At 41.5% G+C, this 113,539-nt stretch overlaps 1 protein-coding gene across 1 annotated transcript; it reads right to left on the bottom strand.

Annotated features, from left to right (window-relative positions):
* Positions 1-7,966: 7,966 nt before the first annotated feature.
* On the bottom strand, positions 7,967-112,345 carry RNF128 (ring finger protein 128). The gene is made up of 7 exons (XM_075835867.1): positions 111,777-112,345; positions 44,205-44,452; positions 28,214-28,285; positions 18,040-18,122; positions 13,511-13,607; positions 11,521-11,677; positions 7,967-10,547 (listed from the first exon to the last, which is right to left on the bottom strand). The coding sequence occupies exons 1-7, from the start codon at positions 112,186-112,188 to the stop codon at positions 10,426-10,428; spliced, it is 1,191 nt and encodes a 396-aa protein (XP_075691982.1). The 5' UTR covers positions 112,189-112,345; the 3' UTR covers positions 7,967-10,425.
* Between the last annotated feature and the right edge of the window lie 1,194 nt (positions 112,346-113,539).

Raw genomic sequence — 113,539 nt, 5'->3', positions numbered from 1 at the left:
CTGCAATGTCTACATGTGGCTATGGGTATGCAGGAATAAGGGCACAGCGGCAAAGGGGGAAGACTTTTTAATAGCTGTATATTAGTAAGTAGCCTAATAAACAAAAACAGTCTTTGATCCCAGAATACCCTTTTAAATGATAGTGGATAATTACATATACAATTGAAAACTACAAATTAAAATAAACTTAATGACAAGAGCAATGGGCAGCAGATACAATGGATGCATGTGTTTACTTTGTGTTATTTGCCATCCTCTGGTCTTTATTTCCATATACATGTAACTTCTTTTCTAATACTGCCATCTACTGTACATTTATCAGAGTGCAGGAAGTATTCTTAGGCTGGGTTCACACGACCTATTTTCAGGCGTAAACAAGGCGTATTATGCCTCGATTTACACCTGAAAATAGGGCTACAATACGTCGGCAAACATCTGCCCATTCATTTGAATGGGTTTGCCGACGTACTGTGCCGACAACCTGTAATTTACGCGTAGTCGTTTGACAGCTGTCAAACGACGACGCGTAAATTGACTGCCTCGGCAAAGAAATGCAGGGCACTTCTTTGCTACGTAATTTGAGCCGTTCTTCATTGAACTCAATGAAGAGCAGCTCAAGATTTACGAGCGTCACAGACGCCTCGTATATTACGAGGAGGAGCATTTACGGCTGAAACGAGGCAGCTGTTTTCTTCTGAAAACAGTCTGTCATTTCAGCCGTAAATGCCTGCTATCGTGTGAACATACCCTAACACTGGTCACAGCAGATGATCTGACAAAGAGTTAATTCATGTCTTAGAAGAAATCACAATGTAACAAAATGCAGGTTTTATTTCCTGTCTTGGAAGGTTAATGTGTCATACGTATAGTACACTGCTGGCCAAAAGTTTTGAGAGTGAAACGGATTTTGGTTTTCACAAAGTTTGTTGCCTCAGTTTCTATAGTGGCAATTTGCATTAACTCTGGATTGTTATGAAGAGTGATCAGATGAATTAGAAAGTCCTTCCTTGCCATAAAAATTAACTTAATCACAAAAACACGCATTTCCACTGCATTCTAGCTTGCCCAGAAATTACCTGCTAGCATCATTTCAGTGATCTTCTTGTTCGCTCAGGAGAAAGCGTTAACGAAGACAAGACAGCTGATATCATTCTGTTATGCTAAATGAATTATAAGAGCAGACTGGTTGCTTTAAAAGGGGGATGGTGCTTGAAATCATTGTCTTCTTCTGTTAACCATGGTTACTTTACTTCCAAGGAAACACATGCAGTCATCATTGCTTTGCATCTCTGAAGGATGGTCCATTTGCTTATATTCTCTGTATTACATTACATTATGAATTATCAAACATGTCCCCTAATTACGAAGATATGTATTCTCCATTATTTTAATGACCTTTCCTCTACATAGTTCTGCTCGAGTCTCAAAGAAATGTGTTATCTCTATGTGTTCATCGTGTGGTCTTCATGCTTCCATGGCTAGTGAGTTGGCTGAACGCCCAGACAAAGTGCAACTATTTGTTGTTATTGCAACAAACTCCCTCATGGGAAAGAACATTTAACACCACTCTATTGTATGCTTGTTTCCAGGTATTACCTGATGTCAGCATTTTAATGAAGAATTATAGTAATGCATTTGAAATATTTTCATTGTATGCTATTGGCTGAATAAGAGTTATTGTCACATTGCCTCTGATTGGTTAACCTCAAGCCTACACCCCTTTTGAATGATATTATTGTAATTGAGTTTGGCAATAATCCCTCAGAGGAGTATTTTGAGCATACCAGTAGCGTCTGTGTGTTATTTCTCCTCTCTCAATATATATCGGTATGAAATCTCCTGATTAGGATGCTGGACAAAGGTCCTGTCGTGAGTATCTGTTGGAACACTCGTCTAAGTTTCAGTCTAATATATTTTGAGCCATTGACTTCCACAACACATCAAAAGGGCATTACAGGCAAGAACATTGCTGCTTGTAAGATTTCCCCTAAATCATCCATTTATCAGATCATCAAGAACTTCAAGCAGAGAGGTTCAATTGATGAGAAGAAGGCTTCAGGGCACCCAAGAAAGTCTCGCCACCCCGGGCGCTCGATGGTTTGTCCCGGTTTCAACTGTCTATAGATACAGTTGAATGCAATGCTGAAGCAGGGAACCATCAGCTCCCTGCTTAAGCGTTCAACTATGGAGTCCCAGGCCAGAGCAGCGCAAGCTGGAGAAGCCCCTGGCGTCACTATCCATATATGGAGTGTCGTCAAGGGCTTTTTCAAGACAGGAGTCCCCAGCCAGAGAGCCAGGCATCGTTGATCGGCGCTCGTTTTCTCCTGTGACACAGAGCTATTGATGGGGAAGATCGCTCGTTACTCTGATCGTTCCTATACGTTATCATCATGTCGACAGCGCGTCTCCCTGTTTACACAGGGATATGTGCTGCCGACAACTATAATATTTTACTTTTTTTAAAAAGATCCGATCATCAGATTAATAAGCATTTGCTTTTTCGTCTGGTGATCACTGCCCTGTTTACACAGTGCAATTATCGCCAACGAGCGTTCTATGAAGCGTAGTAGTGAACGTTGTAGTAAGCGTTCTCTTACTACAGCAGAGCCCTTATCAGGGCTTTTACACATATGCTTGCTCTGAGATCTCTCTTATCTCTATATGTAAATATAGAGATATCAGGATGGACTTTGGAGCAAACAAAAAGAGTGACGAATGGGAAAAATGCACATAAGGAGGGCCATGTGGCCCCCAGGAAGAAAGGGGTTGTAGTTGTAAGGGTATGTTCACACAGCCTGTTTCCGGCCGTTTTTCAGGCCATAAATGGCCGAAAAATCGGAAGCAGAACGCCTCTAAACATCTACCCATTGATTTCAATGGGAAAAACTGCGTTCTGTTCCGACGGGCGATTTTGAAAACGCGGCTCTATTCAAAACCGCTCCAAAAATGGTCGTAAAAAACGCAGCGAAAATCGCGAGTGGCTTAAAAAACATCTGAAAATCAGGAGATGTTTTCCCTTGAAAACAGCTCCGTATTTTCAGACGTTTTTGAGTTTGCTTGTGAACATACCCTAAAAGGTATAAAAAAATATAATTTCTGAATTGATATTGCTGACAGAAGCGACTGGAGGTAAAAAACCTAGCATAGTTCTCAAAATGACAGTCTGAGAGAATTTTAAAATATGGCTCATAGGAGATCGCTTGAAGTTCACGAATTCTTCTTGCAGAAGATATAGCACTCAGAAATCGTGTTTTGCAGGCAAGAAATTTTATGTCCACATTTTCAATAGGTTCAAACGGAGGAGCTGAGAGGTAATTCAGAACCAATGATAAAGAGTGACGAACGGGCAAGATACAGGGTTCCTTCAGACAGTAATCTTATACAGCACATGTGGTAGGCTTTTATACAGGGCCCATCAGACAGGGTCACATATGGGCCATGTATCTAAGCCTACTATGTGCTTACATAAGATGCTTAGATACAGGGCCCAGCAGACTGGATCACACATGGGCCATGTATCTAAGCCTACCATGTGCTTACATAAGATGCTTAGATACAGGGCCCATCAAACAGGATCACACATGGGCCTTGTATCTAAGCCTACCATGTGATTGGCTTAGATACAGGGCCCAGCAGACAGCATCACACAATCTGTGATCCTGTCTCATGGGCCCTCTAAGCCTGCAACATCGTAGCCTTAAAAGGGATTGTCCAGTACCTAAACATTGATGGCCTATACTCAGGATAGGCCATCAATAGCTGATGGCTTGGGGTCCGTCTCCCAGGACCCCCGCCACTCACCTGTTTTGAAGGGGCCGCAGCGCTGTTAAGACAGCTGCTTCCCCTTCATTTCACTTACTCGCTCACACTGTGAATCACCGACATGGATTCACAATGTGAGCAAGTGACCGGAATGAAGGGGAAGCACCAGCTCTCGTACGAGCGCTGCATCCCCTTCAAAACAGGTGATTGGCGGGGGTCCTGGGAATCGGACCCCGCCAACCAGCTTTAAGCAGACAGGGATATGAAACTTACCCTGCTCTTCAGCCGCGGCGGAAGTCCCGTCTCTGAACTACAGGATGGTGGTGACGTCATGCGCTGCGAACCGGAAATAGGAAGGTAAGTACTATAGTTACCGCGGCTCCCGTTACTATAGTACATTTTTACTGTGTAGTGCGGCCCCTGTAGCTACGCCACTGGTTGGGTGAGAGGTCTTGCTTCACTCCGGTTGTCTGAACCGGCTGTAATTTTAACAGCCGGTAAGGGAGAACCGGGGCGAACTGGGCCCCCTTCCAGCTTCGGGCCCCGGGCACTTGCCCATATTGCCCTCATTATAATCCGCCCCTGCATGTAATACAATGCATAGCAGCTGTGGGAGCGTGCATGCGGATGCAAGTGGTACTGTGATATTTTCAGAGCACCATATGCTGGTTATGTGAATAGAAAGGGCTTTGTACCACCCACCCAAGCAGAAATTAGAGAGAACGAGGTGCGGGACCATGCAGTCCTGTAGTGGGAACATGGGTGCAAGATCAAACAATAGATGGGTGTAATAGATTTTTTTTATATATATATATATATATATATATATATAAAAAAATGTAACTAAAAAAAAATAGAGGGGAAAGATTTGAATACCCTTTTAAGTCCTAAATAGTATTTTGACATTGTGCCAGGTGTCTTCTTTCAGAAACTAAAGGTATGGGGGTTTAGTATGATTTGTCCATTTTGTAATTTAGGTTTTATTTGTACATGTCAGAAGTGTGAAAATTGTCCTGACTACCAGGTGCAAAATGTCCCAAAAACCATGTCAGCAAAAGGGGTGAAGTGAGGGCATTACCACACCTCTCATTGTTCTGTATATTACAAGTAACAGGGGCATAGCTAAAGGCTCATGGGCCCCGATGCAAAGGTTCTTCTTGCCCCCCCCCCCCCAACATCTCATGACCTAAGTGACCCAATGATGCAGCACCAGCAGCCAGGGGCGTCACTAAGGTCTTGAACCATCAGGGGAAATAGCCCCAATACATATACCCCCCACAAAAATGTGTATATGAAGTGAAAACAGCCAAACACATATGGTAGGCTTAGATACAGGGCCCATGTGCATGTGTGATACGGTTTGTTGGACCCTGTATCAAAGCCTACCACATGGCAGGCTTAAAAGGGGTTGTCCAGTCCTTAAACATTGATGGCCTATCCTCACGATAGGCCATCAATAGCTAATGGGTCGGGTCTGACTCCCAGAACTCCTGCCAATCAGCTGTTTTGAAGGGGGTGCAGTGCTCATACGAGCGCTGCTTCCTCTTCATTTCCCTTACTCGCTCACTGTGAATCGCTGACATGTCCATGTCAGCAATTCACAGTGTGAGAAAGTGACCGGAATGAAGGGGAAGTAGCGCTCGTACGAGCACTGCACCCCCTTCAAAACAGCTGACTGGCAGGGGTCCTGGGAGTCAGACCCCGACCTATCAGCTCCAGCAGACAGTGGTATTAAACTTAGGACCTCCGCTGCAGCCAAAAAGGAGCAGGACTCCATCCAGGGTCGGGATGTTGTGTGCAGCACGTAGCGTTGTGACGTCATGCGCTGTGACGCCAGGACTGCCGCTGCGCTCCGGAAGGAGGAATGTTAGTACTTTCCGTTACTATTGTAACGGGGGCCCCTGTAGTTTATCACGTAGGCCCCCGTTACTATAGTAACTTTTCATTGATGTGGTGACGGGGGGCCTTGGGCCCCCCTGGCTTCGGGGCCCGGTTGCATTTGCAACCCTTCTAGTTACGCCACTGACCAGTAATACACTAGGAGCGCTTCGTCTTTTTTAAACGTGCGGGTTATGACTGGTAAACTTGGATAGTGGAGACTGGTTTGAGCGACACCTATATGCAAATTATTGCTAACTTTTACATTGCTGGTCTACAGTGTCTGTTACACACAACCTAAGAAGGCCCCCCCCCCCCCCGCTACTTTTTTATTTTTCTCTTATGAAGTGTTTAATTAACAGCTTAATATTGATAGGGTTAAGATCAGTTATCACATCATGCAAAAAAAAAATGCAGCTTTAAAGGTAGAAAGGAGAACTTGAAAAAAGTTTGCCAATATTGATATACTGAATGATGGGCTTTGAGGAGACAATTTTTAGCAAACTGAAATACTCTTAAGGGCCTGTTCACACCTGTACTCGCCATTGCGAACAAGGGTATAACCGGAACCACCGGTTCCGTTGCACCACAGACACCACCGGCGACACACGGAACCCATTGACTTTAATGGGTTCCATCAGCTTTCAGTCAGGGTGTCTGTAGTTTTACCAGAAACGGTAGCACAGCATGCTGCAATATTGTTTTCAGTACTCTGCGATGGAGGCCCCTAATGCAGGTGTGAACCAGCCCTAGCACAGACACTTGAATGTGAAATAAAACAACTGAACGGAACTATTTGAATAGGATTTATTTACATAATTTACTAATACAAATCATGAAATATTTACAGAATTTTAAAAATTTCCTAGATACGGGTTTTTATAAAAGGAACAAAAAAAATTTATTCAAATTTAATTGTTTTTCCATTCAAACTTTCCTGTTCACATTAAATTATACATGAGGTTACAGCAATAAAAAGAAACCTGAAAATAAAGTGCGTTTTCCTTTAAATTACTATTGAGGGAGAACATTGAGCACAGCGTTCACACCATGAAAAGGTTATTAGTAAAAATAAAATATATAAAACGTGTTAAGATTTTTTCTAACAATCCTGTATTCTAATTTCTCCAATCATGAATAACCATAAGTCATTAAATCCATTAATAAGTCATATATTCTCGGTCAATACCTACCTAGATCAAGCACCTAGTATCAATAGGGGAGCTATGCTCAACAATGGCTAAGCCAGTCCATCAAGGTATTTTTGCTGCTACCAAGTAATACAGAGCACCTCTAGTGGACATACATAAATGAATAAAGAGACAATTATGCAAAATCAAAGTACTTTATTTTAAGGGGATGTGTTACATATTGTAGATTTCCTCCTCTTGACTAAAGTAGGGGGTAGAATTTAGGGTGCAGTAACTTGATCATATTTGTGGTCCATGTTTCGGCCAAAACCTGGAACCATTCAATTTAGAAGAAAGCGGAAAAGGGTTATCGGATTTTTCTACATTCCTCTAATTGGATCTAATTTGGCAATAAATATTCAGAAAAAAAAACAGACTAAAAATACAAATGTGTAAACACACCCTAAGGCCTTCCGCACGCGGGATGAAAAACGCTGCAAAATGTCCGAAGCGTTTACGCAAGATAAATTGACACGCTGCAGATTGAGTATCCGTACTGCAGGTCAATTACCACACGTTTGTGGATTTTTTTTCTGCATCATGTGGATTAGACTTGTTCGAATCTCATCCACTTTTCTGCTACCATAATGCGCTGCAGAATTTCTGAAGTGAAATTTTGCAGTATTTCCGTCCAGTGTGCAGAAGGCCCTATACAGTAATTTTTCCCTTATAAATCTTCAACCCAAGACTATGAATTCAGATCTTTGGAGTACATTAATCCTGGAAAGCTTAAAAGGTGGAAGGCCCATCATATTTTGAGGTAAAAATTCTGCTAAACCTATTTATGGTCTTCGACCAAAGGTCTCACAGACACGCTTATCCATGGGATGTGACTAGTTTTGCAGCTCATCCTCATTCAAGGTAATAGGTCAGTGCTGCAACACCAGACACAGCCCATGGACAAGAGCGGCAGGGCTTCTAAAATAAAAAAAAGCACACCCTTTGTCTCATACTGGAGTACCCCTTTAAAGCATGCAAAGTACCATTCATTTTGAGAAAGGACCATATGAACAGTGAGTTGTAAGTAGGGTGCTCATGCACACATTAGAATAGTGTCCAGTAAGAGAAGAAGTTGTCCACAATGTGGTTCCTCACTACTCCATTACGGAGCACAAAAGGAAGATGATGTTTCAGTGAAAGATTTTTTTTTTTTCTGTATCAAGCTAAATAGCCAACAATATGGAAATATTCTGAAAGGATCTCTAATGTAGTGGTCTCCTACCTTTGGCATGCCAGTTGGAAGACTAAAACCCCCAGCATGCCCGTTCAGCCTACAGCTGTCAGGGTATGCTGAGAGTTGTAGATTCACAAACAGCTGGAGAGACAGGTTGGAGATCACTGTTCTAGTGGATTAAAGAGAGTTGCAGCAAACTAGAAAATAATTCATTTCATATGTGAGGGACAGGCAGGGGAAGTTTCATCCTAGACCAGGATTCGCACTTGTAGGTTGTACAACAAATAAAAATATTAGAATTAATGGAGCTTTGGTGCATCAATTTATTTTTTACCGCCTCACCCGTAATTGTCTAAATAGATTAAAACAAACTTGAATCTTTTTAGTCTATAGTTAAAAATATTCCACTTTAGAACTTCCCTTTTGCTATAAACAAATAATTGTGAAAGTGAGAGATTTCATACAGGTCTAAATTGGTCTTAAGATAATGAAGACGACGTTTGGGTAAAATAAAGCATGTATATTGCTGATCTCACTGCCTAAGGCCCCATGCACACGACAATAGAACTTGTCTGTAATAACAGTCTGCAATTACGGACCAATTTACTTCTATTGACCGCGGACCCCACTATTTTTGCGGGAAGGTGTCTGGGCCGTAGAAAGCCTTTGCAAAAGATAGGACACATTCTATCTTTTGCTTTTTACGGGTGGCTATCAGCTGCCATTGGCGGCCGGCCGTGCCTGCAATTACAGGCAGTGATTACGGGCACGGCCGTGCGCATGAGGCCTAACACCTCTTGTACACGACAGTGTCGGCTGGATTTCCCGGCCCTACCACGGTACTGCTGTTCTGTACTGTATAATTTTGTTCAGTTCGGCGGGGAGGCAAAGGATCCTAGCATCATAAAATGTCTAGGATCCCAGGAGTCCTGTTTCCCTGTACCGTGGTTGGGCTGGGAAATCCAGCCGACACTCGGACAATTTTTCACGGCCCGAACCTCGGTCGTGTGTAAGAGGTGTAATCATGAAAGTTAGCAGCAGTGTTTGTCTTCAGGCTGACTAAACTAAGATAAGGGAAAGGAGTGGGAATACAGGAATATCATCACACCTAAGTATTTTTATCTGTGCAGTCCACTATGGTTTATAGGTGGAGCACTTGTATGCTTCTGTGCCCACTTAGATGGCTGCAAACCTATCACATATAGGCTCTAGAGCAAGTGCAGTGCGCCCCTTAAATGTCATAGCAGCATAAAGGAAGCCCTAAAACAATAACATTGTACTTTATAGAGTTAATATACACTTCTAAAAAGATGCCTGATGCATCATTACTATGCATGAATAAAAATCAGGACACCTTTTGTATTGCGGAGTATACAAAACCGTAATATATGGATGTTGTATTACGATTATTAAAGTAAATGAAGTAGTTGATTATTACCTACTCTAGTAACGACTACTTCAAATGTTTACACAAGGAACAGTTTGTTGGATAGATGGATTCTCAGTGCAGAATCTGCAATGAAAAGGCCCAAAGTACAGTACAAAATGTGTTACTTGTGTTTTCCAATCCGCCTTCATAGATAGATTTTTCCACGGCAGATTTGAGGGCATGCTACCGATTTGTCACATCCCCAACATGCCTATTACGTTGTGGATTTGCAGTAGATTTCATCCAATGCAAAACCCATGGCAAAATCCACATGTAACATGGAATCTCAACCCTTAATCCTTCACTTTCTGCACTATTAATAAAGAATACCTCTTAATCTTATAAAAAGCAATTTAATTTTAGTGACTAAGTGGCAAAATCAGTTTCCTTCGTGCTTTTTTTTTTTTTCTAAATCTTAGTAGAGCTTTGAAATTTTTGAAAAAATAATCTAATACTGTATGATAGAAATAGGCAGCATTTTGGTTTCTTGCAGAAAATGCACTTTATCTCTTAACATGCTTTACCAATAATTACTTAACAGAGCACGATGGGACCACCACAATTGCTGGACCACCAAAGCCTGCCATATAACATTCACAGTGTGGGAAAATTAAGTGACATCAGAAGTGATAAGTAAACCTAAAACGACAGATTTAGTGAGGTATCTAGTGCATGACAAATTAAAACTGGTAAGTTAATATAGATACAAGTTGTCATAAAATTATATTGTTTTATTATAATAAAATATGCAATAGGTCAAGCTTTTATTTAGATCCTACTTAAACAAACCTGAAGTAATTAAAATAGTATACATAAGGCTGTAAGATCCAGATAGCAATTAAGGTAGACCATTTCTTTAAACTGTAGGGGTGATGCCTTCAAGGGTCTTTGTTTAAAATGGGGAAAAAAAATAAAAATGGTGATTAAAACAAAAAAAATCAGGAAAACAGACTTGAAGAGCCCATATCTGTATTGTCCTTTCATTGTGTTGCTCAGGACTTCACATGCTGAACGTGAGAGACATCTTCGCTTTCAAATGTTGGATTATCCATGTGAGGAAGAACTTCAATTGCTGTGGTCGAGGGGTCATTGTTGACAAGTTCTATGTTCTCATCTAGAAAGTAAAGTAGATTAGCTTTTATTAAAAAAAAGTCATATATATATATATATATATATACATATATACACACACACACACATGGCGCAGGCTCCCGAACTGAGCCCGCTCCATAGAACGAGCGTTTCGGCTGTACCCTACAGCCGACACTTCATTCTAACGATCGGGATCCAGTTTGTTTAACCCATTAAATGCCATGGTCAATATCGGCCACGGCTGTTAAATGGCTAGTAATAGGGGGGCGGCCCGTTGTAACGTTGCAATGCCACCCCCCCGCAGGGTGATCGCAGGGTGCCGTTGTTTGGCATGGCAGCAAGGTGAAAGAGCTGCATCCGGTGTCACAATATACTGCGATACATTAGTATTGTAGTAGATCATGCAAGCGAATCAACGATTGCTGGTTGAAGTCCCCTAGGGTGACAAGTAAAAAAAAAAAAAAAAAAAAATAAATAAAATAAAAAACACACACCTTTTCCCATTTCCCCTCGAGCACAATGCAAAAAAAATCATCACGTTTCCGCTTACAATGTTGGAGCCTCTCTCAAGCTTGAGAAAGGCACCAACATTGCAAACGGAAACGTTGCACTCTAAAGTTATTACTCTTAAAAAAGCTAAATGGTATCGAAGTACTTAAGAAAGTAGAGCGGAGAAAGAAAAGTGGGGTGGGTACCATGGCTGACCATTAAAATACCATTAAATTAATATATGGCAAGAAGCATTTGAAGTCAAAGAGTAAGAATCCCTGGGGAGTCATCCAGACCACAATGAGGCACGCAACTGATGAAATTGCTATGTGGTTTTAACAAATAGGTTAAATTTTTGCGTTTTACCCCCTTCCAAAAAGTCAGTTGAACAGAAAAAATAAGCCAGAAAAATGGCGCAATTTAAAAATAAAACAATTTCATTACTCCCCATTTACATGCACATTTGTGTTTTATTAATGGATTAACATTAAGACGAGGATACTCACAAGCGTTTTCTGGTTCTTCAAGGCCTCGGACAGAGGCATATCCAGAAGAGGCATTGTCACTATGGGTCTCCTCATCAATCTGCATGGTGGTCTGCTGAATCTCACTGGATACAGAGGATATTGCCACGCTGGTGTCTGGCTCTTCTTCATCATCAGCCTTTCAATAAGGAATTGAGAAATGAGTGATTACAAAGTAGCCATTGTTGTTTTACATAACCTATGACTTAAAGAGGCTCTGTCACCAGATTTTGCAACCCCTATCTGCTATTGCAGCAGATAGGCGCTGCAATGTAGATTACAGTAACGTTTTTATTTTTAAAAAACGAGCATTTTTGGCCAAGTTATGACCATTTTTGTAGTTATGCAAATGAGGCTTGCAAAAGTCCAAGTGGGTGTGTTTAAAAGTAAAAGTCCACGTGGGCGTGTATTATGTGGGTACATTGGGGCATTTTTACTACTTTTACTAGCTGGGCGTTTGCAGGTAAGTAGCTACATCGACTTACCTGCAAATGCCGATGCAGAATCAACTGTAGCCTCTGGTGCCGATGTGTCCTCGCTCGTCTGACACGATGCAGGACCTGTGAGTGACGACACAGCGTGATCTCTCGAGAACACGGCTGTGTCTGCACTGTCAGAAGCTGGGCGTTCTGAAGAGAAGTGGATGATACTTCTCGTCAGAACGCCCAGCTAGTAAAAGTATTAAAAACGCCCCGATGTACGCACATAATACACACCCACTTGGACTTTTACTTTTAAACACACCCACTTGGACTTTTGCAAGCCTCATTTGCATAACTACAAAAATGGTCATAACTTGGCCAAAAATGCTCGTTTTTTAAAAATAAAAACGTTACTGTAATCTACATGGCAGCGCCTATCTGCTGCAATAGCAGATAGGGGTTGCAAAATCTGGTGACAGAGCCTCTTAGTAATTTTTACATCTTTTTTTATGGCAGGTGTTTCTATACAATATTTAAAGCTAAAAATAGTTATTTGTATTGTGTTTTTGTATTCCCCATAAAGTGAGAATAAACATTTAGGGCGGCATTAGGATGCATGTTCTAATTTTATACATTATAGTTTCTCCCCTGTACCTAGAGATGTTAAAGCAGCCCAAGTAATAACACACACTCTAGAAGGCCCTGTTCACACAGTTTTTTTGCAGGTGGAAAAACCTGCCTTAAAATTCCTGAAGGACTGGAGACAGATTTTGACCTACCGGCAGAACATTTGCCGCATTTTTCGTGGCGTTTGTCGGCCTCGGCCATTGAGCGCCGCAGGCAAAAAACGCAATGTCGGACACAGAAACGCCCGAAGAAAGGGCATGTCGCTTCTTTCTTCTGGCAAGTGATTTTTACCGTTCGCAAGAACAAACACCTTGCATTAAAATCAATGGTAGGAGATTTCGGGCGTTTTTTGGCGCAGTTTCCGACACTGTTTCCACATCAAAAACAGCGCCAAAATACTTGGTGGATAGAAGGGCTAGTTCACACAAACAGGAAACAGTCTGTTCCAAATGGAAAGTTTATGTATTGCCTGTGTGATAAAAAGTTTGCTACCCCTGCCCACAGATATAGGGTAAATACGGGACTCTAAGGCCCTGTTCACACAGAGTTTGACTTTTTTGACGCGGAAACTGCGCCGCAAAACTCCTCAAAAAGCGCCCGAAAATGCCTCCCATTGATTTCAATGGGAGTTGGACGAGTTTTTTTTACCGCTAGTAAAAAAAAAACGCGTCGCGGTAAAAAGCAGCGTCATGACCCATCTTGAGGCGGTTTCCGCCTCCAAAACCCCATTTTAATCAGTCAGAAAGAGGGAAAAAACGCCTCGAGTGTTTTGACGAGTTTTTGTCAAACCACTGTGCAAAAACCGTCTGGAGCAGTTTTTGCAGGAGGAATTTTCGTCCTGCAAAAAACTCTGTGTGAACACAGCCTAAAAGTAATGAATTGTACTCTTGTAGGTCGGTGATGATAGTTCATTGTTTACTTACTTCAATTCCTAATGATTTCAGAATGTCACACTTGCACATTGGACATGTTCGGTGTTCCAACAGCCAGGGATCAATGCAATTCTTGTGAAAGAAATGACTAAGAAAAAATATATATATATATATTAACAGTTATCCATCTTACTGGAAAGTTAAAAACAAAATGAACGCTAAATATTCAATCATTGTCATTCACTTCAGCTTCACAGCAAATGGGATTGTACATTCAACCAGGTTTTCTATTTATCAATTACAAAGAGAACATTTCACCTCCCCATACATGTACAGCTGAGTGCAGCATGTAATGGGGAGGGCTGCACAAACCCTGGGGCACTTTAAATAATGGAGGAAGATCGGAATTTTTTTTTTTAGATATTGGGGCCGTTATATTTGGTGCCCGGTAGTTAAATAACCCCCTGAACTGTCAATGGAGCGTGTAATGGCAAGGGGGTGTGTAACATGGCTGCGACACTGTCCAATCAGCTACGGATATTACCACAGCAAGAGCTGGGGAGAGGAGAGCTGTGCGCGCGCGCTCTCCTCACTCTTCAGCTCTCGGCAGACAAGGACACGGCTGTGTGATCTTTCGTGAGAGATCACACAGTCTGGTCTTTGTCTGCCGAGAGCTGAAGATTGACGAGAGCGTGCGTCTGAATAAAGCCTTAGAACATTTTCTCCATTGAAGTTAATGGGAAAAATACACCATGAAGAAAAAAACAAAACACTGTTAGGTAATGCTTCCATTTGAAAAAACAAACATTCAATTCAGGAAAACTGTGCATAAATTAGAATTCAAATATAGATTTTAAAAAAAGCACTTGCATATTTTATTTCCATCCCCCCTGTTTGAAGATGTGATTAAATGCAATGTACGGCCTAGCTGCCGTTAAGTCATGTGATTTCCATTCTGACTATCCAAATCCTACAACAACTGCTGTCAGCCCTCAAGGCCAGTATCGCAATGCAAGTCTATGAGATTCGCATCAAGGCGCTCAGTCTAGCATTAAGACACGGTAGGATTTAGAAAGAATGGAGATCATGCGACCCAACGGCGACCAGGTACGGATCGCCTACCGGTAAGCCAATACACATCATTACATACTGAGTAATTACATACTTTAGCTTCCCAAGTCTGGATACATATGTTTTAAGTTATCAGACCAGTGGTGGACAAGCACACATGGTGGTGACCACAAATGCGCCCCTTGATTGTATCAACGGGCTGCAACACACACGTGACTTATTTTACACAACTGTATTTGTGGCCATTGTTTTACGGAATTTTTCAGCTTTGAGTTCGTTCACATCTGCATCAGGGTTCCATTCAGGCAGTCTGTCGGAGCTTTCCGTCAGGGGAACCCATGAACGGAACCCTGACTGAAACCATAGGTTTCCGCTTGCATCACAATATATTTCAATGGTGACGGATCCGATGCAAATGGTTTCTGTTTGTCACCGTTGAGTAAGGGTTCCGTAGTTTTGATGGAATCAATACCATAGTCTACTACACTATTCATTCCATCAAAACGACGGAACCCTTGCACAACTGAGACAAACTGAAAACATTGGCATCGGATCAGTCACTATTGAAGTCAATGGTGATGCAAACGGAAACCTATGGTTCTGTCTGGAAGCTCCGACGGAACGTCAGAACGGGACACTGACGCAGATGTGAGCGAAGCCTAAATCATGTACTAAATTATAGCAAACAAGGATAGACCCAAAATGGTTACATAGAAGCTTTTAACTGTAAGCATTTTGATGGTGCTACATAAAAGGTTATTATACAAAATCATATGCAAATATCTTACTATTGCCTGCAGATGGCACTGTTTCTACGGATTCATATGGAAATGTACGGCTGTAGCCAGATTTCTTTTAACATTTTTTTGTGTGTACCAAAATGATCTATACATTTTCCTTAGAATCTTTATATCAATCTTTTGAAAAATATTTAAAATTGAATGGCCAGTTTTAAACCCAAAAATTTTATTGCATCCGATAATAAAGTTCTGAAACCAATGTTAAAACTCTGTTGTGTTTGTTTAATCTGCATTAGCAACGATACAGGTTTAGGGTATGTTCACACGCAAACTCAATAACGTCTGAAAATACGGAGCTGTTTTCAAGGGAAAACCGCTCCTGATTTTCAGACTTTTATGCCACTCCCGATTGTCGCTGCGTTTTTTACGGCCATTTTTGGAGCTGTCTTCAATAGAGTCTATGAAAAACGGCCCATGAAGTGACAGGCACTTTTTCGCAGCCGTTTTTTTCCGCGGCCTTTTTTCAAAATGGCTGCGTAAAAAAAAACAAAAAAAAAACAAAAAAAAACAGTCCATCGGAACAGAACGCAGTTTTTCCCATTGCAATCAATGGGCAGATGTTTGGAGGCGTTCTGCTTCCGATTTTTCGGGGCCCGGAAAACGGCCGAAAATAGGCCGTGTGAACATACCCTTAGAATGCAGCAGGCAGAAAATAGGACTTCATCCATATGACATCGAGCTTGCAATCTTGTGATATAATCAAGCGACCACCCTGTTCCTAGACTGAAGCATGCACAAAACACTGAGCATAGCACATTTATTTTAACCGGTTAACCCTTTCAAAGTCAAATAAATCATAAAAATCAGGATTGTATTTGCTTTAAAAACTTTATTGCCTATAGCATCAACCAAGCAGGTCAGCAAATGTTAAGATTTTCCGGTTTCTTTAGGACAGGAGTTGATCCCATCCTTACCACTAAATATATGGCGCAGGCGTAGTGTGGTAATGCCCTTGTGTGCATGAGCACCTAATCTGTATTAATGCAGAGGAGTAACATTACACAAAACCTAAACAATTACCACATTCACATTAATCACTGACAGTTACATTCAAAGCTGTCCAAGGTGAATGTCCACATTTGTTCGTTCAGCATGATCTTATATTTCCAAAACGAAGTGGTTTAACAACATGAGAGGTCATAAAGCCATCTACGTGAAATGCACGTCGGGGCGCTTCCTAGGCATACCTACCACACCAATGGGTAAGATACTCTGACTTCTTTATTTGGGACTCATTTTTCTTAACTTGGGGCAAATGCCCCCTATGACCCTGTATTGAATCCGAAGGACAATGGACGTTTCTTCCTAGTCTTCTAAACTGATATGGTGACTTTACCAATACATTCAAAAGGGTGGAGATGTATCCACAGAGGAAGAAGGTATAAGGTGATGTGCACAACTACGCTTATCTGTTTAGTAGACATATTGTTCGAGCATTCTATACCCAGTGCACCGGCATCACATTTGTAATTGTATACATGTTTAGACAGCGTGTGGTGTTTTAAATGTAGCCTTCATACAGATAATCTTATCTGAATCTTCCGTACATTTTATATGCCCTAATTATTTGCTATATAATAAAATTGAGATTTTCTATCCCTAATAGTACATGATACATTGAGATACATACACACACATACATATATATACACACATACATACATACATACAGCAAAGGATTGGAGCAGCACTGAACAAAAGCCTGACTTGTGTTGGATATCCCCCCCAAAAAAAAAAAAAGAGACCATGAAGCAGCACTCGAATAAAGTGAATTTATTCATCAAACATGGAATCACTAAGTTTCACCTCCTCTATGAAGGCATTTTCAAGTGGTTACATGTTGGATGAATAAATTCACTTTGAGTGCTGCTTCACGGTCTCTTTTTTGGAATGTACGCACACAGACACACACACACCCCCACACACACTGATCAAACTTGAAGATGAAAGAATATAGCGATACATTTTCGGGTTTCTGTGCACTATTTATCAGAATTGTACAGTTTTAAGGCCGGTTCCCACGGGTCAGATACACGGTGTGAAAACCGCAGCACCTTCTGTCAAAAAAATTGCACCACATTGTGGTGCGGTTTTTCAGACGGACTTTCCGCTGAGTAAAAAACGCTCATACCTACCCCCTCCCTCCTTTGACGTCCACTCCGGCCTCCTACTAGGACGTTGCAGACCATGTGACACTGCAGCCTGTGATTGGCTGCAGCAGTCTCATGAGATGAACCATCATGCCAGGAGGCCAGACTGCAGGAAGGAGGGTGTTCGGGGGTAAAAAAAAAAATATATATATACTTACCCAGGAGCTGTGATTTTTTGGGTTGATTTTCCATTGCGGGTTTTCCCCATTTAATTCAAATGAGGATGCAAAAGCCGCAACAGAAAGCCAAGTGTTGCGACTTCTGCGGCGCAAATCGATTACGCCACAAAACTTGGCTTTCTGTTGAACTGCAATGGAAAATCAACTAGAACAGCATAAATTGACACGCTGCAGAATTTCGCACCGCAGGTCAGTTTAACAACGTTTACGCTGGTTTTTTTTCCCGCAGTGTGGGCATGACATTTACTAAATCTCAACCACTTTGAATGCAGCGGACTTTCCACACACAATTCAGTTATGGAAATTCCGCAGCGTTTAGGCAACGTGGGACCCAGCCTTAGACTTCTGTGAATGCTCTTAGTGCTGGTAGGAATACTTACTTGCATGTTAAGATGCGGACTACGTCATTTGCTTTGTATGATTCAATACAAACAGCACAGCTGTCACCATCCGGCCCAAGAACCTGGGAAAGAAAATAAAACAAAGATTTGATGAGATTAAACCATGACTCTGCGCACTCTAATGTATTTTAGAATTTGTATAGCTAAATTTAATACCCACCGAAGACCTACCATACAAAACAATTAAAAAAAGCGCTTTATTGCTGCCCATCGAAAAATTGTAAAACCAATTTTTGTTTAGTTTTTCTTAAAGTCTGTGCAGATACTCGATTATTTGAAGCTACGGACCAAAGCCTGAAGCTTGGAGACTGATGACACCCCCTTATTTCTGTTAGGTGCAGTTTTATCATGAAGACCTAGTGTGGATTCAAATCACCATCTACATCAATATCATGAATTGGCTTAAATGGTGACAAATGTGCGTATGTGTGGGCACTTATGTGGTTTAGGACTTGAATTTGTAAAAAGGAAATTCTGAGTGTCTCCCCTGGCGATAACCGGTCACTGGGAGGTCCAGCAGCAGGACTCCCATCTAGAAGACACAGGGGCACCTACAGTTGGGGTCTAATTTGTCTAATTTTGTAATATTGATACAAGAGTCTTTTAGTGAATATAATTATTCCCCATGAAATAAGGCTGGAGAATCTTTTTTTATAGAACTCTGCATTTTGTAGTTACTCTGTTATTCCTCCTGGAAACATATGGATTAGTTGGCAACTGGATGTTGCCATTCCCTGTTTCAACGTGCCATTTCACTGCTAGCCAATCAGTGCTGCGCATTTGGAAGATTCAATATTTACAGCGTTTTTTTTATACATCCATTCGCAGTAGATACACACACAATGAAGAATGTATTCACTTCGTTATACTTGTGTCAGAATGTTCCTGATTGTCAACTCTCATGGGTAAGGTATTCTACATCACATGTATCAGTGTACAATTACTTGTCCTTATTTATTCTCCAGGGCTCAACCGCTTACAAAACATGCAAAACTGTCATGCTCTGAATCTTAGACGTACGAGACCTCATTTTATCATTTGGCACGACGTGTCGCAACACCGTGTCTTATTTGTGTTTTTCCATAGGGCTGCAGTTCGAGTGCAAAAAAAAATAAAAAAATTTAATTTATTCTTCTCTTATGTCCTATTCTGCTCTATAGAGAGTTTCCCAATAGCATGCCATCAATACAAGTCACTTATTTCCTTTTATTAGCGTCTATTGAATACTGAGGTAATTATACATCAAATAAAAATAGAAGCTTTAACTATAATCTGATGAAATTGCATTGTCTGAACGGGTGAAGTTTTGCAGGAAGCATGAAACTAGTTGAGCAAGTCTTGAACAACAAGCGGCCCCTATGTGAATAGAGGAGATGTAAATCACTAGAGGGATCGTTTGCTGAGGTCATAGCGAAGGAAAGCTGATCAGTGTAGAGACCGTTTTCCTGCGGTGACTCACGACTCTTTTCCCTCTAGAAAAGCCTTGCTGTTGTTTACAAGTTAGACACCGAACATTCACTTACTCCTGTTCAGTTACAAATTCGCACTAATGAGAAGGGTTTTATTTTTTGCAGTAGACGGGCATACGTTATGTCCATTACCTGCCATGGTTTGTAAGAAATTTGCCAAAATAGGGCAGATATGACGCAAACAGTCAGAATTTGGTAGTAAGGCACTTTGCACATCAAGTTCCTGAGATCCGTTCTCCGATATTTCTTTTTAGAACTAAAAGGAGGATCGAATCTTGACAAGGAAGAGAATCACTCCTTCAGGAACTATCTTATAATGCTATTCAATCCTCATTTGAAGTACAGGAGGGCAGATCTGAACGCAATATGGAATAGGCATCAGGAAAGTTGAGAGAATAGTAAAGTTGGCCAAACATACAACTATATTTTTCTCTTGATAATCATTATGCCAATGGTACCAAAAAGTATCAGAAAAATATATAGAGTATACTAAAGTATGCAGCTCCTATTAAAGGCAACAGCAGTTCTACACATAATACTCTATGTGAATTGGACTCCTAGTTGCAATGTACCATCAGGAGACAGGAGCATCAGCGCTCAGTATCGGAGAAATGGAGCACCAATCCGAAATTGAAGGACAGTGTTTTAAGAACATGAGTGGCTCAGTAGGAAACATGCTCTAAAATAACAATATATATCACTAGTGGTATAACTTTGTTCGAATTAAAATGTTGTGTTGCTTTTAAATTGTCCCCATCTTAAGACATGCTAGCTTCTTAGTCTGCAAATATGTAATTACTAGATGTACTAAAGCCAAAATCCTCAGAGCCACTGGAGTACGTACTTCATCTCAATTACAGGCTAATCCTGAGATAAATCAACAAGTCAGAGTTTAAAGAAACACTCTAGTCATAATACAATGTGATGAAAAACCAGCGGAAGGCACAGTCCCCCTCATGCCGTGGGCCCTGTAACAGCCGCTATGGCTGCTACAGCAGTAGTTACGCCACTGGCAGTTTTCACTGCATCCTGACTATGTCCAATCAGCACGGGCAAGCTTATGACAAATGTGGTTGTTGAAAAAAAATATCAAATAATTTCTTCTCCCAGTGTGGACTCTTGAGATCATGCTGGGCAAGGTTTGTCATAAACTGCCTCCCACTGACTGCACAGCGTCCCAGGCAGTGAAGATGGCTCCACTCAGAAAGAATCACTATAGTTCATGCCAAGTTGGCTAACTACAGTGAGTTACCATATCGGACGCCAAAAGAACAGGGAAGAATTACTCCGGAATGGAGGGAGCAGAGAGGAAAAAAATAAATAAACGGTGACGTCATAAGGAGGGTGCGGGCTAAAGGTATTCTATGTAAATTGTATGTTAGGACCTGGTGATCAGTCCTAATTCTCAAAAGGGATTTCGGCTCCAAGTAAATTAGTTCGCAAAGCAAAAAAAAAACAAACGTCATGGTTAGGTGAGCTGTAGTTTGGCTGCATGAGTAATCTTTGCACACTCATCGTTCTGCACGGTGATCAGTATGGAAAGTCCACGATTCATGTTAGAACAATATAGCTGGTATCTGTTTACTGCTGTGTATATCCCAGAGTTGTGCAAGGAAAATGTTCTCATTGGTTTATATATCACCCAACATTTAGAACGGAGAAAAAATATACAGCAAGATTTTATAGGTTATTAATCCCTTCACATTGGTTCGATTCTGGTGCAGCTTAAATATTGGACATACACACTTAAATTGATCAAACTACATGGTCAGCCAGTTGAGCTGATCGTATGAATATATTTTAGAGCGTTATCGAGTAGGTTTCCAACAGATTTTTAATTTGAAAAATAGAAAATAATTTAGTATGTGTGACTATTGTCGCTCTCAGCTCACATCACAGGGGTGAATTACACTACAGAGTTTATTAATTTACCACATAAATCCACACCCACCTACTAGATGACAGGATTATGCTAAATCACTCAAGTCGGTTTCCAACACCACAATATTTTATACCACAGTATGCTACCACCACCTATACTTATCTAGGCAATAGGGGACTATGTCTCTATATTTCCTTAACCTGTGTTATTGTGACTAAGTGGTGTTATCTAAATGGAGCATAAAATACAGGTAACGTTCTTCACCTGCGGAAGATTAAGTTCTGTAAGACTACAAGGAGGAGACTTATTAAAGAGGCTCTGTCACCAGATTATAAGTGCCATATCTCCTACATAGTCTGATCGGTGCTGTAATGTAGATAACCGTGGTTTTTATTTTGAAAAACGATCAAATTTTTAACAAGTTAAGAATAGTTTTAGATGATAATTAGTTTCCTAATCGACAACTGGGCGTTGTAGATAGAAGTGTATGACGCCGACCCATCAGCGTCATACACTTCTCTCCATTCATTTTTAGCAGTACTCGCAGCACAGCGCGATCTCGCGATATCACGCTGTGCTGTCACATACTCCCACATTAACTTTACCGAAGTGTCTTGAGAGTGAATAGACATTGCCTCCAGCCAGGATGCAATGTCTATTCACACTCCCAACACTTCGATAAAGTTTCTCGCGAGATCACGCTGTGCGAATAAGACTTTAGTACTGCTAAAAATGAATGGAGAGAAGTGTATGACGCTGATTGGTCAGCATCATACACTTCTCTTTACAACGCCCAGTTGGTGAAAAGGTAAAAAATGCCCAGTTGTCCATTAAGAAACTAATTAGCATAAATCTAAAATTGTTCCCAACTTGCTCAAAATTGATAGTTTTCAAAACAAAAAACAGTTATCTACATTACAGCGCCGATCAGACTATGTAGGAGATAGGGCACTTCTAATCTGGTGACAGAGCCTCTTTAATTTCAAATTTAATACACAGTAGTGCAGTGCGATACAAAAAGTTTTCAGATTAAAAAAATAAAAATGAATGTACGTATGTATATATAGTTACAATACATTCAGTTTATGAAAATAAAGGGGATAAAAGAAAACATAACAAAACCTTACGGATGTACAGCAGTGATATTCTGGCTGTGGGTACAGCTGAAAATATGGGCAGTAGCTCACAGTGACTCTTTTCCTGGCATTTTAAACCCATTTTTTCCCTCCAGTCCACTGGATTGTGAGCTCATGGAGAGGAGGCTGTTCATATAACTGGATAAGGGGAGGCGTACGCCTCATATTTCTATTGAGAAACCCAAAAATCATCATGTGTTCTTGCGGGAATCTTCTAGAAATATATTACCTGCATGGACTTGTGCATACATTTACCAACCAGGGCATATCAAACATAACTGTAATAGGTCCATGTTTTTAGCAAATAGCCAGTTCCAGCTAGTTCCTCTGGGTACGTGGCTGTGAATTTGACATATATACGAGAACTATTTTCCCTGATCATAACTACCTATATGGGTCGCTCCAAATATCCATTATGATGGGGTTTGCCTTAATGAATCATAATTCCTTTGAACTTAGGCCATTGTCACAGGTTTCCCCATGTCCGCATGGCAGACACACACAACAGGTTGCATAACTTTTGATACCTGGTCAGGATGTGCGGGTAATTACTTCAAACTCTGGGTGGGAAGGTTATCTGATGCTAGATACAAGACCTAGTGGTAAAACCCCTAATCAATACTTCTGGCACATTGGTGAGCATAGGGCAAATTAAGCATTTGCCCGAGAGTGGACATCCTTTGATGGTCAAAGCTATACATTCCTTAATGAAAACCGATGCTTTTTATGGGTCAGAAGTGGTTATGAACTGGCCAATTATAACCACATTTTTATGATTTTAACTATAACACAACAGTATGCATTTATTTTTTTCCTGTATGCAAAATGCTTACGGGATTGTCTCATGAAGACATTCCCTGTCCATATGCCCTATTAGGTCATATCGATGTCACAGAGGGGGGGGGGGGTCTCCTTCTCAGAACCCCCTCTATGAGCCACACTGGAGGTCCGCTTTTGAAGAGCTGCTTCCGCTCCAGTGGACACGAGCCGTCCATGTATTGCAGGGTAAATATCTGCCTGGCCGCGACTTCCCCTGGCAATATCAACTGTTTGCCAATGGCACCTGTCTGAAAGGGGTTGTCTCTGACCCCAAGATGGCAAATACCCAGTCAAAGAAGAAAAAAAAAAAAAACACATTATGGCCACATTATATACACAGATCAAGGCTTTTTAGTAACAGGAATCAATAACATGCTCAAACTCCTCCTCACTTGTTAGCTTGCCAACATTTTTTTTTTATATAATACTTTACTGGAAAAACCAGTCTATCACCAGTGGCAAGGTTTCACCGGTGACATGCATCAATGGAGTAGCAATTTCAAACACTATCCACTTGAACTCCAGGAGCTGAACTTGGGGAAAGTGGTCGAGTTGTGAGAGTACATTGCAAAGTTAGAACATAGTGAGTGTTTTGAAAGCTTGGCATGGTTTATTAAAAACTATAGCACTCAAAGTTTATGTACACCTTCAAAAATGATTTTTTTTCTTTAAAATAAAACAGTATTAGTGTTATTGTGAACTTCGAAGTTATCGATAACAGCTCTATCCTGTGTGTCAGAGACATGCAGGACCCACTTTTACTGAGGTCAGTCAGTCCCACGCACCTGAGGGGGAACATTAATTAAGGAATAGAACGAAACAGCTGCTCGGTCCCACTGACCTGATACAAAGCAGCTGTATCTGAAAAAGTTAGAAAATGTTACTAAAAAGTAATAAGAAAGCTGCACCAACTGTTTGAAAACTATTTTTTTTTTCTTTAAAAAAAATATATAAAAAAAGCGTACATAGCCTTTAATATTGGGCTCCAGAAGCGCTTGCTTTAACATGGACTATAGCCAAGTGCCGCTGTGGAGTAGCCAGAAACAGGCTGCAAAATCTACATGTATTACATGCGGATTTTGCCACATGTTTCACTCATTTCATAGCATAGTAAATTTGTTTTATTCATTAGAACTAAAGGTCCAGCAGCTGCCTGAACTTCCATTAACATTTACCATGAATTGACAGTAGGGCGTAGAGAATATACTAGGGTGACAGAAGAATGAATATTTTGGTAATGTGTATGTCAACATAAAATCTACGACAACCATGTTTGTTATGAGAGTCGCCCAACTTCAGTATCGTATAATATTTCTAAAACACCAACCTAAATAACATTCTTCTATGTACAAGTAAAAACATAGATTACGCCAAACCAGGACTACAGAAAGGCAAGCGAGACCAGGGCTGGCATTAGGGGGGGGGGGGGGGGGGAGAGAACTGGGCAATTGCCCAGGGCTCCCATCCTCTTGGGGCCCCCTGCACGCAGCTGCCACAGGTGCCCGCAATGCTAGCCCATAACGTTTATAGACTGAGCGGAACAGATGCCCGGTGGTGTTGCTATCACCGGAGAGGGCTCTTGTGCTAGTGACAGCTGTCCACATTAACTTTTAATCAGGACGCATATACACATGAACACACCAGGGTACAGGCCTAACGTGGCCTGCTGCCTATGAGCCACTGGGAAGACTCCATGCGCAGGCTGGCGTGATGACATCACTGCATCACGCCGGTCTGCGCAAGCATCCCGCTCATAGGCTGTGCAGTGCTCAGTCTGTCGTGGGCTGTGTGGCACTATATACACAAGTGGGTGGACTTTGGCACTATCTACAGGGGGCACTTTTATTGCGTCTGGCACTGAGGGATCATTACCATCTGGGGGACTGTGGATTACGAGTTTGTTTAGAGGATGGGGTATAGGTGTGGAGGGGGCTGTAAGAGTGAGAAACCAACGTGTCTGTGACGACTTATTCCAGCCACTACTCGTCTCTACAGAATTTGACACAGAGGTCTGGGCCGGATGGAAAAAACAAAGGGAAAGTGAACGACTAAATCAGAGAAACCATCACCTGTGAGTCACTGGATATAAATGTGCTGTACTCACTTATATTGTCTGCAGAACTCCCGTGTATAGCTGGCATCTACCACTATATGGTGGCAATATTAGCCTTCGTATAGTGGTTTTTATTCAGTAACAGTATGGGGGTATTATTCAGTCTCTATGTGGTTATGATGTGACATTATTCTGTAACCGTATCGGGGTATTATGCAGTCACTATGTGCTTATGGTGCGACGGTATTATTTGAACCATATTTTCTATTTGTAATATCGGTATTCTAGTCATAACTTCTGTTCAGTAACAGTATGCAGGTAATATTTAATCTGGTATAGTGGTAGGATTTAATAACTGTATTAACTGATAATTTTTTGTGTGAGGGAGGACATATGCATTGAGGCTTGCAACACTCCTGGAGGCGCTAGAAATCAGCAATGCAGATGCACACCGCATCCTGAATTGACTGCATTATTGATACAGTAAGGGTGCGTTCACATCAGCGTTTGGTTTCCGTTGATGGGTTCCTCTGATGGAAATGTCTGACGGAGCACATCAAATTGAAAGGCAAACGGAAACCATAGCTCCTTTTTTGCATTACTATTGATTTCAACGGTAATGCTTCCATTGCAAATGGTTTCCGTTTGTCTTCGTATCGTAAGATTTTTTTTTTTTTTGTGCGCCATTAATAGCGCAGTTGACTGCGCTATTTTTTCTGACAATAAAACCGAAGCCTTACAAAAAACGGAGACAAACTGAAATCAATGGTAATGCAAACGGAAAGTTATGGTTTCCGTTTATAGGTTCCCCTGACTGAATCCATCAACTGAACCCCGACGCAGATGTTATCAGGCCCTAATTCAGCATTTGGGGCCCCACTTTTAGCTTTGCCCAGGGTTACACGGTCTAAAACCGCCCCTGAATGGGACCATAGAAACAATTCTATATGTTATACGGTAGATCTGGTACAAATGGTCAGGGTGTAACCTTACTAACCCAGGTGTAGTTATGGAGCTGGTTATTGGAGCGGATGAAAGGTCATATCGTGTACAGTGTTGCGTTTCACTGCACTAAGGAGCTAAAATCTGTTGATTCCACTAAACTCTACGGAATTACTCCGGTTAAATCCACTGACTATTAGGCTGGGTTCACACGACCACATTAACGTCCGTAATGGACGGACGTATTTCGGCCGGAAGTCCCGGACCAAACTCCGTGCAGGGAGCCGGGCTCCTAGCATCATAGTTATGTACGATGCTAGGAGTCCCTGCCTCTCCATGGAACTACTGTCCCGTACTGTAATCATGTTTTCAGTACGGGACAGTAGTTCCATGGAGAGGCAGGGACTCCTAGCATGGTACATAACTATGATGCTAGGAGCCCGGCTCCCTGCACGGAGTTTGGTCCGGGACTTCCGGCCGAAATACGTCCGTCCATTACGGACGTTAATGTGGTCGTGTGAACCCAGCTTTACAGTGAACAGCTCAGTGCAAGAAATGTAGGATATACAGTTTCCTCCTGTGTAAAACAGGTGTTTACAAATTGGAGCATTGTGACGGATATGAGAAATTCACGTCAGCAGATGTAATGCAATGACTGCAAGTGAAATCTACAGTACAGGCTTGCCTCATGTTAAGCATTCCAATCAGAATGTGCACAATTCAATGGACTCTTTGACAAAGTTTCCAAGATCTAAAAATCTCTACCAACTGTTTAGGTTTTGATGAGTGCACCTCAGAGCCCTTTATTATTGTGATTGGAGTGGCTTAGTTCATATACCCAGTTGCGAAGCTATAGGGGGGGGGGGTCCCAATTTTGACCGGGCTTTTAAGCCTGGAGAGCCCCCATTGCCAAACAGCGCTGACCGCATTAATCCTGGTTCCAACTGTTTCTGCGTCCTCAGGGGGCCGTTGGGCAAGGCGGCTGGGCATAGGCGTGCACAGGGGGTGGTGTTGGCGAGGGGTAGGGCGGCCCTGCAGCAGAGTTCTTGCACCAGGGCACATAAGCCTTTAGCTACGCCCCTGTATATACCCCACCAATGTTATCTGCTCAGAAGGTATTGAGGAGTTGAATCCAGTCTAGAACTAAAGATAACCACTCAGGAGCAGTATTTATACAATGGTATGTAAAAAAATAAAAATAAAATAAATAAATAGAATCCCATTCAAAAAAAAAAAAAAAAAAAAAGCGAAAAGGATAATATAGGTAGCAGATACTTAGAGTTTGCAAGTATGAGCACTATAATTGCTAAAACTTGGTCAATTCGATCCCCAAAGGGACTATTCGCATCTACCAGTATAGATTCCCAACCCCATTAATGTGAGTAAGCAAGGACTTCTTGTCCATAAAGCAGCAAAAACTGATCTTAAAAAGGGATTGTCCCATGAAGAGAACCCCTGTCCATATGCCCTATTAGGGCATATAGACGTCAGAGGCGGTGCCCTGTTCGGGACCCTATGAACTTAAAAAGGGAGCGGCTTTCGTTCTGGAAGACTCGAGTCAGAACGGCTGCTATGTAATACTACATTTTCCCTGCAGTGGCCACTGCAGTGAAAACACCTGGTCAGAGAAGGCAACAGCTTTAACTCCGGTACAGAAGTACCTACAGGTATATATTACAAAGCAGGAGTAATGGATGGCAATGGTACAGCATATTACGTTGGAGCCCATGTAATCATGGATCAAAGTTTTTCAAATGTTTAACAAAACCCTTGGTATTAGTGTATGGAAAGATTATGAAATAATTTTACCATGAAGTGTTTTAAGTTTTGTAGTCTTTCCAACTAATATTACCTTATCTCCTTGTTTGATGGAGCGCAGCTGCAGTCGACCGATTGCTTTCTTAGCTTCGTCTTTTAACTTTCTCTGCAAGAAAAAAGCAAAGCAGTTTAAGAAGGAGCTGAACATTACACCCTGATGAAAGTCTATACATAAAGACTGTTTAATAACTAAGAAAGCCTGAGGTTTCCAGGGCAATACACACCACAACATTTTCCCTAGCTACATAAATACCTCAAAAGCTACCTGTTTACCTTGTAATGTAAAACTTCTTATAGTGAACAGAATAGTGACTATTATGTCAAGGTTAAAGAAAGGTTATACAGATTGCCAATCTTTTTACAATTAAGGAACCTGCTAAAGGAAAATATGCGATCATCTTTTTAGCATGATCTCATTTGATTTCCTCCCACACCCCATAAATATACGGATATGCCAATAAATAAATTGATAGAGATTGAGAGATATATATATATATATATATCTCATAGTATTGCTGTACAACTTTCTGGTCTAGCACAGAGCTCACTTAATGAGCAGTTCCCTCCAAAATGAGCATAAAAAATAAAAAAAAAAGTGAAAAACATTAGTAAGGCAAATGCTGACATTTCTTCGTTATATATGTTTCTGGCAATGCTGGATGGAATTTAGTTACCATTATAGCTTCCACTGGGATAAGCCATGATACAACCCACTAGAATTTGAGGTCACATCCATTCCTTGGAACCTGGAAGGGCGCAAAAGGTCCTTCTGACCACGTGAGGAGGCCGTTACTATATTATACGAGAGTTTGCGGCCCAAGAGCTTCAACTTGCGACTCTACAGCCCTCTTTCCAACATCCTTGCATAACCAAGTAGTTGAGGGGGCAAACCTTTTAGGACAGCCATATAATTTGTTGCCCAGATTTTGCAGACTTTAAGATAACCAAGAAGAGCTGAATAGAAAAAATAGATTACGCATCTGTTTATAGTGTGAACAGTGTTTATATACAGGTTTTCCCAGGTCCACTACTAAACAGATATAGCAAAGCCAGGATGATTTTCTTAACCAAGTTAAATAAATCTGAATTTGTGCCATTACTCTGCCTATCCAAGGAAAGTAGGGCATTGCACTGGTTTGTCTTACTCACCTCCCTTCTGTTTTCCCTCTCCCTTGTTTGCAAATGGTGGGATGCTTGAAGAAGGAAAATATAAAATGTTCACACCATAGAGGCAGCTAATGAGCGGTCTCCTTATAGGCCCTTGTCACACTCGCAGGGGACCAGAAAGCAGTTGTTCAACAGGGTCCTCACAGAACAAATTTAGTAGTCCCTGTTCCCTCCTGTGATATTGAAGGTGGTGAAGGGAATGGGGTTGTCATACCTGCTGCCAAAAGGACACTTGGCATCTGTTGGTCCAATATAAATCTATGGGCAGGTTAGGCACATGTGCCAGGAGTATTTTCCGCCACATACAGTGAACATACACTGCAAACAGTGAACAGACTGCAGTCATACCTGAAATTTTCGCTTTTACGATTTTTTTCTGGCATTTTGGACAGAATCTGCGATGGATTTGAACATAGCCATACCGGATTATTCTCCGGTCTAATGCTGGGAGAGTAACGGCCATGTTCTTAGGAGATCTAAATGTTTCTCAAAAGGAGAGATGTAGTGTAACCCCTGCTGAACACATTTTAGGTTTGTTCGTAAGGAATGACCCAAAACGTAAAAACCTGCCTAGCAAACCAGGCCATGCAGTTATTCTTCGATGAACTGCTAAAGTGGGAAACCCCATCTTAACAGTTTCCCCTCATACTTGTATATAAAAATAGTCATTATTCTATACCATTAACATATAGCATAATTACATCTCTTAATAAAAAAAATCCCTAATTTGGGGGGGGGGGGGTGGGAAGTTAATAACATTTTCTACAAATCAATTGCAAACAGGTTTATGAACAGGTGCATATTTAGTGGTGCAACGCAGGTGTAAATATGGATCTGTACAAGTGGTCAAATTCCACAAGCGCAGAGTAACGTCCAGAGATAGTCTGTGCCAGTCACTTATTTTACAAATCAATCTGCTATGCTTGTGTATTATATCAACAGGACAGCCACCTAACAAAAGCCTGACAGAGATCGGGTTTATTCATCACAGGAGGTACTTCAAGACAGAGCCGTCTCTGGCCGATACATTAAATATTGCTTTAACAGATACGGCCAAATTGCCTGTTACATTTACTAAGGATTTATCAGTATAAAACACACACAAATTACTGGTAAGACAAATAGGCAAACAAACTCACATCTACTGTTCATGTTAAAATAAAGAGAAATCTAATAGTTATGCAAGACAGTGAATTGTGACATAGAAACAACCTTACTAGAAGCATTCCAAACAGTTTGCCGATGTATGGTCCTAAATGGCCACCATTTTAACACTTCCATACAGTGGTCTAGATAAAGCAGGAGGAGGAGTGCTTTAATTTTGCAGTGCTGCCACCATGCACTGCAAAAAGAATATACTGTAAAGTGCCTTCTTAGAAGTGCCACACAATTCCTAAGTACCACCTAATACTACCATATAATACCAAGATACCATGACAAAATAATAGCTCAATACATAAAATAATCTAACAGTGCAGTACAATGTCTAAATAAAACTGCGATACAATTTTCACATCTGTGCTAGTCTTTAGCCTCGGGGGCCCAGGATATTGGTTCAGCTAATGTGCAATTACGTGGGTCAACTCACACACCATTAAGGTCAACCATAGGTTCTCTACCCTAACAAAAGGTTATATGCTTTCCTGCAATCATCTAATAATCCTGAAGATTTTAAAAATCGGTCACCTATAAAGTTCCATTAAATGCCTGGTTAATAAGCATATCCACCAAAATTTAAAAAAGTAGCCATGTATTTGTCTATCTGAAGTAAAATCCAAAGAGTTAAAATGGCTAAGCAAGTAGTCGCCCTGACAAAACAGGGGGAGCAGACACAAGACAAAAGGGTCTTAGCACTTTCATAGCGACACTGACACTTTGTGCTAGTGATCAGTAGGAATTACAGCCGTCCTATGGTAGGCGCCTTCCTACCATAATGCATTCTAGTGCCATCTCTACCCGGGCGTCCACATGATGCAATGGAAAACGTGATTCATCAGACTAGGCATCCTTCCATTGCTCCATGGTCTAGTTCTGAAGCGCACCTACCGCTGAATGGGCATACCGCAATCAGCATGGGCACTGACTGGTTCGCAGCCCTAAATGCAGCAAGATGTGTTACACTGTGTATTCTGACAATTTTCTATCATAAGCCAGCATTACATTTTTCAGCAATTTTTGCTACAGTAGCTCTTCTTTGGGATTGGAACAGACTGTCTACCCTTCGATTTCCTGTGTGCAATAATGGGACCTGGGCATGCATGACCGGGTCACCTGTTCTCCAGTTCTTCCACTTTTGGTAGGTACAGTACTAACCACTACAAACCTGGAACTCCCCACAAGTCCTGCCATTTTGGAGATGCTCTGACCCAGTCATCTAGCCATCATATTTTATCCCTTGTCAAAGTTGCTCAGATCCTTACGCATAGCCATTTTTCCTGCTACCAACACTTCAACTTCAAGAATGGACTGTTCCATTGCGGTCTAATATTTCCCACCCCTTGACAGGTGCCATTGTAATGAAATAATCAATGTTATTCACTTCACCCGTCAGTGGTTTTACCTCTAAACCTCTTCCCGTGCCACGACGTACTATTAAGTCGTGGTGGCGGAGGTAACATTCAGGGCAGGCTCATCCGCTGAGCCCGCTGCGTACGCAGTGGGTGTCAGCTGCGTTTTACAGCTGACACCCGGGAATAATAACCAGGAACAGCCATCACGCTGTTCCTGGCTGTTTAACCCCTTACATGCTGCAATCAAGCACAATCGTGTCATCGAAGTTATAAGCAGGGGGTGCCCTCCTCTGATAGATCATCACACCCCCCCACAAAGCAATTGGGGACGCCAATGGTTGTCCTGGTAGCCCAGGGGCCTAATAAAGCCCCCAGGGCTGCCATTCTTAATCTTCTGTGAAGCCATGTCACGGCTTAACAAGAGTCTGTAAAAATGACAATATACTGCAATATATTAGTATTGCAGTGTATTGTACCAGCAATCTAACGATTGCGGGTTCAAGTCCCCTAGAGGGACTAATAAAATGTGGAAAAAACAAAAAAAACACACTACAAGTCTGGTATCGCTGCGTCCGTAAAAGTACAAACTATTACACTATAGCATTTTTTTATTCGCACAGTTAACGCTGCCAAAATAAAATATAAAAAAAATGCCATAGTTGCTGTTTTTTTTTGTGTTTGTCCCTTTATATCTCGCAAAAACAAAAAAAATAAAAAATAAAAAAAAAGCCTCATGTAGCCCAAAATGGTACCAGTAGAAACTACAGCTCGCCCCACAAAAACAAAAAAAAATAATTTAAAAAACCCTCATACTGCTCAATCGCCGGAAAGATAAATAAAAAGTAATGGCGACAAAATCCAAAATTTTATTTTTAACAATTAATTTGTTTCTTCCTTGTAAAAGTAGTAAAAAAAAAAATAAAATTGAAAAAAATAAAAAAAAATAAAAATATAAAAGCTTGGTATCGCCATAATCGTATAGACCAGTAAAGTAAGGTTAACGTGCCATTTTTACCGTATGGTGAAAGCCGTAAAAACAAAACCCCTCAAAAGATTGAGGAATCACTGTTGTTTCGTATTCCACCCCACAAAGAATTTTTATTACAGTTTCCCAATACATTATATGGTACCGTTAAAAACTACAACTCACCCCGCAAAAAACAAACAAACAATCTTATATGGCTAATGACAGAAAAATAAAAAATAAATAAAAAGTTAGAGCTTTTTAAAGGTGGGGAAAAAATTAATAAAATCCTAAATATGGCTGGGTCCTGAAGGGGTTAAGAACAATCCTTAAATGACACAATTTTTTCCATCGTCGCATTCAAAGAGCCATAACTTTTTATTTTTCCATCAACATAGCTGTATTAGGGGTTCTTTTTGCGGGATGAGTTATATTTTTCCAATGCAACGGCACCATTATTGGGTACAACATTTATTGATTAACGGACATCACCTTTTATTGGGGGGGGGGGGGGGGAGGGAAGAGAGAAAGCAAAAAAAACAAAAAACATTCCACCACAGTTTTTTTTTTTGCATATTTAATTAAGTAGTTAACCATGCAATGGTACCTTAATTCTATATGCCGATACGATTATGTAGATACAAAACACGTACAGTTTTTCTCAAATGTTACTACTTTTGCACAGTAAAAAGAATAATCGCCGCATTCCAAAAGTCAAAACATTTATATTTTTCTGTCTATGTAGCCACATGAGGGTTTGTTTTTTTGCGAGAAGAGATGTAGTTTGCTATGGCACCATTTTGGGGTACATGGGATGTATATATTAACTTTTACAGGGGTTTGTTTGTGTGGGGGGGAAACAATTTTGTATATTTATACTTTATTTTTTCTGATCAGAATCCATATATGTTCAGGCCATTTGCTTAGCAACACTCGTCACCCATGGCAAGGGGTTAAATGCCCTGAACTTCATGATCCCATGTCAACCACGTTACTAAGAATAGATTTTGAGACAACTGGGGGAATAAAGCAGTTAGCTTGTCTCCCCTGCAGAGTTCTCCTTTCTGTAGACTTTTCAACCATGATTGTGTGGTGTATAGTGCAAACACTAGATTCAGAGGTGTAGCTAGGAGTTTAACATGGGGAGGGGGGGGGGGTAAAACAGTGGGCCCACACAGTATAATGACCACCTTAGTGGGCCCCCACACAGAAGAATGGCCCCATAGCGCCTCCCACACAGAAGACTGCCGCCACAAAGTATAATCCCCCAGCTGCCCCATACAGTATAATGCCCAATAGGTGCCCCCATACAGTATAATGCCCCCAAAGCTGCCCCCACACAGTATAATGCCCCCAAAGCTGCCCCAACACAGTATAATGCCCCTACGCAGTAATGCCCCCAAAGCTGCCCCCATACAGTATATTTCCCCATTGCAGCCCCCATACTTATAATGCCCCCATAGCTGCCACCACACAGTATAATGTCCAATAAAAAAAAAAAAATATTTACCTACCCATGTTCCTACGACAAGTGGGGGGAGATTCTTCTGCTCCTCTCTGTGCAGTGTGTGGCTCTGCGCAGACAGGCGAGATGACGTCACTACGTTGCTCCTGGCTGCGTTGAGCCGCTCCTAGCTGGCATTATATAGTGAATCCTGGAGCAAGGCACCGTCAGCTCCCTGCTCCAGCATTGGGTTCAACTGTATCTGCTTCCTGAGAACGCAGATATAGTTGAAACCGGGACATACCACCACGGGGGGGACTAACCCTGGGCCCCACCACTGCCACCTCCCCCTGCTAGCTATGTCTCGGACTAGATTATATTCCACTTTCTTGTATAAAATGGATTTCACAATATGGAGATTAGAATTATCTTATCTAAAGGATTAGCATTCTGCTGCACTGTACAAGGGTGAAAGTACAGAGGTTTCTGACGACACAGTAAAGGCCGTTTTACACCGGCCAACAAATAGGCCGGTGCTGCTAGTCTCGTTGATCGGCGCTCGTTTGCTCCTGTCACACGGAGCTATGGATGGGGACGAGCGGTCGTTACTCCGAACACTCGTCCCCGTCCGTGTCGGCAGTGCGTCTCCCCGTTTACACAAGGAGTTGTGCTGCCGACAACGAAAATCTTTTTGGTTTTTTTAAAAACGATACGACCAGCAGATCAAGCATTTGCGCGTTCATCTGCTGATAGCTGCCGTTTACATGGCAATTATCGGCAACGAGCGTTATATGAAGGCTCGTCTGCACAATAATCGCCCAGTGTAAAAGGGCCTTACACCTCACAATAGTACAGAGATTCTTCAGTTCTCTACAATTCATGCTGTAGCCTTTTAAGATCAGTCCTGTTGTGACAGGAGTGGTAAAAACAAAATTACTTCCATGATATTGCAATGGTAACTAAGATTAGATACAAACATCACGACCAACAGGTTTCTCAGGAATTGGTGTCCACCCAGAAATGTATACACCTATTTAGCTCACTAGGTATTCAAGATAAACCAGAAAAAGATAAACGAAAATAAAAATTCTAGTTCCAACAGTCTCAATCCGCTTTGGTTTCCACAACTCGAGAGCTCTAGATCATGGCTGATTTTCTTCGAATGTGCGCAGAGTTTATTCTTCTGTTTGTCAAGTTTTATGGAAATCTGTGCGTAGGCAAGCATCACGTGGCAGTAAAGCTTATAGAAGTTATTTTTGAATATCCACTTCACGGGCACGTTTGTCCAATGTTCAGGACTGTTAAAGCTCTTCAGTTCATGTCCAATCCCAAACGACACTTTTATAAAGGAACCATTCATCGTTTTGCTATATCCCCAGCATGGTGCCTTCACAAGGTTTTCATAGCTTTTGAAAAAAGTGAAGCTTCTCTATTATACAGTTTCTGACAGGACATTGAGATCTCAGAAGGTCATTGGTTGGATAATCCCATTAAACAGTAGTGCGTAGTTACCCCTTCATTCTACTAAGTGCACTGCCTCTAAGCCATTATCTCTGTGGTATATTTATGGGATGTCCAGTTGAAATTGATGGGACTTAAAAAAAAAAAAAAAGAAGATTGAATGATCTGTGCACATCACAAAAACATAAGTGGTTTGAAATAGATCAGCGTATGGATAATTAAAAAAGGAAAACATAACTTTTGGTAGCTAGGGCTAGAGCTGCTTATTGCAGTAAGCCAGTAGTTCTCTTCTCTGCCTCAGACTAGGCTCCCCAGTTGCCATAAAACATATATAGAATTCCTGTCGATTTTGTGAAGAATACCTTATGGTTTGCAGGTACTTTACAGAAGCTATTCAGGTTAGAAAAATAAAAGCTGGGCAGCTATGGAAAATGACCAGCCTATTTAAACCTTTATGACCAAGCCATTTTTTCAGTTTTTCCATCGTCGCATTCCAAGAGCTATAACCTTTTTATTTTTGCGTCGACATAGCTGTATAAGGTCTTGTTTTTTGCGGGACAAGTTGTATTTTTTAATAGCACCATTTTGGGGGACATATTTATTGATTAACTTTTATTAACTTTCTTTTGGGGGGGGGGGGGGGGAGGAATAGAAAAAAAACCTGAAATTTCACCACTCTTTTTCGTATCTTAAATCTACGCCGTTTACCGTGTGATAAATAACACAATAACTTTATTCAGCGGGCTGTTACAATTGCAACAATACCAAATTTGTATAGTTTTTGTATGTTTTACTACTTTTACACAGTAAAAACGCTTTTTTCTCAAAATTATTTTGTTTTTGCGTCTCCATATTTGAAGAGCCGTAACGTTTTTATTTTTTTCGCCGATGCGGTTGTATGAGAGCTTTTGTTTTGCGGGAAGACTTGTAGTTTTTATTGGTACCATTTTGGAATAGATGCGACTTTTTGATCACTTTGTATCACATTTTTTTTAAGTCAGGATTCACAGAAAACAGCAATTTTTCCATAGTTTTTTATTAAATTTTTTACAGCGTTCACCGTGCGGGTTAAATAACGTAATAGATTTATAGTCGGGGTCGTTACGGACGCGGCGATACCAAATATGTGTAACTTTACTTTATTTTGTTTTTTTAATAGTAAAGCATTTTGTAAGGGGAAAAGCTGTGTTTTTAATTTTTTTTTCAATTAACTTTATTACTTTTTTACTAGTCCCACTAGGGGACTATAATATGCGATTATCCGATCGCTATTATAATACACTGCAATACTTTTGTATTGCAGTGTATTACTGCCTGCCCGTTTAAAACGGACAGGCATCTGCTAGGTCATGCCTCCGGCATGATCTAGCAGGCATTCGCTCCAGGCAGACCTGGGGGCCTTTATTAGGCCCCTGGCTGCCATTAGAGACACAGACACTCGGCGATCGTATCGCCGGGAGAGAGGGGGAGGTCCCTCCCTCTCTCCAAAACCACTCAGATGCGGTGCACGCTATTGTGCACCGCATCGGAGGGGTTAAACGGGTGAGATCGATACTAATATCGATCTCACCCGGCAGAGCAGGGACGCCCCCAGCCCTCAGCTGCCTCTAGCAGCTGAGAGCAGGGAGATTTGACGCTCCCTGCTCTGTTTACTTTATCCTGATGCAGTGCCGTAAAAAGGCATATGCATCAGAATAAAGCCAGTTAGTGGCCGCCGTTAAAAGGCGTATTGGCGGTCACTAACGGGTTAAACAATTGTAGGCGTTTATTGGTATGCACATCCACTTTAAGATCCTCACAAGTCACCCTACATCTGACTGCCAAGAAAACACACACACGTTATTTAGTAAGCAGCATATAGAGTACGTTCTCATTTGCACTCAACTCTCCATATGGTCTGTAAAAACGTGCCAGTACACCACCAGTAGTGGGAAAATACACTCAACTATTTGGCTTGTGTAGATGAGTAACAGATACACATGAAAAAGAAGCTCAACAACAAAATATAATCGAAGGTTAATTTACATTAGGAAATAACAAACAAAAGATGATCTAAGGTCCCCACTACCCCATCAACCAAAATCATCAGGTATGCTTGATTATAAATCAATATAGTAGTAAATAAGACTTCCTTTTGTGTCGGAAATATCCCCGTTTTTGTAAGAAAACTAAAACCTTACGGGCCTTCCTGAAAGTCTTTCCAAATAACCTGGTATATAATATCAATAGGGCCAATTAAATGTGTGTGTCAAGGCAACAGAGGCTGATAAGAATTCATGGAGGAACAACATTAAGCGCGGTCACTATACTGTGCTAAGAATCGGCTGGATAAGAATTTACTAAAGGGGGTATTTTGTTTGCTTGGCATTTAATTACAATTTTATTCATAAGTAGTAACGATTTTAAGGGGTTTTCCAGAAAGAAATATATATTGTGTAATTACATATGTACGTAAACCCTTTGTTACATCACTCACTCCAGAGTTCCAAGCTGCCTCTGGAAGGGACAGCAACACAGAAATGGTGCGTCAGGAGCTTCATGAAATGGATTTCCATAGAAATGTATTTTCTGGAGTGCGGATTCATCATTCATGTTTCACTATCTGGCAGTCTGATGGAGAATTCTGGGTTTGGCAGATCACAGAGCGACGCCATCTACCAGAATGCACAGTTCCTACGGTAAAATTTGGTGGAAGAGGGATAATGGTCTGGAGCTATAGTTAAGGAATGGGCTAGACCATTATTTCCAGTGAAGGGTAATGTTTATGGTACAGCATAAAAATAAGTTTTAGGCAAAATTGTAGCTTTCTAGCTTTGTGGCCGCAGTTTAGGGAAGATCCTTTCCCTGTTCCAGCATAACTGTGCCCCAGTGCACAAAACAAGGTCCATAACATGGTGACGTGTTTGATGTGGAGTAACTCAAGTGGCTCCAGAGCGCTGACTGTAACCACGTCAAACACCTTTGGGATTAGCTGGAACGCCGATTGCAAGCCAGACCTTCACATACATCAGTTTCCGACCTCACAAATGCTCTTTGGGCCGAATAGACAAATTCCCCAGACACTCCCACTTCATCTGGGAACGCTTTCCACAAGATTTTTGAAGCTGTTGTAGCCACAGAAGGGGCCAGCTCCATATTAATGCCATAGTTTAGAATGGGATGTCCAAAAAGCTCATATAGGTGTATATTATAATAGATTTTATTTTTATTTTTTTCCTTCTACGGACATAATCTTACAATAATTTTATTTTTTTACTGATAAGCAATTGTCAAGCCCTTTTCCCTTCTTGTTCATGCTGTTCAGGTTCACAAAAACCTACAGCTGCATGTAAACCATACTGCTATGGGTTATGTGTAGTTCATATAGGACTACACGGTCTAGTAGAGATGGAAGACCGCACAGCACACCTCGAACAACAATTCAAGGGGTTTTCCAGTCCATCAAGAAATTAATGGCATATCCCTCAGGATAGAGTATCAATACCAGATCAGTGGGCATTCCAAACCTGTACCCCCCGATCAGCTGTCTTGAAGGGGTCACGGTGCTTTTATGAGCGCTGCTTCCCCTTCATTCCTTATCTGCTCATACTGTGCATCAGACACTTCTAGCGGCGGTTCACAGTACTACAGCCTTCTCACATTCAAATGAATGAGAGAAGGCTGTTCTATATGGTGTACCCCCACTACATGTGTGTTGGCAATTTACAGTATGAGCAGTAAAGGGAATGAAGTGGAGGCAACGCTAATACAAGTGCTGTGGACCCTTCAAAAACAGCTGACCAGCGGGGGTGCAGGTAGGGGGACCCCAACCTACCGGGTACGGATGGCCTCTCACTTATATCATGAGAATGGGCCAATTTCTTAGTACTGAAAAAACACTTTAAAGAATCTACTGTAAAAGCTGGAATTTCCCATTGTTTTTATAGTTGGATTATCTGGTATCAGGCACTGAATTTTATATGGAGAACAAGGGAAACTAGTGAATACACCTTTGGCCAGCAGGCACTAGATTATGAGGTCTTAATATATTATTATTTTGTAGGTTCTCAGTGAGGGCCAGATCAGACAGTATTGGGCTCCAGGGCAAACATTGTCAGTTTGTCTGTCAACAGGTCATCATTTGAGCCTCCCCTCATGGCTCTAATAATCCACCAGTAACAGAGTCCATTAAATGCAGTCTAATAAAAGTCTGCTAGCTGCTTTTAGGGTGACCCTGGGCCCCCCAGCTGCACATATGGTATATCCGCCCTTGAGGAAGGCTTTTATGTTCCGGTTTTACCAAGTTACATTATTTAGTTTTCAAAAGTGGTTTTCTCGTGCTGGAGTGCATAAAAGTGACCAAGGCAGAGGAGAGGGACTTCGGACTGAATTTTGCATCCAGATTTATAGAGCGTTGCATCATTTATAGTGTTGACAAAGAAAGAAGGCCACCAGAGGTCAGTTTTATTGAGAAAACCACACACGTCTCTTCATGTAGAGGGATTTAAAAAAATAAATAAAAAAAAAGCCCGCAAGGGATTTTCTTTCTGCTGTGAACGACAAGACAATCTCTGTATGCTTTCGGCCTAAAACAACAACTTAGATATTAGTTTATTGCAGTTTCAACCTGTTCTGTGAAACATTTGTATGCCAGGTATTCCATTTTGAATCCCAAGTTTCACGCTATTTTTTATCACAGGCTGTAAATAAATAGAAACTGCAACACTCCCTCTGAGTCATGATACAATAGTCCTGGAAGCACTACATTTCGATGTCACTCATCCAAGAGATTGCAATGCATAGCGTGTAAGAAATTGGAATATATGCAATTAGCCTTCCCAATATAGTTGCAAAAATGCTAAACAAATATTTTCAATTCATTACATCATATAAATTGCATAAATCAGAGCTGTTAAAGTGGATTTCTATCCATTGCAATAAAATGACACACTTTTTTTTTCTTGGGAAAGGGGGCAGGGGAATCTTTTTGCTGTGGGGTCCTGCGATTTTTATGTAGACCCCTGGTTGTCACCTTTGAATTAGCTTCTCAGAAACGGACAGTAAAACTATTGGACAGATCGTAAACGAATGTTGTTCTGCCTGCATGGGCAAACACTGGTTCTACCATGAGTTTCTAAGAAACGGGGGTGGCGCTGTCTGTAACTGTGGGCAATGAGCACAATTGTGAAACTCCATATGTGAACACGACACAAAACTCCAGAATCATAAAGCAAGGTGTTTTTGCGGTTGAAAGCAGAAATGTTTTTGAGAAACGTGACCCGACCTTGAACGAGACAAAATTTGTTAGGCTGGGTTCACACGACCTATTTTCAGACGTAAACAAGGTGTAATATGCCTCGTTTTACGTCTGAAAATAGGGCTACAATACGTCGGCAAACATCTGCCCATTCATTTGAATGCGTTTGCCGACGTACTGTGCAGACGACCTGTAATTTACGCGTCGTCGTTTGACAGCTGTCAAACGACGACGCGTAAATTGACTGCCTCGGCAAAGAAGTGCAGGGCACTTCTTTGCAACGTAATTTGAGCCATTCTTCATTGAACTCAATGAAGAGCAGCTCAAGATATACGAGCGTCACAGACGCCTCGTATATTACGAGGAGCAGCATTTACGGCTGAAACGACGCAGCTGTTTTCTTCTGAAAACAGGCTGTCATTTCAGCCGTAAAAGCCAGCTAGCGTGTGAACATACCCTTACACTGCAAGATGTCGATTATACAGAATGGGAGATTGAAGCACATTCATGACAATAGCCTTGTCTCAAATATCACAAACCACGTCTTTTAATCTATGTATTGTCACATTATAATTAAGTAATTAAAGGGGAAGGGTAGTAGAAATGTGCTCCTGAACTCTATGTTCCCTAATGTATTTGCCAGGAGTTCCTGGTAGAGCGTATAGCAGTCACTCCCAGTAGGATACCTGGTATAATGACTTACTGCTATGAACATTGTAGAGGTATATAAAGTGCTCACCGTTTATATCATGCCCATTATTGACACTGCAATGAGTAAGAACTGTAGTAAATTGCCGGGTCACACAAGGACAAGTTTACCATTATAGCTATAGATTGTTTATCTGAAAAACAATGAACATTATCATTGCTTGTCAAGTTATGTCTCATATGTATGGGTTGGGTTGTATCATGAAAACCACCAATTTTCCAAAAGAAGCCGGGGTGGCAATTGCCAGAGGTCCGACTTTTCATTTACTTCTCCATTCTAGCACATAGAGGGGGTCCCAAGAATATGGACACGATGCTCCCCTTTAACACACACATGTATATATATATATATATATATATATATACACACACATACATATATACCAAAAGACAAAAGAGCAAGTAACAGCACCAGGACTTCAGCGTTGGGGAGATGTTGGTTTATTCACCACCAGGTGGAAGAGTGAGCAACGTTTCGGTTCACACCTGAACCTATCTCAAGGTTGAGATAGGTTCAGGTGTGAACCGAAACGTTGCTCACTCTTCCACCTGGTGGTGAATAAACCAACATCTCCCCAACGCTGAAGTCCTGGTGCTGTTACTTGCTCTTTTGTCTTTTGGTATTCTAACCTAAGGAATTGATTCATCCTTCTACTGGTAACGTGCACATGGCCTGATGTTCAGTTTGCATTGAGTGCTGTGTTTTCCTCTACTTATATATATATATATATATATATACACACACACACACACACACACACACACACACACACACACAGATCAGACTACATCAGCACGCTAAAAACCTGTGGCCAATCAGTGGTCACAAATCTACAGCCCCCAGTCTGTGGCTGCCAGGGCATGTTGGGAGATGTAGTTTAGCAACAGCGGCAGAGTCGGAGTTGAGACCACTGTCCTACCCAACAATAATAGCCAGTTACATGTTTTCTAATACTTGAAATAAGCGACACAGTTTATGAGCAGGGGGGATTTTCATCCATCATCACTTCCAAGTTGATGGAGCCCAACTTTAAAGGCTATGTAAACTTTTAAAATGGATATTTTTTCATAAAAAGTTCAGTGTGATTGGTGCAACTTAATAATTCGATTATATTAAAAATTATTTTTACTTTTTGAGATACAGCTGCTCTGTATACCGATCAGCTGTTTCGTTCATTAAATCCCGTTTCCCTCAGGTCCGTGGGACTGACTGGCTCAGTAAAAGTGGGTCCTGCGTGTCTGACACGCTGGATCCACCCGTTAGATGTGACAGATTACAGGTGGATCCTGCGTGTCACAGACACGCAGGACCCGCTGACATTGAACCCATCAGGTCCGCGGGACTGACTGATTCAGGTCTTTGCGAACGATATAGCGGATCGGTATAGAGAATACAGAGCAGCTGTATCTCAAAAAGTAAAAAATAATATTTAATAAAAGCCAATTATAAAGTTGCACCAATTACACAGATATTTTTTTTTTAATAATAAAAAGGTCAAACAACCCCCTTTCAAAAGGTTTACATTGCCTCTAATATAGGTCATTACTGCAGAGTGACTTTTTTAAAAATCTGGCATGATAATGTTTATAAAATATATTCAATGGCTTAGGAGATGATATAGTGTTGGGTTTAAAACTTTTAATGGCAGAAAAATAAAAACTCAAAAAAACTACACATTTCCCATGAAAGTTCATATAAATGAATGTTTAGTTACATAAATCCAAGAACAAATTTCCCAGTTTCATCAGCAGGTGAGTGTAGATGCAAATAGGAAAGAATGCTGCTCAATTTAGCTATGTGGGGGTAAGATGCTTCTGCTAAAGATGGTTCCCTAGTAAAAAACCTTTGGGAGAAAGAGGGGCACACGAACAGATATTTTTCTACTTTATCCATTTCCTTCTTCTAGTCACTCTAAATCTCGCTTTCCTGGGAGTTACATAGTACAGTTGAAAAAAACATGTCCATCAAGGAGCGATTCTGTCCTGCTTCCACTAGGTGGCATTGTCACAATCTGCCCTATCAATAAATCTTTACTCTGCTAGATATTACAGGAACTAGCAGAAATATTTATTCATACAGAGGACAGGGTGGATTATGACATCACACTAGTCAGGCAAAAAAAAAAAAAAAGGTGTTCTGCCCAGAAAAAGTTAATAGAACCCTCAATATCTCCACGTTGTACTGTAGGTGTTGGTGAATACTTCTAAACTGAATTTTCAGTTATAGCAGAGTTTCTTAAAACTGTACGCATGTGATTAAAATATACTTTTCACTTATACTTTCGATTATATTTTGTTCCTAAAATCCTTACCATTTCAATATTTCTGCTTGCTGTCAAGTGAATATGAACATTCTTATTTACAGCTGGAAGCTAAAAACACATACAGATACAATTTCTCAGAGCTGATAGTTTGCTACAATCGTATTCAGTCTAGGCAATCCTACGTGAGATAAACAGTTTGGATTTGATGTACGTGAAAGTCAATGATGTTCACTCATGATGTGTTTTGCGGACATGGCCAAGGTTTTCTTACCATTTTCTGGTTCTGAGCCCTTGTGTGTCTCCACCTGCGAGCAGAGTAGAAGATGAAGTAGCCTACAGTCGCAGCTGTCACCACGAAAAAAGATATGGAGACGAAGAAAATGGAATAATGGTTCATCCAGGATCCATGTTTCTTTCCAACCTCAATAACCATGGTCACCTGAATACCTTGATTTACGAGTCTTACAATCTCCATCCCTTTTTGGAATCCGATCATGATGGCAATTGTATCTTTCGTGCCTGTAAAAAAAAGTGACAAAGTAGGCTTTTAGAACAAAAATGCGGAGGTAAAGCTCACTTCCAGCTCTTCTGGACCCTGCAAAAAAAGGTCTTATCCCATCAGCTAGGTTGGATTTTTCTTCATTTTTATTTTTAGACAATTAATGCTCCGCTGAGAGAAGTGGTGCGTTTTGTTTTTTTTGGCTTTTTAGGGGGAGGGGGCGTGAGTAACTGCTAGACAAAAAAATTTTTGCCCATATAATAGCCAATGTGCCACTTTCCCAATACCTTAATGAGTTATGGTCTGTTGAACTACACATTTCCATTTTTTTTTAATACCTATTTTTTCACCTTTAAACCTGGAAACACAATTTTTAGAAGGGGAACAATACAGAAAATTGAAGCAAAGCATTTACTCAAAATTGTATGTAGGTTTAAATTGTGGAATGTTGAAGAATGTTGGTAAAGGAAATCTCTCCTTTTAAACATTTAGCTAAAGCTTAACTATGAAACAGAATAGTTATTTTTATTGTATGCATTATAAATATAAAACCCTGCATAAAATGAAAAAAAAAAAAAAAAAGTAGAGCTCAAACTATACGTGACTGTATCCGCAATGCGCAAAGACCAGGCACAAATAACCAAGGATGTAGCTATAGAGGCGTGCAAAGATTGCAGTCGCACCCAGGCTCGAGTATCGGAGGGGGCCCAGAAAAAACCTCTGCAAAATAAGTAGACACCAGTATTAAAATTTGCACGTGGTAGCTTAAAGAGGCTCTGTCACCAGATTATAAATGCCCTATCTCCTACATAATCTGATCGCCGCTGGAATGTAGAGAACAGCAGTGGTTTTTATTTTGAAAACAATCATTTTTGAGCAAGTTATGAGCAATTTTAGATTTTGTTTCTTAATGCCCAACTGGGTGTGTTTTTACTTTTGACCAAGTGGGTGTTGTAAAGAAGTGTATGAGGCTGACCAATCAGTGACCAATCAGTGTCCTACACTTCTCATTGTTCCAGCCCAGCATGATCCACAGCACAGTGAGATTGTGCAGTGAAAGATACTGATTGGTCAGCCTCATACACTTCTTTACAACACCCACTTGGTCAAAAGTAAAAACACACCCAGTTGGGCATTAAGAAACAAAATCTAAAATTGCTCATAACTTGCTCAAAAATGATTGTTTTCAAAATAAAAACCACTATTATCTACATTCCAGCGCCGATCAGATTATGTAGGAGAGAGGGCATTTATAATCTGGTGACAGAGCCTCTTTAAGGATGCTGTAACAGATTTTGCATCAGGGCCTACGTGTTACGCCTCTGTATATAACATTTTCTATATTTTACAGGCTCCCAACATCTAACTAGCCTGGATGTCTCAAACACAATGGGGCCGATTTACTTTTGTGTCTAGGTCTAAAAAAGAGGCATGGCTTAAAAATAAACAAAGACAAAATTCTGGCACTAGGGCTTCATTCACATCTGCGTTGAGATATGCCGTTATGCTCGGTCAGAGGAGCAGAACAAGGGAATAATGGAAGCAACGGTTATGTTGCACGACAGACAACGCCACCGGACGACGGAACCCATTGACTTTAATAGGTTCCATCAGCTTTCTGTCAGGGTGTCCGTAATTTTACCAGACACAATAGTGCAGCATGCTATGGTCTCTGGTAATCCCTGCCAATCCAACCCAGATGTGAACGAAACTTTAGTAAGCCAAATCAAAAGTTGTACAAGGTAGAGGAAAAAATAAAAAAATAAATAAAAAGTGTTTAGCATGTCCTGCAAGATGCGACAAAATCATAAGCATGCGCCATTGTGATTTGGCACTTTTTGTACTGTTAAATCTTACACAGCATTACTAAAGGTGGGTTAATAAATCTGTTGACTGCATAAGTCTTCTTGTGACCAGTTTGAAGGGAAGAGTGGTCAGCTTGAATGTAAAACATTTGTCCCAGTAGTGACTAGACTGATAAAATCTAAATTCTCTTAAGGTGTTACAGCAAGTTATGTATGTAGTATTATAAAAAGTGTATGTGATTTCTGGAAAAGAGGTCCATGAAGGCAGTAACTCAAAGCTTGTGGGCCCCAAGGTCATGTCTGTACCAGGCTCCCTGCCTACCATGTGTCCTTTATAAAACCGATGCCGTGTTATGTGTCAGAGGAGCCTTTGGACCCACTGAGACACCAGGACCTGGGTGGAACTGCTAAGGAGTAATTATAATTAATCGCAAGCTATGAGAAAAGCCAAGTCACGATCCTAGACCTGCTGTATTGCATTATTTTGAAGGCACTGTCCTGTAATTCATATTATTATTACCATAACAAATGCCAAACTACACACAGTTAAGAAAAAACATTAACTCGAATTAGAACAATTATAAGGTTTAGTTTTGGCCTTTATGCAAAGATATGAGAAGCCTGCTTTAACAAGCAACGACTATGACTGTGTACACGTATTTTGGAAGAGATAGTAGAGTTTTCGGTTTTTGAGTGAAAGTTATAAAACACACACGAGAAAAATATACTGTATAATTATTTTTATGAGAAAGGCTTTCCTGCATTTCCACATGGAGCCGTATTACAGAAGTGTGAATAAGCTCTAATCTAGATCAAGTTCTGTAGACCGAATGAGTGTATCCTGCTTCATATATCAATTGCTCAATCCCCCCCTGAAAAAGAAAAATTGCTTTTGCAATTGTATGTCAACTTTAAAATGTCCATCTTTCGGGTGAAATTTTTAAAGTTTGCAAAATGGACATGCAGGTAGTTGAAAAAACAACATCTCCTTAAGGGCTTCTGTCAAAGTCCATTGTTTTCGCCAAAACAAAAAATAGCACAGCATGCTGCGCATAAGAAAGAAAACATGTTTGAGACCTGACGAAATCCATTAAAGTCAGGCACTGATGGTTCCATCATGCAACAGATCCTGAGCTTCCAGTATTTATGTTGTTCTGCTCCAATGATTGAGCAGAGCAAAGAAAAGAAAAGAAAACAAAACAAAAATCGAAAACGCAGATCGAAACCCGGGCTTAGGGATTCAATGAACACCAAATGGGAGTATCTCCGTGCTATGCACAGCCCCCTTAAAAGGGAAGGAGTCATGAAATGCGTTTTTTTTTTTTATAATATTGTAGTATGATATTAAAATAAATGTTATTTATGTTCTACTTATTTATTTATTTTCTTACTTTTACGTCTCTATGGGGCTGCCATTTTTTTTTTCATCTCTGTATATGTCGATTAACGACACATACAGAGATGGAATACAGCACATACATCCCCATAGAGAATGCGAATGGCAGCCGTTCCATTCACTGCAGGATACGCCGTGCGTGTGGGAACGGCGTATGCGCCGCTCCCACACAGACCAAAACAAAGCTAGTTAGCAGAGCGAAATCCGGCGCCATTTTCATGTGGACCGGAAGCTGCTGCCGAACAGTCAGATGACGACTTCCGGCCGCAGCTTCCGGCCATATGTTTAAGGAAGCGAAGACGCAAGGAATAGGACCGGAGGCGGCAGCAGGAGCAGGTAAGTTATGTTTGTGTATCTGATTTGTGTATTATGTTCGTGTTATACTGTCTGATTAGCACTGTATCTAATCCTCCTACACTGTGCATTCGCTCAGAAAATGGCAGCACACAGTGTAGGAGGTTTGAAGATTCAACCCACTCCTTCTTCTGACACTAGCCAGAATAAGGGAGGGGGGATTGTGTGAGGACACTAGATCGAGTGTGTCTACCCCAAATTTACAGCATAAAGCAATGAGGTTGCTTTACCACATTGACCATGCTGCAATTTTGGGAACTGCTCCCTCTAGTGACCTGCACATGGAAATGTTATAAATTAGAATCTAATTTATAATATTTGCTGCCTTGTGAAAAATTTTAAAACCAATGTGGAATCACTTAAATAATAGTTTAACTAAAAAAAAAACAACATAATTTCTAGCAACACATTCCCATTAAGTTCTGAACAAGGTTTAATAGTACATCAGTTTTGCCTGGAAAGTTCCTTCAGGCTGAGTTCACACAGGGCATATCCACTGCGTAAAAGCATGCAGCATATCTGCCCTTCGCGCCGCAATGAATTTCAGGTGATAAACCGCACTAAAAATTGTGGTGCAGTTTTTCACCTGGAATATCCGCTGCAAAAAACCACAGCATTTATCCAGCCTACTACCAGGCTAGCCTCCTGGGATGAAACGGAGATTGACTGCGGCGACGGTCACATGGGCTGAAACATCATCCCTGGAGGAAGAAACAGGCTACTTGGTAAGTACACTTTTTATTTTTTTTTAGTTGCTTTTTTTTTGCGGCAGATTCGTTGCGATTGCGCCAAAAATAAACCCAAAAAAAAACGCAACAACTTCTATTTGTTGTGGGTTTTACCTCCCCATTGAACTGAATGGGGAAAAAAACCACAAAAAAAATAAACAGAGTTTACGCCACTACAAGTGACATGTGGAATAAAATTCTACACCATGGGTCAATTTCTGAATGGTTTGTCTATATTGCGTGTGGATGAGGTTTGTTCTCGCTCATTCACTCTGCTGCGGATTTTCCACAACAAATTCAGCTGCTGAAAATCTGCAGTATTTACGCAACGTGTAAACTGACGCTAAGGGTATGTTCACACGCTTAGCAAAAAAACGGAGCTGTTTTCAGGGGAAACCGATTTTCCAGACATTTTTTAAGCAACTCGCGTTTTTCACTGCAGTTTTTGGAGCTGTTTTTATATACAGTCAATGAAAAACGGCTCCAAAAACAGCTCAAGAAGTGACATGCACTTTTTCGCGGGTGTTTTTTTTACGCGGCCGTTTTTTCAAAGCGGCCGGGTAAAATAATCAAACAGATTTTTGGGCCGCAAAACGTACGAAAATAAGCCGTGTGCACATACCCTTAAAGTGAATATGCCATGACATTTAGGTTGCCTTTTCTGAGAGCAGTGTGAAGTGTGACTGACACGCTGAAATTTACACTATCAGTTAAAGCTGTCCATCAGTGGTGGAAAAAGGAGGGGAACCCACAGCTCAAAGACTGAGGACTCCTAGCTCACAGCAGGAAGCAACAAATAGTTTTGGGTGTATTGTAAAGTCTTTCATGCCAAAACAACAAACCTGCATTGAGCAATACAAGCCAAAACCAGGTCACAGATGAAGAAAGAAAATCGATCCTTGATTTGTGGTTTTCGCATATGGCAATCTTCATAGAATAACCATAACGTCAATAAGAAAAACAGCCATCTTAAATCCCTAATGTGTGGCCAACATTATTCACTCTGCCTGATAAGGGTATGTTCACACGCACTAATTATGGACGTAATTCGGGCGTTTTTGCCCCGAATTACGTCCGAAAATAGCGCTGACAAACATCTGCCCATTGAAAGCAATGGGCAAACGTTTGTCTGTTCACACGAGGCGTAATTTACGCGCCGCTGTCAAATGACGGCGCGTAAATAGACGCCCGCGTCAAAGAAGTGACCTGTCACTTCTTTGGGCGTAATTGGAGCAGTTATTCATTGACTCCAATGAATAGCAGCGCCATTTACATCCGTAATGGACGCGGCGTTCAAGCGCCTGCACATGCCGTTACGGCTGAAATTACGGGGATGTTTTCAGGCTGAAACATCCCCGTAATTTCAGCCGTTACGGACGCCCTCGTGTGAACATACCCTAAGAGTCCTAAACAGTGGGCTACCCACTATTAACTCAAAACAAGTTAAAGTTCAATTAAGAGGATTTTCTAAGCCAGACACCCTCTTTAATTATTAAACTTACCATAAAAGGTGTACGTTTTAAATATTTACATGTGAGCAGCATTTACAGTGAGTCTGGCATCAGGGGTAAGAAGAAACAAGCAAACAAACAAAAAAAGAAAAAACAAAAAAACGGAAGATTGGGGGGGGGGGGGGGGGTGAAAATTGACCACAAGTAGTAATATGTGGGAAAGAAAGGCAGAAGGCAATAGGGATCTATGCAAAGTTATCCAGGAATAGGGCATATCCTGGTTGGAGTGCCAACAGTACAGATCCATAGACAAACAGAAGACACTGCAACATGGTCTTGGGCATTTGGATTTTTGGCAGGTTCACATAGCAGTCTCACGTGTGTGGTGGACTCTTAGACACCACGTTCATAGGTTTTTGAAAGTAAAAGAAAAGCTCCAATTCCATTGTCACAGACTGCCCCCCCCCCCATCCCACCACATACACGCCGAAATATTGATCACAAGAGCAGCGACCGTAGGTATGACTTTGTACTAAAAAAACAAATGTTAAGCATAGTGTATAAAGGGCTGATGGGAGTTTTGCTTCTAGGAGGATCAATTCGATCCATGTTGCGTTTTCTTTGTTTACCATCTCAGGTTTGCACTTTGACTACACTGGTAATGGAAAGTGTTCAGTTCATATCTTACTTCTGAGACTGGATTGTTTACCACAATAAAACACTGTGGTCAAGTTTGATAATCCTAATCTTCATCCAACGGGGATATGTATCATGGAAAGTCATGCCAAAAGAAACCAGTCGTCTAATACCAAAGTCTATTGCTTTAATTATTAACTCATTTATGATTATTGCCTGTAGATTAGTGGAAAATACTATATGAAAGACCTAATAAATTATTTTGTTGAAGGGAAAAAAAAAAAAAAGAAATCCCCAAAACACTTGACACATTTGGGGGTTGGGAATGGAATAATGAATCCAGACTATGGTCATCATCTCTCCAGAAGTGCTGTTAGCATATTACTAGCACTTCAATACGAGGAGAGGGACATTGGGTTTGCACAAAACTGAATATCTGGTGCTGATACTCTGTGCGTGGCTAGGAAATTATTCAAATAGATTAGAGTAATAAAAAGTCTTTGCGCGGAAACCATTTTTTTGCAGCGGTTCTCAGCCCTGGCCAATAGATGGGGGTTCCTTTATGACATCCCCATGCCATAATGGGGCATATGGACAGGGGTTGTCCCATTAGGAAAGATCAGCTTCGACTGCTACTATGGGCCTAGAGAGTCCTAATCACGAAGGTAGTAATGCGAGATTTGGGGTTGTGGGGGGGGGGGGGTGTAGAGTTCAAACGTAGCCTTTCACTTTTTAAAAGCTGGACCAATCAAAAGGAACTTCAGGCTATTTAGGTTTAAAGAGGCAAACATGATTCACCACATTTTCCTTGGGCAACTTCAGAACAGTGGCAAAGCAGGTCAGTTCTATTGTTACTGCTCCCAGGGAGATAGCTTTTAGCAAACTGTAGACTACAAAAAGACAGAAAGTTTATTTTTGACTCCACTGCTGTAGTATAGTGCGCTAGAGTTTCAGCTCGTCCTCAGGCACTTAACACTATTTACTCTCACCACTCCTTCGCAAAGCAAATATGTACTAACCACCATCACCTGTTCTTTTCTAGGGTTAAACTACCTTAGAATTTTTTTGGGGCACAAAATTACATGTCACACACAAAATGACTCATTTACAAAACGCGCAGAATAAAACAACCATTTTGAGCGTTACCTCTCAGAGCATAGTAAACAATTTTGGGTGTAGTATGAAGAAGAGAAAAATTTAACCAAGTATTACTCATTTCCTCTGTTCACATAAGCAAGAGACCCTAAGCACGGATCTTCACTATTTTGGCTTTATATAGCTTCCCATTAGTTTGATGGTCGTGCATCCTAGACAACCTATTCATTTTGAGTTTTGCAGGGGAGGCTTCCAGTATTGTACGATTACAGGATACAGGACTGCACACTTTGCCTGATACATCACCCAGCAACATACTTAGACTTCATAAATGGAGGTGCCCTTTATGTATTTTATGGTGTATGTTAGGTTTGATTTTTGTTTTTTTGGGGGGGGGGGGGGGGGGGTATATATATATATATAATAATCTATGTTGAGAACAAGCATGGACTGTTATGCTGTGGGCAGAAGACATTAGAAAACGATCTTTGAAAAGTCGTTAAAATTTGTAAACAAATTTGACTTGAGTTGTTTCTGCAGCGCTTGCCACTTTTCTAAGTGGACAGAGCAAAGCAGAAGGGGACGGCCACAAGTGGCCTGATGCATCTACTATAATTTACATCAGAAGCTGGCGTAAATTTTAGTGGAAATTTACACCAGGCTGGCAAAGGTTTCACTCCGTGGCGCATGGACAGCCGGCATGCCCCTCTTAACGAAAGTCGGTTCTTACTTCAGCTTGTTTTCTATTAAGACTGGCATATGATACGCCAGTCTTAATAAATTCCCCCTTAGACGATTACTGGTGCTACAGTCTCGGTCATACTTTGTGAATCACGCTGCTAGTCACACATTTCAAAAGACGGTAAACAGAGCAGGTCGAAACAAAACCTTTGGCATCATTTTAGCACACATTAGGCCCAAGTAGAAAACTCAGAAGATCTACTGCTCTATAAACAAGACCAGTTTCACAGCAGGATGTGTTCATACTAACATGGAATAGTAGAACCTTAGGGTATGGTCACACGTACACGTCCGATACCCCTGAAATTACGGAGCGGTTTTGAGGAGAAAACAGCTCCTGAATTTCAGGACGTAATGGCAAGTGCAGGCGTTTTTCGCTGCGTCCACTACGGCCGTAATTGGAGCTGTTTTTCTATGGAGTCAATGGAAAACGACTCCAATTACGTCCCAAGAAGTGGCATGCACTTATTTGACGCGGGCGTCTTTTGACAGCGGCGCGTAAAAAAAATGACCGTCGGCACAGTACATCGTAAAACCCATTCCAATGAATGGGCAGATGTTTGCCGGAGCTTTGGAGCCGTATTTTCGGACGTAATTCGAGGTTAAAATGCCCGAATTACGTCCATAAATAGGGTGTGTGAACCCAGCCTCAGGTTGGAGAGAGACAGATTCTAGTCATCTTCCATGAACTTACAGACCAAGTCAGAACAACATATGCTGTTGTGATCATTGCTTTGTGTTACATATAAATCAAGATCGGAGAACCCATAGATACATTTATGAAGGATACTAGAAGCATTTTCTAATCAGTGTTTATAAGAATAAGGTTAAAAGGGGTAATGTGGGGACCGAAAAGTATTAGAAGTGTACTCACTGCGGTATGCGAGTACTTTCTAATATACATCCCGGTCCCCGTCACACCGATTGAGATTTTAATAGTTTTATAGCACTGTCGGGGGACCGGATGTCCAGTGGCAGTGTCTTCCTTGATGAGGACACAACTCTTCATCATATAACTGGCCACATGGAATCTATTAAAATCTCATAATCAGCATGACGGGGTACCGGAATGTATATTAGCGAGTGCACTCATATACTGCTAATACTTTTTGGTCCCCACATAACCCATTTAATACTCCTTTAAAAATGCTAGGCATCATCTCATCTTTTAATTCAGTAGAAAATTTTAAAAAAGTTTTCTATAATTCAGATGTGCATTTAAAAGCATAGGATCACCTTTAGTGACCCCAAGGACAATCTACTCAAATAGGTTTTTCGGTTTTAAACGCTTAAAAATCACTCTAAAGTGAAAAAAGGTTACTCAACTTTCTAAATTTACGTTGCGTTTCAAGTTCAACATTTTCAACCTCTCTGCATTCTTGTTCATATTCAAGATGAAAACTTGTCCTAATCCTGTACAACGCCAAACCGTGTGAGCTGGACAACAGCAGGCAAGGTTTTCAGCCAGCCTCTGAATAAGGAAGATTTCTACTAACTACCAGCAATCAGAGATCTTGAAAATGGTAAGCAATTAAAAACACAAAATAGAAGGCACTGAGTAGTGCGGAGAGCCTCTCCATTATGGTAAAGGGCTTACATATAATAGAGTCAGTTGATGCAGCTGCTATTGGTGTCCATGTAACTCATGCAGGCCGTCGTTTACTTACCATTGTATGGTAAAAACCGAAGGCTGGCCATACATAGCGTCAGGGCAAAGTCGGGACACAGACATTAGATAGTTGGCCAGTATCGCCGAAACCTTCCGACATACATCTAATGCGTATAGTCAGCTTAAAAGGAAAGCCCTTGATATGGATATGTGGTGGAAAAGAGCCTAATTTTGATACCTGCTATGGAGCCCTCCCCACTCATTGAATGGCTACGGACATGGTAACAGAGAAACAGGGTGACAGAAAATATTAGTCTGTTTAGAATTGTGATTCACTTTAACTTTATTCCATCTGGAGGTTTATGAAGGTCAATTCCCATAACGAAGCAGCAATTAGTAAAGATGAACTTTGAAACCATTTTCACTGACGCAGCGCCAGATGACAGCCAATGATCCGGGAAAGCTTTCAATTTAATAAGTCTCTTCCTTGTCCTAACAGCTCAGCTCCAGTCAATGTTTACATTTTATACCAGGGTGTTCTGTAAATGGAGAATCAAGACACGTCATAAAAAAAAAAAAAAAATAGAACCTAGGCTTAACCTGGGGCCGATGTAACAACATTATAAAACATAGGAATCTTAAAAGGGGGTTCTACTTAGTTAACGTTTTATAGTCAGCAATTATTATTTAAAAAAAAAAAAAAAAAGGAGTTCTAGCTCTTGGAACGCAGCAACATAAAAAGGATTTTTTTTTCCCCCCATGAAATCTATTATTGTGAAAAAAGTAGCAAGACATAAAATAAAACTATACATATTAGATATCACCATAATTAAACCAACCTATGAACTAAATCTAACACATTATTTATGTCGCACTGTGAACGGCACGGATTTGAAACGCAAAAAAAATATCAAAAAGGCTGTACTGCAGCGCTGTACAGAGGTCCTCTTTTTACTGTCCCCATTCTCTCTCTCAATCTAAATTCCCTATCTATGTTTTTGGGGTGTGGGAGGAAACAGAGTACCCCGAGGAAATCCACACAAACACAGGGAGAACATACAAACTCCATGCAGATGTTGTCCTTGGTTGGATTTGAACCCAGGACCCCTGTGCTGGGATTGTCAGGATCTGCTACCCATTGAGAACACAGCGATTGGACAAAAACCCCATTCCAGAGCTTCCCCCTCCTATATAGTATTAATGTAAATCAATATAGGAGGTCAGTCTGCGACATAAGTCAGACATAAGTATTTTGCACTATGCTGACTTTTTGGTTTTAAACCTCTGGAAATAAACGGATTCCATTTAAGCATATGTGAAATACGAGCGCATTAGGCCATAGAAGGAAACAACTGGTGGATGAGCAGTGCACAACCAAATGGAGACGGGCGTCAAAGCCTGTATTAACAATAAAGGGAATTTGCCAAGATGGAAGCATAAGAAAGGCTCTAAGATACTGCAGATACAGACATTGACCTACGGTCTGCTATGAGCCCATTATGTGCCACTGTATGCCTCCATGGTTTCTCTCTCATGGATTGCATGTTATGTAACAAAGTAATTCGAAGCTCAAAAAAGTCATGACTTGTCTAAGGCCAGGATCACACACGCAAAGGTTTTTATGCAGTTTTTGGCTCAATGTTTTGAACCAAAGCCAGACGTGGATCCAAAAATAAGTAAAAAGGTATAAAAGAAAAAAAAAAAAAAAGACTGATGTATTTCCTCTCGTGTCCACTGCGGTGTTCGGCTCAAAAACATAGCCAAAATCTGCATAAAAATAGTGTGTGTGATCCTGGCCTTATTGTAGAGAGCTCTAAGGGGGGAGATTCATGAAAACTGTGTGTTGCCCCCTAACAACTAATCAGAAACAATAAGGGTATGTTCACACGCAGTTGTTTCAGACGTAAGGCTGGGTTCACACGACCTATTTTCAGACGTAATGGAGGCGTTTTTACACCTCGAATTACGTCTGAAAAAACGGCTCCAATACGTCAAACATCTGCCTATTACTTTCAATGGGTCTTACGATGTACTGTGCCGACGACCTGTCATTTTACGCGTCGCTGTCAAAAGACGGCGTGTAAAATTACAGCCTCGTCAAAAGAAGTGCAGGACATTACTTGGGACGTAATCGGAGCCGTTTTTCCATTGAACAGCTCTAAATTACTTCCGTAAAAGACGCCCCGCAAAACGAGAGTACATGCAATTACGTCTGAAATTCAGGAGCGGTTTTCTCCTGAAAACATCTCCGTAATTTCAGACGTAATTGCAGTTATCGTGTGCACATATCCTAATTCAGGCGTTTTACGCCTCGAATTATGCCTGAAAAACACGCCCCTAATACGCCTACAAACATCTGCCCATTACTTTCAATGGGGATTAGGATGTTCTGTTCCCACGAGCCTTTATTTTACGCTTCGCTGTCAAAAAACGGAGAGTAAAAAGACGCTCCGTAAAAAGTAGTAGCATGTCACTTATTGGTGTTTTTTGGAGCCGATTTTGCATTGAACACTATGAAAAAAAAACAAAAAATAAAAAAAAAAGGCTGAAAAGAAGCTCCAAAATGTCATTCTCAGCTTCAAAAACGCCTGAAAATCAGAGGCAGTTTTCTCTGAAATCAGCTCCATATTTTTCAGACGTTTTTTGTTAAGCGTGTGAACATACCCTAAGAAATTAAAGCTGTGCTGAGTGTAGTTGCTATGGGCAGTAAAGTTTTTCGTGGCATTTTAGCGTTGCCAGATGTTACATTAAGGTCTATAGTAAAATATCAAATGCACTACGGTCAACTGTTTTGGTCCGTGGCTTTTTTTTTCCCAGACGCAGTATGCTCTGAATATGGTGTTTTTTCAGGCATTTTTCCCATAGACTTCTCTATAGGACCAGAAAATTACATTTTAATAACGCCGAGGTTTAGAAGTGTTTTTTGATGGTTTAATTTTTTTCTGAAAGTTTGTGTGTGTGAAAGAGCCATAAGACAGTTTTTGCTAATCTTCTTAGTGCCTGAATATTTGAATACTGCAATTTCAGTACTGTGGTTTTCGGTTTCTTGGAGTAGAGTTCACTTGAGGAAAGAATGCAATAAGAGGAATGTGGAGCACAATTCCACGTGATGGTACAGGATTTAACATGCTTTTTCCAACTTCCGATGATGTAATCGTACCACAAGTTTTTTTGTTCACACGATTATATAATAAAATAAAAAAAGTCTTTACCTTAACAGTCTACTTTTTATTAGTCCCCCGAGGGGACTTGAAGCAGTAATCGTTGGATCACTTGCAGGATATACTTCAATACTAATGTATTGCAGTATATCGTGATTCTGACAGTCTCCTTTGAAGCCCTGCCCAAAAGGAGGGTCATATGTTCACCTAGACACCATTTACAGCCCCCTGTAGATGATGCCACACACATCTCCGGAGGAAGCACCACACCCTCCCTGTAGTAATTTTCCGCGACGGTCTCTAAATTCTGGACAGTCCCGGAAAATTCGCTATAGTTGACAACTATGTACAATGCCTCCTGTAGTAGCGCCACACTACCCTTGTAGTGAGCACAACAATACCCGACATTTAATAAACGTCCAGCTGAACATCCTACACTCGCACCGATGCAGCGCAGTCTTCTTCAGGTGTGGTCTCTAGTCTTCACGGGTTCTGCGAAGACGGCACGATGACGTCATCGCAGAACTCGTGAAGACTAGAGACCATACCTGAAGACAACGGCGCTGCATCGGTGAGTGTGTAGGGCATTCGGTGTCATGACGCCGCCGATGGCCAGCAAGGGAACCAATAGCTCACTTGCCTCTTTAAATCCCATTTAACAGATTTTTAATGGTTGTTACATGTATTAACGGCCGTTAAAAACGGATATATTGACTTGTATGGGGGGGGCCGTCTGGCTGTGAAAACGGCCAAAAATAAGACATGTCCTATTAAAGGACAGACAATATTCACGGGCCGTTACAAAAACGTCTGTGTGAATACACCCATAGAACATCAATGTTCAAAAAAATGTCTGTCACACGGCCGTTTTTAACGGTCATGTGAATGTAGCCTCACAAATGAAATCGTTTTGTTGCTTTTTTTAGTACCATAGAAGCGAATACCAAACTGCCATTAAAAAGGGACAGATTGACTGTTAATGGATGAAAATTTAGTGACACACTGATGCAAAATGGCCATGAATAACTAATAGTTGATCAGTTTTTAATGTAGCCTAAATTATTATTACGGCCCCATGCACACGAACGTGCTTTTGCGGACGCAATTCCCCCGAAAATCCACGGGAGAATTGCGAACCCATTCATTCCTATGTGGCCATGCACACGACCGTGGTTTCCACGGTCTGTGTATGGCCCAGGAGCCCGCACCACAGAAAGAATGGGCAAGCCTTATTAATGCCGTGTTCTGCGGTCCGGGCTCATTGAACATAATGGCTACGGCCATGTGCACAGCCCGCGATTTGCGGGCTGCTTGGGGCTGACAGTCCGCAGCCGGCCGACCCGAAAATCAAGGCCATGCACATGGCTACGGTCGTGTGCATGAGGCCTTATAGAGCGGTTCCACAATCTTTGCTTTCACTTATATTATACTAATACATTCTAAGTATTCACATGTATTCTAAGTATTCACATGTATTCTAAGTATTCACATGTATTTATCTCTCTGGGAAAAGTAAATATTTGGTAGGGATATTGCTGAAAAAGGCACACGGGGCAGATTTACTATTCAAATTGAGCCACAATTCTGGCATACATGCTGTGCGCCACATTTAACTGTTCTAGACACGCGTGGTTTAGAAGAAACGGTGTGTTACCAAAAAACTGCTGTAAACTAAGCCAACAAAGGCGTGGCATAAGGAAAAAAAAAAAAAAAAAAGTAACAGGTCTATCAAGATGCACCAAATTTATTATATACAGTAGCATGCACCACTGCGGTTAATTTGGCGCTTCTTCCGACTACCTTGTTTGAGTTACACGGTCTAAAACGTATATAGTATTCCTAAATCTGTCCCATTATACCTACAAAGTACAGGAAGGTTTGTATCGGGATTTCCCACTAAGACGACTTCTTGTACCACCCCCTTCTGCAGTGATGTTGGCTTAACTCAAACAACTGGTCTTATTGTCACGCAAATATTCGTTGTATTCAATGACTGTAAACATAAAGAACAAAAGACCAGTATTTGGGTGCAGTCTCAGTGTTTGACAAAGTAATTTAAAGACCACTTTCACACGGCAGTATTTTGCATTAGTATTTGCAGGCCAAAACTAGGAGTGGGTCCAAAACACAAATCTTTCTAGAAGGCTGGAATTGCACACGTTTTTGGTTGCGTTTTTTGTCAATTTTTTTTTTTTTTTTTAAGTGCGACCAGATATTACATTATAGTCTTAGGTAAAATATTATATGTGATATACACAAGCGTGTTTTGGTTTGAGGCAATTTTGTGGTCAGTGGCATTCTCTGGGTATGGCATTTTTACAGGCGTTTTATATCATAGGCTTCTCTATAGGACTTCAAAAAACCCCAGAAGAAAAAAAAAAGGCTTGTCCAAATTGACTCTAAATGAAAAACGCTGCCATAAAAACCTTAAAAAAAGGTTGTGTGTGCATCCTTAGGCCACTTTCACACAGCAGTATCTTATATCAGTAGTTGGAAGTCAGAACCAGGAATGGAACCTACACAGAGAGAATGTTTAAGGCCGGATTCACACGAGCGTGTGCGTTTTGCGCGCGCAAAACGTACATAACAGCTCCGTGTGTCAGCAGCGTATGATTCGTGGCTGCGTGGCAGCCGGCATCATTATAACACGGTAGGTTTGTAAACCAAAAAGCACGTGGTGCTTTTGTTTTCATTCATAGTTTTTACTGCTGTTGCGCAAATCACGCGCGTCACACTTAAGTGCTTCCGTGTGCTGCGCGTGATTTTCACGCACCCATTGACTTCAATAAGTGAGTCATGGGCGAAAAACGCACAAATATAGCACATGTCGTGAGTATTACGCAGCGGACACACGCTGTGTGAAATTCACGGACTGCCTGAACGGCCCCATTAGCTAACATAGGTCCATGCGAGGCGCGTGAAAATCACGCGCGTTGCACGGACGTATTATACGTTCGTCTGAATAAGCCCTGATGGAAACATTTCCACCTCTTGAGTGTTATGGACCCCTCCTGAATTTGGCTTACAAATACTGATGCAAAATGCTCAATAAAAAAAAAAAAAAAAAAAAAAAAAAAAAAAAGTTGTGTGAAAGTGGACAAAACGGTCTCAACTTTATTTTTTCACACTTAGGCCAGCATCACACATGCTGTTTTGGGCTCGTTTTTTTTTTAAGCCTAACACAGGAGTGGAGGTGTGCGTGCGTGTGTGCTCCTGGCCTTACTGCATCCCATACTCTGGCTTGAAATAATTAGAAGTTATTAATATGCGTTATAAGTTTTGTACTTTACATTTACTACTTATTTGGATTTAATACTGGCAGCATTTATCACAGTGGCAAACGCTGCATGATAAATGTGGCATCTTGCTAGACATGTAGACAGGTTTCTCTTCCTTATACCACCACTTACATCAAGGAAGAAAAAAAGGAAGCAAAATAGCGCTACTAGTTATACCACCTCTTGGTTGGCTTCATTTACAACAGTTCCTTTTGCACATTTTGGTGCATTTAAGCCATCCCCCCCCATTTCGCTAAGCCACACGCCTTTTAGGAGACATTTTTGAAGATAGTCTAGTGAGGCACATACATCTGTTCTTTTTGTCGCATCTGCTTCATAAATAGGTCTTAAACGCGATGCGGCATTATGCGCCAGAAATGCATTACATTTTGGCACATTTTACGACAAGGTCTGGCACAATCACATTAGTAAATTTGCCCTAATATCTTCTAAGGCCTACTACTGGTTTAATACGAGTTTTAACCATTTACTGATCATTGAACTATACATACAATATTTATCTATAGGACAGTGTAATCCTGTTATATGCAAGTTGCCAAGAAAGGGCACTAAGGCCTCATGCACACGATCGCATTGGTTTTGCGGTGCGCAAAACAGGTCCGTTGCAGTCCATCAGACCTCAAAAAACCTTTGTTGTGCATCAATGTGTCATCAGGATTCACAACAATTTCACCAGTAGCGTGAACCCGCAAATCCAGACTAAGATAACTTGTCCTGAGTTTTTGCGGTCCGGTTTCACCGACCAAGAACAGCTCCGTGAAAACCACGGCCGTGTGCATGAGGCCTTAGAAATGAACGGGTCCACAATTTATCCACAAAAATGCGAATAAACTGCGGATGCAAAAGTCCTATAAATAGAAGAGCTCCCAATAACTGCATGGAACAAACGCTAATAGAATCCATGTAATGAATTGAAAGATAAGTTTCGATTTACAATAGGAAATTAAAACACAAAGCTGGAAACATTGGTTAATGCCGACTACACCAGTAAGATAAACACTTAAGATAGTCTCCAAATGAAACGCTCCTTTTATTAGGATAACATGTTCGACAGTTAGATTTTTATCAGACAGAGAACAGTAAAGGCCATATCATTAAAATCCCTCTTAATGACTCTTCTGCCATCATTAGAGTTCATGATTTACAGGGCAAGTTCACGTAGTGTGAGAGCACCCTATGGCCACATGTATTCACGGCCCGCGATTGCGGGCACAGCCGGCCGCCGATGCCCATGGGCCACAGTTTCATGCCGTGCTCCCATACGAAGTATGGGAGCACGGCCCGCAAAATCCAAAAATTAGGACATGCTCCATATTTCTCGGCACAGTTCTACGGCACGGACACCCTTCCGTAGCGATATGGAAAGGTGTCCACAGCCAATAGAACCGGGAGGGTCCATAATTGCGGACCGTATTGCGGGCCACAATTATGACGTTTTTTTTACAATCGTGTGCATGGGGTCTAAGGCCAGGATCACACACAGAGTTTTGATGCAGTTTTTGCAGCAGTTTGAGCCAAAGCCAGAAGTGCATCAAAAAGGAAGGAAAGGTATAAAGAAGAGACTGATGCATTTCCTTTCTTTTGTGTCCATTTCTGTGTATGGCTCAAAAAACTGCGCCAAAAACGGTGTGTGATCCTGGCCTAAAAGGGATCTATGCTGATAGTTTGGTTCAGGAGAACAACAGGGGTCCAGGTGTCGCATCCAGAATATAAACACTGTTAAAGACGAATACTATATGTCCTTCTGAACGAGGCTTAAAAGGGGGTTTTCCCCATCAGAAACATTTATGACATATCCACAGTGAGCTACGCTGTTTCCGTAATTTATGCTCGGGAATGACACGCTACAGCCACAACACAGCAGTAGAATAGGGTTTAGGGGGCCTCGTTCTAGAGATGGGTGCGGGCCCCAGATCTACCAGACGACGTTTAGGACACATCCTGTGGGAATGTCAAATGTTTCTGATAGGAAAACCCCTTTAATGGCGGGTTTGCATTGTAGACGCCATCGCTTTTATTGGAAAGAGTAAAGGTCAATGTTGTTTACAAGGGATGTACATTGTCATGTACTAATGCAAAGGGTATAGTCACAGTACATGTCAAATATACAATATCAGAATTCTGGAAGCCTTAAGCGGGCCATACACAAGAGATAGTTATTTGGCCAACAGTTATCACCCACGGCTCCCACATAAACATGGCAGGGGAAAAATTTTATTTCAATAGAGACTTCTCTGGGATAAGGTAGAATGGTATGTGCTATAGATCAAACATAGTACTTTTAGTGCAGCTCTTTTGCCAAAAAACACGATTGATTTCCTATATATATCTCCCTTCTCTAATTTGGCAAAAGCAAAAATGAGTGGCAAAGGCCCCACATTGCAGGATGTGTCAACCCAGAATTATAGTAACAGTCATATGAGATCTCAAGTACACCGGGTCCCCTATAAACCATGCAACAGTTCTGTGAAAATGCCGACAGTCACATGGCTGTAATAAGGCGCATTTTACTGTACAGATTGCTGCCGCAGTACCTGGACTGCCCATGGTTCTCTTGATCCCCATAAAACCCTAGAAGTTTCATTACAAATGGTTCTCACATTTGGGATTAAGGTTAATGTTCCCACAGGCTAGATACACTGCGGACTTCCCGCAAGGATTAACATGCGGAAAATGAGCAACATTTACAGTAGCAGCAAAGTGGACGAGATTCCAACAAATCTGTTGCTGTGGATAAAATCCACACAGAATTCATGGGGAAATTCTGCAGCATGTGACTGGATAATCCGCAGCACGCTAAGGTTAGATTTGGTGTAAGACCAGGCTAAAAGAAATATAGCAGAGTCAATTGTTATAAACCAGGGACGTTTTTGACAACACACTACAAAGCAAATTCCGGACGCCAGGAACTGTAGATGAATATACTTTTTGTACATTTGTTTTTTTTTTTTTTTTTTTTACACGTCAAATCACATTCACACATCATAAATAAAAATCAGGCCAGTAGGGGCAGTAGCTGGGCCATTCACCAATTCCAAGAAAAGCAAGTCCCAGGCTGTGGTTTCAGTGAAGAGGGACAAGTTTCGCTGACTTGTTCTACAACTTACATACAGCAATACCTCTTTGAGAACACAAAGTCTGAAAGGACAAACGAATCACGCTAAGTGCTGTATGGTAGATGTAATTACAGATTCTTCATGTGACTTTAATAACCTCTATTATATATTGTAAAGATTCTTATCTGTAAGGTTATAAACTTACCGGGATGAGACATTTCAAAGACCCCATTTTCGTTTCCTTCGTTGTTGTATATAACCACCGCTCTGGCTCCAGCTTCTGACGCAGTCTTGATCTTCTCACTAAATGTACAACCTCCGCGTTGTACAAGAGCAATCCAAGGACCATTATAGTGCTCAGGGAGACTAAAGTTAAGATTTGGTGGACACATTAGACTTGGTGATAATGACATGTGGTGCTTCCTATCCTTTGGAAGGAGTACCAGTCCATTTGCCGTGTCCACCAGCGAGTCATGGCCATAGATCCCAATCTCTGCCTCTTCGGAAAATGACTTATTTCCCATCACATAGGAGTAGTTCACATTGGCTGTCCATAGCACATCAGCAAAAGAACCCTGTATAACCAAACATGAGAGCAGCAACCCACAATATGCCACACGATGCCAGGAAGCTCCGGCTCCCCATGACATGAGCCTCATCTTGCTTCTAAGAAAATAACAGGCAGGCACGACTCCTTAGGCAGTACTAGACAGTATGTCCTGGATACAGGAAGACTTGTCTGTTTTGTTTGCACTGAGTCCTCCCTTTACCTTTTTTACCTGCTTCCAGGTGCTGCACAGATCCTCCCATGTAGGTTGGACTACTACTTAACCCTTTGTTAGACTCAATGCTAATCTAATTGCAGCTTAGATTCTGTTCATATTGTAAAAAGCTGCAATTATTCTTAACCACAATAAATCTTTACATTGAGTAATGGGAATTATGTCAACTGACAGGGACGTTAGATTAACATTGGTGTTAATAAAATAGAAAATGCTAATTTTCAGAAACAGGCACCTGGATACAAGGTAGAAACAAGGATGTGAGAAGCAAGCATTGATATAGGCAAATACAGGGCGGGATCGTTGTGTGGAGATCGACTATAGTACTGATAGAAAGAAGGTGGAAAGGAAAGTCTATAGACAATGATGATAACACTATGAGGCGATATTTACCAAAACTACTGCAAAGAAAAACTGGTGATGTTGCCCCTAGCAACCTGTCAGGTTACTTCTTTTATTTTGCAAGGGGCCACTAAAAAATTAGAGTTGGTATCTGATTTGTTGCAACTTTTCCTTTGCTCTAATTTTGATTAATCTCACCCTATATATGTTTTGGATCAAGTGAGCACAAAAAACTAAGCCTCTGGTCACACTATCACTTCAGGGTTCAGTTGGTGTTTCCATCAAGCATTCTGGGACCCGCACCTATATCTAGAACGGGGCCCTCTAAACCTTGTTCTATCATCCTCTGTTCCCACTGCTACGCTGCTTCCGTAACTGCCATTCAGTTCTATGGGAGTTACGGACAGCGTAGCTCAGCGAGCTACGCTGTTTTCTACTTACATGGTCGGTAAGGACATGTCGCAGCGGGAACAGAGAAAGATAGAACGGGGTATAGGGGGCCTCGTTCTAGAGATAGGTGCGGGTCCCAGAGGTGAGACCCGCATTTATCTGACATTTATGACATATCCTGTCAATATGCCATAAATGTCCCTGGTGGGAAAACCCCTTTAATATAATATTATAATATAACCACATATTGAACCTCCAGGGCTGCAAATGCATTAACGGCTCGCACCATCAACACAAAGCCTCATTTATGTCAGCCTGTGTTATATATATGTAATTATTACTGTACTTGTCAGTGGGGGGGGGGGGGATATATAAAGACTGGTGTTTTTATTTACTAATATAAAGATCACTGGAGTAAGATGCGCAAAATGTATTAGGGTATGTTCAGACGCAGTGTTTTCAGATGTAATTCAGGCGTTTTGCGTGTGAACTTACCCTTAAGAGGACATCTTTTAATAAACTAGGCATCCAGCTCTGGCATCCATACAGCAGTGAGTGAAATCTGCGCCAGCCATAAGCTGGCATAGATTTGCACCATAAATTACATCAGTTTTTAGCGTAAATTATGATAAATTTGTCGAGCCGCGGGGTAGGACCACCCCTTCTGCCCAGCTTCACACACTTTTTAGAGAAGTGGTGTGAGCATCAGAAACGGCACAAAGGTAAAAAAAAAGTTTACTGCATGTTGCGACTTTTGTACCATTTGAAACTTTTTTTATACCAGAAAACTGTCGTAGAAAAGTTAATAAATTCCCCCCAATGTCTTTAAATCGATCCTGCCTGTAACAATTTAAATAATATTTTTTTCACGGAATTACCCATAATTCATTCCCTTATATTAAAGAGCATCCCTTTAAAATGTAAACATTATTGTTTTATTATATGAAACATAAAATTTTGCAAAGGTAACTTTTTACAGCACCAAATGCCACACTGCTTCACCATGCAACACCTTTGTAATGCGATATCTGATGGAACAAGGAATGTATTTTTGTTTTTTTTGTCGGAAGTTTCTTGATTTTTTGGGGGGCTTTTATACACGTACAGGAAATGCTGTGAATTTTCCCTGCAGATTTGGAAAAAAGCCGTGTGTTTGAAACTTCAATAAATCTCAGCCACAAGATGCAGAATTTTTCTACACAGAAAGTGAAATGGGTTGTGGTTGTGGATTTTAAAATCCAAAGCATATGAAGTTGTGCTGTGGATTTTTACAGCAGATTTCACCCCTTTCAGGGTATGTTCACACGATGAGAGGCATTTACGTGTGAAAAGACAGACTGTTAACAGCTGCCTCGTTTCACACGTAAATGCTCCTCCTCGCATTTTGCGAGCCCTCTGAGACGCTCGTAAATCTTGAGCTGTGCTTCATTGAGTTCAATGAAGAACAGCTCAAATTACGCGGCAAAGAAGTGCCCTGCACTTCTTTGCCGAGGCAGTCCATTTACGCGTTTGGCTTTTGGAGCTCAAATTTAGCTGGAATGTTTTTGGGTGTCATGTCGAATTTGCAAAGCCCCTGAGAGACCGAAACAGTGGAAGCCCCCCAAAAGTAACCCCATTTGGGAAACTACACCACTTAAGGAATCTATCTAGGGGTATAGTGAGCATTTAGGCCCCACACGTCTTTTGCAGAATTTATTAGAATTAGGCCGTGAAAATTAATATCAACATTATTTCCACTAAAATGTTGAATTTTTTCAATTTCACAAAGGATAAATGAGAAAATGCACCCCAACGTTTGTAAAGCAATTTCTCCCGAGTACGGCAATACCCCACATGTGGTCATAAATGTTTTTTCATTAGAAAGTAATTAACCCTTTACGAACTGATTCATGTTTTGCTTTTTAGTTTTTCCTCCCCGCTTTCCAAGAGCCACTACTTTTTTATTTTTCTGTCAATAGAGCGGTGTGGGGGCTTATTTTTTGCGGGACGAGCTGTCGTTTTTATTGGTACCATTTTTTGGTACGATGCCATATCGGTGGACATAAACGGCTGTTTGGGCACGCTGTAGGGCTCAGAAGGGAGGGACGCCATTTGGCTTTTGGAGCGCATATTTTGCTTGGTAGTAGCTCTGGCGTTTTGCTGGTATTTCAGTTTATAATGTTGGGGCACATGTAGGCTGGGCAAAGTACATCAGGGGCATAATAAGAGGGTATAATAATGGTTGTAAATAAATAATAACCCACAGATATGTGGCCAGTGTCGCACTGATAAATGGTGCCCGATCTTATCCACTTTTGGAACACTCTGTACATTTTGCATCGCCATAATCTGGGAGCCGGAACTTTTTTTATTTTTTCACCACCGGAGCCGTGTGAGGGCTTATTTGTTGCGGGACAATCTGTAATTTTCATTGGTACCATTTTGGGGTACATGCGATTTTGTTGATCACTTTTTATTCAATTTTTCGGCAAGCCAGGTGACCAAAAACCATCAATTCTGACAATGATTTTTATTTATTTTTGACGGCGTTTACCCTGGGCTATAAATGACTATTATACTTTATTCTGCGGGTCGGTACGATTTCGGCGATACCATATGTATATAGGGTTTTTTATGTTTTGCAGCGTTTGAGCAATAAAATAACTTATTTAGAAAATAAATGTATTTTCTGTGTCACCATAATCTGAGAGCCATAACTTTTTTATTTTTCAGTCAAAAAAGCTGTGTAATGGCTTGTTTTTTGCGGGACGGGTTGTAGTTTGTATGGGTACTATTTTGGCGTACATGCGACTTTTTGATCACTTTTTATTACATATTTTGTGAGGGGTGGTGACCAAAAAATAGTGATTCTGGCATTGTTTTTCGTTTGTTTTTTTTGCGTGGTTCACTGTGCGGGAAAAATAATATTATAGTTTTATAGTTGGGGTCGTTACGAACGCGGTGATACCAAATATGTGTACTTTTTTTTTACGTGTTCATTTTTTTTCCTATAATTAAAGACTTATTATAGGAAAAAAAGCAGTTCTTGTTTATATCACTTATAACTTTTATTTTTACACTTTTTTTAAAACATTTTTATTCTTTTTTTTACTTTCTTCACTTGTCCCACTAGGGGACACTTAGACTTGCAGCTCTGATCGCTGCTGGAATACATTACACTACACACGTAGTGTAATGCATTCCAACTGTCATTGTGACGTGACAGTCACACTGACAGGAAGCCTACGACGACCACCCTCGGGGTGGTCCTCATAGGCTTCTGTACATGGCAACCCGGAAGCCATTGTCTGGCGTCCGGTTGCCATGGGTACCATCGCCAGCCCCCGTGATTTCACATGGGGGCTGCCGATCGGCGCTAAAGACCTTAATTGTGGCGTTCAAAATCGAGCGCCGCAATTAAGGGGTTAACTGCCGATATCAGCGGCGACAGGCCGCTGATCGGCAACGGGGAGAGCAGGGCTGACACCCTGCACAGTTAACCGCCGCTGCGGTGTAGCGCCGCGCGGCGGTTAACTGTCAAAGCACTGCCGTAACTGTACGTCAAGGTGCGCGAACTTACTGCTCACCATGACGTACAGTTACGTCATGGTGCGTTAAGGGGTTAATATTTCCTAGGTTGACATATTATGAGTCAGCAGTGTTTAGGAAATATTTGTATTTGTTTGACACCAAGAGAGAAAAAGCTTAATTTTAAAAGAAGGTTATGGATATATATGTTGTAAATTCTTTATTTAAGAGTTTTTTCAAATTCCAAGAGAAAAAATAAATGCACACAGAGCACATGGCAATTAGTTTTAGCCTGTGTGGTGCCATATGGTGCCTCCATAACATGGTGCAATGAAGCATGCCACATTTTTCTACCTTGAAGATTTCGTATGTCTCTGTATGAAGACAGTATGAGCTCATAAATTTTAATGGGTGCCTTGCAACATTGATCTGTTAGGCTGGGTTCCCACGTAGCGTAAATGTGGAAGTTGATTCCGCAGCATGTGAATGCTGCGTTTTTGTTGATTTTCCGTTGCAGTATTTCCCCATTGAATTCAATGGGGATTCAAATCCCCCAACAGAAAGCCAAGTGTTGCGACTTTTGCGGCGTCATTTGTCTCTGTGGGACATATACATAAGGCTGGATTCACACACACCGTTTTCCTTCATTTTTCACTGCGTTATTTTCTTAGGTAAAGAAATGCTGCAGCCAGATTTTACTTTAAAGTCGATCGTGAATTATTGAAGAGGCTACATACAAAGCATTCTGGTTTGCAGCATTTTTGTGGCATTATTTGGGTCAGTGGTGTTTTTTTTTTTTTAAAAAACACAGCACGCTTTGGATATGGTGTTTTTTCTGCCATTTTTCCCATAGGCTTATCAATAATACTTTATAAACGCCATAAAAAAACACATGTACAAAATAACACTAAATTAAAAAAAACAACAACAAAGAAACATGTAAAAACGCCAGAAAAAAACATGTTACATTTAAAAAATGCAGTGTTTTTATATGTGTTTTTTTCATGCCGTTTTAAATGCCTCTTGAAAATTCTGTGTGAAGGAGGCGTAAAAATGTCACACAACGTATAAGCTACTGTATATGCTGCACATATGTTTCACCTGGTATCGTTCACTGCCCCTTTTCTACCCAGAACTGGAAAGTCACAACATCTTCAACCAAAGCAAATTATTAATTCGCGTTTGAGTTCGTTAAAATATGGTTTAAATACTCCCAATGCCAATCAGTATCATTGTTCATTAATCTGTATCAGTCATGATCTACAGCAATGATGAAGTACTCAGCGTGCCATGCAAACATGGACACCTACGAACGGCCATTGAACACAAGCTTGGGAAGCTTGGCAGCAGTGTGTCAGCTCCGTGTGCCCTGTTCATATGGATGCGCGGCTGCGTGCTTTTCGCGCAGCCGCCATCATTATGACACTCCGTTTGGATGTTTGTAAACAGAAAAGCACGTGGTGCTTTTCTGTTTACATTCATTCTTTTACTGCTGTTGCGCGAATAACGCGCGTCCCACGGAAGTGCTTCCGTGGGGCATGCGTGATTTTCACGCACCCATTGACTTCAATGGGTGAATGATGCGTGAAAAACGCTGAAATATAGAACATGTCGCGAGTTTTACGCAGCGGACTAACGCTGCGCAAAAAACACGGACTGTCTGCACTGCCCCATAGACTTGTATTGGTCTGCCAAGCCGCGTAAAATCCACGCAGGCTGCACGGATGCAAATCACGCTCGTCTGAATCCGGCCTAAGGGCAATGCAAACAGAACAGAGAGAGCGACTACTGAACACTAGCTTGGGGGTGCTCATAGGAGAGAACACGGCTGCTTAACACCAGCTTGGGGGATGCACATAGAAGAGAGAGCTGACAAGTTTGCAAACTTTTTACAGAGCGGTTACTAAATTTTATCCTTTCGGCGCTGACTACCAGGAGGGAGCGGCGCTTCATTATTGGCTTGGCGACACTGTACTCCAGGAGAGAGAGCAGAGCTGCATTGTTTGCTTGCCAGGTGTCCAGCAGCAACAAACAATGAAGCAGTGCTTTCTCCCCTGGCGATCATCATCGTCAAGCGCAAGATGAAACGCCACTCTTTCTTCCTGTGTTCAGCGCCGTCAACCTCACAACAGCGCTCAACACAAGTGCACAGGAGCCACAGGTTGCTGGCCAATGATTTACTGTATTTAGTTGTCCTATAATTAAAAAATAAACAAAGATCAACTTTTGGGGAGATTTAGCAAAACTGGTAGGGAAGTAAAAATATAGAAGAGACCCATAGCAACCAATCAGACTCCAGCTATCATTTAGAGAGGCCCTTTTGATTATGAAAGAAGCAATCGTATTGGTTGCTATCGGCAATTCCTCCACTTTTACTTTGCACCTGTTTTGATAAATCTCCCCCTTTGTGTTTACCAAAACTGCCACGGAAACTGTGATGTGTAAACCAGACTTATTTAAAACCATAGGCACGACCACATTAAATTACTGGGACACATGTATAAAACTCTTGCAAAGTTGCATTAATTTGAATGGCTGCAGTGTAATATTATAATACCGCATCTTCCCCCTGGCAAAATCAGGATGAGCGGCTCTTTAGGATATTTAGGGGTTTGTATGTGGTGACACAACCCCTTTAAGGCCAGGCTCACACACACAGTTTTGATGTCGTTTTTGGCTCCGTTTTTTTAAGCCAAAGTCAGAAGTGGATCTAAAAGGAAGGAAAAATATAAAGAAAAAAAAAAAACTGTTAAAAACTGCCACAAAAACTGTGTGTGTGATACTGGCCTAACATCAAACAACGGAATAATACTTTATATAAAGAAACCAAAAGTATTCCCTTTGGTTCTTAAGTGACATTGGACATGTCTACACTACAAACAGGTTCTACCAGTTTCATGTAAGTAGAAATCTACACTTGAGAATGGTTTTGCTTTAAAGGCTATGTACACATTTGTGGGGCATTTTTTTTTTTTTACAAACATGTCAGTTAGTGTGTTTGGTGTAACTTTATAATTATCTTTTATTAAATATTAGTTTTACTTTTTAAGGTACAGCTGCTCTGTATTCTCTATACAGAGCAGCTGTATCGTTCGCTATGACCTGAATCCGTCAGTCCCACGGACCTGACGGTTCAATGTCTCTGACACGCAGGATCCACCTGTTATCTACCTGTAATCCACCTGTAATCTATCACATCTAAATTCATAATTTAGATGTGATAGATTACCCGAGGACCCGCTTCCACTGAACCATCAGTCCTGCGGACCTGACGGGAACAGGATTTAGCGCTACATGCAGCTATATCTAAAAAAGTAAATCAAATTGACACACAGACTGACCTGTGTATTAAAAGAAAAAATGCCCATCAAAGGTTTACATAGCCTTTAACTCTAGTTTACCTGCCCCCAAAATACAGCATAACAAGATGTAGTGTGAAATGCACAGACTACGGCCAGCTAGAACTTGTTAAAATCTAGCCATACACAAGAGATAAAATGAAAACAAAATGCCAGATTTTGACAGTTTTGGGCGATAGAGGTGTGAAAATATTGTATGAACAATTGTTGCCAATATCTGATTAAAAATTGGTCGGTCATGTACAGTCAGTATCGCTATTCTCTGGGGCTTTACTGTACCTCCATATGCCTCTGATATCATATGAAGGCATCCAGATGTTTTTTTAACGGATTACCTATAAATCCAACAGACAAAGTAATTGTACCATGTTTAATTGGATGCTGTTTTACGTAGGTGTTTCCCCGATATATCCAACATACGTCACACCACAGAACACCAAACGATGCACAGAGGCCCTGCGGCTCCAGACGCCCCCATACAGCCTATCACATATTGTAACGTCTATGGCCACGGCCCGTCGTTCTGACTTACCCCTCGACGGCCATGATCCTGTGTCTTCTCTGAAGCTTCCCCCCCCCAGTGAGGCGCCGACACTCACTTCCTGGTATCGAGACTGTCTCCCGGAGGCCGCGCGCGTGCACGATCTTAAAGGGCCAGTGCGCGCATAATTGCAGGAAGTCTGCAATCAAGCCCAGAATGCCACTGGACTATAAAAGGGGCTCTCCCCTCTTGCTCTTTGCCTGAGCGTTGTTCATTACCCTAGTTTGTCTTGCAAATGGTGTCCTAGTGTCTTCCAGTTTCCAAGTGTTCCCTGTTCCTGTATCCTGTATCCTGTTTCCCGTGCTATCTAGATCAAGTACCCTGCTGAAGCTGTTGTCGTGTTGTGCTGCATTCCACGCCTGTTCTGCTACGCCACGCCTGACATCTACCTGACGCATGGTCCCAGCCGTGCCTGCCTTGCTGCCGTCCGAGTTGCCACAGGTACCCTCTCTGGACTATAGACTCTGTACTACACCTGTTTGGTCAGCTGCCGTCCCGCTACGTGGTATGGTCCAGTGGGTCCATGCCCCGCATCGTGACAAATATTTTTTACAGCCATCACCCTTTGTATTTAAAAAGCTGTTATTTCTGATGGGTTTTCGCAAAGCAAAGGTTTCCAACTATAGTATGAAGAGTTGCACTACATGTACCTGTATTTATTTCTAATCTTGATTCATCGACTTCAAGCTGTCTACGTATCTGTCTGAAGGAATCACAAATACAAAGAGTCCTTTATAAAAGGAACTTAGGCTGAGTTCATATATGCGTCGGAGGCCCCATGCAGATTCTGTCTTTTTTGTCGGGTAACAGAGCTGTTTTGTGAGACAAAACGACGGACGCTGTGATGATAACCCAACGGAACACATTAAAGTCAATGGTTTTTGTCGGGCGCTGTTGGTTTTCGTCATGTGACGAAGCCAGCGACTCTGTTTTTTTGTTGTTCTGCTCCTTTGATGGAGCAGAAAAACGAAAAGTCCCGACGGGGATGTGAACAGGGCTGAGGGCTAGGTTCACATGACATTTTAGCATCCTATTAAAACGTCCTGTTTTTCTTTGTCATGAAAAAAACTGATGGATAGTGCAGCAGGATGCATATCCTGTAGCATCCTGTTGCCATAGACTAGCATTGTATAGAGAAACGGATCTGTCAGGATCCAGTTGTTTACAGAACAGAAAATAAGACAGCTTTCATTTGTCGGTTCTGTTGAAAAAATGGATCCTAATGGAAACCTGTAAAACGTAGACAAATTGACACTTTTAACCATGTCGAAAGTCTCATTAAAAACATGGATCCGTTAACAGATTCGTTTGAAAAGGAAAGATAAACCCCACAAGGGGCGAATTATATGGACTAGGCTCCCTGCACATCACGTTTTTGCCATAATCTTATCGTGTACGTTGGGAAAGCTCCGGCGTACACAATAAACTTCTCTATAGGGCTTTATTAGCCTTAGGGCTCATTCAGACGAGCGTAATACTCGTCCGTGCAGTGGCGTAACTATAGGCGTAGCAGCGGTTGCAATTGCGACTAGGCCCTGAAGCCAGGGGGGCCCGCGTCCCCCCGCATTACATCCATGAAAAGTTACTATAGTAACTCGGGCCTATGTAATAATCTACACGCTCCCCGTTACTATAGTAACTGACACTACTTACATACTTCCTTCCAGAGCGCAGCAGCGGTCCTGACGTCACAGCGCTGTGCACAGCTCATGACGTCACAACGCTATGCGATGCGCACAATATCCCGACCCCGGATGGAGTCAGGACCTCCGCTGCGGCCGAAGAAGAGGGTAAGTTTAATACCACTGTCTGCTGGATCGGATAAGTCGGGGTCTGATTCCAGGGACCCCCGCGAATCAGCTGTTTTAAAGGCGATGCAGCACTTGTACGAGTGCTACTTCCCCTTCATTCATGTGTCAGTGATTCACAGTGTGAGCAAGTAAGGGAAATGAAGGGGAAGTAGCGCTCATACAAGAGCTGCACCCCCTTCAAAACATCTGATTGTTGGGGGTCCCGGGAGTCGGACCCCAACCCATCAGCTATTGATGGCCTATCCTGAGAATGGGCCATCAATGTTTAGGGACTGGACAACCCATTTTAAGCCTACCATGTGGTAGGCTTAGATACAGGGCCCCAGCAGACAGTAATCTTATACTGTATAAGATTACTGTTTGCTGGATCCTGTATCTAAGCCTACCTAAGGCTTAGATACAGGGTCTAATAAACAGTATCACACATGCACATGGACCCTGTAGCTAAGCCTACCATATGTGTTTGGCTGTGTTCACATCACCGTTGCCCTTCCGTCTGAGGTTTCTGTCGGGTAACCCCTCAACGGAACGGCAAACTGAAACCTCAGCTTCCGTTTCCCTCACCATTGATCTCTATGGTGATGGAAACGTTGCTGAAGGTTTCCGTTTGTCACTGTTGTGACAGGGTTCCATTGTTCTTGATGCAACTGCGCTATTGATTCCGTCAAAACAACGGAATCCTGTAACAACGGGTAAAAAGTGCTTGCGCGGACGTGAGAGACGCATACCACACGCAACGCATACTGATGGCACTGAACTTCTGGAAATACGCTGAGTTTTTTACGCACGCAAATCGGACACGCTTTTGTGAATGTAGACTAACGAAGGCCTCAAAAGTTTCCTTTTGGCCTCTGTCAGGCTGGTATACATCAGACCTACGGTGATGATTTAAAAAAACGCAGTGACTCTCATATTAAAGGGTTTTGTATGTGATAACAAACCCCCTTTAAAAGCAAACAGAAAATACTTTATATAGAGAAACCAAAAGGGTTTCCTTTTGTTCTACAGTGAAATTGTCTGTATCTGCACTACAAGCAGGTTCTACCAGTTTTACGTAATGAGAAAGGTTTTGCTTTAACCCCAGTTTGCCTGTCCCAAGAATAAATTTTAGCAAGCTGCAGTGTGAAATCGACAGACTACAACCAGGCGTGTGCAGGAGGCTGTATGGCGGTACTTATATATAAATATATATATATATATACACACATTGACATCCCCCTCCATTGACATAATGCACATTCTGCTGAGGGGTCAGAGGTAATAGTTGTTGGGCCACAGCTGTTTTGTGTGGTTGGCCAGCATTAGTGGCATCATGGCTTCTGTTTATATAGAAACCATGGCAGATGTCATGGATCCTTTGGATTATAAGGTTTTCTGTTTTACTAGATAAAATAGTGCTGCATTTGTTACTACTGGCTGTCAAAGAGCAATGGAAATCACATGGAAAATAAATAATACAAGTGTGTGAACAGAGCCTTGAAAGTAACAATGGGGAAACACCTGCGTTATGTTCTATAAACAGAAACAAACGAAACATGAGCTTTACTCAAAGAATTAACAACATAGAAGATAATCCTTCTTCCTGCCTGAAAAAAAGTTCAATTAAAACAGTTCTTTGTTGATAAAACACAACTCTAGGTATCAGTGACAGATTATATCTATAAAACTGGTTATATAAGTCATGATCTGGGAGAGCTGCACATATCATGTGTCTGCGCATCAGGTTTTATATTTAGAAATGAGTTATCATTAATTTTATTTATATATATAGAAACAGCATATTCTGCACGAGGCTTGTACTCATTCACATGGAGCTTCCACTCTCGTCTCCCTCACATGTATTATAATCAAATTCTTCTATAAGCCAGAACCACACCAAGTTTTAAGTGTAAGAAGAACCTCACACAAACCCGAGAGGTACACAGAAACTCTATGTAGATGTTGTCCTGATTGACTTCTAACTCAGGACCCCAGTGCTAGCCACTAAACCACCATGGGGCTGCCCATTCATTTTTTAACTATATATATATATATATATATATATATATATATATATATATATATATATATATATATATAGGAGCAGGTAAAGTATTCATCATTCTCTTTCTTTAGTGGAACAGGCTAATATTGAATCCTCAGCATAAGTGGGCACTCAGTGGGCACACAGAAAAAGGCGATTTGCGTAAATATTTGTAATCTGAGGGATTATGGTAGCCAAAAATGATTATGAAAAAACTGAAGAAATAACTTTGTAATGTCATGTGCACTTTTTCCATATCATAATGGAAATATTTGTACTCTTATACAAGTGATGACATCACCATCGCAGCTTATCAGTGGTGTAATGATGATGATGACGTTGCTCCGCTACAAATATATCCTTGAAGGATGAATACACACATCTTGCAGCCGCCTATCCTTCCTCTCACCTGTTTATTTCAGTTGTATAAAGTTATGGCTTGCTTGAACTACGTCATATGACACCAAGTCTGATTTTTAATTGGCCACATTACCAGAAAATCTTACATTTCCCTTATTAGATACATTATAACAAGTATGTGTTTGTAGATGAACAATAAATGCCTCATACCAAAATTTGTATATACTGTATTATGGTTAAAAAATAGAAAGTCAGAACAAATATATATTCTAAAACAGTCAATTCAGCCTAAGGGCCTGTTCACATCAGCGTCGGGCTTCCGTTCATCTGTTCTGCTCAACCTTTCCATCACAAGGAACAGGTGAACGGAAAGTCAAACAAAAAGTATCGCTTCTATTTGCATTTCCATTGATTTCAATAGTATTTTTTCTCTTTCAGTTGGTATCAGTTTCCCACCGTTCCACTATGTTTCCATTTTTTTTCACGGAAACAATAACGTATGGACTGTGACGTCAGAGGCTCCTCCTGGAGCGTAGCCGATGCTCTGGCTAGGGATTCTGTTTCTAAAGGGAGTCCCAATGGCGTTGTCGTCAGAGGGGGAGTACTGCTATCTACAGGGGGATGGCAATAATTTCAAGGGACGTGCGGCACTATCTACATGGGCACTATTTCACTATATGAGCACTGGCACTAGGGGCAGCTAAGGGAGCATTATACTATATGTAGCAGCTAAGACGGCATTACACTTAATGGGGGCAGCTATGGGGAATTATACTGTATGGGAGCAGCTAAGAGGAAAGCTATGGGGGCATTATACTGTATGGGTGCAGCTATAGGGGCATTATAATATATGGGGCAACTGTGGGGACATTATACTGTATAAGAGCAGCTATGGGACATTATACTGTATGGGGCAGCTGTGGGGGGTATTATGCTGCACGGGGCAGCAATGGGGGAATTTTACTGTATGGGGGCTTAATGCTGTATGGGGCAGCTATGGGGGAATTATACTGTATGGAGGCATTTGTGTGGGCATTATACTGTATGGGGGAATCTGTGTGGGTAGTATACTGTATGGGGCAGCTATGTGGGCATTATACTGTATGGGGGTATTATGCTGTATCAGGGTAGCTTTTGGGCATTATACTGTTTGGAATCATCAGTGTTGGATTTATACTGTACGGGGGGCATCTATGGGGCATTGTACTGTATGGAGCAATTATGTGGTCATTATACTGTTTGGGGGCAGCTATATTTCATTATACTATGTGGGAGGCACTAAGGGATATTATACTGTGTGGGGGCAGCTATAGGGAATTTATACTGTGTGTGGGTTCTATGGGGAATTATATTGTGTGGAGGGACTATACTGTGTGGGCTGAACCGGGTGTGTATGGGATGGGGATTAGGCAGGGTTAGAGGTTTGGCTTAAAAGGAATAAATTTGCCGCACTACGCGGGCCGCATTGTTTGTCCCTCTTTAGGATACTTGAAAGTTGGGAGGTATAGGGTATAGGGTATGTTCTTATACTGAACTACATCCGTGACGATTTTATTGTTATAGATATTGTGTATTGTATAATGAGTAGTTCTTGTATTGCACTACGAGCTGCCAGCACTAACAGTCTAACAGTTCTGAGTAATATTTGGCTAAACTATTTAACTCATACAACAACTCCCCAAATATACAGTACATATTTGTTGAAGATGAAGGTTATTTTAGACATACAGTGTGTCCAAAACAAGCAAAGCTATACACGATAGAAAAGAGTTGAGATTTATATTACACTATGTGTGTCTATTGCACTGTCGTGGTTACAGTATCCGAGAATGTACGTCTATCTACAGTACTTTGTTGCAGTTTGAACTAAGGGTCATGCAATATTATCCTCCAGCTGTATAATATACTGCTTTGTGTAAGCACAGAGTAACAAAGCTAATCTTTATAACTAATCTGCATTCCATTTCTACACCACTTGCTTCATACTTGTAAGTGCACCTATCAACTAACTGGGATAGAAAGGACAATAGCGTACTCAGGAATTATGTAAAGTGAGACAACGTACAAATATTCTCATAGAGTTTCTATTAAAAAAAAAATGGTTTCTATTATAAATAATGACATTAATTGTAAAACATCCTAAAAAAAAGAATATACCGGAGATTTCTGATGTTCTCACATACTGTCATTGGTTATAGACCAAATTGATTTTCCACTCTGACAAAATGTCATAATGGAACACTGCGTCTGTTTAGACATTACACTGCATTGTGCGTGAATTCTTCTTTTCTACAATAATAATGAGAAATTATTGGTATGTCTTTTTTCCTCTAAAAACGACGATGTTGGATATATCTATATGTATGGGTATTTTACATTTTGGCTGCTTCTACAACTTTAAAGAGTGCCGCATCTAAATGTTATGGGATCTCAGTAGCTACCCTAATACCTAAATGGTCAGTCCACCCCCTGTGGTAAAGAAGCAGTGGCATATCTACTATAGTGGCAGACCTCATGACTGTTATGGGGCATGTGGTGAGAGGGACTCCAGCACTAAACTGCTTTCCCTGCTTCCTGTCACACAGTTATAGTGTTTGACTGCAGTCACCACTAGGGGGAGCTTATTGCATACAGATTTATTCAGCCTATATTAAACTAAATGCACTTAACTGCCCCTGGTGGTTGCGGCAATAATTCAGGACTTTATTATTTAATTCTACAACTGTGAAGGGAAGCAGGAGATTTTTAGCTCTATTAGTAAAAATGCAGCTCTCATCACTATAATGATAAATGATAAAATAAGAAGGACATTAACTTAGTAGATTTTAAATGCTCTCAATGGGTCTGAATCTTATTCTGAGTTTTGCAGTGATTTCTGTGTACAAACCTGTGCTGTAATATAGTGACTCATTATTGAAGTCTTTTGTGTTCACTGCTGCAGTGTTCAGTCCAATACAGTGTTCTGAACAATATAGTGCAAAAGTAATCACCCACTTGGTGTTTTTCCTATTTTATACCATTACAACCTGGAATTAAAATGGATTTTAAATTAGATTTTTTTGTAATGGACCTGACAAAATAGCCCAAATTGTTAGGCAGGGTTCACACGACCTATTTTCAGACGTAAACGAGGCGTATTATGCCTCGTTTTACGTCTGAAAATAGGGCTGCAATACGTCGGCAAACATCTGCCCATTAATTTGAATGGGTTTGCCGACGTACTGTGCAGACAACCTGTAATTTACGCGTCGCCGTTTGACAGCTGTCAAACGACGACGCGTAAATGGACTGCCTCGGCAAAGAAGTGCAGGGCACTTCTTTGCCACGTAATTTGAGCTGTTCTTCATTGAACTCAATGAAGCACAGCTCAAGATTTATGAGCGTATCAGACGCCTCGCAAAATGCGAGGAGGAGCATTTACGTGTGAAACGAGGCAGCTGTTTTCTCTTGAAAACAGTCTGTCTTTTCACACGTAAATGACAGCTAGCGTGTGAACATACCCTTACAGTGGAATGGAAAAAACAAACCTCATTTAAAAAAGAAAAAAAACTACTAAAAACTGAAAAGTTGTTAGTGTTATGAAACCCCTAAATAAGGTCTGGTCGAACCAATTCAATTCGGAAGTCACATAATTAGTATAATAAGGCCCCCTTATATGCAATCAAAGTGTCACATGATCTGTGACATGATGTCAGTATAAATACTCCTGTTCTGAAAGGCCCCTGAGTCTACAACACCACTAGGCAAGAAACACGAAGACCAAGTAGCCCTCCAAACAGGTCAGAAACAAAGTTGTGGAGAAGTAGCTATCAGGATTGGGTAATAAAATCAATATCTCAAACTTTGAAAATCTCACGGAACACCATTAAATCCATTATAACATAATGTGAAGAATATGGCACAACTACAAACCTGGCAAAAGAAGCCTGCTTACCAAAACTCACAGATCGGGCATGAAGGGCCTTCATTAGAGATTCAACAAAGACACCAACGATAGCACTGAAGGAGCTCCAAAGATCCACATTGAAGAAGAAAGTATCTGTCAATAGGACCACTATAGTCGGACACTTCACAGAGTGGGGCTTCATGGAAGAGTGGTCAGAAAAAAAGTTATTGCTTAACCCCTTAATGACCAGGCCATTTTGCACGTTAATGACCAAGGATTATTTTTTGTTTTTTCACCGTCGCATTCCAAGAGTCGTAACTTTTTTTATATTCCGTCGACATAGCCGTATAAGGGCTTGTTTTTTGCGGGACGAGTTGTATTTTGTAATTGTACTATTTTTAGATGCTTATAATATATTGATTAACTTTTATTAACTTTATTTTAGGATAGAATTGAAAATAAGCAGCTATTCCAGCATTAATTTTCACGTTATAAATTTACGCTGTTGACTATGCAGTGTAAATAACATGTTAACTTTATTCTATGGGTCGGCACAATTACGGGGATACCAAATATGTAAAGGTTTTATATGTTTTCCTACGTTTGCACAATAAAAAGCCTTCTAGAAAAAAATTACTTTTTTTCCGCATTGCCGCATTCCAAGAGACTTAATTATTTTTATTTTTTTCCGTCAATATGGCGGTATCTGAGCTTGATTTGTTGCGGGCCAATGTGTCGTTTTCATTAGTACTATTTTGGGGTACATAGGACTTGATTAACTTTTATTACATTTTTTATGGGGGGAATGGGAGAAAAGAGAGAATTTTGACGTTGTTTTTTGAGTTTTTTTCGGACGCCGTTCATCCTGCGGTTTAATTAATGTGTTCATTTTATTGTTCAAGTTGTTATGATCGCGGGGATACCATATATGTGCATGTGTTATTTGTTTTGACACTTTTACTAAATAAAATCACTTTATGGGCAAAAAAGTAGTTTTATTTGATTTTGAATTTTTTTTATTTTTTTGTCACAAACTTTATTTAACAGCTTTTTTTTTTAGTCCCACCAGGGGACTTAACCATGCGATCTGCTGATCGCATATATAATGCTTTGGTATACTTAGTATACCAAAGCATTATTGCCTGTCAGTGTAAAACAGGCATTTGCTGAAGGCAGACCTGGGGGTCTTTGTTAGGCCCCCGGCTGCCATGGAAACCCGACGGCTACCCGCGATTTCTTTGCGGGGGCGCCGATGGGGTGACAGAGGGAGCTCCCTCCCTCTGTCAAACACATTAGATGTCGCTGTCACTATTGACAGCGGCATTTAATGGGTTAAACTGCCGGAATTGGAGCGTGCTTCGATTCCGGCAGTTGCAGCAGGAGCCAGGCTGTATATAACAGCCGTGCTCCTGCCGCTGATCGCGTGGGTACAGTGGCAGTACCCGCGCCATCACAGGACGGATATATCCGTCCTCCTGCGCGAATTAGCACCTGCAGAGGACGGATATATCCGTCCTTCGGCGTTAACAGGTTAAAGAAAAGATAAGAAAACACGTTTTGAATCACCAAACAGCATGTTGCAGACTCTCCAAAACACATGGAAGAAGGTTCTCTGGACGGATGAGACTAACATGTAACTTTTTGGCCATCATGAGAAATACTATGTGCTTGGCAAACCCGACACTTCCCATCACTGCAAAAAACACTATTCTCACAGTGAAGCATGGTGGTGGCAGTATCATGCTGTAGGGATGCTTTACATGAAATATTGGTCAGCATTGAAGGAAAGATAAATGGCAGTAAATACAGGGAAATTTTTGAGGAAAACCTATTTGTCTGCCAGAGATTTGAGACTTGAACTGAGGTTCAACTTCCAGCAGGACAATGACCATAAACATACTGATAAAGCCGCACTAGAGTGGTTTAAGGGGAAACTTTTAAATATCTTGGAATGGCCGAGTCAAAGCCCCGAAGTCAATCAAATTGAGAATCTGTGGCATGATTGAAGATTGTTCTACCCCAACGCAACCATCTAACTTGACGAAGTTAGGGCAGTTTTGCCTGCAAGAATGGGCAAAAATCCAAGTGTCTAGATGTGCTAAGCTAATAGAGACATTCCCCAAGAGAATTGCATCTGAAATTGCAGAAGAAGGTGGCTCCACAAAGTATTGACATTCAGAGGGTGAATACTTATGCACATTAAAGTTCTCTGTTTTTTTAACCAATTTTGGACAACTATAACAAAAAAAGGTTTACATTCCGATTACTGGTGGTTAAACTTCATGAAATGCTCTACACATATCACTCTACACAGTTTAGTCACATCATTATGACCGCCAGCTAATATCCAGACTAACCGGCGTGTGCAGCACCGATAGCAACTAGACGGGCTGGGAGTGACTCAATAGCACCTGGTAGGTTGTCTCCGGTATCAGGAGCCATGCTGACTGCAGCTGCATCCCACATTTGCTGGAGGGGGAGTGGGGGTGGATCCATAGAGCAAGCGAGATGATCGAGGTGGTCCCGCAGATGCTCAATTGGGTTCAAGTCTGGCAAATTAGGGGGCCAGGGAAGTACTTGGAAGTCTTGGTCGTGCTCTTCTGACCACTGTCAAACATTTCTAGCCGTGTGAAATGTCGCATTGTCTTGCTGCAAGATTCCATCTGCCCCAGGGAAGACAAACAGCATGTATGGGTGAACGTGATCTGCAACGATGGATTCATACCCAAATAGGTTCAGAGTGAATTCAAAATAGAAGAGTGGGCCCAGTGAATGCCATGAAAAAATTCCCCAGACCATAACGGTGCCGCCACCAGCTCGCTTGGCATGCCAACGTCCATCCGTTCGATGAAGCAGAAAACATGGCTTATCGTAAAAGGCAACCCTGTGCCAATCATTGGTGGTCTAATTCCGATACTGCCTTGCAAATTGAAGCCTTTTTTTCTGGGGCACCTTTATTAGCATAGGAGCACTGACCATCCGTCTGCTTCGGAGACCCATACGCAGTAGGGTTCGCTGAACTGTTGTTTTAGACACACGTCTGTTAGCCCTGTTTGATTTTCACAGTGAGCTGCTCCACTGTAGCGTGTAGTTCGGCTCTCGCACACATTAGTAGCCGACATTCACCTCCCACATCAATGGCATGTGGTGCTCCGTAGTTTCCACGTCGGTTATTCCCCATTATGCCTTTTGTCCACTCATGATACACTTTAAGCATAGCAGCACGCGAACAGTTCACAAACTGCTCTGTTTGAGAAATACTGCTGCCCTTGGACTGAAAGCCAATAATCATCCCTTTTTGCAACTCTGATAAATCGCCCCTTTTACACATGGCAACAACGAGTGATATGTGTTCAGACAGCCTATCACACACCTTATTTATCCACCAAGCCAGTCCAAGACACATCCCTTCCTTCATGGGTAGCCCGACGTCGAAAGTAGGAGGTGGTCATAATAATGTGACTCGACTGTGTATGTCTGGATCTCATAATATGGTTACATAAACAGACAATAACCTTGATCCTTAGACATGACAATAAGTTTGTATTTACAGTCAGAATAATAAGTTTATCTGCTTTGGCTTTTAACAAATTGTATTTTATATAAACAGAATATCAAGTTATATCATCAACTTTCATTTTTAGGTCTTACTGTCTTTATTTATTTACACAAAACAATTAAACACTCCAATGTTCTTTACTAGAGATTGCTGTTTTGTGTTTGCTGGTTTTGGAACTCATGTTCTCATGTAATAGCCAAGTGAGTTTGTCATTGTGCTAGTCAAGTGGCTCTACAGGATGATTATTACTAAAACAGATGAGAAGTATTGCACCTCTTTCTGTCCAGAAAATTGGATAAAACTTGTAGACTCCTGAGTAAGGCCATGTTCACATCTGCATCAGGGCTCCGTTCCGACGTTCTGTCAGAACCTTCCGTCAGAACGGAGCCCTGACTGACACAAACGGAAACCGTAGGTTTGCATCACCATGGATTTCAATGGTAACGGATCCGGTGCCAATGGTGTCCGTTGGTCTACTTTGTGCAAGGGTTCCGTCGGAAACTATTGTCACCAGATCCGTCACTATTGAAATCAATGGTGATGGAAATGCAAACCTATGGTTTCCGTTTTTGTCAGTCAGGGCTCCATTCCGATGGAAAGCTCCGACGGAACAGAGTCCCGACGCAGATGTAAACCAAGCCTAACTCCTGCAGCTTAGATGTGTTGGGCTAGTTGTAGAATTATCTCATGGCCAATTGAAAATGAACACAGTGGGTAAATGTGGACAGAAAACAACCAGGCTATAGGGCAGGTGTAACCCTGGCTATAACTGGCATGTTACAGTATTTGTTTTCTTTCGGATTCCATACAAGGATTTCCGGATGCCTCCGTATAAAATAAGAGTCCCTAGGCATTGACCACAGTAGCAACATGAGAAAAAAAACTAGTGTAAACAAGGCCATTTTAAAATTCTAAACCAATGAGAAAGGCTGAGTCCTGGGATTTCCTCACTCTCATTGGCTGAGAGTTAGGCCCCATGCACACGACCGTATATTTCTTTCATAATTACGGACTCATTCATTTCTATGGCCGACGGACACCTTCCCATATATTTACGGGAAGGTGTCCTAGCCGTAGAAAGGTTCCGAAAAAGAAAGGACATGTCCTGTATTTGGATTTTTATTGACTGTGCTCCCATCCAGTCATCCAGACATACAGCCCAGCATGCGATAAAGAATGAGAATAGCGTTCTGATGCCAGTCCCTCCTAAATAAATATTACATGGTTTCCCAGTAAGGATAAGTTCACACTAGCGTTAGTATATGTTTACCTCTCTTCCATCAGAGGAAAAGAGAATCTGAATATTAAACAGAAAGCAATTGTTCTGCTAGGTTACAGTTTTTCTGACGGAAGCAAAAGTGTAGTCTGCAGAACTTTTGTTTTCGTGAAAAAAAACGGAAACCTAATGAACGGAGACAAACGGAAAGCAACTGAAACAAAAGAATTACCATTGAAATCTATGGTAATTCTAACGGAACCGTTGCTTTCCATTTAATCTTTCGATCCTCTCTTCCTCTGATGGAAGAGAGGTAAACGTATATTAACGATAGTGTGAAAGAAGCCTAAGACAGTTTCAATATAGTACAATAATAATAAATCTGGCAGCAGTTATTATATTTAGGTGCTGTTAGGTTTGATATCAGAAGAAGTAAACTGAAAGCAGTGACAAGATGACACAATAAGGGTATGTTCACACGCACTGTTTTCAGACGTCATTCTGGCGTTTTATGCCTCGAATTACGCCTGAAAAAACGACTCCATTATGCCTACAAACATCTGCCCATTGCTTGCAATGGCTTTTACAATGTTCTGTTCCCAAGAGGTGTAATTTTACACGTCGCTGTCAAAAGACGGCGCGTAAAAAGACGCCCGCGTCAAAGAAGTGCATGTCACTTCTTGGGACGTTTTTGGAGACCTTTTTAATTGACTCCGTAATTTCAGACGTATTTTGTCACTGCGTGTGAACATACCCTAAGGGTATGTTCACACGGACTGTTTTCAGGCGTATTTATGGCCATTTACACCTCGAAGAACGCCTGAAAAAACTGAAGCAAAACACCTTCAAACATCTGCCCATTGATTTCAATGGGAAATACAGCGTTCTGTTCCGACGGGGTGTTTTTTCATTGACTCTATAGAAAAACAGCTACAAAAACGGGCGTAAAAAATGCAGCGAATATCGCGAGTTGCTAAAAAAACGTCTGAAAATGAGGAGCAGTTTTCCCTTGAACATACCCTAAGGGTATTTTGCCCCAAACGTTTTTGCCCCGAATTACGTCCGAAAATAGCGCCTCAATAGCGTTGACAAACATCTGCCCATTGAAAGCAATGGGCAGACGTTTGTCTGTTCACACGAGGCGTATATTTACGCGCCGCTGTCAAATGACGGCGCGTAAATAGACGCCCGCATCAAAGAAGTGACCTGTCACTTCTTTGGCCGTAATTGGAGCCGTTATTCATTGACTCCAATGAATAGCAGCGCCAATTACGTCCGTAATGGACATGCCGTTACGGCTGAAATTACGGGGATGTTTTCAGGCGGAAACATCCCCGTAATTTCAGCCGTTACGGACGCTGTCGTGTGAACATACCCTAACAGTAGACTAAACACAGAACACATGTGCCTACTTTGCTCCAGCAGAATTTTGTAACAAAAGTAGCGAGTAAAACAGAGAGAAAAATTTTTGCAGGACGAGTTTTAGTTCTTCATGGTATCATTTATTGTACCATAAAATGTACCGGGAAACTGAATTTTTTATTTTTTTTTGTGGGGTGGAATGGGAAAAAAAAACAGAACTTCCTAAACAGTTTTTTTTTGTTTCATTTTTACAGGGTTCACCGTGCGGTAAAAATGACATGTTAACTGTATTCTGCAGGTCAATACAATTGCGACAATACCAAATTTATATAGTTTTCTTTATGTTTTACTACATTTACTTTTAAAGAAAAAACAAAAAAAAAATTGTTTTGTGTCGCTAATTCTGGGACTTATTTTATTTTTCCGTCGATTGAGCAGTGTGGGGAATTGTTATTTTTGGGGCACATGCGACTTTATGATCACTTTGATTCCATTTGTTGTGGGAGGCAAGATGACCTAACAACAGAAATTCTTGGGTTTTTACTTCTGTTTTTACAGTGTTCACCGTGTGGGCTAAATAATGTTACATTGTAAGGGTATGTTCACACGTAGTGTTTTCAGCCGTTTTTCGGGCCGTAAACGTCCCGAAAAATGGCTGAATAATCAGAAGCAGAATGCCTACAAACATCTGCCCATTGATTTCATTGGGAAATACAGAGTTCTGTTCCGACAAGGTGTTTTTTTTACGCCTCATTTTCCGAAAACTGTGCTTAAAAAGATGCCCGCGAAAAAGAAGTGCATGTCACTTCTTGGGACGTTTTTGGAGCCGTTTTTCATTGACTCTATTGAAAAACTGCTCTGATAAATGGCCGTAAAAAACGCCGCGAAAAACGCAAGTGGCTAAAAAAAATCTGATGAGGAGTAGTTTTCCCTTGAAAACAGCTCCTTCTTTTGAGACGTTTTTGGTTAAGCGTGTGAACATACCCTATTAGTTCAGATTATTAAGGTCGCATCAATACCAATTATGTTTTTTTTTTTTTTACATTACTCTTGGGGAAAAATGGGAAAAGGGTTTTTTACAATTTTTATATATTTTTTTGTATATAAAAAAACGATTTACAACGTCTTATGCATGGACTGGAAGGCAGTTTCTCTGACTCATTCTGAGTCTCATAGGTTCTGGCCTTATTCAGACGAGCGGGTCCGTTTTGTGTCTGCAAAAAACAGAACGTATTTAATGCATTTCACTTCTTTGTGCCATCAGTGTTTGTGCGTGTGCCATCAGTTTTTAATGTCAGTGTTGGTGCACATTTTTTTTATTTATTTTTATGTTTTTCAGCATTTCTTTAGCAACAGGTATGTGAAACATGATTTTCACGCACCCATAGACTTCAAAACGGACCAGAATAGGAAACACGGATGCGTGAAAAATCACGGACCTGTGAGTATCCCCATTGAATTGCATAGGTCCGTGTGCTGTCCATTTTTTTAAGCTTGGCAAAGCAGTTAGGCCTCATTCACATGAGCGTATTTCACGTCCATGTGCTGTCCGTTGTTTTTTTTTTGCAGGATGCCGGCGTGTTTCAGGCATATTGAAGATATGGCGCTGTAAGTCTTTTCCTTAAACTTCATTATAAGTCATTTAAATATATGATTGGCCTCTGCCCTCCCCCCTTCATTCTGTTCATTTTGTGGTGAATAAACCAACATCTCACCTTCAATATTGAAGTCCACGCTGTACAAATCAGCAGCCGCGACCACAGGACACTGAAAGCTTACCGGCGTCTCCCTCCCAGGAGAGGCCAGCACACGCGGCTGCACTTGTTCTGCTATTGCCTCTAGGGTGCATGCGCGCTCGTCCCTGGCCCAGTAAATTGTTCCCTACCCAATCCCCAGCTCACTCTGCACTAAAAAAAGGACTCTACCCTCTTCCTCCTTGCCTGAGCGTTGTTGTGTCTACCCATGTTCGTTATTGCAAATGGTCCCTTAGTTGTATCCTGTAACCTGTGTTCCCGTATCCTGTATCCCGTATCCAGTAATTGTGTTTGTCCCTGAGCAAAGTCTAGTGTTGGAGTTGAGTTCATCCTCTGTGCCACGTCTCATCTGCCATGCCACGTGTTATCTGCCACACCAAGTGTCATCTGTGCCAAGTATCATCTGTGCCAAGCATCATCTGCCACGCCTAGTGTCATCAGTGCCAAGTGTCTGCTACTCCTCGTGTCTGATACGCCACGTGTCTGCTACGCCAAGTGTCTACCAAATCATTTATCCAGGTACTCTTGTCCCAGAGACTGTTATTGACTATGCTTTGGCCAGCTACTACCCCGCTACGGCGGAGTGGCTTAGTGGGTCCACATACCCCATAGGCGTGACAGTAGTTGGGGGAAAGGCGTACAGGGTTTGCCTGGGGCCTATAAGTTACTTAGCAGGTACTTTATGGACTCTTTTATTGCAATAGTCATTGGAAGGTTATAGATAGGAGCAAGTACTAGGATTGTATAACATATCTCCAACTTTACAATGATCGGAGCAATGAGACAGCATAAGATGCATGTAGTCAGTAAATGTGTAGTTGACACAAGTTAACAATTAAAGGCAATGTGCTGCCGCCTATATATCTATAATCTCTGGAACATTAGATAAACGCAGGCAATTATAGTTCATTCAGGGTGTTATGAAAGCATGAGCATGCATAATTAAAGTTATGAAACAGCACGTCACTATTTATAGGGACACCAAACTGGTAATGTGTACAAGTATTGTTCCGCTAAATAAAGCCTTGCCAGCGTGACTGCACAGAATGTTCAGAACAACACGTTTAAGTTTAAAAATTGGTGCCCATATTAGAGAGTGAATAGCTCTGTTGCCTTGCAGGGTTGAAACAGTGGTGGATTACCAGAGGGGCGGATAGGGCGACCGCCTGGGACCCTGGGCTCTGAGGGGGCCCATGGCTCTGGGGTCCCTTTAGCCCCTAACTTTTAACAGCATCATAAACTATAAAAAGGATGCAAAAAAAAACAAAACGTTGTATTCCATTTATAGATCAAACGTAAATTCTTTATTCACACAAATATACTTTTTAGACTCCATGAGTTCTTTGTTAAGCCTGGCTGCAACGTTGCACATTTTTGTGTGAATAATGAATTCACGTTTGATTTATACATGGAGTGTGGCAGTTTTTTCATCCTTTTTATAGTTTAGGATGTTGTTAAAAGTTTTGTTTAGATGGAGAGTGGGTCCCTATAATAATTTCCTCTGGTGGGCTCAATTACCCAAGTCCAGTACTAAGCGTTGTCATTAAAGGGGTTGTTCAGTCATAAGAAATTGATGGCCTGTCCTCAGGATAAGTCATCAATATCTAATCAGTGGTGGTCCAACGCGCGAAACTCCACCAATCAGCTGTTTTGAAGAGGCCGCGGTGCCCGTACGAGTGATGCTTCCTCTTCATTACTGTCTTTGTTCGTAATGTGAACCGACAACACACTTGTAGAGGGGGTTCACAGTATTACAGCCTTCTCCCATTCCCTTCAATAGGAGATGACTAATACTGTGAGCTGCTACTACAAGTCTGTCGGCGATTCACAGTACGAATAGATAAGGAATGAAGGGGAAGCATTGCTCGTTTGAGCACCACGGCCCCTTCAATACAGCTGATGGGCGGGGGTGCCGGGAGTTGGACCCCCAATGATCAGACATTGATGGTCTATCCTGAAGACTGGACAACCCCTTCAAGCAGTGTCCCCCTTTGGGTGTAGGTGCATCTCCAACAGTTTCGGGCAATTGTTGATTTTGAGGGTGAAGGGGATGTTCTGAATTCCTAAAAATTATTTCAAAGAAAAGTTCTTAGTTCTTGTGCAAATTGTCTGATTATTCAGTTGTTTGATCAAATGAAAAAATAAATAAGTAATTGATTTTCCTATTTCTCTTCATATGATGGAGCTCCTTGTTTACTATTAGATATATATAGACAAGGTATAACGCGTGTTACTCTACATTTATTCTTTACTAATAATCACTGAGACTGTCATCCAGAAAGTTCTCAAATGTGTCTGCTTTAGAACTATAGTAACAAATGATCAGCATCAACTATCATAGGGGGAGACAAAAGTAAATCATGTCTGTTTTCTGCAAAAGATTTATTTAAAAAATGTCTTTTTTTTTATTGGAATTGTCTTGCATGCGGCCATGTTTTGCCAACATAAAGCCATATTGTGCCCACATGGAGACATATAGGGCCCAAATAGTTCCAGACAGTGCCCAAGAATTACATAATTTTCCCACATAGAACCATACTGTTGTAACGTCTGTGGTCGCTGACCACGAACTCCTTCCATCCAGTCGACGCCCTTCTCTCAAGAGATGTCTGCACATACGGCCGTCCGGCTCCACAGTGACCACCAGGCTGCGCTCACGAGCTCAGTCCAGACTTGAGAAGCCAGAGCGCACGCATGTTGGTAGTTAAGCTGATTACTTCAGAGCACCCTGGGCTATAAGAAGGTCCCAGCCCCATCCTCCCACGCCTGAGCTTTGTTGTGTATTCCTAGTCTGTCTATGTGATGGCCTCCTAGTGTGTTACCTGTACCTGTACCTGTACCTGTACCTGTACCTGTTCCAGTTCCTGTTCCAGTTCCAGTTTCTGTTCCTGTTCCTAGCATTCCATACCTTCCTGGTCGAGCACTATGCTGTGCCAAAGTCGTGTCGTGCTGTATCCACGTCTGACCTGCGTCACCTCGTCTGACGTCTGCCTGCTGCCTAGTCCCAGCCGAGCCTGCCCTGCTGCTGTCTGAGCTGCCACAGGTACCTATACGAACTATAGACTTTCAACTGTGCCCTGTTGGCCAGCTGCCTTACCGCCAAGGTGGTACGGCCCAGTAGGTCCACAGACCCTTCATGACAACTGTCTTGCACCTACATATAGTGATATAGTGTCAACCATTGCTCAGAGAGTAACGTACTTTGCCCAGATAAATAAGACATACAGTGCCCATTGTGTCTACAGTTCCCCTGACAACAAACCCATACATAGCGTTCTCCATCACAGAGCTAGCAATCGCTTACCTATCTATATTTGTATGCTGACATTGAACTCTTGTGCACTGTGATAAAACTATTAATGTCTCATTGACATTATGGTAGATTCACATGTGTCAGTAATGGTGCAGCAGATAACAAACCTTGGAATACTCCCCCCTCCCCACCACACACACACACACACTGAGAGTTAATGTCCACTGTAGTTTTGTAATGCATCTTAATAGGGATTGGGGCTCATTTTTATACTCGTATAGCTCTGAATGACCTGCTTCCCTTAGTCAGAGAAATAAATGCTTAAACTGGCTGCCTGCAGCCACCACTAGGGGGAGCTCACTACATGTGGATTTTGTACATTAAAAGAGATTGTCTCATCACGACAACCCATGTCTATATTACAGTTGTCAGGCATGTTTATGGGTGTGAAAAAGGGATGATAAAGAAACCGGACATGACATTTTTGATGGCTATAAATTTTGGTCTACCATGGCAGGTTAGAAACACAAGGGATCCTTTGCTACCGTTATCCTTATTTTCCACCTGAATCACAGTGGACTCAGTGGGCCCTTGTGTACCCTCATAGTACCTTAGATTATAAAGTTTTCGTCATTTTATTGCAGATGAAGGCTGGTGCCATTGAAGTCAGTAAAAGTAAATGAAGTAAAAGATTGTGGGCAAGAGCTTCATAGCTCTGAACTTTTTTTTGCCTGGAGTTACACTTTTTAAAACAAAGCTTCTTAGGTGAACCTTCATTAAAGGGATATTCCCATCATAGACATCTGATAGGTGCAGGTCCCACCTCTTGGTCCTATCTCCAGAACACGGAGAAATGTGCCATAAATGTCTATAAAGTAAATGCCCCTTTATTGTACTAGGGAATTGCATTAGGACTGCATAGATATTTATTATAGAGCTTAATGGGAGCTGTATACTCTACATCCCAATACAGTGAGCTCGCCTTGTGGTGGCTGCATGCGAACATCATTTTATTATTTGACTCTATGGTTGTGTGAAAGGGAAGCAGTACATTTGCTGCTCTGTTTCAGGAAAACTTATTAAGATTAAACAGAATTAAATTCTAGGTAAATTTTTCCTCTGTTAACCCCTGCACCATTTAGCCATCTCCACTGTGATCATCACCGCGCTTGAAAACTCCCATTTAAAATTCCTGCATTTTCCCGATACAAATTATACATTAGCCCAGTGGCGTCACTAGCACCGGGCATCTGGGGCCCAAGCCCCAGATTTTTGGCCCGATGCCCTGGGCGACTGCCACGTTCAATTGTATCTGAGGGAGTATGTGGTACTATCTACAGAGGAGGGTGGGTGTGGCACTATCTACAAAGGGAGTATGTGGCACTATCTACAAAGGAGTGGGTGTGTAGCACTATCTACAAAGGGAGTATGTGGTACTATCTACAAAGGGGGGAGTATGTGGTACTATCTACAAAGGGGGGTGTGTGGCGCTATCTACAAAGGGGGGAGTATGTGGTACTATCTACAAAGGGGGTTGTGTGGCGCGATCTACAAAGGGGGGAGTATGTGGTACTATCTACAAAGGGGGGTGTGTGGCGCTATCTACAAAGGGGGAGTATGTGGTACTATCTACAAAGGGGGTTGTGTGGCGCGATCTACAAAAGGGGGAGTATGTGGTACTATCTACAAAGGGGGGTGTGTGGCGCTATCTACAAAGGGGTGCTGTTTGGCACTATCTACAGGGATGTGTGTGTGTGTGTGTGTGTGTGTGTGTGTGTGGCATATCTACAGATGTGTGTTTAGTACTATATACAGGGTGTGTGTGTTTTGCACTATCTACAGGGGGGAGCTATGGGGGCCATAATCTTATGGATATGCTGTCTCTGAGATATAGATTTATTTATTTTTCCGGGGGAGGGTGGTAAACATATGTATTGGTGCTTGTGCCCCTGATCTTTTAAGACCCTGGCAACGCTCCTGCATTAGCCAAATAGGAAAGAATGGATACTGGTGTCCGTGACTGCTCTACCTGGGAATTGTGAACAGACTACAAGCGCCATTTATTGTACCTGAATTCTGTCAATGAAAAGATGCTGTTGATAAAAAATATATTATATCAAGTGGGTATTAGAGCTGCCTTCAGTTCATGGCTATAATTGCCAAATACTCAATTTATGGCCAGCCTGGGAGAGGCCTATTAATAACCAAGATCACCAGCACTTACAGCTCATTACAAAACAGTAATTCCCTATGTGAGGCAATATGAGAACCTCGTCTCACATAACACCATCAAGGTGTGGCAGATCACAGGCTGCTTCTGGCCTGCGGGCATCTCCTGTAACACTGATGTACTTGTGCCATGGTGACAGGTCTGGTGAATAGGGCAGTGACATCACAGGTAGTCACCATCAACTCTTAGGTGATGCTATTTCACTTAGCCATAACTTATGAATTTTTTAATGATTTGACTAAAATGAATGAATAAAAATGAAGCTATGCGACCAATGAAAATACAAGATGAGGATTTTCCTTTATTGTAGATTCTCCATCGCACGGTCCGCAATTACAGACCAATTCACTTCTATTGACCACGGACACCTTCCCGTATATTTGCGGGAAGGTGTCCGAGCTGTATAAAGCCTCCGCAAAAGATAGGACATGTCCTATGTTTTGCTTTTTGCGGACCGTGCTCCTATACTTTGTATGTATGGGAGCACAGGCCAAAAATGCGGATGGCTGTCTGCGGCCACCAGCGGCCGGCCGTGCTCATAATCGCGGACCGTGATTACGGGCACAGCTGAGTTCATGAGGCCTTATTACTGAATTCAATATATAACAATATGCAGTTAGCTCCTAAGCTCCACCTAGTGGCAGTTGCAGGCAGTCAGAATGTTATGTTTTCAATTTAACGGCTGTGTAAACCTTTGAAGGCTTTTTTAATGTAATGTATGTGTTTTGTCATTTACATTTTTTATCAAATATACATTTATACAAAAAAATGATTTTGTTTTAGGGCTGCAGCTTCTATGTATCCACTACACAAAGACTGCATAACGCCACTGTAAGCTAAATCCGTCTGTCAGCTGGACGACTCAGCTGACAGCGGCTCCTGTGTGCCTCTAACACACAAGCTAACCCTAAGGCCGGATTCACACACATCGTTTTGCTGCGTTTTTGTGTGTTTTTCATGGCGTTTTTAATTGCTTTTTTGCTGAGGTTTTTTTCAGGCGTGTTTCAGTGCAGCCAGCTGTTACATTTAAGTATATAGTACAATATTAATTGCACTACATACAACTGCGTTTTGGTTTGGTTTGTGGCATTTGTGAGGCAATTTTGCGATCATTGGCGTTCTTTTCCAAACGCAGCATGAATCAGTCTTAGGCTAGATTCACACGAACGTGTCCGTTTTGCGTCCGCAAAAAACGCAGCATTGCAGTTCCATGTGGCATCAGTGTGTGTTCCGTGTGGCATCCGTTTTTTATGTCAGTGTTGGTGCACATTTTTTTATTTCTTTCTTTTTTTCTCTGCATTTCTCTGGTACGTGATCTGCAAAAATGCACCAAAATAGGACATGCAGTGAGTTTCACGCAATGGAAACACGCTGCGTGATGATGAATCACGCATGTCTAAATAATAGGTCCCTGTGCTGTCTGTTGTTTTCACGCACGGCACACGGACATATACATCGTTAGTGTCAATCAGGCCTTAGATTGGTTACACACACAGAGTTTTGCTGCGTTTTTATGCGTGTTTGTGACACTTTTTGCGGCATCTATAGTCAAATATAAAAAGCAGTGCATACACTGTTTTTGTTTGTGGTGTTTTCGTGTCAATTTGTGTTAATTTTCTTGTCAGTGGCGTTTTTTTTCCAAACGCAGCATGCTCTGGATGTGGCATCTTAAAACGTAAGAAAAAAAAAAGCATGTACAAGATGACACTAAATGAAAAATGCCACCAAATATGCCACTAAGGCTCCCCACCCATCCCAAACCAGCATGCCCACATTGAAGAGGGGTTTGTAGTCGATTATAGACGCTGCTGTTCTATACAACTCTATGTGAGTTACAGAAACAATAAATGAGTGAATAGGTGATAAATGTTATTCTTTGAAATATCCCTTTAATGTCATCATTTTGATCCTCCACATACTAGACTGGAAGGAATTTCCAGCCATAGAAATCAGGACTAAAGAGTTGTACTGTAAATATGTGTTCAAATATAAATGCTAAATTAGACTTACAATCAATAATCCTGACAAGGAAGGATGAAGCCATGATCACGCCATATTTTCATGCGTTTTTCAGAGCGTAAAACGCTTGTATTGTAAAACACGCCTGCAAAGAGTTTCCCATTGATTTCTGTTGGAAATACACAGTGTTTATTTAATACGAGGCATACACTGCTGAATTTAAAAAAAGCCTCGTAAAATTACGCTTCGTAAAAAAGAAGTGACATGTCTCTTCTTGAAGCGTTGTACAAGATGATTTTTCCCATTTTCCCAATGACACTTCAAAAAAATCCTCCAAAACACCTGCATTCAGAGTCTGTTTTCTTTTTAAATGAGCCTCGTATTTTTAGGACTCAACAAGATTGAGAACATTAAAGAGGCTCTGTCACCAGATTTTGCAACCCCTATCTGCTATTGCAGCAGATCGGCGCTGCAATGTAGATTACAGTAACGTTTTTATTTTTAAAAAACGAGCATTTTTGGCCAAGTTATGACCATTTTTGTATTTATGCAAATGAGGCTTGTAAAAGTCCAACTGGGCGTGTTGAAAAGTAAAAGTCCAAGTGGGCGTGTATTATGTGCGTACATCGGGGCGTTTTTAATACTTTTACTAGCTGGGCGTTCTGACGAGAAGTATCATCCACTTCTCTTCAGAACGCCCAGCTTCTGGCAGATCACGCTGTGACGTCACTCACAGGTCCTGCATCGCGTCGGACGAGCGAGGACACATCGGCACCAGAGGCTACAGTTGATTCTGCAGCAGCATCAGCGTTTGCAGGTAAGTAGCTACATCGACTTACCTGCAAACGCCGATGCAGAATCATCTGTAGCCTCTGGTGCCGATGTGTCCTCGCTCGTCCGACACGATGCAGGACCTGTGAGTGACGTCACAGCGTGATCTCTCGAGAACACGCTGTCTGCACTGCCAGAAGCTGGGCGTTCTGAATACTCGTTTTTTAAAAATAAAAACGTTACTGTAATCTACATTGCAGCGCCTATCTGCTGCAATAGCAGATAGGGGTTGCAAAATCTGGTGACAGAGCCTCTTTAAGAAAAATCACTTTAATATTGCCCTATAACTTCCCAATTGCACTGTAAAAAAAAGATTCAGCAGCAAGCGATAATACTAGTAAGTTGCCACTAGGTGGCACTGTTGCCTCATGACTGATCCTGCTGTAGGTTTACTTGCATGTATATATTGTATATGGGCTAGTGAGAAAATGAGTGGGGAGATTGCATAAAAAGAAACATTGATTTGTAGTTTATTTTTAATTTAATAGCTGTCACGTATGCAGTCCTTTACATAAATTGCTTTCTTCTGCAATGTATATTAATTATCATGAGGTTGGCACCCGGAAGGCTCATTGCTGTGACTTTATGCAGAGGGCCAGAGTCTATGCGGCTTGCAGTGACCCTATCCTGACAGCATGGACTCCGTAATCTGAGAGAACTTCACAAAATAATAAGTCCATTACAAATTGAAACTTTTGATGGATCCAGTAATGAAAGCACAGGGTTGTATGGCGCATTGGGTTACTTAGAAGAAATACAACAGCCTGCATATCAAATTAGCGTTGCTGCAGATATATGTATTCTATAACTAATACCAGGCATCTGAAGGATTCGGGTTATATAATTGTGCTTGTTAGACATCAGGCATAAAATGGAAATTAGGTTTTGTTGATTTGTGGTTAAAGCTGCTGGAATTTTAATGATTTGGTCAGTAATGGAAGATGCCAGGATTTCTTTCAGTAGTAAGTGAGCAGTTGTGGCAAACTGGAATTTAATTCATCCAATATGTATTTTCCGTCAAGGCAGAGTTAGTAAATGTGGTGTTTTGTAGTGAAAATAAAGAAAATATTCGAAAACTGCATAAATAACAACGGCTTTATTATCAATACCATTAACCCCTTAAGGACATGGCCACTTTTGGCCTTGAGGACAGTTTAAAAACGTGTATTTTTTTTACTATTTTTTTTATTTATTTAACATGCTTTTTTTTTTTTAAATTAATTTAACTTTTTTTTTTCATCCCATAGAGGGATTTTTAATTTTGATATTGATTTTTTAACTGTAATGTACTGGCATATATCTATATGCCAGTACATTATGCTGTGTACTGTTATTACACAGGCAGTTGTTAGAGCATACTTCAGTATGGAAATATGGTCAGAAAGCCCTGGGGTCCTACAATGGACCCTGGGCTGTCTGGCCATAGAATTTATGGGCTTTGATCGCGTCACAGGGATTTCCTGTGACGCGAACAAAGGGCAGTTCCCCCTTCTCTTATTTACTTTGAATGCCGCAATCAGCTTTGATTGCGGCATTCAAGGGGTTAACGGCGGAGAGAAGAGGCTTCTCTTCATTCCGCCGTTAGAGCGGTGCTGCGGCTGTGTATTACAGCCATTGCCCTGCTCCTGATCGTGCGCGGACACGGCTGTCACACAGGACGACGGACGAGAATGCTCATCTTAATGCGCAAAGTATTCTCATCCTGTGTCGGCAAGTGGTGAAGGGAGTGTTCACTATTGGAGCAGACAAGCGGCGAGGATCGATACCCTGAGGCCAAGATCACACACGCAGTTTTGATGCAGTTTTTGTTATTTTAGCCAAACACAGGAGTGGACGCAAAAGAAATAAGATGCATCAGTCTTTTCTATACCTTTCCTTTCTTTTTTGGATCCACTTCTGGCTTTGGCTAAAAAAAACAGAGCCAAAAACTGCATCAAAACTGCGTTTGTGATCCGGGCCGTAGGCCTCATTCAGATGGCTGTAAAGCGGCAGCATTTTAGCGTCCGTATTACAAATCCCACAGGGGGTAATGTTCTGAATTAACAGCATCACAGGGTCATTAGACCCGTGGTCGGGCCAGAACTTGCGGTCATAACACTAATGCGATTTTCTTCCCCCGTAGGGAATAATGGAAGTTGCATTGCGACCGCATTTTTCCCATGATTTGTGCGCAACTGTAGCCCCAGACTTAAAGTGAATTTCCACATTTGAACACCCTTTTTTTAATTTAGCTATATAAGTTTAAAATGTATTTTTACTGCTGTCAGAGTTCTGTTTTTCTTACACAAAGCTCCAAATTCCCTGCATAGACATTGAGCAAAGGTAATATTCTGGAAACCTGCAGCCACCACTAGGGGGAGCTTAGAAGCTTACTGCATACTGTGTTATTATTGAGTTCAACATATAACAGTATACATTAAGCTCCTAAGCTCCCTCTAGTGGTGACTGTGGCAGCTAGAATTTTATTTAAAGAGGCTCTGTCACGACATTATAAGTGCCCTATCTCCTACATAATGTGATCTGCACTGTAATGTAGATTACAGCAGTGGTTTTTATTTAGAAAAACTTTCATTTTTGACCTATTTTACATTTATGCTAATGAGTTTCTTAATAGACAACTCAGCGTGTTTTTACTTTTTGACCAAGTGGGCTTTGTGGAGAGAAGTGTATGACGCTGACCAATCAGTGACCAATCAGCGCCATACATTTCTCTCCATTCATTTACACTTTACAAACTAAAGTTATTGACGTGTTTTGAGAGTTAATAGACATAGTGTAGAACCAGGACGGGATGTCTATTCATCACTGCCGACACTTTGCTAACGTTAGTGTGGGAGTTAATGACAGCAAGCATGATTTACAGCGTGATCTCGCGAGATTGCGCTTGCTGTTCTGTAAGTTCCACACAAACATTTACTTTAAGGCCCAGTTCACAGAGATTTTTTTTTTACGCTGATCTTGATGCGCAAACTGCATCGGAATCAGCGCCAAAAACCGTCCGATACCGCCTCCCATTGATCGTTTTCTTTTTTTGATGGCGGCTTTTAGCCGCTCACAGTAAAAAAAAAAGCGACATGCCGCGGCTACGCCTCTGAACTCCCATTAAAATCAATGGTAGGCAGAGAAAGCGTTTTTCGCAGCATTTCTTGCCCACAGTGCTCAATTGCCGTGGATAAAAAACACAGCAAAACTTGCAGCAAATTATTGCAGGCAGGTTAAATTTGCCTCAAAATTCCTGAAGGAATTTTGAGGCACATTTTTTCTGCCTGCAAAAAAACTGTGCGAACAGGTCCTGACTCCTCTATCAGCTCATCCGCAAACTACAATCTGTTTACTGCATCCTGTAGCTTGTGTCTATTTCATGAACAAAGTCTGTCATAAACAGCAGCCTAGAGTTGAGCAAAGTTGCAGGCCAATGAGTGGGAACTGGAAATACTAGAACTGCTCAATTAAAAGAACACACACTATAAAAGAGCATATACAACATATTAGAAATGGCTGTATAGCCAACTCCCTATAGGGTATGAGTGCAGTTTAACCGCAGTGACGTCAGGGGCTCCCCCAGGAGCGGAATCCCTATCCAGAGCATTGCTGACGCTCTGGCCTGGGATTCCAGCATCTTAAAACCCCCTAAAATCACTGTTCATATATGAACAGTGACGTCAGGGGCTACTCCAAGAGCGGAATCCCTGGCCAGAGCATTGCCGGCGCTCTAGCTGTAGATTCCGCTCCTAGATGGAGCCCCTGACGTCAGGGGCTCCCTCTAGGAGTGGAATCCCCGGCTAGAGTATTGCCAACGCTCTGGCCTGGGATTCTACTCCTGAAGGAGACCCTGACGTCACTGTCCATTTATGTCCCAAAGGCGCTATCTACAGGAGGGTTTAGCGCTATCTACAGAAGAAGTGTTAGCACTATCTACAGGGGGGTGGCGCGACACTATATACATGGGTTCTGTGGCACTATATGGGCACTATCTACAGAGGACACTGTGATGCTATCTACATAAGCACTGTGTGTGTGGCACTAGCATCAACTATGTGGGCACTATCTACAGCTGACACTGGTACTATCTACAGGGGCAGTATGGCACTATGGGGCATTACACTGTATTGTGGCAGCTAAGGGGGCATTACACTGCATGGGGGTAGCTCAGGGGGCATTATACTGTTTGGGGGCATTATACTGTATGGGGGCATCTGTTTGGTCATTATAAAATATGGGTGCATCTATGGGGGATTATACTGTATGGGAGCATTATACTATGTGGGGGCACCTATTTGGCATTATACTGTGTGGGAGGCACTATGGGGTATCATACTGTGTGGGACAGCAGTGTTGGCTTTATACTGTATGGGGCATCTATGGGGGCATTATACTGTATGGGGCAGCTATGGGGGCATTATACTGTGTAGGACGAGCTGTGGGGGCATTATGCTGTATGGGGCATTATGCTTGATTGGGGAATTTTGTGGGCATTATACTGTATGGGGGCATCTGTGTTGGCTTAATACTGTATGGGTGCATCTATGGGGGAATAACACTGTATGGGAGCATTATACTGTTTGGGGGGCAGCTATTTGGCATTATACTATGTGGGAGGCACCATGGGGTATTATACTGTGGGGGGCAGCTATAGTTGCATTATATTGTGTGGGGTATTGTATGGTGGGGAGGCACTATGGGAGCATGATACTGTGTCGGCTGAACCGGGTGTGTATGGGTGGGGATTGGGCGGGGTTAGAAGTGTGTCTTAAAAGGAAAAAAAATTGCTGTGCTACATGCGCCGCATCAGTTGTCTCTCTTTGCGATTCTTGAAAGTTGGGAGGTATGTGCATATGATATGTATATGTGCATATATAGCTTGAGGAAGGCCTGTGTCCTGAAACGTCGCTGTAATGTCTTTATGTGCTGCACAATAAAACATTTAAAAAATTTATCTGGCGGTGCCTTGTATATTTTTTGCATATTGGCTTGGCTTTACTGTTGCGGACTGGGCCCCTCCCTGATATAGGGGTTGGTCCGGCAATGTAAGTCCTAGAAGGCCACAATTAGCTGACTGCTTGCTCATACGACCACTGCTCATACGACGGGTACTCCTGCCGGTCACCCGCGACTCAAATCAGGACCACAGACGTAGGCTAAATGATAGTGCTGTTGCACACCAGCATTCTCTTCACATAGCCCTGCAGCAGCTTTCTCTCTCCAGCCCAGTTTCTCTCCAATTTTCCACCGAAACTGAACAGTCACTGGTGGGAACACCACCGTTTTATAGAGCAAGCACCACCCTCAGCATCAGAACACGTCATAACCGGACTGGATCGAACTGCAATTCAGGCAGAATGGCATCTGGGCTGTACATCCCGGCGCATACAATTTAGAATAGCCAGCAAGCCAAAACATCATCATATCTGTACAAATAAACGGTCATAACATTACAGTTCCTTGAACATCAGCAGCACAACATAAATACACAGGCTGGACTGGCCACGTATATGCAATAGGCTGAATAGGCCTCCCCTTCTTTAGACCGCCACCTAGTGGGAACAAAAACAGCACAACAGCACACATGCAGCACTAAAAAAACCAGCACATATAAATAAGAATACCTCTTTTCGGCATATGTAAAAATGTATTTGGGTACTGTGTGGCAGTATTATCTTGACATTATGTGGGCACCGTATTTGTTATTCTTCTTTTGGCATTGAGTTGTGGTCTTATTTAGGCAGTGTAATGTAAAATTATTTGGGAAGTATTATGCAACTCATCATTTTCCTCTTTTCTAAAAATGTAAAAGGGTCCTTATTCATGATTTGCTTAGGGATCCTCCACCAATCTTGATCCTGGTCAGGAGGCAAGATCTAGCAATTTTTTTTTACAGCAGTTTCCTGTTAGTTTGCTATCATTTGCTGGATCTACGCAAGGAAAATCAGTATCCTAGTGAGGCAAAGTACAACAGAAGTAATGTGCTCATGTAATGTATGTGTAGAAATAATCACGTAACTAATGGCACTACATTCCTGCAGTTACACTACATTATGCCACCAGGAAATACATGAGGTCAGGCATGCAATGGTCTACATACAATCTCCTGTACTGTATGAGCTTCTTCTGTTTGTACTACTGTCAAACAGATTTACGGAGAAAAGAGCTTTCATATTGGGATCACCACCCAGCTTAATATTGAACATCTGGCAATATGTGTTTTATGAAATGTTCCAAATACTTGAAAAAAAAACAAACACTTTAAATCCTATTGTATTAAAAGTAAATTGCATAATCCTTTAACATCCACCAAAGCAGACGGCTCCAGGCTGATAGGGATTAACTATCAGTGATGGCTTTATAAAGATGACTATATTTATAGCAATGTAATTACTGATGGAGAAATATACAGAAAGCTGTGGGTGGGTGATTTATGTTTTTAGATTTATGTTTTTGAGTTAACACTGGGAAATATCAGTAACAATTAATAATGTATTTGGGGCAAAGTAGTGCAAATACAAACCGTAGTGTAGCCCATGGCAGTCAGTCAGATACCAGGGACTAAACGGTTTGCCAAGCTGACTCACCTACTAGTTCCCTCCTGCAGCCCTGCCTCATGCATAAGTGAGTGGCAATTGTATTATGCATTGAGCAGGGCTATTGGAGATGTGGCTATGGCACCCTGCTGAGACCATTCCTCATGAACGCTGGCACTGCTGGTTTAGTCCCCATGCACACGCCCACGCCCGTAATAGCAGTCCGTGATTACGGGCATGGCCGGCTGTGGATTTGCGGACCGTGCTCCCATATAAAGTATGGGAGCACGGTAAAAAGCAAAAAATAGGACATGTCCTATCTTTTGCGGAGCCTTTCTACAGCACGGAGACCTTCACTTAAATATATGGGAAGGTGTCTGTGGGCAATAGAAGTGAATGAGTCCGTAATTACAGACTAATTCTACGGTCGTGTGCATGGGGCCTTACTTGTTGGAAACAGAAAGCAAGCCTTTTCTCCCTGATCTCTGTAGGGAACTACCAGAATTAAAGGGTGATATCGCCAAAATAATTTTTTAGCTTATTTAAAACAAGTAAACGTCAGTTGTACATGGAATTTGTAACTTTTTTCCTCAATTTCCATTTTGTACTTTATTTTGTAATGTTTTCTTTACTTGCTGATTCCCCCCCCGGAGATAGATGCTGTACAGTTGAGTCAAAGGAGTCTGGAAGTTGGGGAGTGACATCACCATCCCTACCCTGTCATTCTGCTCTGTGTCAAGTCTCTACACCCTTCCTCTTGTCTCTTATTTGGGGCGGTACAATGCATCTGTCATGAATCCACCACCTACTAGTTAACTGATAACATTCAATTTTACTGTAGGCTGTAAAAGGAGACTCTTAAACAGTGCACTGTAGGCTATTTGACCACCGAGTACATGATACAAATACATCTCACCTGCTCTGTCACGCTGCTAATAGGCACAGAGGCCGGGCAGCACTCTACAGGGAAGAGACACACATAGTCTAATCCATGGCTGCAGTGAGGCGAGAGGCTGTGCCAGTCCACGGACCTACTTAATGGTTACAGAAGGATAACAATGTTTGACTACATTTGCTATAGATGCACAAGGCTCAACATGAACTGCACACTCAATGTATGGTCTAAATCCCCCTACATGCAGCTAATTCATCTGTCAATAAAGTCATCGCTGTACGTCATTGGCCAGTGTGATTATCTGCCAGGTACTTGACTTTGGAGCCATCAATACCTGTCCATATAATATTCAATGTGTTTTTAATGCTTAGATTTATTATATATGTGCTGAAGGTCCCATTTACAGCTCGTTTTTTGTCTACATTTAACTTATAGGCTGTAAAAAAAAACTCCCCATGCATACGTTAAACGTAGGCTGTGATGGTTGTCTAACAATGGCATCCATCACGCATAGACTATTATAGTATCCATTTAACGTATACGTCATGAAAAGCTATTGAAAGGCCCATGACGTACATATTAAACAAATGCCTGTGACGTACAGTATGCCATATGTCAGCCAAAGGCTTCCATGTTAAAATGTATACTGCGCAGTCACATTTTTTTTGCTGGATGGATCCCATGGGATGGAATAGTGTAGTCCTCTATGTTATTCCATACTTATACTGATGTATACCACCCAATGCAGGCCAAACGGATATGATTTGGCCTTCATCGGCCTAATGGTGCCCTATGGACACGTTTAGCTTTCTCGAGATACGCTAGATAAAATAGAGATGTGAATAGGACCTTATATACATTTACCGATTTATTGTTTGACTATACATTTATATCAGTGGTTTTCAACCAGTGACTCTCCAGCTTCTGTGGAAGGACAGATCCCAGTGTGCAGTAACAGTATGCAGCCTTCAGTCACATGTTGCACACCACTAATGTATATATAAGAAATATACATCCCCATTTATAGCATTTGCTTTGAACATACACAGAGAAAATGAAATTGTGCAATATATTGCTCTATAGTGATTAACAGGGCCTAAATGCAGCTCTAGAGGGCATATAGGCCAGACCTCGACAGCTGAAAGCATAGATCAGTCAAGTATGACTCTGCACCCTGAGATGGTTAGAAAGGGATGTGTCATCGTGATTGGTTGCCAGCAACAGCTGACAAAGAGAGTGGGAGGAAAAACAAAGAGCGGGTAGACAGACGCAGGCTTGTAGGTTTTGCACTTGGCCAGCTGACAGAGATGTTAACTCCACGTGAGATAATGTAGCAGACAAGAAGCACTCTTTTCTTGTGTAACCCTAGAAAGACCCTTTGTTGTGTTCGACATAAAAAAGATCAACTTTGTAAAAAATTTTCTCTTGCACATACTTATCCTGAGTTATAGCCTGTTTTCTATTCCAGAGCTGCATTCACAGTTCTGCTGGATGGCTGTCATTGGAAACAGTTGACAACATTACATGAGCACCTATAAAGCAGTTACCTTTTCCTACATCAGTTTGCAGTACAGTACTGGTGTAAATGCTGTAGATACAAGAATGAAAATAATCAGAACAAGTTTTGTGCAGACATTGAGCCAGCAAGGAATATTGGGAGATTTCAGCTCTGAAGCCTGTGGAATTGTGAATGCAGCTCTAGACTGTAATACAGCCTGTAACTCAGGATCAGTGCAAGGTACATGTATTTACATTATATTTTTATATAGAATAATAATCATAAAATTGTACTTTTAATGCAGAAATTTGCTATAATCAACACAATGCAATGGTTAGTATTGATGATTGATAAATTCTGTGATGGCGGCAATCTGCAAAGCCACATAAGGACGCTGTTCAGAGACCAGATGCCACATATCAGTATTAGGAAAATGATGTGCAGGTAAAGGTTTTTGATCATGACAATTAATATCCTCTCCACAATATCACTCTCTGTTTGTATGAAGCCAGTAAATTCCTGTGCTGCTGGGAAAGCAATGCATGCGCTCACACTAACATTAACAGAGGATCTTGATATATGAAGATACTCTATTTATGAGATTTTTTTTCTGGTCACAAGGGTGCGAGTATGAGAAGAATCCATTGTGACATGTACTGTGGCCGAGGCTCCAGTGAGGCAAGCAAACGTTGTGCATTAGTGAAAACAAGCCATGTTGTGTTTTATTTCATATCCCCAAGACATAAGGTCACCCCGTAGCGTTCAAAGCTTTCAGCATCCTTTCTCTAGACACTTCTGGTGTGTTTGTAGCAGAGAAATGCATTTGCTATTTTTTTTATTTTTTTATGAGAGCTTAAAGTTTAAAACTATCGGAAAAGTTAGACATGCTTTTACTCGATTATAGTATAACCTGAAATCCCAATTCTTATTAATATGTTTGGCCTTTATAATCTGCAAGAAGATTATAATACAGAAGATACTACATCGTATTGAAGTTTATTATTGCCTGTCAGTGCTTCAAATTAAAAGGTAGAGCTTAATAGGCGCATACACATGTTAGGTCCCCGGCTGCCATGACAACCCGTCGCACCCCACAACGACAACGCTTGGGTGCCGATGGGGTGACAGAGGGAGCCATCTCCCTCTGTCTAACTACTTAGATGCCACGTCGCTCTTGACAATGGCATCTAAGGGTTTAAAAGTTACAGTGAGATGTCGGTTGGTGATGGTCTGGGTATGACGTAATAGTACGGGGGTTAGCGGTAACAAGCTCTCCTCGTGACATACTAGGTCATGGGGCGAGAGGAGGCTAACCTGGTTGTCGAGTATCAAAAAAACATGGCTATGTTTTTCCAAAAACAGCCCCACACCTGTCCCTCGGGCAATTGTATGTGTTATGTGGGATGTGTATTGCAGTATTATGTGGACAATATATTGGGGTATCATTTTTGCTCTTTGTTGTAAATCTCTTATGTTTGGATATAACAAAATACAGAGCCATATGAAAGATATATGAACAAATTACCAAATTTCGCCATTCTGCGACAGTACATTCCATAACACCATAGCATTAAGACCGAAAAAAGAAGTACATTTCTCATCATTTTAAGATGTTAATATTCACAATAGAATGGTCCAAAATTTTCGAAGATTTCTGCCTCTGATAACCTGTAAGAATGAACTAGGAAACTATATACATGAGTGCCTTTCAATGTAAAGCTTACTGAAAGAACTGAGTAAATGAAATATGTCTACACAGAAGTCGTATAACAACAAAAAATAGAATTGACATTAAGCTGAGTCAGGTGGTGAAAATCCTATATAAAGGCTTATGTAAACGAATAGAGGCATTCATTTTTGCTCTTTATGGTGGTATCATATGGGCACAGTACGTGACTCTTCGAGTATAAACATTTGGGTGATGGATATGTTCACTACATGGCCAAACATATGGCCAAATGTGTTAGATAGGGTTGCGGTCAGGTCTCTGCGCAGGCTACTCAAGTTCGTCTTGACCAAACCCATCAGCTTATGTCTTTTTGAACCTTGCTTTGTGCATGTTGGAACAGGAAAGGGCTTCCCCAAAAGATGGAAGCATATAATTGTCTGAAATGTGTATGTATGCTGTAGCATTACCGTTCACTGAAAATAAGGTGCCTAGTCCAAACCCTGCAAGCAGCCAAAATAGAGCATTATCCCTCCTCCACCACATTTTACAGTAGACACCTTGCATTCTATAAGGTAGCGTTCTCCGAGGATCTGTCAAACCCAGATTCATCCATCGAACTGCCAGATAGTGAAATGTGATTCATCACTCCAGAGAATAGGTTTCCACTGCTCCAGAGTCTAGTAGTGGCGTGCTTCACATAATTTCAGCCAATACTTTGCATTGTGCGGGGTGATCTTAGATTGTGTGCAACTACTCGACTGCGGAAATCCATTTCATAAAGCTCTTGACGCATAGTTCTTGTTCTGAGGTTATTTCCAGAGACAGTTTGGAACGCTTTAGTGAGCATTGGAACAGAGGATTGGCAATTTTTATGCGCCACATGCTTCAGCACCCCCGCAACCCCGCTCTGTCAGTCTGTGTGGTCTTTCGCTTCGTGGCTGAGCTGTTGTTAATCTTAAAATCTTCCACTTCACAATAATAGCACTATTAGTTGACCAGGGCAGATCTAGCGGATCGAGAATTTCACAAACTGAATTGTGGCAAAGTTGACATCCTATGATATTGCCTTGATAAAGTCTCTGAGCTCTTCAGTAGGACCTATACTACTAGCAATGTGTGTCTATAGAGACTGCATGGCTGTGTGCTTGATTTTATGCTTTTGTTTGCTATGGGTGAGTCCGAAACATCTCAATTTAATAATTAGGAGGGGAATCCACATTCTTTTGGCCATATAGTGTATCGCTAGATAGTATTATCTCTACAACCAACCCTGCAAGATGCCACATGTAGTATTTCCAAGTTAAAATACTTTCATTGTTATGATCTACAGAAATATAACCAGGCATGATTCTTTTTGTGCTACACCCAGACCCTAGTACAGTAAGTGGCTTCATTGATTTAGTTGTACGTGGGTGTCTGGGTGATGTCTGAGTTCTGCTTGTTTATCTATAGATCTTACTAATATCCAACATGAAAGCCACCTGCAATTATCAGGACAGCTGGAGCAAGCACAAAGGTCACTGCGTAAGCCCGCTATGTATCATGAATACAATAATATTACATTTCATCATATCTCTTATCATTGTAATTAGATGTCTTCTTTGTCTGAAACAAATATGGAATAAATATGTACTTAGCTGTAATAAAAAAGTGTCTGTAGTCTCTGTCTAAATAAATATATCTTTATCATTGCTTTGTTCTTTTATGCAGCACTATGCATAGTCTATTTACTATATAAGCTGTCACCACACAGTAATACTAGGAGTATGCACATTTTAAAATAGATGTTTCATGAGAAAGCCACTTTGTAGAGTAGCAACACATGTCAAGGGTTTTTCAGGCAAGGGGTGCAAATGTTGCTGCTGTTGACTGACAAGAGAGTGGAGTATATTTCACCAACAGTGTAGCTGGCCAAAGTTAAATGTCTACTCCAACCGAGTAACTCTAAGAAATGGTGCTACTGAAGTTCTCCTGGAGAATGAAATATAATACTAGCCACCAGAGACTGGAACTTGCATTTACTGCTGGCCACCAGGTATTTGACTTCATATCCACCACTGAAACCGGTGAACAGAAGCTATTTTAATCATGGATCACCAGAGGATGGAAAACAAATGCACCATCGAGAATCATACACTATATACAACTTACTAGCAAAGGAGTCTACAAGCAATATTGACTGCCCGAGACTTGCCATGATCTTACAAACTATTCACATATTGTGCTGATTTACCTTAGTCACAACTTTTTTCATTGAGCTATTTAAGAAAAAAAATGTTTTTTCATTCTTCCCTCCCTTGTAAGCAGGGTCAAACACCCACCAGACTTCCAGAGGTTCGTCAGATGGGCCTAGGTTTTGACACAATATTGGGCTCCAAAGGCCCAGTAGAAGGCAACCCCATTTGAAGCTGATTTGGAGCCCCTCACTGTCTTCTAGGGACAGTTCTTATGGGGTGATTCACAGATAATTTATTACAATTTGTTAATTAAATTACCTGTAAACATACGCCAGTTCTTCAAAATAATTTCTGCTGGGCCCAAGGTGCACCAGCCCCACATGCCCTTAACGCTTACCTCTTCTGGGTCACACATTTTTTTGCACCCATCAAAGTATATGACCCATGGGATCATTTATCCCTACCAGAGCTTTAAGTACAGAGGCGCATGTTTCACCCTGAGAATTCACCCTCAGATATGTTATCACATAAGTGAGGGACCCAGCAATGTCAAGAGTTATGGGGAGAGTGGTTATATTCAAAAGGATTTTTTAAGTTTTTCCCAGAATTTGTCTTAAAGGGGTTGTCCACTACTGAATAACTGATGAGCTATCCACTGGAAAGGTCATCAGTATATCATCGGCGCGGGTCCAACACCCGGACCCCACACCGTTAAGCTGCTCCGACTGCCTCCGGGCACCGGACGCACATCCCGGAAGCAGTTGGCTCCGGCCTCGGAATATCGTCCAAGCTGCAGTACTGCAGATCTGCTCCTACACAAGTGAATAGTACTAGTGCTACTGTTCTGCAGCACAACCGCTATGCAATGTACGGAGCCAACTGCTTCCGGCTCCGTACAATGCATAGTGTGCAATGACATCCGGTGCCTGCAGGCCACCGGAGCAGCTGATTGGTGCGGGATCCAGGTGTCGTACACGCACAGTTGATATAATGATGACCTATCCGGCGGATAGGTCATCAGTTGTCCAGTAGTGGACAACACCTTTAATGGTGTGTCTAGCTTATATAAATATTTCTGCATGTCTCAGGCTTTGGCTTTACAAAAAGAGCATTTGTCATAAAATGGGCCCACCCACCACCACATTCAGCAGAGTTTCACTTATCTTCTAAAGGAGCAAAAGCGATAGAATTGTTCTGTTCTACTGGGTAGCCGCTCTGTAGTTTTCTGCTATAGGTCAACATACTATCCTCCATTAATTAGAATGTCATTATACTGATATTACTCTAAACATATACTTTGTTATCCTTTTAAAGAGACTAAAACAATCAGTTAATATCATGACTATACTGAAAGTGTTCAAATTACTAGGTAAGAAATTGCTTATGTTATATCAGTACATAGATAAGTATACAGTTTAACATAAGGGTTGTTCTAGTATAGCCCATAGAAATAATATTGTGACTGGTTTAAGTTAGTAGTGTGTGGCCATGTTCTAAGACAACTAGATATGAAAGGTAGCCCTATGGGTAGTCCATCCATGATCCAAGAAGATTGACCTCTTCTCCCCAACTGATATTTTGACGATAGTAGTAAAAGTAGCAGTAGGCCTTCTTAAGGTGGAATGTCGCTTGACAAAGCACTTAAATGCCATCTTTAAATAGCTGGTTTTGGTAGCCACAGGGAAATACTGAGAAAACAAAGCAATTAAAAACACGCATCTTCTTATGTTAGCAGTGCAAGTGTTAAGAAGCGTTTAAAAACGCCACTTTCATAGCTTGAAAACTGTCACCTCCGAGAATCTTCCTGCACTGGAATTAAATGTCTTTAATAAGCACTTGTCAGCGAACAATATGCAAGGGAGTTAATTTGCATTTACAAAACCAATTGCGATACACAGCCGTATAGCAATTCCAGGTCACAGAGCTGCCTCTCACAACTAAAAGCATTTGTTTAGATAGTTCACTGCGAACAATAGCATGACACCGAGCATTATTTCAGTGTATCATTAATGCAGACATAAACTGGTGTGTTACAACTCACAGCAGACAGAAAAATAGCATTCTTCAAAGAGTTAATTAGCACTTGCTTACCATAGTGTACCATTGGGATGGTCTGATTCCCGGTGCTGGGGGGAGCATTGTATATTACCACTGCTTGTGCACCTTTACTGGAAGCCAGGAGGATCTTTTCTGAGAAGGTACAATTCCCTCTTTCAATAAGAGCAATCCAAGGTTTCGATGTGACGGAAAACTTGGTACTTGGATCACACCCTTGTAGATTAGGTGATATGGGAATGCCTACCAGTCCTTGGAAATCACTTATAGGCGAGTTAAGCCCAAACAAACCACACTCACAATACTTTGTAATAGTGAGGTTATGCTCGGGGTTGAAGTACGACAGGTTTACGTAGGCATTTGGTTCCACCGTGTCCCCAGCTTTAACGTTTAACAAAATTCCTATGATCATGAGCCAGTGCAAGGCCGATTCAGTCTTTCCAATCATTTCTTCATCTGTTTAGTGCAAAGATATTTCATATAATTCGTGCTGAGTGATCAGACTCTGTCCTTCCCTGGTAATCTTCTCAGGTAGGCTGGAGTTTCACTTCTGTATAGGTAACTGACACCACTTCAAGCAACATAAACCTGGGAGGCGTCATTCTCCATTTCACCTGCCTTATCAAATAAACCCTTGACCAGTACAACGAGCCAGGCTGATTTTAAAGTAAATACGAGCATTTCCTTTTTTCAAAAGACAAGGTTAACTCATTGCCAAGTACATTTGTCTCTCTTAAATCCCAGAAAACAAGTGCATATAAAACTTTAGAACAATTTAGGGGCTTGTTACATATAAGGAAATGGTATATATGAGGGCATAGTTAGAAAGCGAGGCTGCAGTAAGAGTTAATAGTAAAATGTAAATGTAATGATAATGGAAATACATACTATTTTGGCAGCAGACTCAATTTGCATAAAGGAGGAGAGTGGTTAGCACGGGCAAAACAAGCTTAAATTTAAATGTTAGGCTGAGTGCAGGAGGCTGTATGGCAGCACTATGGCATGTTTCAATGGATGCCATGTGAGGGGGATACTCTCTCCCAGAAACAATGCTCGATCCTAGAGCTGCCACAAAAAAATTCTGGGCCCCATACTGACAAAAACTCTGAGCTCCAGACCCCTCATTGCTGGGGTGGGGGCAGGTCCAGTTACAAGGTAGGATGGGCTTTTCGGGGGTGGAGAAAAAGGAGACAGGGGCTCTGTAAGGGGAGGAGGGACAGAAGCAGGTGGTGGCGTATCTGTGGGGGGCATGGGGCCAGGGGCTCTGTGAGAGAGGAGGGACAGGGAACACAAGGAGACAGGGGCACTATTAGCGAAGGGGGAATGAAGCAGACAGAAAGGGCTCTTTAGGGGAAGGAGGTCAGAAGGTGCCAAGGGCTCTGTGAAGGAGCAGGTTCAGGGATGACAGAAGAAGACAGGGACTCTGTTAGGGGCAAGAGGAAAGAAGCAGGTGGCAGGGAGTCTGAGGGGTGTGAGAGATCAGAAGGTTCCAGGGTCTCTGTGAGGGGTGGGAATAAATAAACAAGTAGAGACAGGGATTCTATTTGGGGAGAGGGAACAGAAGCAGATGGCAGGGGCTCTGTGGGGGCAAGAGTTTAGATGTTGCTAGTGGCTCGTTGAGGGAGCAGGGACAGGGTAGACAGGGCACTGTAAGAGGGGGGACAGAAGCAGGTTGTAGGGGCTCTGTGTGGGGGAAGGGATAGAGAAGACAGAAGGAGACAGGCCACTGTTAGGGGGGACAGAAGCAGGTGCAAGGGGCTTTTTTTGGGGGTGTATGGGGGGTCAGAGGGTGTCAGGGG

The sequence above is a fragment of the Rhinoderma darwinii genome, chromosome 8 (assembly GCF_050947455.1).
Source record: "Rhinoderma darwinii isolate aRhiDar2 chromosome 8, aRhiDar2.hap1, whole genome shotgun sequence".
NCBI classification, from domain to species: Eukaryota; Metazoa; Chordata; class Amphibia; order Anura; family Rhinodermatidae; genus Rhinoderma; species Rhinoderma darwinii.
This window is presented reverse-complemented; position numbering and strand designations above follow the sequence as displayed.

Bases quoted from the DNA above. Each gene is read 5' to 3' on its own strand.
- RNF128 (XM_075835867.1), bottom strand. From the start codon at position 112,188: ATGATTGGAAAGACTGAATCGGCCTTGCACTGGCTCATGATCATAGGA. The intron at 28,286-44,204 runs GTAAGAAAACCT...TTTTTCTTGCAG, and splicing joins GGGCTCAGAACCAGAAAATG to AGAAAGTTAAAAGACGAAGC. The intron at 11,678-13,510 runs GTAAGTAAACAA...CCTTATTGAAAG, and splicing joins TGAAATCATTAGGAATTGAA to GCTGATGATGAAGAAGAGCC.